General features: G+C 44.8%; 1 protein-coding gene and 1 long non-coding RNA gene across 7 annotated transcripts; one reads left to right on the top strand and one right to left on the bottom strand.

Moving 5' to 3' along the window:
- Positions 1–47,439: 47,439 nt before the first annotated feature.
- Positions 47,440–137,165, top strand: Syk (spleen associated tyrosine kinase). Of its 6 annotated transcripts, XM_046453964.2 has the most exons (17): positions 47,441–47,703; positions 74,195–74,387; positions 77,106–77,178; positions 84,164–84,273; positions 89,289–89,750; positions 91,085–91,245; positions 107,826–107,964; positions 110,260–110,341; positions 110,749–110,780; positions 112,183–112,251; positions 120,465–120,552; positions 121,721–121,898; positions 125,078–125,287; positions 125,825–126,014; positions 130,552–130,692; positions 131,812–131,924; positions 134,155–137,165. In XM_046453964.2, exons 5-17 carry the CDS (start codon positions 89,337–89,339, stop codon positions 134,225–134,227), a joined length of 1,890 nt encoding a protein of 629 aa, XP_046309920.1. In that variant the 5' UTR covers positions 47,441–47,703; positions 74,195–74,387; positions 77,106–77,178; positions 84,164–84,273; positions 89,289–89,336; the 3' UTR covers positions 134,228–137,165. The 6 variants fall into 6 exon arrangements, with proteins under 6 accessions (XP_046309928.1, XP_046309920.1, XP_046309917.1 ...); XM_046453961.2 differs by lacking the exon at positions 84,164–84,273; XM_058582722.1 differs by lacking the exons at positions 74,195–74,387; positions 84,164–84,273.
- LOC131424561 (uncharacterized) lies at positions 65,099–73,696 on the bottom strand. The gene is made up of 3 exons (XR_009227827.1): positions 73,280–73,696; positions 67,179–67,301; positions 65,099–66,203 (listed from the first exon to the last, which is right to left on the bottom strand). It is a non-coding gene; the product is annotated as an uncharacterized LOC131424561 (long non-coding RNA).
- Positions 137,166–144,179: the final 7,014 nt, after the last annotated feature.

The raw sequence follows: 144,179 nt of genomic DNA, 5'->3' as shown, positions 1-144,179 counted from the left end.
TACATAATTCATTTGAAATTCTCCTATCTACAAAATAGGAATAATAATAGATCTGCCATTTGTATCTAATGAAATAAGCAAAAGGAATTTTGTAAAGGAATATGATTTTTAATTGCTATGTGCTATAACGCTCTAAGATTTTATTTTCATAAACTTACTTGTAAGCCTTGTATTTTTTCCTTTAATTTTCTTACTAAAAATCAGAGGAAACACTTTGGACAGAAAATCAACATTAATATGAGAAAAACTAGAGAAGATATTCTAAGTTAGGAGAAATTTAAACTATCCAAGAGTTTCATATAAATATAGTTTGGGAGACCCAAAAATGGTGTAAAAAAAGAGATGAAGTTTTACTTGACTTGTTATAAAAAGCTTCTTAACCTTTAACTGTGTTCAAAAATGGAGGAAATCCCATCATGCACGCTGGAGCTCCCTACTGCTGAAGACAGACTCTCCCACTGCAGCACGAGTCACACGGGCAGGAGCACAGATGGAGCCTTCATGCCATATTTTTGTATTTAAATATTTAAAAGCTATAAATCAAGCTTACAACCTATTAAAGAGAACATATTCTGACTTCCTTCCTGGGAACATACGGCTACACAATAAGTTTATAATTCACATTTGGACTGTTTAACTCTTTGGGGTTCTTCTCTGGAACACGCCCTGTCGCCACCCCCTCTTGCCCTCCCTACCCCCACAGGCTTGAAGGGGTGCTCATAGCCTCATGGAGACCAGGGCCTACTCATTCAAATTCCACCCAGATGTCCTGATATGGCTGCCCTTGGCCCACTGCCTGTCCCAGAGGTCAGATAATACAGAGGAGGCAGACCTTGCCCACTGGGCTCTCTAAAACTGCAGACTGGGGTCCACTCCAGGATGGGACTCACTTAAAACAGTGCTGGATGCTGAACCTCTTGAGGCCTCTTAAGACTGGTTGTTTACAATTTCAATGTTTTCAAACATCGTATAAAATGTGAGTTAAAGTAGAGATGGGTCTATAAAAATAAAATGGATTAAATTTAAGATGGCAGTTCCTAGTAATCCTATCTTACAAAATAATGTTTTATAAACGTAAGATTCAAGAACCTGATTTTCACCACACTAGGAATTCAACATCTCATCTCTAAATTACCTCCTTGCCTGAATCTATTAGATGTTAGTGGCTGGCACAAAACATTTAAAATACATATGAATAGTAATGCGCTTAAAATGAAAAAAAAAATTGTCATAGGTAAATTGTAGGGCATGATGTGGCATGTGGGGCATGTTGTATTAGAAAGGAGGAAACCTAGCTTGCTGACTTGCTGCCCGCTGCCCGGTCTAGGGGCCGCACCTGTGGCTCAGACAGCGCCTGGGGATCAGCCAGGAGGCGGTGCTGTGGGTGGTGACGGGAAACAGAGCACCTCCAGGGTAGGTCCAGGACTCTTCCGCCCTCGTGGACAGCTCGTGCCTTCCCTTACAGACCATGGATGGGTGGACATGTGAACTTGCACCACCCGTCTGACCTTTATCCTGATTGGCTGCTGCGCAGTATATTAGCAATAAACGAGATCCTGCTTTGACTGGTCTCCCTGGCGTGTCTGATTGTCCTCCAGCCAGCGAGGGCTGGGTGCGACCTTTGCCTTTCTTGGCTCGTCCTGGTCGGGGTGTGCTTTCCCCATCTCTCCCAAAGGTCAGGAGGAAACGGTGTGTGTGTGGGGGGGGGGGGGGGGGGGGGGCTAAAAACCCCGACAGTAAATGACAGATTACCCAGAACACTTCTGCTTTATGCCCACGTCCCATAAGAATTATTCACACCTTTTACTTTCAATCTCCAAAGTCCCAGCTTGAATGATAAATTCAATACTCGCCCTACACCTGAATCAGTGGGCAACACTTTTCACCTCTGTAAAAGCACCTGGAAACCAGAAATAAGCATCCACATAAAATCAAAGGAGTTTTCTAATGGAATCAATGCAGAGATCCTGCAGTTGGATATAATATGTTTCTCAGGACTTGGGAAGTTATATAACTCACCCACATTCAAGTTGCTCTCAAAATGGTCCCCAGCCACCTTACTAGTAAGATGCACTTGGTTTCATCATAATGCACAGCTACTGGAATATCCCATGCATTGGGGGCAATTTTAAGGCATGTGAAAATGTTTATCCTATTTTCTCTTATGTTCTTAGTCATCTCATTATTTCCATTCCCAAATTCTTGCAAGCCTGATGCAGTTCATCTGGGAAAATTCCTTTGGGCCATGAAAACCAAGCTTGTAACACCTCATGTCATGCCCAGGAAAAGACATGGGGGGGTCAGGGAGGGCTCGGAGACCTCAGGTGTCAGCTCCCACGCTGGAAGGCAAGGGGAGCAATGGAGGCAAGAGTCAATGGAGAGAGCACACCTGAAACCCCCTTTTTATGGGGGAAAAGCCATTCATAGAATATTCCACCCAAATAAGGCAAGGGATTGGGTTTTGAAGGGTGGAGTCTTGCTTGGTGATGTCTGTGGTCAGCAGGTTGATTGACATCTTGGAAAGCCACACCCATCTCAGGTGCTGTATGGGATCAAAGGCAGATTGAGAGAAAAGGCACACATGTGTCACACAGCCCCAAAAGCACATAACACAAGACCAGTCCCCTCATATGCTCAAGTGCACATAGCTCACACATACAGCCCATGGATGGCTCTCAACAAGCAAGGAAAAGGGAAATCCCCTCACAGTGAAAATGAGACCACAAAAAAGCTCACTCTTGCAAGATCAAGGAGTTTGGGACAGAGAAGGACTAAGGAAGGGTGAGGAAATGAGATGCCAGAATTCTTTCTTGCTCCACTGCATTGAAGACAATCAGATGAGGATGAGGTTGATCTAGAGAACCCTCTAGAGAGACATGAAGCTAAAGACCCACGTTCCCCAAGGATAATCCAAATGGTCTGAAGATCTTCAGAATCCTCGATATGATATCACACCCACATGGCATGAAGTCAAAAGAGCAGCAATGTCAGAAGGAATGGCCAGGCAAGAGTCTTAGTCCATCTTCTGTTGCTATAACAAAATACCTGAGACTGGGTAGTTTGTAAAGAATAGAGGTTTACTTAAGTCATAATTCTAGGAGCTGGGAGCTCCAAGAACATGGCACCAGCATCTGCTGAGGACATTCTTGCTACATCATAACATGGTGCAGGGTATCCCATGGTGAGTTAGAGCAAGGAGGCCAGAGAGAGTTTACTTTTGGAAAAAAAGTCACTTCTGTGATGACCCAGTACTCCATTAATCCATAAGTGGATTCATGAGTTCAGAGCTCTCAAGACCCAACCTCTCTTCACAGGTCCCACCTCCAAACACTACTAACATACAGCACACACACAAAAAGAAAATTGGAGGACTTACCCAAACCATACCAATAGGTAAGCCAGAGTCAGGGATCCTTGTTCTCAATCACCCATCTACACATGAAAAGAGTCATATTTTGTGGGTACTCCCTAGGGGACCTACAAAGGAGTGGAGCATGCTATAATGGTTGGGAATTGGGGTTGCGATGTGCAGAACTCCACATCTAAAACAAGCAGGGAGAAGGGCCAGGACATCTAAAGGTCAGAGGGAATCAGTAGCACATCAATGGAATCCAACCCATGGGCCATACAAGAATAGCTCAGTCAGCCTGCAGCCAAGACCCGCAGGAATCCAAAGAACATCTCCCATACCCACCAGTCCTTTGGCCCCTACCTGCACCTTACCTAGAAGCCATCTGGGAAGGAAGAAAACAAGTAAGGGGAGAGGATGTTGGAAATATGAAGAGCCGAACCCTCAAAAATAAATAATGAACAATATGAACATTTAAAAGTAGATTTCAACCACAAGAACCTGTAGTTACCAATAATTTTCAAAGTTCAATGCTCTCCCCTTTCCAACAGCCAAAAGAAGTTGAGAGTCATGGGAGAAACGTATGGAAAATAAAGACCAACTTTCTCTTTGCACATTCTGAAATTGTGGAAAGTTAAGACAACAACAACAAAAGCCCTTCCACTGTGGAAAGAGAGATTTTACTTCCAAGCAATTGTACAGAGCTTCCTCACTTACGCTGTCCCCTGAGGATAGGGTGGCCCCCCTATGAAACTTTCAAAAGCAAATCTAGAGGAATCACTATTGCCTGTCCAATTGCGGTGGGGCCAGAGCTCACTCTCTTACAATCTGATAGTCTCCCCTTATCGTATTGTAAGCCCCACTTTCCACATAGTTCCATCAAAGTGGTTCGTTTTATGGCTTACCAGAAAACTAGTTGTCTTTCTGAATCTATTTCCCACTAGCCTCTGTCCCATGAAGACCTCTCCAGGGAACTTGTTTTGCAAAGTCTGGCTGCCAGTAAATGACTGTCTCCGTGAAAACCACAGGGTTAGTTCTTTGGCTCACCCTAATGAACTCTATTGATCACCACTGTGACACATGCTTATTTGACTTTGAACACATTATAACATTTTCTTTTAACTTTTATAGTCTTCATCCTGAACCTTTAAAAAAAACTGGTCATAGTTTATCATTTTATGACTTCATATTTGAAATATCTTGCTAAATGCAATAGACTGCAATCTGCACATGTTTTCCTATTTCATGTTTATTAAATATTTAATATGTTTATTAAATATGTCACATACACAAAAGAGAATATAAAATAGATACGAGAGAAAAAAGTATCCATTGACTTGCTGGCATTAATCTGCTTGGGCTGCCTTAACAAATGCAATAGACTGCATGGCGTACACAGTAGAAATTTATTTCTTGCAGCTCCAAAGGCTGGAACTCCAAGGTCAAGTTTTCAGTAAGGTAGGCCACATTTTGAGGCCTCTTCTCTTGAATAGCCACCATGTTGCTGTGCTGAGAGCCATAGCCCAGTCCGAATGACGCATGGCATTTTTGCCAGAAAGGAGTGGTTGAGAGGTGCCACCAGCAAGTCATTGAGATGATGATGGTTATATTAAGCTGTGTATTCGATTGTAATATTAGACCCCTGCTGTCTGCATCAGCCTGCTACTTTGGAGTTCTCGCACTACTTTGGAGAGGGATTCCCGGAGAGTTCCCATTGGTTGGGGAAGTGCCGGAGGAGGGATTTCCGGTTGGTGGTTCCCGAAGGAGCCGCGTGGCGTTCGGGAGAGTTCCCTGGAGCGTGTGTGGAGTGTCCTGGTAGAGTTCAGAAATAAAGTTTGTTCCTGCTTCAGTGGCTCATGATTTGTGCCCAGCCAGACTGCGGCATTGCTGCATGACCTTTCCTCTGTGTGTGTGTGTGTGTGTGTGTGTGTGGAGAGAGAGAGAGAGAGAAGAGGAGAGGAGAAATCTGAGGTATTTCTTAAAAAGACACTAATCCTTTGATCCAGGCCCCATCCCTAAAACCTCATTTAACCTTGTTTATTTCTATAAAGGCACTACAGATGATCTCCAGTTTAAAGTCTTCCATTTTACAAACTTTAAAATGGTGTGAAAACTGTATGCATCCAGTAGAAGCCATACATTGAATTCTGATCCTTTCCTGGTCCAGGGATGTGCAGTTTGGTCCTCCCTTGTGATGAGGGTGGCAGCAAGAGGCCACAGCTCCACAATCCCACAGTCATGGAGAGGGAACACCAGTGTCCCACGGTGCACTGTTTGTTTGACGGCTGTGTTTTGATTATCCCGTTGTTACCGCTGTTGACAGGTGACGAGTCCTGGCTTCCCCAATGTTGAAGAATAACACCAGAGAAGCACGCCGAGGCAAGGTCAGAGTAGAAATTAGAAGTTTATTAAAGGACAGCAGAAAAGACTTCTCCCGGAGGAAGAAGGGGACCCAAGGGGTGGAATCCGTGGAAGGGCGGTTGTCTCCCCTTTTTGTAGTTCCTTCAGTGATGGAATGTGGGTGGGAAGGCCCAGGGGTGGGACACAGGTGGGGCAAAGAGGTCATCTGGGCAGGAAGGACTTCTGAGGCAGCATCTTCAAGTTTGCTGGGGCTGTTCATTAACACTTCTTTGGGATGGGCTCTGGCCTTGGGCTTTTCCCGGACTTCATGAACATTCCACGAGTTGCTCAGCTTTTCTGGGAATTCATTCTCATGGCCTCCATTTTGGATCTTACTCGATATTAGACCCGATTTACCTAACTACACTGACTACCTAACTTTAAATCTGGCTTCACCGTGATGTCTATGAAGCATCTGTCTGTGTGTGGGCACGGACAGTCAACACTTTGATATGTGTGTGTTAGATATTGCTCAACTGTAGGCTAATATAAGGGTTATGAGCACATTTAAGGTGGGAGAGGCCAGGCTGCCAGGGTAGGTGTGCAGAATGCATTTTCCACCTGAGATATTCTCTGGGTTTATAAGATATAAACTGGGTTTATTGAGATGTGACCCCATTCTGTCAAGGAGTAACTATTTCCAAATACAGTCCCATTCAGGGCTAAGACGTCAAAATATGAATTTGTGAGGGAAACACAATTCAGTTAACAATATGGTCTAAGGAATACAACAGTATTAGTGTCTCTAAAACTTTTTGTGAAATCTCCCTGATACGATTTCCTACCTTCCATTTGAATTTCATCTATTTTTTCATTGTTTGCCATATAAGTATCTATCTCTCAACAATTTATTATTTGATTTTTGCTTTGTTTGGGAGTTTCTACACCTATATTACGTGTACCCTGTTTTTACAAAATTGTATTTTTAAATGCATCCTCATTGATGTTCATAGTATAATTCACTGAGTCTCATTACTGCATATCTAGGACGTGTGTGTGTGTGTGTGTGTGTGTGTAATCTACTGCTGATAGCCATTTGAATTTTTGTTTGAGGCCATTGTAAATAGTATATTCTGATGATTCTTGTCCAGGTCTATTGGTGAACATTTGCAAGAATTTCTCTGGAGAAATTTTTCTAAGAGTTTTAGGAAATGCGCATTTTTTAATTCACCAAATGATGCCAAATTACCTTACAAACTGGCTGTGTACATTTGCCAGCTATAGGCAAGATTTCCATTGCCTCTCTTTGTTTTCCTAATAATGAAATTCAGCCCTATGTTTTAGTGTTTCCTTATCTGTAAACGGCCTTACAAGGTTTTTTGTACATTTTCTACTGAGTAATTTACCATTGCTTATTGCTATAATAAAAGTTTGTCATATATTTTGGCAATTCTTTGTTGGTTTTATAAATTGAAAACTGTATTGTGTGTTTTGATGAATGGAAGTTTGTAATATAATTGAATGGAATTTTTCTATCTTTTCCTGTGAGAGTTATACATTTTTTTCCCTTAAAATAATCCTATATAAAAATAATCCTAATTTTTCCTATATATAATAACCTATAAAATTGTCCCTCATTTTCCAGCTGAACTATGAGGCTATCTCTTCATAAAGGGGGATTTTAACATGCTTGGCATATTTCTCTGCTCTCTATTCTATTCTGATCCACCAGTGTATTTCTGCACTAATGTCACACATGTTTTTTTACTACTGTAGCCTTTCAGCAAATCTTGAGAACATCAGGACAAGCCCCAGCCCCTACACCCTTTCAATTCACTGCAATTCAAGAATCTTATCTGTTCTGGACATTAACATGTGATCTAAGTTTTAAAATCTGTTTATCAAGAACCTCAAAGACACCTTTTGATATTTTAATAGAATTCCAATAGAGGAGAAATAATATCCCTACTATATAGAGTAGTCCTCTCCAACAATGGTATATATTTAGCTTTTATTTCATACCTTTTAGTTAATTTTATAATTTAATACTGAGTATACAAAAGAATCAAATGCATTGTTATAATTTATATCATCTTCATATAAAAATGTCATGAAATAATAATTTAGTGATAGATGTAACAATTTAATGTAAAATACAGACATACTAACTATAAATACAAATGTATATTGGATATGTTTAATCATTATTATACTTTAATTATGAGATATAATATCTTTGCAAAATGTTATATTATTTTCTCTATAAACATCTTCATCAAACTGTTAGATTTATTCCTACATGCTCTCATTTGATTTATATTATAAATTATTATCTTTTAGAAGCAGCATATTTCTAAATTCTTGGGCTACAACATAGACTCAATTTACTCAACAAATTAATTTCATATTTTATAGACCTCCTATTAATTTTGATGACTTCTCCTTTGGATTCATTATATATTGTCATATTTTCTGCAGAAAATGAGACTCTTTTTCCAACTTTCACTCATTTTTCTTCTATTTTTCTTTCTACCTTATTTTTCAAAACGTGATCGCTAGTCCCAGACAGTATTCCCGCATTGTTTTCAACACCTGATTCTGTGTCTGCATATGATAATTATTTGTATATTTAGATTCATTTACCCCGTCTATTTTACACCTTCTACTTGTCTCCTTTTCCTCTTCTTTCGGATGGAGGGCATTCTGTCCTGCTCATTTTGGTTTTCCTCTCTTTTAGTTTGGAATATATAAGCAGAGTTTCTCCTCTTTCACAGAGAAGCCTAAATTTTTAATTCTAAAGCGAAATGATATTTGCCCTTACCTCCCAAACAATGGAAGGATCTTAGAAACTTTACTGGCATGTTCTGTCTTCAAACTCTTGACTTTTCTTTATCCACCTGTATTTCTGAAACCAGAGTTTTGAGATGAAGCTGGGTTCACGGCTTCTGCTGGCAGGTGGGTCCCCAGGTGCCGGCCTCTGCAGTGGAGAAGTGGGGCAGCTCTTAAGGGTGGGCCAGGCCCTCCCAGGTTGCAGCAGACCCCAGCAGCTCACCATCAAGGTCTTCTTCTTTGAGGTTCTTGCCTCATGAATTTGAAATCCACAGATGAGGTTGAGTAAGAGTAACAGCAGCATTTATTGAAGAATAAAAACAGAAGCAGAACCCTTGAGTTGCAAAAAGGGAACCATTAGCGGATTTTCTTCAGCAGAGGGTGCTGGTCTAGGGGTTTATAAAGCACTGGAGTCGCTGCTGTTTGTTCAAACTTATGCTAATTAGGGTTCCAAAGAAGTACAGATGCTATTGGTTCAAACTTATGTTAAATTAGTGTTTGGAAATATACTAATGCTACTGGTCCAAATCTTTGCTAATTAGGGTCTGAAACGTACTCTTTGACTCTTGAATTCTACTCAGGTGTGTCCCACTTCCATTTTCTGGTAACAGGTTAGGAAGCAGGAGGGTAAGTTTTAAGGGTCCGGCGAATGTCGGAGGAAGAGACCACCAAGAGACCGACTCATGCAACCGCAAAAGGGGGTTTATTGAAGAATCCAGCGCGCTGGGGCTCCGTGCTCACTCAACAAGGGAGAGCGGCCCAGAGCCCCGAGCAGGGGTTGAGCACTGCTTAAGTACTCTTTTGGGGGAGGGTGGGGGCTTTGCATACATCAGAGCAAATCATCATGAGGCGCGGGAAAATTGAACAACAACTCTCGAACATGATTAGTACATTCATTGGCGGGAACAGGTTGGGGGGGGGGTGATAGGTTAGTCCTAAAGCGGGGTACACATTTAAACTGATTGGTTTGGGCCCTGAATGCCTACATGCCAAACTGCACAGGGTCCTAGGTTATTAAACAACTAAATGGTCCGGGGGAATATCTACTGGGTAGTCCCGGGAATTGTCCTAACAGCTACAGGAATTTCAGGTTTTGGGTGTAGCATAGGAACTTAACAATACCTGGTCTTTTACATTTTAACTCAGGCTTTGCAGCTTAGAAGCTTTACAATGCCTGATCTTTAACTTCAGTTTCTTTTATCCTTTCAGTAAGTTCTTGGGATGGGCTGTTATAGTTAAAGCTTGGTCCCAGGGTTTCATGAACTGACTTCCAGACCACTCATGTATAATCGAATCAAGCCTTTATTGAAGCACACTGGTGGCGGCTGACCAGAACATAAAGCTGTTCCCCTGATCAGCCCCGAACAATTGCAAGGGCACTCCTTATAAGCCTGAAAACTGCAAAAGGGATGTTCAGGGGGTCTAGCCAATGCAAGCAAGCCAGGTTACAGAAGTGGGACAGTGCAGTCAAGCGGAGGGAAGCCTAACCAATCCCAGTTAGCCCAGTCACCCCAGTTACAGAAACAGAGCCCCATTACCCTAGTTACAGAAACAATGCCCCATTAGGTAGTTCCTTGTTCTTAAAGGTTTCTATAGCAAAAGGAAAAGAACATCTTGCTCCAATCATGACTCTTCTACTTGGCATGGTTGTTTTACAGGATGAAGTCATAAAACAAAATGGAGTCACATTTGCTCCTACTATCACAGGCTTCAGTGCTACGTGGAGCAGTCCTCCGCAGGAGGTGTCCATACAGTGCCCAGTCCTGGCCACCAAAGGATGACAGATCTGCCACCTTGGCCGGCCATAGTGATGGCTCACCACACCTCGGCAGGCAGTGTCCACGTGCCAATTGAAATAAACATTTTAATTGTTTGATATACTCCTGTTTTACCATTTCCTTTGTTCTCCATTTCTTCTTGCATTTCAAATCTTTGTCTGAGTCCACTGGGGTCTTTCAGGTCACTAAAGTCGCTTTTTGGCTGCATCTAATCAACCAATTAGCCCATGGCTAATTTCAATGGCCTCTCTTTTTCCTAATACCTAAATATACTCTTCGTTTTAAACTCATAATATAATACTTTACATCTCATCTTTTAAACTCATAATATAATAGTTTACATCTAATCCTTCTAATATCTGCCTTCTTTTCTGATCCAGGTCTATAGTGCATTGCTGTGGCTGAATCTTAAGGCAGAGAGAGCATCCTGGTATCCACAGGTGGGTTAAATGTCATTAAACCCGGGAGAAGGAATCAGGAGGGTCGGTGTCAGAGAAACTGAGATGAGAAACATTCATCAGGCCATTGCTGGCTTTGAAGATGGAGGAAGAGGCCAAGAATCAAGAAATGCAGGCAGCCTCTAGAGCCCAGGTAAAGCAAGAGAATGGATCCTGCCTTACAACCTCCACAAAGGAACACAGCCCTGCCACACCTTACTTTAGTCTTATGAGGCTCCTGTCTGACTTCTGATCTTCACATATGTTAGTAATTTGAGTTTTCTCTCTCAATCTCTTCATTAGCATGGCTAAGGGTTTGTTGATTTTATTTGTTTTTTTAAAGAACCAACTTTTTGTTCTGTCAATGTTTTCAATTGTTTCTTTTGTTTCAATTTTTTTTATTTCAGTTCTGATTTTAAATATTTCCTTCCTTCTATTGCTTTTGGTGTTGATTTGTTCTTCGTTTTCTAGGGCTTTGAGATGTAATGTTAAGTCATTTATTTGTTGACTTTTTCTTCTTTTAAGGAATGAACTCCATGCAATGAACTTTCCTCTTAGAACTGCTTTCATAGTGTCCCAGGGATTTCAATATGTTGAGTATATGTTCTCATTCACCTCTAAAATTTTTTAATCTCCTCCTTGATGTCTTCTGTGACCCATTGTTCATTCAGTAGCATATTAGTTAGTCTCCAGGTGTTGAAGTAGCTTTTATTTCTTATTTTATCATTGATTTCTAATTTTATTTCATTATAATCTGATAGAATCAGAAGGGTGGGAGGGTAAGGGAGGGGGTGTGGGGTTATAAATGATGGTGGAATGTGATGGACATTATTATCCAAAGTACATGTATGAAGACACGAATTGGTGTGAACATACTTTGTATACAACCAGAAATATGAAAAATTGTGCTCTATATGTGGAATAAGAATTGTAATGCATTCTGCTGTCATATATATAAATTAAAAACTAATTTAAAAAGAAAAAACCTGCAAATGTAAGGAGGGCTTTATTGGGAGATCTTAGGAATGGCAATTTAGGAGACATGGTTCAGATAGCTTGAAATCAGTGTTCCTATAACAGGGGTCTGCTTCATGCTTTGAGCATAAACACTACATATTTTTTATCCTCTTCTTTTTCTTCTTCCTCTGCTTCTCCCCCTCCCTAGTCAGGAGGGAAGCAAGATCAACACTCTTCCCATCCTAGGCCAAGTTGTTACGTCCTTCATATCATTGACCAAGAGTGAAGGTCTCCAGACCCGGTGCTACTGAAAGCTCAGTCCTTATTCCTGATGCCAATCCAATACGAAGACATAGTTTAAGAAAAAGAAAAAAGAAGACTCAATGCTTTGCTAGCTAAGGAGAAACACAGGGGACTTCTGTCCCAGAGGCTGTGATTCTGCCCATCTCAGGGAACAGGGGATTTTTTAAAGAGGTGACTCAAAGGCTACATTCCACGTGTTCTCTGTCCAGAGTTGTGATTCACGTGTTAACGTGGGAGACAGTCATTTCTGAGACCTTACTGTGCCATCCCCAAGTCTGAATTACTTTGTTCCTATGGTGGGCGTGTGCTCAAGGACAGATCACTCTGCCTAGGATGGGAAGAAAGGTCATCCTATTTTCCACAAGTTTAGGGAGAGGGAGAGATCAGAGAAGGGGTGGGAGATGGGAAGAGAAAGACACATGTCCATTTTAAAATAAGCCTTAGTGACAGAACATAAAGTGGAGCAATGACTTTTCAAGGCCATCATCTGGACTTTAATCTACTATAGTCACCCCCAGAGACTAGTCCCTAAATTTCCCCTTAAAAGCCCTTTTTCCTCTTGTAAGTGGGACAGTAGAATTTTTTAGACATTGCCAGTCTCCCCATTTACTGGAAAACCAGCAAAACTTTTCCAGGGAAATAGGAAACGTGGGAGCTGATGTGTGTGGTTGAATGTGGAGAAGGCACAGAGCCTATGATAGGAGAAGTGAATGTCTGGGTGTGACGGAGTCACCAGACCTGACTATAAAATGAAATTGTAAGAACATTACAATGAAGAACCAAGGCCCGGGGAAAGGGTTAATTTCCCTATACTTTGTAACTTTCTAAACTCTGTAGAATGTAGCTACATCTCTTAATTGCTGGTATAAATTGTAGGTTATTATGCCAATTAATTGCTACCTAAACTGTAACCTCATTGGCTTAGTTCTTAGAAATATAGCTCTTAGGGAGATAAACTTAAGTCATCCTGAGTTACTGCTGCTTGTGGTGAAGGCCACTTCACAAAAACACTCTCTCGAGTGTTTTACTGTCTTAATTCTAGACCCATGAACCACTTACCGTAAATTCCTTGTGCATGGTCTTTGGTTGTGTAGGCCAAGAATTCAAACCCACCAATGTGGTAATGGTTAAGAAATGATGTCAGATTTCCTATGAAAGCCCTCATGAACCTCAGCTCAGGACCCAGAACTTCAGAACCCTCATCTGGGTCTTCAGGTGTAAATAAACCTGAGTGCCCCAACCCTCAGAGTGGTGCTTGGTCTCCAGCTGAGCATGATTTACATAACATAAGCAGAGTGGAAATGTCCCTTAAGTAAGAGTAGCTTTTTGGTATGCAACTTGAGTCTCTAGGTTTAATATCATTGTCCAGTTCCTCAGGTCATTCCAGATTTCTGTGGTCAAAGGGTAGAGGTGACCAAATTTCATATTCTAGGCAGCCGCTAGAATCATGCATAAGCCCTGTTTCCAAACGGCCTCCCAACTCCATTTTGAAAGGCTCTTTCAACAATGCTTTCCTGGTCATTTTCATGTGAATTTCTCAGTGGCAATTTGTTGCAATAGCAGTAGAAAACTAATCTATCTATCTGCATCATGAAGAGGCCACCGAGTGTTCCCCAAGTACTTTTCCACCTCTGCCTATACAGAGAAGCAGCTGGGAAATCACTTAGACAAAAGGGAGAAAAGGGGCCATTTTATCTAAATTTGCAAGTAAAGTGACCATTTTTACCAACAAGCATAGATTTTTTGGTTTTCATATGTGTGCACACAAACACACTGAGGCTGAGGATGGATGTAGACTCCTTTTTATTAAGGCATGAGAAAAGAAAGAAGGAAAGAAGAATCTCACTTACTTTGGAATTAAATTTTCAAGTTCACAAATGTCAGCTTTCTGTCAAACACCAAAATTGAATTTTGTTTCAAGGGATCCCATGCTTTGGTTGGACCTCTTCCCACTCTGACAGCTGCTGAACCACTTAGGAGAGAGATCATTTGATTGTGAAAATGTCTTCAACCAAAGCAACCTGCTCTTCCCATTCCACATCTTTGTTATTTAAATCAATCCAGGAGGCTGAGAGGAAGTGTCTACTCAAGCTACAATATATAACATTTGCATAGCAAAGAGATGGCAGCCTTGTTATTACCATAATAATATAGAATTGTTCTGCAAATATAAATGGAGTTGTGAATATAGCAGTATTTTCCATCTGAAAGGGTCATTTTATATCCCCGGTTAATAAGGGAGCTAGTTAGACTTCCAGGGAAGACAGAAATTGCCTCTTCTAAAAAATATGTCTTGCCAAAAAATATTAGGAAACTATTCCCCCAAAAGTTTTGAATATAATGACAAATTCTATTTTTATGTATGATTATAATGCAGCAATATAATATATAAATAAAAAATAGTAGCACACACACACAATTGATAATAATGAGTCCCTGTTTTGAGTTAGAATGTGAAACGTGAGAGATACTGGGGAAAAAAATTTAGTGGCCACAGGCAACTACACAAGGTCCTGGGTTGTTTTGTTTTGTTTTAATTTACTGGAATAATTATGAGCTACTGTTAATGAGCTTAAGTGAAGGGTGATCAGATGTAAAATCTGGAAATTTGCAGTGCTTCTTTAAGTTAAAAGAAAAATTACAATAATCTAGTTTGGCATGTCTCAATAGGCTTGAATTCTCCAATTTTGCACCAGCCTGGAACCCAAATGTTTCAGAATGCGTCACCCTACCATGTGGGCTGGTTATGCTTGTAGCCAGAGCAAAGGAAATGACCTACGGAAAACGGAAGTGAGACAGAGACAGCCAGACATGTTACAGCTCACCTCTGTCTTAGGACATGGTTTGAACAAGGGGCACCTTTGATTGGCTGAGACCCAGCTGCTTGTTACAAGATTAGGTTACAGTTTGTGTACATGTCAAGTTAGGTTGCAGTTCACTTTCTCCAGAGAAACCCTGAGTCCAAACTTAAAATATCGTGCAGAGGCAGCTTTAGACCAAAGTTCATGTTTACAAGTGCATGTTCTACCCAGCTGTTGGAGGGAATGAGTTTGAAGTATAAAAACCTGAAGCGGGGAGATATAGGAGGTGAAATATCAAGAACTCTTTGGAGGAAATAATTTCAGAAAGGAATAAGAAAGAGAAAAGACAAAGGCTGAGTCAGAGTGTTCCCAGAGTTCTGGACTGGAGGCGTGAGTCTGTGGGTTCCTATAAATCAGGTCCTGCCACTCTCCCCAGAATCCAAACAGAAAAGATAATGGTGAGAATCAGGAAAAGAACTGAAATCAATATTGTTACCACAAAAGGACCAGGCCAGACGCAGACTTCATGGATCAACCCGGCTTTATTCAGGAACAGAGGGACGCCTCTGATGGACCCACTTTCCTGGTGGAAAATGAGCCACCGGCCAAAGGGGGAGTTTAGGCTTATATAGGTTACACTGAGATGTGACTCAATTAATGAGCATGTCAATTTGGGCTATCTTTACTGGGCCAGATGGAAGGTGTGGGGTCAGTAGTCAGTGTCTGGGAAATCATTTGTTTAGGGTGGGATCAATGCTTTGGCCTCTTCCCAGAAACTATCATTTCAGACTTGATGGATATCTGCTCCCCAGGCCTGTCTTGTCACTGGGAAAGAACGTGTTGTGAAAGGATTAACGTATTGCCTTCTCCCTCATTCCCTCTCCGTGGGCCACATTATTTCGGAGTTTGTCATTTTCCATATCCAACAAATACAGCCATAATGAGAAGGCAAAGTGAGATCAAAGGTCTCAGCTTTGTCTTCAGGGTGTTAACAGTGTTAGGTAGGAGTTAGGGACACCAAGATGGCAGAGACAGGGTATTGGAATGAAGCCACTGGAGGACAAGGAGAGGAGTCCTGCCCCTTTTTACAGTAAACCCCATGACCATGACAACTCCTGCCACTGAGGACTCATCACCATGACAACTCCTGCCACAGGTTCACATTTTAAAATGACCAATAGGGATAAAGTGTGCAGTATTCTAATTGGGTTTTCTAATGTAACCAATGGTGACTGGGGATATAGCTCAGGGGTAGAGTGATTGCCTCACGTGCACAAGGTTTAATCCCCAGCACCAGAAAAACAAACAAACAAACAAACAAAGATTTACTAAATTAACCAATGGTGGCAGGGGAGGGGGATTGGAAAATATTTAATCAGGTATCATAAATTAACCAATGGGAGCAAATGGGTCAAGGTCCTCAATCTGGTCCATATAGGGAAGAGAATGCCCACAGTTCCGGATGTAAAACACTTATTTTGGACATTAAGGCCTTGAGTCTCTCTCTAGTTTGGCCCACTCCCCTCTACCTGATGGAGTTCTATCTCCACCTTCAATAAATCTGTACTTTATCTATTACTTCTGTGTGTCTCACTCAAGTCTTTGTCCATTATACCAAGGACCTAGACTTCAACTGCGCATCCAACAGTAACAACAGGAGCTTGACATTTAAATATAGAAATAATCGGGGCAGGGGGCAAGAGGCATGCATAAGTAAACGGGACTTGGGCAGCTGTGACCAGTTAATCATTATCTCAGTTCTGCCTCTGAGAGGTGTCTGGAAGGAAATCCTTGTCACTTGAGGGGACACTCTCCACTTGCTGCTCGGGATGGGTATCTATCACACCTGTGATCCTAAAAGGGGGCAATTCGGTTTCCTTAAGATGACTGCTTAGGGGTGCAGCCTCATCATGGGGTGATGTGCCTATAAGACTCCACTCTTCTTGGGAAACAAAGGGCAATGAACTGGAGACTTGTAGGCACCATTCCAGGGTCTTAAACAGCATGCAGTAAACGCTGACAGGTGAGTGTTCCTGCAAATCGTGCCTCAGTCTTGAAGGGGGATGAGATGGGTTAGGTAAATTCAGAGCTAATGACCCTGGTTGGCCATTTTTATAAGAACGAGCCCTAAATGATTAACATATTTATGTATAGAACTGAACAGATGACAGAGTTTGAGGTAATGAAGGAGACATGCACAAAATAATGGCAGAGATGTCAAGCTTTATTCTGGTTTTAGTTGCCCACTAGGTATCTGTAGGTCCAAGTAAAGAGTCAGTGATTTTAGCAAAGATAGCTTCTCTAAGCCCCTGTTTTAAGATCAAAGGGGGGAAGCTAAAGAGGGAAAGATAGAGAAGATGAGGCATAGAAAGTGAGCAGGAACTCGAAGCCACCTTCCACCTTCCTGTTAGTTTGCAGACTCCCCACCAGGGGGAGACCCCACCCCTGAAAATTCTCTTGTCCAGTCAGGCTACAAAGGATCATGCCTCAAACCTTGCCCTATCACTGTCTTGTCACCCAGATTGAGCAGAGCCTAACGATGGTGGGAGAAATTCAGACACAATGCAGGCAGAGGCTGGGCTCATTCTTTAGGAAAAGGTCTAGCTTTCCTCTCCTTCCCCCCGAAAGTAGTCAGTGTACAGAAACAGGAGACCTCATGGCCAGCACTTTTCTGGCCTGTGGGTAAATACCGGTAGGAGGGAGGTCGCATGTACCCCATCATCAGTTGAGCTCCATGGGAAGAAGCTGGGGTGTGCCATGTGTTCAGAATTCCACAGGCACTTGTAGTTTTTACAAGGAAAGTACAGAGAATCCACCGCTGGGGTCATCAGAAAGGCACAAGGAGATCATGAAGACCTGAAAACCACCCCCTTTCCTTGGAAAGCTTGGATATTTTGTTCTTCTTGTCTTTTCTCCAAACTTCAACTGTCTTCTTTCAGAAGATAAGCCCTGTGGCTAGCTTTCACCCACCCCAGGGGGAAGCCATAGGAGAATACACAGCATCGGGGTTGGGGATACATCCCACACCCGTCATGGCTTGTCTGACACTCATCGAGGTACTCAAATCTTGGCTTTCAGTTTTTTTCAGTTATAAAATAGGAATCATGTTTTACACAATTATCTGTGGTCCAGATAATTTAGTGAAAAAATACACATGCACTGTCCTAAGCAAAACAGCAGTAAACTTATAGATAGAATGCAATTGTGGTATATATTAGTTTCTTGCTGCCGTTGTAACAAATATTGCAAACTTAGAGGTTTAAAACAATACAAATTTTGTTATCTTAGCATTCTGGAGGTCAGAAGTCTGACCAGGAGTCTTGTGATATTGCTGAAAGTTAGATGGAGAATTCCAATGGAGAAACCAGAACAACTCACATCGATAATTGGAAGGAGGCAAGAACAAGGTAAATAGAGGCAAAAGAAAAAAGAGTGGAGTAAAACATTGTCATCAACAATGTGGGGTGGGTGGACTGACCCAGGCCTGTCATCCCAGCAACTTGGGAGGCTGAGGCAGGAGGATTACAAATTCAAAGCCAGCCTCGACAATTTAGGCTCTAAACATCTTAGAGCCTGTCTCAAAAAATAAAAAGGGTCTGGAGGTATGGCTTAAGTGTTCAGCACCCCTGGGTTCAGTTCCCAGTACCAAATAAACAAATAAATAAATATGCAGCCATATTTTTATAAGAGGTGAAGAATGGTCAGTTATACTCATTTCAAAAATGCCCACTGTTTTCTCAAAAATGTTTTGATTCAACAAAATTGGACCCCAAAGAAGGGCCATATTAGCTGTGCTGTGTTCAAGCCAAGTTATTGTAGGAAAAAAGATGTTATAATTTGTATTTTAAGTTATTTTATCTTTATTTTGATTTATGTTTTATGTATATGCAAAATATAAATAAGAGGAAAGCATGTATGAGGGATGAGTAGTCAGTTTTTACATTTTTTTTTTTATTTGGAGACCAGGTACTCAAGAGATTCCATGTAGGATAATCAATTGAGGTGCAAGAAAAAATTTTTTAAATTATTTAAACTTAGTTTTTACTTAATAATAGGAAAATTAAGCCAGGCGTGGTGGCTCATGCCTGTAATCCCAGCGGCTTAGGAGGCTGAGACAGGAGGATGGAGAGTTCAAAGCCAGCCTCAGCAACTGCGAGGCACTAAGCAACTCAGCGAGACCCTGTTTCTAAGTAAAATACAAAATAGGGCTGGGGATGTGGCTCCGTGTTTGAGTGCCCCTGAGTTCAATCCCTGGTACCAAAAAAAAAAAAAAAAAGGAAAACATTATTTAACCTCAACAGTATTCAATAAACAGAATAACAAATAAGAGTGCTTCTCATAGTCAATGTGCATGTTGTATTGTCACGTATCATATATGATATTTGATTCCTGGATGTTCTAAAGGGGGTTTGGGTCATTAGTCTACTTTTCTGTACACAGGTTAAAATTTTTAAATGAAAAATAAATGCTCCATGTATTTGTTGTTACTTTCTGTGATACTCTTAGTGTTTTGCTGTCAAAAGAATATTTCATTTTAAACAAAAAAAGGGCACAAATTGATCATTGAGAGTAAAAGTATTTGGTTTGGAAAGAAACATGCTCCAGAGACCAAAATCTAAAGTTGACGCACAAGGTCTAAAGGAAAAAAGAAACTGGAAGAAAGCGTAGACAGAGCTGTGGAAAGAACCACTTGGCAATGATTTTTAAATACTCCTCTGTGTGTTACCTGGGCCCCCCACCCCTCTTCTTTTCTTGTTTGTTTGCACTTCTGTTTTGCTGGAGTAAAACATTCAGAATCATCTTTTAGAGTCCCTGCTGTTTGCAGATGTCCTTTACTTTGTTTTCGCAGAGCAAGGTTGCATCTTCCAGAAACTGAAGCAGCTCAGTTTGGCTGAGGATGACCTTCCAGGGGCCCTGCCAGGATGTCCCTTCCCCCCTCCAAGTCCTTTTTAGTGGGGAACTTTCGGGGAGGAGATTAAGCACATGCACTTGGCCAACTGGGTTGAGCCCGAGTTCTGCAGGTGCCTCTGTGCAGCCTGCATGCTCTCTGGAAGAGCAAAGGGCACAAGCCCTTGCAGACCACAGTAGACAGCGTATCAGGCTCTTGAACAGGTTCTCTCTGCCTCCACGGGGCCTCACACTGTAGCAATCGCTGAGAAACCAGCCCTGGGACCAAACTTTTCAGAGTTTTTCCATTTGACTTGATTTTTAAAAAATAGGAGGCACAGATGTTTTACTGGGGAAAGAAGCAAGTATTCACATTACCAGGTGGATGTTACTTTGAAAAGGGGTCAAGCGTGAATAAGAAAAGAGGAACTCACGAACCCGCTTTGCCCTGTTATGTCCCTGTCCTGGGGTATCATGAAGCCCCAGGTAGGGTGGAAAAGTGATTCCAAATCTTGGAGGGGACACAAGATAGAACCATTCACACACAACGCCAGGCAGTTTGAATTCTTTTCCCCTCTGTTTCTCTAATTTTAAAGCAACGAGAACAAGAGTGTTTCCTGAAGTCATTCTGATGATCAAATTAATTTGTATAAACAAAACACTTATAATAATGCCTGGCATATGATAAACAGCCAATGGGTATAATTAGAAGACCAGGACCCACAATCCATGAATTAACTCTTACTAAAAATAACAGCCTGTGCTCTGCAGTATATACAGACCTTATATATATAATGTTTATATTATGTATTTATATATGATACATATGTATCAAGAAAAGCATTGTTTTGTGGTTCAGATCCAAGTGAAAACTGGTCTTGGTATAGGAGTGTGAGCCACCAAGGAGAGAAAGTGGGACCCTTACAGAGCAGCAGAGCAGGGTCAATCAGCTGCAAAGAGTTTTTCCCGGGTCATAAATGAAGGTGCCTCCAAGGTCCAGAAGCAGGGGCTGAAAAGGGGAGCCACAGGCCAGATGCATGATCACAGAGCACTTAGGTCATGAGCCAGAGGGTCCCTATTGCAGTCACCCCCACCCCTAACCGCTAAGGTTGGGGAAGCACCCTTCCTGAGGAGGAGTGGGAAGGCCATGTTGACCCTCTTCAGCTTGTTGTTCTGGTCGGTATTCTTGTGGGATTCATGCACCAAGAGATAGGGCCCCGGGGTGTTCAACAGGAAGCAGTGTTTATTTCTTGTCAGCATGGTCTCAGCCGAATTACATCCACAGGCCAAGCCCCAAACGCACGCAGGGAGGCATAGCCTTGTATACCTCCTGCAAGTTCTTTGCCTCCTGAATAAGGAAATACACATTTTGAGTGGGTATTCTTATGCTCTAGAATTCCAACAAGGTTGCAATAGCATCATGCGTAACTGAGTGGTGACAATGTCACAGCAGATTGGCAGCAGAGTTGGCATGCACATGAAGTGTGACACGTTGCCTTTGTTCCAGGAGAGTCCCTACCACAGTATCTTCATTTAACGGACATCAGCCCTCATTCCAGAGGGTGAATTTAGACTTCCCAATCAATCGGTGGGTGTCTTCAGAAAGTTCTCAGTCACTGCTCAGTGGGGACATCTGCATCCCTCCTCTTCCTCTTCCCCCCAAAGCAGACTCAGACAGGAGATCCAAGTGGGGAGAGTCTATCCAGAAGGTACAGGACACCTCAGTAGGAAGACCTGAGACCAGGAAGGGAAGGGGCGCCTCTGTGGACCACTGGAGTTCAACCCCACAGGATGCAAAACACATCATCCCTCCTAGGGTGAGGGAGCTGGGCATTCATTCATATACCAGTTTGGCGATACCTGGTAGAGGGGTCTCGGGAGATTAATCCATGGCACTGAGATTAACCTAGATAAGGATGGGCCTTCTGAGATTTAGGAGAATGCCCTTAGGCCAAGAGAAAGTTGCAATTGGGTGGAGCTCACAGGCCAGGAGGCTCATGGGTGAGTCACCAACAGGCCCCGCCTCATTTACATTTAGAAACAAGATTCTGGAGCCACCATGGACAGAGCCAGATGTAGGGATATTTGATACTCTTTACCCTCTGTTGTTTATTTATATTTCTTAATTAGTGCATTTTAATTTTACAAAGTAAGAACGTTTTATTGTGGCAGATTGTACATGCATGACCTATGAAATGAAGGGAGGAGATTCATATTAAAAGGGATATTAATTTATGGACGTGCATAGATACAGAAGACGCACATTCAGTATGAGACTTACAAAAAGGATGAGACAGCTGACCCTTGCATAGAACTGAGCCAAGGAAGAGATTGGGGCTTCTAGAGGAAATGGAGGTGGTGCAGGTATGGAAGGAAGATTGAGCAAGGGTTGTCATGGGATACCAGTGAAGTCTCCCCGTAACAGCCACCCTGGTCATCTCCGCCTGGGTCAGTGTCTGACCCCAAATCTCTTCTTCCTGCAGGACATCCCTCCTAGGCAGGAATGGGGAAATCAGATTGACTGGCCTCGGTCTGCACCCACTAATGTAGGTGGATGGAATTTTTTTTTGGTAACAAAAGGAAGGCCTTTCAGAGTTGATCCTGGCTCTGCATATGCAACTGCTCCGTAACCAGCTGGAAGTACTCTAGGAAAGCATATCTGGGCTGGGATATTTTTGAGCTCTCTTACAGGTCTGAAGAGTGTCCATTCTGAGATCGCCTGGATGTCCTGAGCCTCACAAGATCTTCCTCTCCTGACATTGAGAGGCAGGAGAGAGGCAGAAGAAGGAGCCCTTGCTCTGAAATCAAGACTGAGTTCCCCCTCTGTCACTCATGAGCTCGGTGACCTTCAGCAAGTCCTTGGCAATCTCTGGGCCAGTTTTCCCATCTGTACAAGGGGATGATAATGAAACATGCTCGATGGGGTTGTTGTATGGATTTAAAGCATTTGCACAGATAGACCTGTTAAAAAGCATCCAACCCACAAGAACATTTTTATTCTTTGTCTTTCGTGGAGCGCTCTTGTTTGTAAATGCTCTGGTGTATTGAGTGCTCAGAAGGTTTTGACAATAATTTATTCACCATAACAGGCTGATTTTGTAGTGGCAATGAAAGCAAGGGCTTCAGAGAACCAGGTGAGGTGTGTGCCCACTGAGCTGAACATAGATGTCACCTTCATGCCAGCTTTGTCACCTATGGAGCCCCTACTCTTGTTTTAATCTGCCATTCTGATCTGAATCCAAGCAGCTTGTGGACACAAAAGAAGAAGGATTAAAATGTTTTTAAAAACAACCTGTGACATGCAGCAATTCTTTTAAATGGGTAATTTCCGGGACACTGGACCATATCTAATTCTTGGCAACAGGATGTCACTGCGCTCTGTCATTTAGCATCCGTTCCAGGGAGGGTGAAATAGCTTCTATTACAGGCATGTTAATAACTGCTATAAATAGAAGGGAGAAAAACATAGAACCTTTATCACTTCTCTCTGTGCATGAAATTAAACAAGAATGCTACATTAAAAAAAAAAAAGATGCTAATGCCCTTCAGGGAACAATGTCCAAACGGGCCCTCCTGAAATGGAATTTCATCTGACTCTGTGTTTTTCCAATTCCTCTCCAGCAAGATGAGTGCCTTTCCGGCCAGGACTGGTTTCCGCTAGCTGGCAGCCTTAGATTTTCAGTTCCCCACCCAGAGAATGCCCCTGAGTGAGACCAGGCTGCCCTCTGCTGGATGCCAGAGGTAGGGTTAGGCTGGGAAAGCCTTTGGGGAAGAATTACTCATTTTCAATAAAGAGTATGAAAATTACACAAGATATTTGTATGGAAAGTAAAGCAGGGCTGTTAGAGTTGTAAAATCTTTCGCTCTACAGAGGCAAAACGAGGAGGTCGGAGGTGCATTTGGAGCTGCACGGATGGCAGGGATCCGCACAGGTGGCCTGGGTTTGGAGGGAGGCTCACTTTGGGTCCCCAGCTCTGCCAGTCCTAGCTGTGCAGCTTGGGTAAGTTAGTTGTGCAATTCCTCTAGATTCAGTTTTCTCGTCTTTGAAATGGGTTAAGTCTTAAGAAAATTCAGAGATGAAACAAGAACATGCATCTAGAAGTTGTTAGCAGAAGGTTGGACACTTGGTGTTCATGCTGGTTATCAATATTACTCTAACTTCCTTCTTACAGATGCCAAAACAGGAACTTGTCAGGCCCTGACAAAGGGACCCAGGACCACATGTCTACTGAAAGTTAGGAAGGGACCAATCCTAGACCACCATCTCTACCTCCCTCAGGTGTCCGGGCTCCAGTGATCTCCCTTAGCTCCTGTCCCGAGTCACCCCCCATTACAAAGGACCCCAGAAGGGTACTATGGGGCTGTTCCAGATAGGTCATGTGGAGCTAGCGCAGTCTTCCAAGGGGAGAGAAAGTGGAGCCGGGACGTCCCAGGCAGAGGCCATCCACTGACTAAACTCACTGAACCACAGGGAAGTTCATTCACTCATCTCCTGGTCATTCATTCTCCAGTAGTGAGGAGTCCAGCCACAGGTGAGCAAATCTGCTCGGTATTCATGGTGGAGAAGAGAAGGGAGGCTTGGCAACAGGGTGGTTGACGGCCTCACACAGCAAGCACCTGCTGGGTGGACTGCTTCCCCTTTCATGTGGTTTGTCACTCCCAGGTCTGTGACCGAAACCATACGAGGACATTTTCATAAAAGCCTGAAGAACCAGCAGCCCCTCAAGTAAACAAGTTTGAGTGAGTGGCCGACTCACATCGACTGAAAACTTTATGTCACCAAAATACCATATGTGCTAGAAGGGGCGTCATGCATGATCTCAACCCCGATGGTTGTCCTTCCAATGGAACCCCACTGCACACATTGATCCTGTGGGCATAACCACATAGCACCAGAAAGACAAACCCAAATTGTTATCACTATTAAATAAGAGTTCCAGAAATAACCCAAGCCTGGGCCCTCTCTGCCTGCATCCCTTCAGTGGAATGATTCATTTTCCTTACGTTCACAATCTCATTGGATCATGAGAGTGATAAGCAACTTTGCCAGTTGTTAAAAGAATTAGAGATAGTAAGCGGGTCATGGTGACACAGGCTTGTAATCCCAGAGGTGAGGGAGGCTGAGGCAGGAGGATCACGAGTTCAAAGCCAGCCTCAGCAAAAGTGAGGTGCTGAGCAACTCAGTGAGACCCTGTCTCTAAATAAAATACAAAATAGGGCTGGGGATGTGGCTCAGTGGTTGAGTGCCCCTGAGTTCAATGCCCAGTAACCCCCATGAAAAAAAAATTAGAGATGGTAAATGTTGCTTATGTAGAGTGGATACAAAGTCAATGATAGCCATTACAATTTCACACTTATCCAAAACATGCATATGTATTGCATTTATGTGTAAATTTTATGTATAAATTCCTACGTAAATTCCTATGTTGATGTATATAAAAATATGCATGCTAATATATTTCCCATGTACAAAATATGTAGTATAATACTGGAGAAGAGGAAAGAATGTACACTTTTGAGATGATAAGGAGTAAATAGGCTTATTTCGATACAAAAAAAAAATCTCAAAGATAAGCTTTAGGTCATGAAGATAGTCGTTTTCTCATCTCTACATGAAGCAAAATATTTATTTTATAGAAATAATAAATAAAAGTGAGATTAAAACTTGTTTTGTGGGATAAAAATCAGTATTTTTCTTCATATGTTTTCTTAAATATTCTGAGAAAATCAAAGAGGAATCACAACCAGGATTATATATTTTGGGTCAACTTGCACTTCAGCAGTGCAGAAAGGAGGTATAACCGTGCTGTAGAAAGACGGTCCTGCTGACCACGTAGCTGTTGTCCCCTCCCCACTCCCAGAAGGTATTGCTCTACTGAGAAGGAGTCACCTGCCCATCTGTCACTTTCAGATGGCAAAGTGAGGGTAGAATGGATTTACAGAGGTAGCAACCCCATGCCTGAGGGTAAGAGGCAGCCCAATCTGTGACCTGAGGAGCCAGACACTGTGGCCTTCCTGCCTCCTGGACATCAGACTTGGGAAAGTTCTCCCCCAACCTGTACCTCAGTTGCCTGCACTGCACAACGACCCTATTTCAGGATTAAAGGAGCTAGTACCTAGAGAACAGCACATCCGTCCCACTCTTTGTAAAATGCTGCTTTTGACTTTATTGGTACTTTGAACTCCTTTAACTAAAAATAGACCTTAAGGCCTTTTGGAGAAGCTGCACTTAACGACAAGAAACACGATAAATCATAAATCCAGTAGAGAACACCTACGGAAAACCTACAGCTCATGCTTCTGGTGGCCTATGGAAACCTTTTCCCTAAGACTGGGAAGGCGACTTCCATTCATGGTTATGCTGGACGACTTTGAGCCTGGCTATGAGACAAGAAAAAAAAAAATGAGTAAAAATCATAAAGATAGGAAAGGAAGAAGAAAATTGCTTATATTTAAAAATGATGTGATTGTTTATATGAAAAAAAAATCCTAAGGAATCTTTAAAGAAACTACCATAACACAAAAGTACATTTGCCAAAGTCTTGGGACCCAAACTAAATCTGAAATTTTAATTGTGTGTTTATTATGTCGACAAAAATTGGGATATAAGATGTATAGACACCTATGCCATTTTACAATGATATAAAATACTTAGAAATAAGTGAGGATATTCAGATCAATACATTGAAAAATTGCAAAATCCTGATGAGAGAAATTAGAAAGGACATAAATTCATGGATTGGAAGATTCAAGATGAAGGTGTCACTTCTCCCCACATTTACCTGTAGATTCAACCAATACTGCATGAGTCAGTTTTCCATCACTGCCTCAAATATCTAAGGGGAAATAAAAAACAACCCAGGTAATGTTTTAAGGAGGAAAAGACTTATTTTAGCTCCTAGTTGCAGAGGTTTGGTCCGTAATCACTTGGTCTTGTTGCTTTGGGCCTGTGCGGAGGCAGCGCATCATGGCAAGAGGACAGGGCAAACAGCTGCTCACCTTGTGGTGGCCGGGAGGCAGACAACAGAAAGGAGCCAACTTCTGTCACTAGGCCCCACCTCCTAAAGGTTGCACCACCTCCCAGTAGAGCCATTAGCTGGTGACCAAGCCTTGGACACATAGGACTTTGGGGGACACTCTAGATCCAAACTATAGCAAATGCTAATCAAAACCCAAGGAGGATGTTGATAGGAATTAACAAGCTGATGCTCTTATTTATATGGAAATGACAAGGACCTAGTAGAGCCCAGGCCTAAAAATGGAAAACAAAAAGGAGTAAATATAATAAGTGATTTCAAGTCTTACTGCAGGACAGTATTCAAGAGACTATGGTATGGGACTGGGATTGTGGCTCAGAGGTAGAGCGCACAGCTCACCTAGCATGCGTGAGGCTTTTAGTACCACATAAAAATAAAATAAAAAGGCATTGTGTCCACCTACAACTAAAAAATAAATATTAAAAAAAAAGAGAGAGCCTTTGGTATTAGTGTAAGGATAACAAAATTAGATGGGAAGTCCAATATACATACAGTTGGAACATTAAGTGACTTTTAAAAACAGCATTAAAGCAATTTAAATGGAAAAGAAAAGTCCTTTAACAAATGAGTCTGGGCAGGATGCAATGGCTTAGGCCTATAATTCCAGCTATGACCTCAAGTTCATGGCCAGCCTCAGCAACACAGCAAAGTGGGAAATAAAAAGGCTGGGTGTATAACTCAGTGGTAAAGCACTCCTGGGTTCAATCTCTAGTACCAGAAAGAAAGAAAGAAAGAAAGAAATTGCTGAAAAAACTGGATATTTTCGTAGATTCTTTTAAAAACTGAATTTTGACTTACACTATATGCAAGTATTAATTCAAGATGGGTTCAAACTCTATTAAACATAAAAACTATAGAGTTACTAGAGAAAAATAAGAGAATATATCACATAGTAGGCAGAGTAGTCTTAGACTGGTCAAAAAATAGCACTCGGGGCTAGGGATGTGGCTCAAGCGGTAGCGCGCTCGCCTGGCATGCGTGCGGCCCGGGTTCGATCCTCAGCACCACATACACACAAAGATGTTGTGTCCACCGAAAATTAAACAATAAAAATAAATAAAAAAAATTAAAAAAAAAAAAAATAGCACTCATTTTAAAATAAGAAAATTCATCAATTTTATTTACCAAAATGAGCAACTTCTGTTCACCCAAAGATGACAACAACAAAAGAAAAAAAAACAAAAACAGGAGGATGGGAATATAGCTCAGTTGGTAAAGGGCTTGCCTCACATGCACATCACACCCAGCATCACACACACACACACACAAAAAAAAATTAAAAAGCAGGCAAGACTGTAAGGACATATTTTTCACACATACATCTGACAAAGGACTTGGATCCAAAGACATTTTTAAAAGTTCTAAAAAAATTAATAATAAAAACACAAACAATCTAATGTTTAAAATGGGCAGAATTTTTGCACAAGGACTTCCTAAGAAAAATAATGGCATTAATAATCACATGAAAGTATGTCAAACATAATGGGCCATCGAACAATCAAGACCACAGTGAGTACAAGTATAATTACAGTAGGAAAAAAAGCCGACTGTTTTCTTCTACTGTCCTCAACATTCAACACAGAGCACTTCTGATCCTCAAAATATATGACTCCCCCACCACTCCCCACCTGCTAAGCAATACTGCAATACCAGCTGGATGCTCAACAATTCAACTCAATTCTGCCTTATCCAAGCAGAGTTTGCATCAAATCCCACAGGTTGAGGGCTCCATCCCCAAAGTCTTTACCCCTGCCCTCAACTTCCCATGCCAGTTACAAGCTCCAAGTGGTGACCTGTGCTTCTGACTAACTAGCTATAAATTGAGGTTCTCATACCCTCTTCCTCGGGTCAGAGAACTGGCCAGGTCATTTCATAGAACTTAGGGACATTTATACTTAATAATAAACATGTATTATAAAAGATGTTGTAAAGGATACTGATTAACAGAGAGATGGAAAAGAAAGGTGGCACAGCCTGTAATCCAGTGACTCGGGAGGCTGAGGCGGGAGGATCGCTAGTTCAAAGCCAATCTGTGCCCCAGCAACTTAGCAAGGCCCTAAGCCACTTCGTGAGACCCTGTCTCAAAATAAAAAACAAAGAAAAGTTTTAGGAATGCAGCTCAGTGGTTAAGTGCTACTGGGTTCCCTGTTTACCCCCACCCAAAAGCAAGAAGTGAGCGAACAACATGGATGAATCTTAAACAAGGATGTTGAGCGAAATGAAGCCAGATACATAAAAGCATAGTGTATGATTTCTTTTAAATAAAATTCAAAAGCAGAGAAAACTAACCTCAGATGATAGAAATTAAATTTTCAGTCGACTCTGAGAAACTGGGTGCTTGCTGCCAAACGACTTTCTTTAGGCTTTGACCGTGCGGGTAGTTAACTCAAGTATGCAGATCCACAAAGATTTGTCAAAAGCTAATCAACACGCCCAGAGGTGTGTGTATTCATTGTATATGAGTGATGTCTTGGTTTTATAAATAGATGAAGTTTGACCCGGTGACATTAACTTTTGCAATTCTATAGTTTATTTTATGTATATTCACAAATACACACACACATTTATTTGTACAGGGGACTGAACCCAGGGGCACTTACCCACTGAGCTGCATCTACAGCCCTTTTGCATATTTTATTTAGAGACAAGGCCCCCCACTAAGTTGCTGAAGCAGCTTTGAACTCACCATCCTCCTGCCTCAGCCTGCTAAGCTGCTGGGATTTGTCCAATAATTTTTCATAGTCATAATCAGATGAAGTCCCTCTTCCTATGACTTCTTCTTGCCTTAATAACAAAATCAAAGTACTCACATGATCTGCAAGGCCTGATGTCACCTGGCCTCACCACTTGTCTCGGAACACCTCCTGCCACCCTGCTCTCTTAGGCTCACTGCATCCCAAGCACCTGGCTTTTTGCTGTTCCTGAACATTCCATGCTTTGTGTTTCCTTTTTCCTCTCCAGGACACCCTTCCCCCACATCTTCTCATGGTTCAGTGATTTACTAATCTCTTTATTAATTCATACACAGATGTTTTTGCTTCTGAGACACTCGTTGAGCACTTCACCTCTTCCTTCTCACCCTCTGTAATTCTGCATAGCATTAACTGCCCCTGTAATCATGCTGCATATCCATCAGACACTTGTGGGTGGTCCATCTGCCCCTGGACTGTCAGTTTCTAGAGGACAGGGACCTCCCTGTCCTGTATCCAAAGGGCTTAGATCAGCATGCGCTCAGTAAGCATTGCCTATAGAACACCTGTCAACGAGGATCCCGCTGGCAAAGTGATGTAAGGATGATTTCTCATTAGCTTCACAAAATGCGTGTGAGCTCTGCCCGAGGAAAGCTGAGATCTTGTAAAAACTCAATATGTTTCTAGAAACAGATTTCTGTTTCTCTACATGGGATTCCACTTTTAAAAACCACAGAAATTCACTATAGAGTAAATCATACCATGTTTTGAAGATAAAGAAATGTATCAAGTTCATATTAAAGATCAGCTCTTGATCTAGCTGTTGACCTTAACTGGGGAGAAGGAAAACTTATCAGCTAAGAAGTATCTGACTTGTCACATTTTTTTTTTAAGAAAAATAAAGATTGTTCAAGAATTACATAGGAAAGTAGATAGGAGATTGTACAGATTGGGAACATTATTTTAATTTCACTTGTACCAGAGAATCGCCAGTAACAATCAGTCTTACCAACTATATACGTTAATAACATCCTTTGTGAACAATACCTAGGACCTTTTCCAAGGCCCAAATTACTATATTTCATAAAGAAATAACATACTTTCAAACAACACTTCAAGGGTTTGACAAGCATATATGAAAATCTAACTCCCAGGCATATTTCCAACAGTTCTGTGGGAAAAAAAAAAAGCTATGAAATGTGAAATACAAATGTGACTGTCATTCTAATTTGGCTGTTTGTTTCTCTGATTTCCACAAGAAGAAGTAGAATCTCTCTTCCCACAGCTCCTCTTACATCATCCCCACAGGCACCAGGATTTATTTCCCCAGGTGGTTGAGGCCCTTCAATGACAGACCTGCTTTGTGAGTGGCAACAGCATGGAGTCACATGCCCATCATTTGCTCAGTCACTGGGCACAAGGCATAGGATGCCCTGGTTGGCTACAGAGGAACTAAGGCACCACCATAGGTGATATTTCTTTTTTTTTTTTTTTTTTCATTTTACTGAGATTACAATGACATCTTTATCATTTGTAGCACTAGCATAAAGATGTTAGTCTGTGTTCTAAACTGCAAAATTCCATTACCCATTCCGGAAATATTTATGCTAACTCCTGAAAATCGTTTGCTGGGTTAATCTTATGCACTCTGAGGTCTCTGGAACATCGGAGGCTCTGGAAACACAAGATCTAGGTGCAAATCTCGGCTCTGTAGGTTCCTGTCTGTGTGGTCTTTGTCAAATAACTTCCCTTTCCTCAGAAGAGGAAGTCTGTCCATCTCTGAAATAGAGACAATAACTGTTCTCCCTTTGCAGCCTCTATTAAAGAAGTTAGCTAGATAATGCATGTAAAGAATTCAGCAAACCACCCGGAGATTTCATAAGTATCTATTTAGTATCTCTTGTAACCAAAGGTCTACTTAAAGGAGATAGAAAGAGGGAAGTACACTTTCCTAAGCGAAAAAAAAAAAAAAAATCATAGAAGTTGTTATATGCACTGAAAAAAAAAGAGGAACTGGGATGTAGAAAATGTAAACTAATATTCACTGTTGTCAGGGATCAACTTGAGATGTTTCTCACAATTTCACAGCCACAAAACCTGGTAGCATGATTTTTCAGGATACTTTCCATGGCTAGATATGGAAATGGAGCTCAAAATAGCCGTGGACAAAGGGAAGACAGAGAACCTGGGGACCTGTGAGGATGGCCTTAGGCCTGAGCCTAAGCAACTCCATTTTAAAAACTCCAGTTTGAAACCTGCAGTCTCACCAGGCACACCCACAGATCCCTCCAGTATGGCCTCAGACAAGTCACTTCCCCTCACCCTGATAAACAGAGTGAAGCCCCTGGCAGGCTGTCCTCACCTGATAAGAGGGAAAGGCGAGAAGATCAGGGTGGAGACCACCAGACCAGATGTTTCTGACCCCAGGGTAAATGATGTCATGGAGAAATCTGGTGGAGCTGATAAGGATTGAAAGGGGGGGGGTCAAAAGCCCCCAAATTTAGTATAAGTAATAGAGCTGATGAACGGGGATTCAGCAGCCGAAACAAGGATGCACTTGAGCTGGAGGGCCTGCTGAGGACCTGACGTCCCATCACTTGTCATGGTTCCTGATCCTCTGCAAGATCTTCAACACTCTCAAACTCTACAGCCTGGTCTGGACCTTGGTGAGAGCCAACTCCTCCCTACGACCCCCTCCTCAACTGGTCGTCCACTCCACGCCAGGAGAAGCCTGCCTAGGTTCCCCACCCGATCACCGCGGTCTGAGTGAGTGTGCATCTGCTGGACATAAAGCCTAAGGCTTAAGACTTTTGAACTTAGCCTGCAGAGGGAATGTCTGTCCTTCGCCTGTCATGACTGAGTGTGTTTGCAGTGCTTAGGTTAATCTAGAATTGTTTGCTGTGGATGGATTATGTCTATTGCAGTGCCTAGCATTAAGGATTGTCGTTTTCTTAAGAACCTATAGAGTGAAATCATATTGAGTAATTTGAGTGAATAAAGCATTGAAAGGGGCAGAAGCATGTGGACATTCTTTATTTCTCCCCTCGACTGCATACATTGCAATTTTGCCCCCTCACAACAGTAGGTAACTGTTGGGATCTCCAAGGTAGAGATGGAGTTTTGACAAGGAGCCCACGGGTCCAACCACATGTGAAAGGTTTTCTTTATCTCCCAGCTACACACCTTCTCTGCTTCCCCTGATTTGCCAGCTTCACCACCTCTTGTTTCCACAGGCTTCTCCGTGGGGCAGGAAATATGGTTTAGCAAACCCCAAGGCTGTACTCAGCACAGGATGCAACAGGAAGAGAGACATTTTTTCCCCACGATTCTGCTGACAAATTTCAAGGAAGCATCCAGGAGACCCCAACAGAGTCACATGCCTAGCTTTTTCTTAGTCCCTGAGAAGGCGGGCATGGATTGCTATGATTGGCCTGGTCTGAGTCACATGCCCATCCTTTGTTCAGTCACTGGGCACAAGGCATGGCGTGTCCTGATTGGCCAGGCAAGAGAAACATGTCCGACCACTCCACCAATCACAGACTTATGATGCTTTCAGGATAACTTCCAGAACTTCGCGGACCTACTGCACATACAGCCACCAGGGCCCCGTGGTGAGGGTCGTGCTCTGCTCTTTGCACTTTTAAATCTTCACACATTGAACCTGTGGTCGGTAAATACAATCCAGTGGGAAGATGGAGCACTTGGATGCGCAGGAGAGGGATCTGCACGGCACCTGCCTGCTGTCGTCCTTGGCCACTCGCCTCTTCTCCCCACACCGTCCATGATCACGGAAGATGTGTGGACCTACTGTGTGCGCATTTGAACAAAACTCAAAGCACGTAGCACAAAGAGAGCACGTGGTGTGTGCCACTGAACAAGAGGAGTGTGCACAGCCCAAAGGGACACACACAGTCTGCTGAAACCAGGATTCCTCCAAATACAGAAAGAGGGCAATGGCCTTCTAAGAAGACATCCAGGGTGCCCTGTCATACCCCTTCTCACCCAAGCTACTTCCCTGCAACAGCCAACCACACATTCTGAAAATGAGGACCTAGAAAGGGAAGGACCAAAAAGGCATAGCTCCTCTCTGGAGCTTCTCACTCAGCAGCCAAAGGCAGAGGGAGGGTCCAAGAGAGTGTGCATTTATCAGCAAGCAAAATGAAAATGGCTGAATTATTTTCCTGCAGCATTTCCACTGTTCTGCTGAGAACAAGACATACCTGCACAGTGGATGGGCACAGTGGCGCACGCCTGTAATCCCAGCGGCTCGGGATATTGAGTCAGGAGGATCACAAGTTCAAAGTCAACTTCAGCAAAAGCGAGGTGCTAAGCAACTCAATGAGACTCTGTCTCTAAATAAAATACAAAACAGGGCTGGGGGATGTGGCTCAGTGGTCGAGTGCCCCTGAGTGCAATCCCTATACCCCAAAATAAAGTACACTGCACATATAAGCTGCAAAACACAAGCTGTGTAATCAGTGACTCTGTACACAGTCAGGTGCTCTTATAAAATTTAAAACCCATGTAGCCAATTCTGTGTAGAGATGAAGGGTAAAATCCATGCAAATCATTTATTCTTTAAATGTTTCTTTACTTAGAATGACATCAAATAGCAAATAAAAACATGATGACAAATTTAGAGGTGATAGAAGTGGAAGACAACTTTATATTTTAATACCTTGAATAGCCATTTTCTGTTGCTCTTTGAACAAGGACCCACATTTTCATTTTGCACTGAGTCTGATAGATTATTATGCAGCTGGCCTTAGGGACACCTGGATGTCACTGTTTGTCCTGCTTATCTATTGCAGCACAATTATGTAACACATTACCCCCCAAACACCGTTGCCTTGAAACAAACTATTTTTAAATATCTCATGACTTGGTGGCTCAGAAGTTCAGGCAGGGCTCAGCTGGTGGGGTCTTCTGCTTGGTGTGGCACTAATCAGGTCACTCTGGCATTCTGCTCCCTCTGCATCACTCACATATCTGGTCTTGTGAGGATGGGGGGAAAATAGCTCAGCCTGACATCTCCCACCTCTTCCCACTCGGTGGTCTTTCCTAACAGAGTCTGTGGGGTTCTTATGGAGTCTGGTGCTCCAAGAGCCCAAGACATATGCAGCCAGCCTTTTGAAAGGCAAAACTTGGAATAGAAATGGCATCTCTCTGTCACACTCTTCTGGTTAAAGTAGTCATGGGCCATGTCAGATTCAAGAGGGAGTTTCCATTACACTTCAAGAATCTGAGGCCCAGAGAGGTTCAAAGACTTGCACAAAGTCACACAGCTAGTGGGTCATAAGAGCAGGGAGTTGACCCAGTCTTCTTCCAAGGTCAATGCACTGGGCCACTCTGCTACTCTGCTGACCAAATGCCTAGACTATTGTGACAATAGAGGGTTCCATCCTAGCTCCAGAAGGCAACCTTAACACCACAGGAGAGATGGCACAGGAAGTGAAAATTTTCATGAATTTGAATTTCTCAATATGAGAAAGAACTTCATGGTAATCAAAGTTCTCCAAAACTGGAAGAGGGATCCTAGGACTATGCTGATCCTTAATGCAGGTCCTTGGGAGCAACATCTCTGGATACACTTGGAATGGGTTTGGTAGGACATGACGGCAGCCATCTTGAGTTGGAACCACCATGCCTGCCCCTGGGGAGCCCTGGGGGGCCGGGGTTCTCTGCATTTCTTCCCAGCATACTTTGAGGAAATAAAACCATTAGAGGGGTGTAGAGCCTTATGTCCACACCCTGGCACCAGAAGTGCCAGGAGTATGCCTGACTCTTTGTGCTTAACTCAGTAAATCCCAAGTCTTCAATTCTGCAAACATCCAAGTATTATTTCAAAGTCACCACAAGTGATTTGTGTGTTGCTCAAATTAAGTTTTGTAGGTGTTCCACATCTGACAGGGAGGGATGGGTCTTCAGGGTCGGATTTACACCAGGTACATTCCAGCTTGGATGAAGTCATCTTCACCCTAACCACTTCACACATGCCCTTCTCGCTGACTCCGATTGCAGGGATCCACCTGGACTTGCTGATGTCCAGGGCCATCCTTCTGTTGGTAAGTCTCCAAGAAATCGTGCTCTGTGTAATTCTGGATTTGTCTCCCTCTTTCTTGGGTCTCATGGTGCATGGAGGCCAGCTCTCATACACTGGACCAAGTTGGTCTGCCTCCATGGACGCACAATAGAACTTGGAGCAGAGCTGAGTTCCCAAGAGTCACCCATGTTGGCAGCGAGCGCACTGAGATCCCAGTCTCCAAGGAGAAGCACGCGCCATCCCCCACCTGACATTTCCAGGACTTTCTGACCATGAGGCGGAAAGACCAAATGGAGCATGAGCAAATTCAGCTGTCGCTTCCCAAGGCTATCAATAAAGGTTCATGTTCTCTGGAAATATCAAAGCACATGATTTCCTTAAACCCAGTTTCCCCCACTGTCATAGAAAGGGAAATGATTTCAAATGCAAAAGCACGCGCTCGATTTGAAGACTCAGTTGGCATGAGGAAGTCAATGGTGCCCTGTATTACAACTGCCACAGTTTCCAAGAGCTCAGCTGGTTTGGGGGGATTGGCGGGGGGGGGGGGGAGTTTGTTGTTCTTTTGCTTTGTTTGGGCAGGTTTTAAGGAATGTGGCTCCTGACTTTGATTTCCAGGCATGTGCAACTGAACGCACCCTGATGCTTTAATCGCCTCCCTGAAACTCTTCTACAGTGGAATCGCTTCTCACTATGGCAATGGGCTCCGCAGAGCTGTGAGCCCCGACTGGACAGTGCATCCGCCAGCGCTGGCGGCTGCCCACAGGAAGGTGCTCTCTCCCATTCTCATCTCATCTACACCTTATGCACCCAACCTGCAGGTAATGTTATATAACATTTCTACTGCACCTGCATCTGGACATAACGTGAAGTCAGATGTGGAAATTTTATATTTTTGACATCATGTGCTCAAAACTTTCAGATTTTGGAACATTTCAGATTTGGGGTTTTCAGATTAGGGAGGCTCAACCTATATATATTTTCTCCAGGTCCTGATGGTAAAAGGGAAAACCCTATGAGATGGGAGAGGAACTTTTGCCCTCAGACCTCTTCAAACCCTAAAAAAAAAAAAAAAAAAGAAACAGAATTATAAAGCTAGTCTATCAAATAGATCAGTGAAACAGAGTAGAAAAACTGGAAATAAACACAAGCATTTATGCAAATCAATATCTGATAAAGTAAATTACCATCCAGTGAGAAGATGGATTGTCGAATAAGCTGAGTAATCATGGAGGAAAAGAAATTGAATATCAGTCACACTCCTCTGACTAAATAAAGTCCCAGACGGGCTGGGTGTGGTGGCACAGGTCTGGAGTCCCAGCTGCTCGGGAAGCTGAGGAAGGAGGGGGAAAAGGAGATCTCTTTTATCTCTCACCCTGTCTGGGATAAAACATGGGCAATGCTGGGAACCAATGACAACGGGGAGGGGAGGGGAGGGGAGGGGAGGGGAGGGGAGGGGAGGGGAGGGGAGGGGAGGGGAGGGGCCCCACCCCCACCCTCCCACCCTCCCACCCTCCCCCGCTGCTGGCTGGCCCAGGATCTGGCTTGTCCCCAGAGAGCCTGTGTATGACATACCACCTCACACCTGCCACCACGGCTGATATCAAATGGCCAACAGCAAGAGTCACCAAAGATGTGGGAACAATTGGAACTCGCCTCCTTTTTTTTGGTAAAAATTTCAGATAGTAAAGTCCCTTTAGCAGATTGCCTGTTAGTTCCTCAAAATGACAAACATGGAGTCACCCTATGGCCCAGCAATTCTATTTGCAGTTATCAATACAAGAAAAAAAAAAGAAGAAGAAAGAAAGAAAGGAAGGGAGGGAGGGAGGGAGGAAGAAAGAAAGAAAAGAAAAGAAAATGTACATCAGCACAAAAGCTCGTGTTCATGGCAATAGTCAAAGAGCAGGAAGTCGTGAGTGGGTCAACGAAAAGCGGCATATCCATACCATGCGAGATCATTTGACAATGGAAAGGAATGGAATCGTGATGCATCCTATAACATGAAAGAAAACATTATGTACAGTGAGTGAAGACAGCCATGAAGAGCACATGTCATATGATTATATGACTAAATTCATACGAAGTGCCCAGAACAGTCACGTCTACAGAGACGGGAAGCAGACTGATATTCACCCTAGGACCACAGGTTTGGCGGGAGGGACTGTGTTGGTGGGAGAATGGAAAGCGACTAATAATGGGGCAGGGCTTCATTTGTTGTTGAAGAAGATGCTAATATTGATTTTGGTGATGATGTACAACCTTGGGCATATATTGAAAATTGTTCAGTTGTACCTTTTAAATGGGTAAGTGGTATAAAACGTGGATTGTACCTTCAAAAAAAGACTGTCAAAAATTGAATTGCATGTAAAAAGAATGGTATCTTGGTATGAGAAAAGCTAGGGACTGAGATGATTTTCATTAAGGTAAAATAAGAGCAGCATGGTGGTAATCCCCGTGGCTGGGGAGGCTGAGGCAGGAGGATCATGAGTTCAAAGCCAGCCTCAGCAAAAGTGAGATACTAAGCAACTCAGTGAGACTCTCTCTAAATAAAATACAAAATAGGGCTGGGGATGTGGCTCAGTGGTCTAGTGCCCCTGAGTTCAATACCTGGTACCTGCCCCACCCCCAAAAGCAAAACTATCTCCCATTTCAGTAATTATTTATTTACCAAGAGTAACCAGTCCAGCAAATGATAGTTACCTATGAAACAGGTGAGGGAGAGAAGTTATTTTTTAACTTCTTTCCCCACCCCTTTTCATCTCTAGTGGTTAGGATTGGTGCATGACCAATATAAGATCCTCAATAATTGTTTGCTGACTTAAATTTCATTAGAAACAAGAAATCAGAAGTGTACAGAGGAGACTTGACTTGCTCTGAGCCACACACAAGGACAGGAACAGAGACTGGGACATTCTCCCTGCTTTCTGACCTCCTTCAGGGTACTCATGGCTGGGTCTACACACATGTGGTGGTAACTGTGTCCACTGTATGCTCTGAATATAGCCCTTGCTGCTCTGCTACTGTAACTTATTTTTTTTAATGGGCATGTTTCTTTCTCTTCCTTTCTCCCTACTCCTCCCTAATTTTTCCAGGTCCCTAATCCCAGGGAAAACAGGATTATCTTTCTTCCTGTCCTGGGCAGAGTTATCTGTCCCTGAGTACAAACTCACCATAGGAACAAAGTCATCCAGACTTTGGGGATGGCACCAGAAGATCTCAGAAATGACTTTCTCCCAAACTAACAAGTGAGTGTCAACTGCACTGGAGAACTCTTGGAATGTAGCTTTAAATCACCTCCTTAAAGCCCCCTGTTCCCGCTGATAGGCAGAATCACAGCCTTTGGGACAGAAGTCCCTTGTGTTTCTCCTTTGCTAGCAAAGCAATGAAACTTCTTTTTCCTTTTTCTCAAAACTATGTACTCATTATTGGATTGGCACTGGGGACAAGGACCAAGCTTTCAGCAACATAGTCAGAGTTCAAACATGATCCTTGGTCCCTAAGGAACTTTCCTTTGTTTTTGTTTTGGCTCAGAATCTCACCAGCAAAAAGAAGGGGGGGGGGGGGTGGACAGAAGGAAGTCCATCCCTCATGTCCCTAGTAGGTGACAAACCACTTTTAAGTCTGCTCAATGGGGATTGGCTGGGGGACACCATCCAGAGCAGATTGTTCCTCTTGCTACATTCTGTGGCGTAGTGGCAACTGGGTGGGTAGGACTAGGAGGTGAGACTCACAGGGATGGACAGATCCGTCCAGAGGTCGTCAATCATAATTAACTTACCTTCCTAAGTAATTCACCTGCGATGAATTGCGTCCCCATTTGATTTGTATGTAAGTACGGAGGATGGAGTCCTGACTATGCTGGTTTCTCCTGTGTGTGCCAATAAAATTTTGTTATCTCACTAGTTTTGAAGCTGGGTATTCTTTTACTTGCCATCCAAATCATCCAAAGAGGGGTGAAAGAGGTGAAAAATGACAATCTTGCATTCTATCATTAAAAGGTACAATGTCAATTCTACAGCAAAAGCGGGTGGCATTAAATTTTGGATAGAAGTGGTGAAACCCTCACAGAAGGTCCTGCCGTCTAGGAGGAAGAGAACCCTCCCTTTCCTCAGGCCCCCCAACCCAGATAAAAGGGAAGAGGAAGAAAGCAAATATGGTCTCCAAGGGCAACTGAAGGAGAAAAGGAGAAGCACCTCATGAGGGGCCCTTCGTGGAGTGCTGGCTCACAGGAGAAACGGAAGTGTGGGAGGGCCACAGAGATGTCAGACCTCCACCTCCCAGGACCTCCCCTTGGGGTCACCACATCCTGAAGACTCCCTCTGGGACCTTCAGAAGTGGATGGAGTCATGGCTCATCCCTAGCTTTCCGGGTTTTAGAGTTGGTGGAGATGGGGGTACAGAGAGACCAGCTAGAAGTCAGGACGTGCCTCGTCAGAGTGAGAAGACTCCAAGAACCCACTGTTAATGGGGGCAGTGAGGAGCTCAAAACTGCCCCCGCCCCCGCACCGTGGAGTGCCCTCAACCTCTCCCCAGAGGAGGAGAGAATCCTGGATCTTGTGCCCAGTCTCCTGAGGGAGCAGAGAGCCCCAAGTGGTCAATGCAACTCCAGCTAAGCTCATCCCCCCTTCTCCTGCTCAAAGTCTGTAGAAAATGAGGTGTGAACCCTCAATAGCAACACAGAAAAGGAGAAGGGAACAAGATCCAACAGAACAGAGCCAAACAGGGCAGAGCAAAGGGGAGTCTAGATCTGCCAAGTGCAGAGGAGATACGACCCGGGGAGCGAGCCGTGTATGTGAACTTGACCCAAATTTGCAAGCAAAACACAAACCCAGTCTGAAAGAAATTTTAAGTGCACATAATTATAATGATTCGGTAAGAATATAAATTCAATTTTTAAAAGCCTCAAAGATCAACTGAATAAACCAAAGAAAATAATAACTAGTGGGAGAGATGGAGAGAAGTCAGAGGTAAGTAAATAACTTGAGGACCAATAAACCCATCTGCAGGTAAGTTAGAAAGGGCAAGCCATGAAGCAGACCCTGCTGAACAGCTAACTACTGATTAAAAAGGGAAAGAAAGTCACTATAAACACAGAAGTAAAAAGAGATGATAGCAATCCAAGAGAAAATAATAGATATGGATGACAAAAGGTTAATCCACATCCTTGAAGATGAGGACCCAGCAAATGGAAAGGTATTCAAAATAACACACGATGGATGTCCTGAGCCAATAAAGAGCACATTGGGTTAAAAAAAACAGAAGATACAGGTTCATCCATGGCCATACATGTCCTTGTCAAGTCTCTTAAATGCAGAATAATAAAAGTATCCTTTAGGAATCCAGGAGGAAGAGAAAGAGCTGTAGTTTGGATTGGTTTGTCCTCCACAGTTTCATTGCTGGCAGCTTGGTCCCCAGGGTGGTGGCACTGAGGTGGTGGGACCTTGGGAGATGGGGCCTAGTACAAGGTGGCTACGTCATGGGGGGCTCAGCCTTAGGAAGGGACTAATGTAGTTCCTTTGGAACCCGGTTCATTTCTGTGATAGCAGGATGTTATAACAAGAGCAAGCCTGGTCCAAATCTCTCTGTGGCCTCCTGCCTCACCATGTGATTTCTCATGTACATGTTCCCACCATTGTGATGTTGTTCAGCATGAACCAAAGCAATGGGGCCACCCAATCTTGAACTTCCTGTCTACCAAACTGTGAGCTAAATAAATTTCCTTTCTTTATAAAGTTCCTAACCTTGGGCACTTTGTTATAGCAACAGAAAACAGACTAAGACAGCAAGTCATCCAAAATTAGAGCAAGGGACTGGCTACTCTCAGATTTTTCCCAAAAGCAGCTTTTCCTGCCAAAAGATAAGGGAGTTAAATTTACCTAATCTTAGGCAAGAGGATAGAGGACCAAGGAACAATGTGGCCACTCTTGACATTATTCCCATGTAGTAATGGTAACAGACTCATACCCTCAGTCTTGGGAGAACTGATAGATTCAATATGTGCCATCACTTGTTGAAACCAATAGAGAGATTAGGAATGGCGGAGTGCTGGTTAAGAAGGCCTGGGTGTGATGTGGAATCCTTTCAAATGCAGAAGTAAGGATAAACAACCAAGGGGTGATGGCTACAAAAAATGAAGTCGAATTTAAAACACTTGACAACTTCAAACTTCTATGAGTAACTAAAGTTGGAGGATGCGGGAAACACAGTGTGAGGGAATTAGCTCATGACAGCAGGGTTAACCAACACTGTCCAAAACTAAACCTTACTGCTTAAAAAAATGACTAAAACTGCTTATTTTCACTTGTCTCTTGCCTTATTCAGTGACGTCATTCCAGAAATGACACACATTTGTGGTAAAGTTATTTCCATAGAGTCAGTAACTCTTCACTTCTCACACTAGGATTTTTATTCTATTAAATTTAAGTAGAATTGTCATATTTTATATGGACATAAATGTATGATAAAGGCATCCTCTTTGAGAGGAAGCCATGTTCATCACCTCCATTGACTTGTGTGTATATGGAAAGAGAGAATTCTGTCATGGTCACCTGAGGTTCCTGATGGAATTTTCTGTTTTCTTTGTAGTGTTCTTCGTGTCAGGAATATCCTATTATTATGAGTATTTGCCACTGTGATGAAAATAAAGTCAATTTTTTAAAAAATTAAAGACTTTATTTATTTCATTTTATTTATTTTTAGGGAAGCTTTAGCTTCACAGCAAAACTGAGGTCCTGGTAATGTCTGTGTGCAGGCTTATCCTTTAGTTGGCTTGTTACTTGCAGTTTTGGGGATCAAACCCAGGACCTTGAGCATGCTGGGCAAGCACTCTACCACTGAGCTACACCCCGTGCCCGTGTGGAGATAGAAGTTTTCCGGCCCTTTAGGTAGATACCAAGGAGCATGGTTGGTGGATCATACCTTAGGAGGGATTGGGTTCCCAGGTGACCACTGCATCTTGCACTCCCCCCAGCAGGGTAAGAGAGGCTTGCATCCTTCCCAACATTTAGGATTATCAGTGTTTTAAATTTTGGCCAATCTAATAGGTGTGTAGTGGGATCTCACTGTCATTTTAATTTGCATTTCCCAGTGAAAATGAGGTGCAATATTGTCTCATGAGCTGCTTTGCCATCTGTACGTCTCTCTCTGGCAAGGTGTCTGGTAAGATCTTGGGCCCATTCTTAATCGGATGATTTGTTTATGGTTGACTTTTAAAAATTCTTTTGTAGATTCTGAATAATAATCTACCAGATGTGTCTTCTACAAATAATTGCTTCTCATTCTCTTGATGATTTTTTAAACGATGGATTTTGATTCAAAGAAAGGCAAACCGGTCAATGGAACAAGATTAGAGTCCAGAAAGAGGAACAATGTTTGACGACTACCAAGATTATTCAGTGAGAAAGTTGACATTTCATTTCAGTGGAAAAAGGATTGCTTATCAAAACTGGTATCATTGTTCATTTGGGAAAAAACCAGGGGAATTTCACATAACACATTATATACAAGGTTATATAGATCTCAGAGGGAAGCAAGAATATTAAAAGTTAAAAATTAGAAGTATTAGAAGAAAGTGTAGGAAATTGGTAAGATTTAGTGCCATATTTTATTTTTAAAAATTTCCGGATTCATTAAAGTATAATTGACATATAAAAATTGCATTTACTGTGTACAGTGAGATGATTGATATATGTATACATTATGAAATGATTATCACAATGAAGCTAATTAGTATCTGTCAGCTCAAAGGGTTCGTGTGTATGTGAGTGTGTGTGTGTGTGTGTGTGTGTGTGGTGAGGACACTTAACATCTTAGCAATTTTTGAGTGGACATTATTGAAAAGGAGTTTAGAAAATAGATGGGTTTTTGGTGGGCACAGTGGTGCAGCCTGTAATGCCAGTGGCTTGGGAGGCTGAGATAGGAGGATCGAGAGTTCAAAGCCAGCATGAGCAATTTATGGAGGCTATAAGCAACCTAGCAAGAACCTGTCTCTAAATAAAATATAAAAAGAGGTGGGGATGTGGCTCAGTGGATGAATGCTCCTGGGTTCAATCCCCAGTACCAAAAAATAAAATAAAAGAAAGAAAGAAAGAAAGAAAAAGAAAATAGATGGATTTTAAAATCAAATGCATTTAATTTCAGAAAATCACAAAGATTAGGTAAGTCATAAAACAAAGTAAAAGAGAAAAGTAAAAATGAGGACCATATATACAAGTATGATAAAAAAATTGTTAATATTTTTTACATTTAAAAAATTTCCTTAAAAAAAAAGAGAGAAAAAAAAATTTCCTATAAACCAGGCATGGTGGTGTATGCTTGTAATCCCAGCAGCTCAGAAGACGGAGGCAGGAGGATTGTGAGTTCTAAGCCAGCCTTAGCAATTTAGTGAGGCCCTTTCTTAAAATAAAAAAAAAATTAAAAAGAGCTGGGCATGTGGCTTAGTGGTTAAGTGCCCTGGGTCCAATCCCCGGGGGGGGGCAGGAGAAGGGCAGTTCTTATAAATGAGTCAGAAATCAATTAACCACCCAGTAGAAAAATGGACACAGGATATTAAAGCAAGCACATTATAAGAATAATGCAAATGTCCAAAAACTCAGTCTCCCTAGAGAATAGGAAAATGCAAATAGATGCCAGGGATATCATCAGGCATCCTTCATACCACAAAAATAATCAGTCCTTGGAAAGCATGAAGAAATGAGATTCTTCACAAGGGAAAGAGCAAATTGTTTAAATATGTTGAAAATTAATAAATTTTTTAAATGTACATAATATTTGGCCCAGACATCCCATATTTAAGATGCTATACTACAAAAATTACAGTATAAGCACATAAGAGTGTATCACAAAGAGTCCAGCATGAAAATATAACACTTCCAAAAAGATGAAAAAAAAATGAGGGTAAAATATCATTGACAAAATAATTGAATAAATTTTTCCATAAATAAAAGTTTTTCTAGATTTATAATAAAACTGAATTGTATTTAAAAGTATGTTTGCACTGTATTTGTGATAAAGAATAAATTGACCCCAGGAAAACGCACATTATCATCATATATTATCAGCTTTAAAACACTGGAGACATACAGCAGATGCTACAATCTACAAATGGAAGACAAGAAGTTACAATTAAAGATAAAGAATCAGAATGGTTTGGATCTCTCAATAACACTTGAAGCAAGCAGGTAATAAAATTGTGAAGAAAAAATAATTTAAAGACTAGAATACTATACAACCCAAAGCATCTATCAAACATGAGAGTGGAAACATTTTGGATATGGATGGTCTTAAAAAGATCTAGTTCCATTTTTCAAAAAAAAACTACTGTGTGTGAGAGGAATATGAGACACACAGATTCCAATGCAAAAGAAAGGTAAGAGGAAGCAGGAAACAGAAAAAAAAATTCTTAAGAAGGTGTAACCATGAATTGATAAAAATTGTACTCCAACTTATAGCTCAAAGTCATATTACTTGTGTGGTCCAAAACACTTAAACTGAGTATTTACCTTAAAATGTCCAAAGACTAGTTGTGCCCTGTGCTTCTAACAGAAGCAAAGGCAAATTCTCTTTCAAAGAAAATACTTTCTTCTTAGGCATCAACGAATCCCCACAAATACTTTTTCAAGACCACAAGTGGCTCCCAGTCAGCTATCACCAAGTACCCAAGGAAAATACTGGGTACCCAGAACCAGTAGAAGCAATGAGTCAATATAAACAGATGAGGAGATTAAACCAGCAGAAACAGAAAACAAATATACCATATATACTATTTTTAAAGAAATGTAAAGCATAATAATCTGCAGGCAAAGGGACAGGAGATTTTAAAGAGTGACTGTGTTGGAGGCCTGCGTCTGGAAATAACTTAGGTGTATTACAGTGAGAGATTGGAAAACAAAATCTACAAAGGGGAGAAGAAAGGGTGGAAGAAATGGACTGATGTGTAGGAAGATTGTTTTCTAGCTATTTGGGAGATGACTTTGATTTTTTTTTTTCTAAAGCCACTGCAAGCATAGTAATTAACACGGAAGATGTCTCCACGTGGGGAAAGACTACAGCACTGCTGACGGGGCGCTTGCAGATGGGTCTAGAACTTCACCTCACCTCCACCAGGTGAAGCCCTAAAGAAGCCCGTGGTCTTCCCACGCAGATCCAAGGCAGGACTCCTAGAGCCCGTGTCCAGCAACACTACCAGCTCTGAAAACCTCCTGTGGACTTTCTACAGCCTCCATTTAGAGAACCACCGAGATTTTTGCTGGCTTGTCGAAGCAACATTCAGTCTAATGATTTACAGATGCAGACGTAATAAAATCCTCCATGTAGGTTTAAAAAAATGAAGGGAAGAGCCATTCCAACAAGATTTGAAGTGGCAAAGACTAAGGGCCCCAACTGAAGGTCAACACTCCGCATCCCTTTATTTCTCTCCATAGTGATTATAATCTGGCATACTGTGTATTTTATTTGGATTATCGTGTTTGGGCTCAGGGTACAGATTTTTCAAAAACAGGAATTGGCAAACAAGTGTTATCAAGAAGATCTGGACACTGTTTCATGGGAACATTTAATGTCCTGTCAAAACCCACATAATGCACAGAGATTCCCCAAAAAGAGCACAGTTATTTGGGAGTGGCAGATTTTGCAATGGGAATACATGAGCCATGGGAAGCTATAAGCATATTCAAGGAGGTTTAGAAAAAAGGTGGAGATTCAAAGGCAAGATGAAGAGAATTGTTTTTATTAGTACATTAGGATTATGCATGATAGTGGGATTCATTGTGATGTTCATGCATGCACATAACATTTGCTCGCTTTCACTTTCTAGTCCCAGCCCTCTCTGTCCCTTCCCCCCAGAGCCTCTTCCTCAATTCTTCTGGTCTCCCATCTGTTTCCGTGGGATCCCTTTTCAAAAATATTTTTCTCTCTAGCTTTCATATATGAGAGAGGACACTCATTCAACTCTTGACTTTCTGGGTCTGGCTTATTTCATTCAAAGGTTCCATTCATTTTTCTGCAAATGACATAATTTCATTCTTCTTTAAGACTGAATTAAACCCCATTGGGTATACATATCACATTTTCCTTACCCATGAAATAGGATAATTTTATAAATTATTTTGATCCTGGCTGTAAGGATCGCTAACAAGAGTGGCATCTACCCCAGGTTGAACAGGCAGCTGCTGGACAGATACCCTCAAGCAGAGCGTTAAGGTAGGAGGTTGTGGTGGTCTTTATGCAAGATGGTGGTTCTGGAAGGTTCTTGTGACAGTTCTTGTTGAGGTCACAGGTGGGTGACATTCCCTCCTTCACCACCCTCTGGGCTTTATCATGTATTTAGGTTAAGGTTTGACAAAAGAGTCACAGCTTAACAATAAAAAGGATGGGTGGGAAGGGAAGACAGGTTTTAACATTTTAAGGATCTTAAAAAAGAATCACCCTTAATGTAATTAGATACAGACCCCAGGACTAGTTGTGGATGGAAGGAAGTGGATTCAATGGAAAGAACTTTGAGATCATTAAAGCCCTCAGAAAAACAGCCCTTTGGGCAGGCGGGACCCACCCACTAGATGTTCCCATAAAGGGAGCTCTTTGGGCTCTGCGGGTCTCTGGGCCACAGCGTGAGCAGGTACCTTGGCCTGTGGACTGCAAGCACACCAGACAATGAACAAGAAAGATTCTCTTTCCAAGCGAAGGCATGGTTAAAACTAGAAGAAAAAAATTAAAGGAAAGGAGAGGAGGAGGAGGAGGAGGAGGAGGGGGAGGAGGGGGAGGGGGAGGGGGAAAAAAAAGAAAAAGGGACCCTGAGTGCCTCCAGGGCCTCAGCAGTCGCAGATGTCAGCCAGGTGGTGGGGAGGACCTGGGCGGCTAAGGGCCCAGCTGCGGTTCATGTTGTTAGCTGTCCCATCCTCTTTACATGGGACGGCTCCTAGCCTGGCTTGTTGAGCTGGGAGGAGGGAAGGGGAAGGCGGAGCGCCCCGTCCAGGCTTCTCCCCCGCTGCAGCCCGCAGGGCCACCGGCCCTCGCGCTGGGGTGCACAGGTGCTGTCAACCAGGCGGGCCAGGGAGAGCCTGGGCGGCGGCCTGGAGGAAGTGCGGGCCGCCTGCCCTTGCGCGTTAAGGAAGTTGCCCAAAATGAGGAAGCGCAGCGAGCCGGGTGGCTGAGGCGACACTGGCTACCGAAGAGCAAGGAGGAGCGGGAGACCGGCGCGGCGTGCCAGCTGTCCCCGAGGACGCGCCCGCGGCCGCCCTGGCCGCCTCACCTGGCCCAGGTAGGTGTGCCGCGCTCGCTCCTTGGCCGCCGCCCGGGGCGCTCCCGAGGCGCCTGTGGTCAGGAAGGCGGCGAGGGGGGCACCTGGGGTGTTTGTCATTTGCCGTCTTCCTGCGCGCCTGGGCACACGGGCGCAGGTGGCCGCCGGGCTCTTGGCCTTTTAAATGAGGGCACGAATGTCCTGACCGTTACATAAGAAGAGGTAGGTCCTGCCAGCTTCTCCCCCCAAACGGAGCTGGGGGTCCAGCCCCTGCGCGGGAGGAGCGGGGGCCGGGCCGGGGCGCAGGGGGCGCGCGGAGGTCCCGCTGTGCGGAAGGTGACCTCGGGACCGCCGCCCGCGCTGGCCTCCAGCCTGGGCGCACGGTGCGGAAGCCGGCGAGGTCCTGGCAGCGCGAGGCCGGGGACAGGCACAGCCCCAGAAGCTCCATCTGTGAAATAGAGCATTTTCCCTTGGGCCGCTTAGGCGGATCCATTAGAAAAGGACTAAAATGTTAAAAATATTTATCAAAGTCGATTAGTCAAGGTGGAGAGGCGCGGATGGCTTCTGAGGCTTTGCAGACGCGCGTCTTTGCTGTAGAAAGAGCAGTTGCGTTGGGAGAAGAAACTTTCAGAACCCCTGCTAACATGGATCAGGATGGCTCGGTCCAGGTGGGCCCCAGTTCACTGTCAGCGAACTCAGCCCATGAACGACTCAGAGTCACAAAAGTTTTAAGTGGGAAAATGTAAATTTGAGTTAAATATTTGAGGAAGGAGGCAATATGGCTTCCAAGTCACTCACCCAGGGACTGTACAAATGTAGTCGCTGCTGCTGTTTGAATGTTCGAGAAACTAGGAAGACAGTCATTAGAAAAATTAGAGTTTGCAAGTTTTTTTTTTTTTTTTTAAAGTGAGAAGCTATTGAAGATTATTTTCTGAGTTCTGTCTGACTGATGAAAGATTCGGTTGAACTCAAGTAAACCGATCGACTGGAAGAATTTTTTTTTTCTTTTTCTCTTCTTTTTCAACCTTCAAAGAATTCCAGGATGTAATAAAAAGATTTGGAAATGTGCCATGTCAGAGTACTCATTTGGGGGGAAAAAAAAAACATTAATCATGTAATGTCTGAGAATTCCTGGAGTAAATGGGATTGGTTCTGTCATCTGGTTTCTTTGTTTTAAATTAAGACAAGTTCATGGGCTGGGGTTTGGCTCAGTGGTGGAGCCATTGCCTAGCTTGTATGAGGCACTGGGTATGATCCTCAGCAGTGCATATAAATAAATAAAGCATTTAAAAAAAAAAAAAGAACAAATTCATTGCCTTTACACAGGCAACTGTTTAATTAAACACTAAATACATGGATGGTGTCTCTCTTTCCTGCAAAGGAAGTCAAAACAGGGGATGGGTATATTTATATTTGAACTAAAAGAAAAAGGTTTAAAGTGACAAACCTTACCAATTCAAGTTATGTGTCGTTATTTTGTTCTATCTAAACCATACGTTTGTCTTAGTGTATTTAGAGAAATTTTGCAGTAAAACAAATTGTGTTATCCTCTGTATTTGAAATGCTTATAGACATTGGGTTTTATAAAAAGTCTTCATAATTAGAATATTTTTTAATGTTTTAAGTTAGGATAAAAATGGGGAATATACTTTAGATCTTTACCTTTCCCGAGGGAGAAAATTGGTAGGCCGATTATTTTATTACTAGGTCTGCGTTTCAGAGATGATTCTCATTGGTCTTCCTTGGGCTGGTGTTTAATATTCTGAACGCAGGTCCAATCACTCTGTTTTTTAAACCAAAGACATCTTGTAGAACTTCACTCATGCACCATGTTATTTGTTCATAGTCCTCCAAACCCTTTGTGCCAAGATATGCTTCAGAATTCAGCGTTTTGCAGAATTTGGAATTTTAAATTTAGAGTCTCAATTTCAGAATTTAGAAAGGTGGATATATGTGCATACCAACACCCTGGGTTCCATACCGCTCCAACACACTCCAATAGCACCCTGCCGTCCCTCACGTGAATCCTTGAGCACTTTCCTGGTTAACAGTATACATAGTCTAAGTGGAATAAATAAAGACTATAAATAGCTGAGTGTCAGTTTGGGGCAGGTGTTGTCACTATTGAAGTTCCCCAAAACTTACAAAAAAAAAAACCAGAAAACCAAAAGCCTTCCTTTTCAGAACTGAGTCTGTATTCAACTTCTTTGAACCACTGTCTGTTTTGAAAGCAAAGGACATTGGCATTGTCCAGTAACTCACTCTTTCCAGTAACTGGGCCGGCAGTTCCCATCTTGTTCACCGAGTCTGAAATAGCAGCTAGCATTGAAGTTCCAATCAAATCAATCAAAATACGGATCCTTCCGTACAGTGGGTGTTTTCATCTTTTAGCGATCTGGTTTCATACAGCAGGGTTTGTGAAGGTCTTAGGATTTGAGAGCAAGCAGATGATAGTTACTCAGAGAACAGGTTATCAGGACCCTGTACAGCTGCGGTGCGTCCTTGGAAGAAGCACGTTTCCTGTTCACTCTGCAGATGGCTCTATCTACCCCTGCTATCTCTGCCTGAGGAATGGCAGGGCAGTCTGTATCCCATAGAATTTCTGCTTTCTCACCTGTCTTCAACGGCTCCCTCCCAACCCACTTCTCCTATCCCCATTTTCCATGTTTTAACACTTTCCTGCCTTTCTGTATTGAGTTAGCTGTAACTGGGTGAAGGGAAAAAAAATTAGGAATTTAGGCCTTTGGGATTTTTTTTTTAATATCTATACACTTAGCTTTTTTTTTTTTCTTTCTTAAGCAGTTGAAATAAAAAGGCAGAGTCCTAATGAGATTATCATCAAATTGCTCAAATTATGTCTTCTCACCTTAATCTTTGGATTTGAACAGGTCGGATTTGAGTACTAGGAGATGGGAATCTTACTACTGAAAGATTTGGAAAAGATTAAAATAATAATTAGGCTAATTGAATTTTAGGAAAGTGCATAATTTTGATATTTTGTTATCAGGAAATTTTTCTATTTGCTTATAACTGACAAAAGTTAGCTTGTATCCATTTGATCTTTCTTTTTTTTTTTTTTTTTTTTAACTTTAAGAATCAAGTTTGTAACTTTTACCCTGTATCTCTTGAAAGGTCCTTGAGTTGGAATGTTAAATACAATCAAATTTATCCAAAGTCCAAAACTACCCAGAGAGAGAATATTTCAGTTATATTACAGTGGGTTTAACAAATCAAAAGTGGTGCTCTCGTTCTTCTTTTATTTCTTGGAAATCACGTCTTTATTTCTGGAGGTTGGCCAAAGCGATGGTGGAGGGAAAGGTGGAGACAATTAGGAATCTTGGTGATGGCACTATTCCTCACCTCACCCGGTAGGTGCTTGAGCCTTTCTGATGGATATTCTCTGGGGGAAGAAGGAAGGTGCTTCTCCCTGATGCTGCTCCTGAATCCTGAGGCTGGGAGGCTGCGATCTCCACAGCTGTCCTCCAGGGCTGGGCAGGGAACACAGGTGTGGGGACACAGTGGGGCCTTCCAGCCTGGTGTGCCCAGAGACGCTGTGACCCCTGTGAAGACCAAGCAGGCCAGAAGCAGGTCTGCAGGAAGGGGTCAGACTAGGGTGCAGGTGACTGAGGCCCTAACCCTAGGTACTGTCAATGGGGACATAGATGGCCCAGGGCAGAGATGTACAGAAATCGGCAGTTTAAAGAGAGATTGACTTATTTGTGCTCTGCCTAACTATAAAATCATGGAATGTGCATGTGACTGACTCTTGCCTCCCTCCATCTGTTTGGCTTCACTGATAAATCCTCGTTCTATCTCCATCAATATGAAACTTTATTGCATCTATCAGTTCCCATTGAGCTGACATGGATATGTTGGATGTGCCCTGGGCTAATTTACCTTTTTTATTTAATTTAAATTTATAATAACTTCCTCTTTTATTCTTTCTATCCATGAGCTCGGCTCCCCAAAAGCAAGCTTCTCAATTTTTTGAACTATTTCTTTTAGAATTCTCCTGATTTCCTTAAACTCGGTGTATTTGTTATTTTTATCATTGTTATTTTTTTAATGTATCAAGTGCCAACAGTGTGCTGACTTCCTAGTCTGAGAATTGAGGAGTCGGTGGTCCTAGATCACCTGTTACCTTCTACCCTCTTCCCATACCATCCCAGGATAAGTATTGTATTATTTGAGGTTTAAAAGCTTTTGGGTGTTTGCTTTATTATGCCTCTAGTAGTACAGTCTGCACACAGATAACGGCATCATCCACTCAGCACGCCAGGCCAGAAGCCACTGTCTTCCCACACCTGGGTTCCCTGCTACAGCCATGAGGGGTAGCAGCTTCTTCAGCTTCAACAACCAGGTGTATGTTGTGCTTAGGATATGGCCTGAGTGTGTCCCACAAAGCTTTGTGTGCTAGAGGCTTCCCCCAGTGGCAGTGTTGAGAGGTGGGGAAATAGTGAGTAGTAGGTGGTTAGGTATTTGGGGTCACTACCCTCAGAAGGGATTAATGTAGCTCTTATGGAACCCCCATTAGTTCCCCAGAGAGTGGGTTGTTGTAAAAAAGCAAGTCTGGCCCCTGAAGCTTTCCGACTTTCTGTCTTATGGTGTGATCCCTTCTTCTTCCATGGGTTCCCTCCATGATACTATCTGCCATGTTGTGATGTAGCCATTAGGGCCCTTACCAGAAGCCAAACAGATGGAGCCACCTTATCTTGTATTTTCAGCCCCAGAGCATAAGCTAAGCTAGTTTCTTTTTTTTTCATCAAATACCCAGATTCAAGTATTTTATCATAGCAACAATAAACAGACGGATACAGCATACAGTATAATTACATTTACTTTCTTATACCCGTTTTTGTTTTTTTCTGCAGCAAAACTTTGTTCTGTTTGGGGGTTTTCTTAGTTTGCGCTGTTCCTATGATAATTTTCTTCTCAATTCTCTGAGAATAAAAGTTGATATCCCTCTTGACAGAGGTTTCTATAATCAAATAAACCAAGTAATCTCTCAGTTTTTTCTGGGAAATTCTTCTGCTCTATTCCGACAGTGGCTCTCTGTATTGCTGTACATGTACTCACAACTGAAGAGTACCTTGGGGAGTTTGTTGACTGCATGTATTTTCTGCCAGTTGTTTATTGCACTCTTTATTTTGCCTTTTGGAGTATTCAAATGCATCTTAAAAACTTCCATTTACATTTTACCTCTTATAAATCCATTCCCATAATTGTTGAACACATTTCCCTCATCTTTGTGTTTCTGCATTTGTTTGTGCACCTATTTATTTTTCATTGCATGGAGTTTTTGTGATCTCTGCTGTCAGGATATATTTTGAATTATGATTCATGAAAAAATTTTTTTACTTCTCACGGAGCAGTGAAACATCTATATTTTAAATCAGTATCCTTCTCACCACTGTATTTGTTCCTGCCCCAATGTTTTATTATATGAATGGGGAGAATATGTATTTTTTCTGGAGAGACCATGAGCCTTTAGCCAGAGACTTGGTCTTTGCCTCGATTTCCCTGCTTCCTAATGTGGATGCTGTGTAGTGTGAGCTGTCTCTGCTGACGTGTGAGCAACACTGGGTGGAGTGGAGTTGAGCCAGCAGGGAGCCGTGTGGTGAGCTCCTTGAGGGCCTTCATGCAGGTGATGTGCAGAGAGATTCTCCAGGAGGACGTATCCAGAGACCAAGCAGTGCACCTGCCCTGAGGGCATCTTGGGGGCCTGGGGCTTCTGCAGCCACTTCGGGAAACACAGAGTGACCTCTTGCTGCTCCTTCACAAGTCTTTTGGATTTGCTTGGGCAGAGGCAGAATGCTGAGGCCATGTTTACCTTAAGTGCTAAGAATGCTTGAGATCATTGACTAACATCATGTCTCAAACTCACATTCTAGATTTTTAAGCTACTCTTGAATGGAACGATCCCAGAGGGGGCTTTTGTTCTGACACCAGAGGCAGTGCCTGGTCCCTGGCTGTGGTCAGGACTGACCGACCTGTTACAGCCCTACTGGGGGAGGCAGGGAATTTGGGGATCTGCCCCTGCAGTCTTGGATGGAGGCTGATAACTGTATTCCCAGAGAGGTTTCAGAGAACAGCCACAACTTTGAAAGTGAGTTTCTTTGATCTCCAAGAGGGGAGAACTCTCTGACATTTCTCGTTCTGGAAAGTTTTCAACTACACGTTGGTACATGTGGAAAGGGAAGAATTCAAATGCAAAGGGCAACAGGGGCCACCCTGACCTCTGGCCTCCAGTCCCACGGTGGGAAAGCAGTTTGGTACATATCTTCCCAAGCTTTGCCTGTGTGTTCATGTATCCATTAGTGGATACATATATTGATTTGCAACAGCTCCCATGTTAGGTGTGTTCATAATACCTTCACTGCTCTCTGACTGACAGCTCCATACCTGGGATTATTTTAATCTATTCCACCAAGTAAAAAACAGGTAGCTTATTGATAGGCATTCAGATTCTCTGTCCTAATTTTTGATGTTTTAAGTCATGCACGTTGTCTTTTCTTTCTTTTCTTCTGCTTTGCTCTCCGCAGGCTCCATCTGGGTCATGTTTATCCCAAGAGAAGCTGTTCGTCCTGTCCTTCATTCAGGCCACGGTTGGAGTTTTTTTACTTTAGCAAGTGGGCGGCTCCTTTCCAAGGGATGCAGTTAAGACTTTGTTTTTGTTAAATGACACGGGACGTGCACGTGGTTTTGGTCACGCGTTGCGGTGCAGACGTTCTCTGCTGCCCATGAGCTCCATCTTCCCGTCCATCTGTCTGCCCATTGGGTGTCTCTCCCTGGTGGCCCAGCTTTCCTGGCCTGACCTGTTAGGATTTCCACGTTGCACACTGGTCTTTCTGTTTTTCAAGGTGCCCTGGGTATTTTGAGGCTGCATGTCTGATAGTACCATCTTGCATCCTGTCCCCCCTGAGACAGAAACAGGATAAAACATGGACACACACGGGCCAGCATGAGCCTGTAGACCAGGCCCTTCCTGTCTAAGCCACCTGAACTTAACATCCTTCCCTTTAGAGGAACTTGTGTTCCTGTTCAGGAGCCGGGGAGCTGGGGGCGGCCTGGCTGCCTGAGGGCACTTCTCCCCCCATGCCCTCTTCTGCTCCCCTGCTCTGTCCCCCCAGGCCTCTGCCTCTTCCAAGGTCCCCCCCGCTGCCTGCCTGCTCTTGGGGTAGAGGTCTCCCTGTGCAGCAGCCTGTCTTCTTCATGTGTGTCCCCCGCACTGACGGCCTACGTCCTCAGCACCCCAGCACACTGATGGCTATATTTTCTGCTAAGTGCTCCCAGTGTCATTTCTTTCCCCTCTCTGCATTTACAGCGGCTGCCTGGGCTTGAGGCGGAAGTCCACCACTTCCTTTCCTTAGTGACTCTGGTCAGCTGATGGCCATGGCTGTTGGGAGGGCAGGCCCAGAGAGCAGGAAAGAGAAGAGACTTGCTAGAGCAGGGGAGGGTGTGTCCCAGGCCTTGGTGTTGGGTTCCCCAAGACGCTGATGGCTTCTGTGGTCTTCACCCGGCGCCCTTTGATCCTGTAGCTCACTCAGGAAGTCTAAGAAGAAAGTCCCATGTGACGGCCATATTGCTAATTAGGACAGCGCAAGTCCAAAATTTCTAGACGCTCAACTAAAGATGCAGAGGGTGTGGGAGCTGACAGGGACCATCTAATTTGACCTGCTTAGAGGGAATGAAGTCCACAAAGGTAAAAGAATTTGTTTACCCACTAAGCGATGTTGCTGGGATGCCAGCCTCACACCTGGAGTTCTTAGAAACTGGGTCTCACTGAGATGTTGAACGCCTCGCTTTTGCTGAGGCTGGCTTTGAACTCACAATCCTCCCGCCTCAGCCTCCGGAGCTGTTGGGATTATAACCACTGCCCCGGCTAACTAAAGGAATCTTGAGAGAGCAGAGGGATGACCTGAGCTTGGCATAAGATCTGTTGGCTTTGCTCTTCACCCACTAGTGACAGAAAACTTGCTATGATCCCTCTAGCTTTGTGTTGAGCAATTAAGCAAATTTCATAAGAAATTGATCAAAACCTCTGGCCCCGTGACTGGTAAATATGAGCACATTGGATACATTTGCATAGCTGTCTCCCTTCCACAGAGACTGAGTTCACTTCCAAACCCCCAGCAGAGCCAACTGGAGTCCTGTGGGAAGCTCTTAGAAAGCTACACTGTGCAGTCACCAGCTCTGTCACTTTCCAGCACACCTTCGTGTCCGCTGTGGTTTGGATATGGCTTGGGTGCCCCCCCCCAGGTCCCTGTGATTATAGGTTCCAGTCTGAGCGTGGTGGTTTGGGGAGGTGCTATGGAATCTTTAAGAAATGGAAACTGGTAGGAGGTGCTGGGGTCACTGGGACCCTATTCTTACTTATGACGTTTTTCACGTGAGTTCTCACAAGAGGCTTGTTGCAAAGGGGGTGATCCTGGATCCTCCATCTCTCTGCTTCCTGGCTCAGGATGGGACTGCTTTCTCCAGTGAACTCTGGCCATTGGTCCTCTCCGGAACCAAGCTGATTCAGGCACCGTGACCTTGAATCTCCAAAACTGAGCCAAGGAAACCTTTTTTTTAAATCCCTCAGTAGGCTGTGTCAGGTGTTTTGGTATAGTGATGCAGAGCTGACTAATGTAGTATCTGTGGCCTTCCCTCTCTGGGGAAGAATTGGTGCTGCCTGACTTCATCACTACCTTTTGGGCTGGGAAGGAGAAGAACTAGGTCTTCTGCAGCATTGGAATAAAATGGGAGGAAAAAGGAAATTTGAGACTCATTTCCATTTAGTTATGGAAACTTTTGTGATGCAGGTGGGTTTTTGATGACCCAGGCAAGAAAGGACACCTTGGTTCTTGGGGAGAAGGACACCTTCTAGAAGGGAAGCAGAAGGTGAATATTTGTGAAGGACAGTCTCCCTGAAGGAACACCATTTTCTGCAAAAACATATATGCAAGAAATTCTTTCTAGTTTAATTCTTTTAAGTAAACTCTGGAAATGGTCAGTACCCATTCATAGAGGAATGGCGTATTAGTTTGCTCAGGGCTGCTGTAACAAAGCACCCCATGCTGGCTGGATTATACAGCAGCAGGTGTTGGTCTCAGTGTTCTGGAGGTCAAGAAGTTCAAGATCCAGGTGTTGGCAGGGTGGTTCCTTCTGAGAAGTATGAGGAAGAATCTGTTCCAGGTCTCTCTTGCCTGGCTTATAAATGGCTGTTTTCGTCTTCACAGGCCATTTTCTCCCAGGTGTGTCTCTCTCTGGCCAAGTTCACCTTTTGCATAAGGACACTATTCATGTTGGATTTGAGCTCTCCCTCGGGACCTCATCCTAATGTAATCACCTCTATGGAGACCCCATCTCCACTTAAAAATCCAATATGAAGTTCTGGGGGTTAGGGTTTCAACATTTGAATTTAAGGAACATGGGGGTGGACACAGTTCAGTCCATCAGTCTGGCCTTTTCTCTTAGTGTCTCTCCTGTGGTGCCACCAAGGGCCCCAGAGCAGCCTCTCTCTAGCCACCTGAATAGGCTTGATGCACAGATGGTCATAGAGCACGGTACATGTCAGACCAAACACGACTCGGCAAGCTGGAGTACTTGGTGTACAGTGGTTCCTGTGTGCAGATTGGCAAAAGCTTTTTTAAAAAAGAAAATAAGACAGGGCAGAAGGATGACAAATGGTAGATGGGAGAGCACAACAGCAGAAGTCGAAACTGTCACAGAGAGAAGAATAATAGACTCGAATTGCATGCAGAGATCAGTACAGAGCAGGGAATCAATCATTCCACATCTGTCAGGGAGGGAGGTCAGGATTATGAATAAATGATACAAGGAAAGCTGGCTAATCATTTGTAAAATGAAACTTTGCTCTTTAGACTACGATACATTCTAAACTGAATTTTACGGAACCAATCTAGATGTCCATAAACAGATGATTAGATAAAGAAATTGTGGTACATATATTCACGGTGGAATATTACTCAGCCATAAAGAAGAATGACTTTATGACATTTTCCAGTAAATGGATGGATCAGGAGACTACCATGTTAAGAGGAATGAGCCAGTCCCCCCAAAACAAAGGTCAAATGTTTTCACTGATATTTGAAAGCTAACCCACAATAAAAGGGGGCGGGGAGAAGAGAAGTTCCATAGATTAGACAAAAGGGAAGGAAAAGAAGGGAGAGGAGATAGGAATAGGAAAGACAGTAGAAAAACATCTAACCTAACTTTCCTAATGAACACATATGAAAATACCTATGTGAACCCCACCATCATGCCCACCCGTAAGAATGGGGTCCTAATTAGAATAAGGCGCACAATTCACAATAGCAAGACTGTGGAACCAACCTAGATGCCCTACAATAGACGAATGGATAAAAAAAATGTGGCATTTATACACAATGGAGTATTACTCTGCATTAAAAAATGACAAAATCGTAGAATTTGCAGGGAAATGGATGGCATTAGAGCAGATTATGCTAAGTGAAGCTAGCCAATCCCTAAAAAACAAATGCCAAATGTCTTCTTTGATATAAGGAGAGTAACTAAGAACAGAGTAGGGTCGAAGAGCATGAGAAGAAGATTAACATTAAACAGGGATGAGAGGTGGGGGGGGAGGGGAGAGAGAAGGGAAATTGCATGAAAATGGAAGGAGACCCTCAGGGTTATACAAAAGTACATACGGGAGGTAGTGAGGAGAAAGGGAAAAATAATACAAGGGGGACAAATGAATGACAGTAGAGGGGGTAGAGAGAGAAGAGGGGAGGGGAGGGGGGGGATAGTGGAGGATGGGAAAGGCAGCGGAACACAACAGACACTAGTATGGCAATATGTAAATCAATGGATGTGTAACTGATGTGATTCTGCAATCTGTGTATGGGGTAAAAATGGGAGTTCATAACCCACTTGAATCAAAGTGTGAAATATGATATGTCAAGAACTATGTAATGTTTTGAACAACCAACAATAAAAATTAAAAAAAAAAGAATAAGGTATATCTATGCTTACATAATCTTATCAAAATGGATTCTACTGTCATATATAACTAAAGAACCAATAAAATAAAATTTAAAAAATAAGCTTATCTAAATGAAATCATAAAACTACTAAAACTTAGGTGAACAGTTTAATGATATTGTGGAGTAAAGAGGCCGTTCTACATATGATAGACATAGGAATTCACAATAGATAGACTTATAAGATGTGAGTGTGTGACTTCTTAAAAGAAAACCCTTATGCAAATGAAAAAAAAGTCAGTGAGAAAAAAACCTGTAAGATACATTTATTTTCAGTGCTTATAATAGAGCACCAATAGCTTTAATATGTAATAAGTTCTTTTGAATCAATAGGACAACATAAGGGAGAACCGGCAGGGCCATTTGGTAATGGCTTTGGATGAAACACGCAAGTACTTTGACTCAACAATTTCACCGTTAGGAACTTATTGCACATACATATTAACAAAAGTGGGGAAATTTTTATGTATGCAAACAGTAATGCATTGCAACATTTACTTTTGTAATAGCAAAAAAAAAAAAAAAAACAGGAAAAAGAATAGATATCAGGAGGGGACCTGGTTAAACACATTATAGCCTGTCCATTATAGTCTGACCCTCTGAAGTCTTTTTACAAATATAGATATTAATTCTTATCTTGACACCAAATTATAATGATATCAAAACTATATTAGTGAAAAAGCAGGTTGTCACATGTCACTTTATATTTTTCAAAACTCATGCGGGCACATAATGACGCAATTGACATTGGATTTTCATTTACTACATAACAGTGCATATCCAACTATGCAAATATGGGAGTGTGTGTGAGTGTGTGTGTGTGTGTGTGTGTGAGTGAATACCTAGAGCAATCTGGAAACATGAGTACCTAAGAGAGAGCAGCATTCATCTGAGGAGTAGACTTGGTCTGGAGAAAAAAAGTGAAATATGCATTTCTACTCTGTGTATTTGCAAAGAATGTGAGTGTGTGTCTTTTTCAAGTTAGAAAAAAAAATAAAATAAAATAGGGTTTGCTTGGGGGTGGGGGATGAATAATATGAGAGAGAAGAAAGAAAACTTATTTAGAAACTCCCATCATGACTGTTGGGGCGATTCTGCCTTGTAGTGAGGAGTGAGCTCAGGTGGCAGCCCTGATTCTCAAACATGTGTGCGCACCATGACCCTAGGAGCCTGTCTCAATCCTGATGCAGAGGCCCTCCACCAAGAATGCTGGGGTGGCCCAGGGTACAGCCTCCCAGCCCATCCCATGATAGAACTAGTTAGTAGGATTTCATAGCACACAAGCACATCTTTGAAGACTGAGGAGGTTCCCACCAGACTGGAATCAACTGGGATGCGGTGTATATGGCGATGGTGTGTGCCTTTGATCGTGGGACAGACCGAAGTAGTCTCTCCCTATTTAATGCATGTGTGTGTGAGAGAGACAGAGATACAGAGAAAGAGAGAACTCATGCACTGTTGTGGAGATCTCACTGCACGGGAACTTGCATTGATAAAAAGTCTGTCAGTCTGCAGAATTTGGAGAGGAAGGCGTTCGAGAGTTATCAGTGTCCTCCCAGCAAGTGAATAGCACACTTGGAGGAGGGGATGCACATCAAATAACTCCCAGAGAAGGAATGTGTGCACCCCACCTCCATGCCATTGTCTGCACAGGATGATCGGAATTGCCTCCATCCTCGGGATTTACGTAACCCACCGCACTTGGTCACTGTCAGACCGTGTGTCCTGTGCCTGCTAATGTGAACTGTTTTTTTTTTTTTTTTTTTTTTTTCCCATGAGAGGGATACAAACAGCCTCACTGCTGGTTGAGAATCTGGGCTATGTTTGGTCTCTTGGTGGCTGTGGCTTGGCATCTGGGCCTTGCAGGCTGCCGTAGATGTAACCTGAAGGCTGCTCTTGTGTGGCCCATCTGAACTGTGCTGTCACCTCCCAGCCATGACCGCCTCCATCCACACTGTGACACACTCACCCAGGACAGGCCCAGAGCTCATGCCATGCACGTTGTAAGGAAATCCCTAGGACTATGGCTTTGACCCATAAATGTCCAGTTCCAAGAGCACAGAGGTCCTCTCTGAGGGAGTGTAGTTGGCAAAAGCAGACCAGGTCCCTGGACGTGGGGCACAGACTTTGCTTGAAGTTGCTTAAGCTCTTGCTACCTCACCTGCAAAAGGAGGCTAAGAATACCTGCCCCTGGGATTGTCGTCAGGCTCTGAGGAGCTCCAGACAAAGCACAGAGACCCATAGCTTGGGAAGAACAGGCCCTCTGCAAAACGTTCATGGTCAAGTGCAGAAAATTGGGGATAGCTAGCTGCTGGTTACCCGGGGTTTGAAAAAAGAGGTTGTGTATGAGTCACATGAATTTAAGACACGTTATGGGAGGGTCACAGCAACAGAATGGCGGTTGCCCAACAGGGTCTCCTGACTTTGAAGCAAGCTTTCTGTAAGCTGATCATGTGTTGGGGAATTATTAAGTTAGGTTGAACAAGGAAGAGAGAGTGTATGTTCCCCCTCTCGCATCCCTGGTCCTTGGACAGGGACACCCTTCCCCAAGGGGCCATACCATTACTTTTACTTTGAAGCCCTAAAACCTTTGTCACATGATTTTTGACCTCTGTGGTATACTTTTAAAGCATCCAGTTGGGGACCATGCCATGGACATTTTTGTAGATTTGTACTTCCGGAAGGATACCTTCTTTGCATGTTCTGGGTCCTCTCAAAGTTCCTTTCTAATAGTTTTAGAGAAGCTTTGGATATAATAAACTAGATATTTGGAGAAAAATGTAACCGTCCTTTTAATTAAAAAATAAATAAATAAAATAGCAGAGCCTCCAAATTTGGCCCAAGTGGGAGAAATTTCTGGAAGGGAGAGAAGTCTGGGCCACACAGACTATGTTCCTGGGGTATGTTTATGTGATACCCTCATGACCTGGAGTCCCCACCGCCCTGGTCTCAGGGAGGGCACTGCCTGGTGCCCAGGTGTGTACATAAGGCATTTCTCTGACTTCCCCACCATGGAGATTCAATGGAGCCATTTATATTTCAATTACTTAAAATTAAATAAATATGAAAATTAAGTTCTCCAGTCACACCAGCCACATATGCAGGGCCTGCAGTCACACGTGACTTGTGGCTCTGTGTCAGACATAGGTGACAAGCATTTCTGTGATGGCAGCAAGGTCTGCTGGATGCCAGGTGGGACTTGAGCCCTCGGCGTCAGCCCATGAGGAGCCCAGGGGTGGAGCCTCCCATCTTTCCTGGTCTGTTATGCCCAGGGCTGACACAGCAGCCTTCCCGACACACGAGTGTGTACCTGTGCACAAGGGGTTTGAAAAAAGGGGCACACCCAGGGCCGTAGAGTCTGTGGCACGCTCCCAGTGAGTCAGCAGGGGACTGGGCCAGTTCCCACTGGTCGCCTCGCAACAGTCTTACACGTGGGAACTCAGCTTTGGAGAAATCCAATTAAGGAATCCTTGGATTAAGTGGCTCAGCAGACAGCCGGCCCTTTGTATCCACAGCTTCAGCAACATGGCAGGATTTAGCCAACGTCATAGGGAAAACATTTAAAAACGATTGCATCTGTGTGAAATGTGCGCGCGCCATCTCCTCTGATTATTCCCTAAACCACGCAGTGTGGCGGTCATTGGCATGGCCTTTACATTCTGTTAGGTATTCGAGGTCATCTGGAGAAGATCTAAAGTGCAGGGGAGGATTGCATAGGTTAAATGCAAATACCCTGCCGTTTCCGCCAGGGGGGGGGACGTCTTGAGGTGGATCCCCTGCAGATACCGAGGGACAAGCAGAGTTCCTCAAAGAATTGAGTGCCTTGTTGAAGAGGATTACTCCAGGGCTGGGGAGGGGGCTCAGTGGCTGGGCCCTTGCCTAGCATGTACTAGTGGTTCCAGAAGAATTCACAAATAGTGAATTAGGATTTTTTTTTCATTCCTGGGACTGTGTTGCACTGGGGGTTTTAGGCACCCTGAGTGTGATCAGAGGTCTTGCCCTGGGCTGTGAGGCAGGAGCATCCTGAGGCTCCTTGGCTGGGCAGAGGTGAGTGGGACCCAGGGGCTGGGGACTCTCTCAGCCTGGGCCCCGACTCCAGCCCGGCCTCTGTCCCTGCCTCCGGGAGAGAGATGGGCCGTTTGCCTGTCTCTGAAATTCCTGTGCTGTTTAATTTGAGCAGAGATAAAAATACCACAAGAGAGATCGCTCTGAAGGGCCTGTGACTGGCACCAGGAGGTATGGTGACCCCTGGCACGTGGACCCCAAGTTGTGATGAAGGATTTCCTTCTTTTTTATGGCTGAGTAATACTCCTTGTGTATGTATGTCAGATTTTCCTTATCCGATCCCCTGTGGCTGGAAACTGAGGTTGACTCCTTTTCTTGGCTACTGTGCTCATAGGGGTCCCATCTGTCTTTAGCATACGCATTTCAGATCCTTAGGACACACCTGCTCAGAAGGGGGCTTGGTAATTTGTTTTTAGCTAAGATCAAATAATTTACTTTTCCTTGAAGATGCTCTTTTAACCCCTGGAGACAAGGACTTATTTCTAGAAACTAATTTTACTCTAATTTTTAAATGTCTGTTCCTCTCCTTTATTTAAATTCTCTACTTCAGGGACACCAGTGTGGCACATGTCAGATCCCCTTGGTCTTTCATCCTGCCAAAGCCACTCGTCTTCCCCTCCATGTCTGCAGTGCCGTTGTCTCTTCTCTTCTCGCTGTTTGAAATAATAGCCTCCATTTCTTTTTTTTCCCTCCTTTGGTATTAGGGATTGAACTCAGGCACTCTTAACCCCTGAGCCCCATCCCCAGCCCTTTGTATGTTTTATTTAGAGACAGGGTCTCACTGAGTTGCCTAGGGCCTCACTACTTTGCTGAGGCTGGCTTTGAACTCACGATCCTCCCTCCTCAGCCTCCCAAGTCCTGGGATTACAGGCGTGCCCCACTGTGCCCGGCCAATAGTCCCCATTTATCTTCTGCTTTTCCCCCACCCTGGTCTCTGCCCGCTACCTTCAGTGCCTCTTCTTGCCTCCCACTTTCTTCCTCCAACTTGCGTTCTCCTGCTCTGAGCTACTGTTGCAGCAGAGGGATGATTCTCTTAAGTTCTGTGGTTCCACATCTGCAGGTTGGGGTCATGGCTTCACCTGCCCTTTGGGACAATATCCAGGTAAGTGACCCTAATCTGCCCTTTGTTTCTCCTGCTATTTCTCTCCTTTTATTCTTCTAGAGTAATTAGGTAGATCCCTGGTTGTAATCAATCATGGAGGATGGAGGGACCCAGGATATGTTCCCCCTAACAGAATATTTTCTTTATGCCGAGTAATGCTGTGTGTGTGTGTGTGTGTGTGTGTGTGTGTGTTAGGATGGGTTGGTTTATCATGTGTTTTTCCCAGGGAGGCCGCCAGCCATTCAGAATCTCCTTGCCTGTCCACTTCCAAGTCATGGCGGGTTTGGCCACTGCTGTGTGGACTCCTCGGTTCTGCGGGATTTCCCTGGGTCTGCAGCAGCTGGGCTCTGCCTGCAAGTCTTTATGCTGCTAGGGAGAGCCTTGGCTGCCTGGGCTCCAGTCACCTGCTGTGCTTGAGCATGGTCTGTCCCCTCCGTGTTGACACCTATCCCCCACTACGGAATAAAGGATGGGTCCAGGTTGGGCCTTTAGGAGGTGATTCGGGTTTTGCCTTCTAGAATGGATTAAGTCTTTTTTGTCACTAATGAATGAGTGGAATGATGCATTGATGGTTTACCTCGAGAAGGGTCTTCCATAAAAACCAGGTTGGCTTCATCTCCCTCATGCTCCCTGTGTCACATCATGTGATACCCTGCATGGCCTTGGGACTCTGTCAACATGAAGGCCATCACCAGCCCCTTGGCTTTGGACCAGGACTGTGAGCCCAGACAAACTTCTTTTGTTTATAAAGTAACTAGACTCGGGTTTTCTGTTTCAGCAACGAAAAACAAACCAAAATTTTGTTTCACGTTGTCACACTCTTTAGGGTACTCTATTTCTCTTTCTGGTTCTTCTTATTGTGGGGCAATTTCAGACAGGCAAGGGCAGTGACATCTTCACTCTGCTAGCACCCGTGTTGTATATTATTTTGATGTTTGTCTTATAGAGTCATCAAAATGTTTGGCATTTTCCTACAACAATGAAGTTTCTATAGGAATGGGTAAGAATGACAAATAAATGGAAAATAACCCAGAATGATCACAGCAGTTCATATGGCACTCTTGGCTTCAACCAGCCTCTTGGACCTTTATGACCAGCCAGAGCCACTTTGTGGGCCCATTCTTTGATCCATTCAACACCCTGATTTCCAGGGCACCCACCATAGGTCAAGAGTAGGGTTAGGTGCTGGGCTGTTGCATTTGTCAGATTTTCCTTACTGTAACAAAATACCTTGGGCCATCAACTTATAAAGATGAAAGATTTACCTTGGCTCACAGTCTTGCACTTGAGTGGCATTTGGCCAGGTTATGCAAACTAGGAGCCCAGCACCAGGCTTGGTGATGTATATGGCCTTGTTTATTCGTCATAGCAACCATATTTTCTTACATGTTAAAATTATGGAAAAATGCAATGCCTCTCAAAATTAACCAAGGCCTTTATTTATTTATTTTTCCCTAAAAGCAGAGCGTACCAAATAAAGCTGAAGCTACATCCCTCGGGTGGATGACAAGATGGAGAGTGGTTTGCCTCAGGCCAGAAGGCCAATGAGCACTGGACCTCCAGGGCCTTTAGTTGCAAAGACTGAATTCACTCTGCCATGTTGCTTTGTCTACACTGCGTGAGTCACACTGTGTCAACTGTGTGACTTGTGTGTGGCAGATACTAACAGCTATAACAACAAATAAACAGATTTTCCTCATGGCAGGGACTGATTTGGGGTATCTTCACATATCAACCCAAGATTTGAAGGTGGCAGATGTTTTGTTAGACAGCCAACCAGATACAGGGAGATGTGATTCTCAGGAGCTGAGATGAGCTCAGATAACCATGTTCCAAATATTTGTGCATAAGAAATTGATTCATCCTTGTACTGATTTTTACACAATTCTGTACTTTCCTGCATAGTCTGTTTGTGACCATCAAGGCCCCTGGGGAATATTCTAGAAATTTCTCCACATGGGTATCTTGAGTCACCGTTTGCATTCTTGCATAAAATGATACCCAGTTGATCCTCATTTTTCAGGGTTCTGTATTTGTGAATTCACCTACTCACTACAATTTATGATCACCCCCAAAAAAGTACTCACGGTGCTTTTGTGGATGTGCACAGTGGGAAAAATAATGAGTCACCAATGTGCATGCTCCTGTGCTTGAGGGTGAACAAGGCCACGTTCCAACAGGGTGTTCCAGCTCCTTCTATAAACAAGTGTCCTTTTCATAGTCTTTTCAGTGACATGGTTTTGCATTGCTTGGTGCTTTTCTTGGGCCATCTTGCTGGTTATTATGGTCCCAACGTGTAATACAGAAGAGCTGTCTAGTTCCTGAGCACAAGAAGTCTGTGTTGTTCCCTGGGGAGAAGACACCTCTGTTAGGGAAGCTTTGGGCACAAGTCACAGTGCTGTTGGTCATGAGTTCCATGTTCAGTGAATCAACAGAAACACGTTAAATAAGGTCTGCATGAGACAGTCGATGAAGATGTCGTCAGCAGAACTCCCAGCCGTGATTCCATGTTTGGGTTGACTTTATGGAACATATTGAGCTCAGGCAATGGGAATCAACTGAATTCTGTTTCTCTCTTGTACAAAGAGGGGAAATAAAACTTAAAACCAAGGTAAATAGAGTCAGGTTATTTTTATCAGAAACATGTTTCCCGAAACAAAGGTACCACTTTATCATAAAGTCTCCTCGCCTTGAGTTTTACGTTGGTTAAGGACATCAGCAGATTTTTATTATGCTTAGCACTGTTTGGGTACCAGGAGGACATCAGTGGACAAGTCCAGAGGTAGACAGACCACAGGCTGCAGGATTAAATGTGGTCTCATTGATTGGATCTTTCTGTTTCTATCCAGCCGGAAACCCAGTGACTTCTTAAATAAATCTTCTGGGGCTGGGTGTAGCTCGGTGGTAGACCATTTGTCCAGCATGTGTGAGGCCCTGGGTTCTATCCCCAGGACCCACACACACACACACACACACACACACACAATCTTCTGATTATCACACACACGTTTCACTTAAGAAAGAAAACGCACTATGGTCAATATGTGTACAATAAACATCTCCCATAACTAGAGACTGACGCCACGGAGGGTTTACTGCTAGCTACCCAAGCTGGGGATCAGCCTCACTGTTGTATAATACACTCACCAGAGGCCCTGGAGGCTTCCAGCAATCAGACTTGCAGGACCATCGTGGGTCCTACTGGACATAGGGTCATTCAGGGGCCGCCAGGGAGAACCCATGATGGACCTCAGGTGTTCTTTCAGTGGGAGTCCTTTGAGGTCCAGCTCAGCTAGTTGAGGGTCGCACCCGCAGCCACTCACCTCTCTGAAGGACACTGTGAGCATAGCTTCAGGAGATGGGCATGTTTCCCCGAGGCCAGAGCCTGTTCTCTTGATGGTGGTGGACGCTGAAACTCAGCAGTCATCTTACAAAGAACTGTGTTCCTTGGAGGGAAAAGTGTTGGTCATTTAGCAGTTGGAGATTTTTGTGTACAAAATACTTTAGATAACATCATGACAACAGGGAAGCTTTTACGTAGGTCTTTATGTTTTCTAGGTTTCTTAGACACCATCCTTTGTTCCTCTCTGTCACTCTGTGTAGTAGAAAGGGTGTTGGTGTCTAAGTGTTACGGTCACTCCCATCTCTTTTTCTTTTTTATGGGGGGGTACTGAGGGTTGAACTCAGGGGCACTCGACCACTGAGCCACATCCCCAGCCCTATTTTGTATTTTATTTAGAGACAGGGTCTCACTGAGTTGCTCAGTGCCTCGCTGTTGCTGAGGCTGGCTTTGAACTCGTGATCCTCATGTCTCAACCTCCTGAGCTGCTGGGATGACAGGTGTGCCCTACTGCCCCTGGCCACTCCCATTTCTTTCAATACTATCAATAAGGTGCTCACTGTCTCCCAGCTGCATTGCAGGTGATGTGCCTGTGTGGGTCACTCTGGGACTTTTATGCATTCAGAATGGTGGAGAGATACCTCAGTCTTGGCTTTCAGACTCATACTATGTGGGGTGAGTTTTTGGTTTTGTTTTTACATTTTTTGTGTAGAAAAAAACTTGATTTTTAAAAATTTATTTATTTATTCTAATTTGTTATATATGACAGCAGAATGCATTTCAATTCATAGCACACCATATAGAGCACAGTTTTTCATGTCTCTGGTTGTACCCAAAGTAGAGTCACACCATTCGTGTCTTCACACATGCACTTGGGGTAATGATGTCCATCTCATTCCACTGTCTTTCCCACTCTGCTGCCCCCTCCCTTCCCCTCGCTCCCCTTTGCCCTATCTAAAGTTCCTCCATTCCTCCCATGCTCCCCCACCACATCCCCATTATAGATCATCATCCTCATATCAGGGAAAACATTCAGCATTTGTTTTTTTTGGAATTGGCTTGCTTCACTTAGCATTATATCCTTTAACTCCATCCATTGACCTGCAAGTGCCATGATTTTATTCTCTTTTAATGCTGAGTAATATTCCATTGTGTATATGTGCCACAGTTTCCTTATCCATTCATCCACTGAAGGGCATCTAGGTTGGCTCCACAGTTCAGCTATTGTGAATTGTGCTGCTATAAACATTGATGTGGCTGTGTCCCAGTAGTATGCTGTTTTTATGTCCTATGGGTATAGACCGAAGAGAGGGATAGCTGGGTCAAATGGTGGTTCCATTCCAAGTTTTCCAAGGAATCTCCACGCTGTTTTCCCTACTGGTTGCACTAATTTGAAGTCCCATCAGGAATATATGAGTGTACCTTTTCCCCCACATCCTCGCCAACACTTATTGTTGTTTGTCTTTATAATAGCTGCCATTCTGCTGGAGTGAGATGCAATCTTAGAGTGGTTTTAATTTGCATTTCTCTAATTGCTAGAGATGTTAAACTTTTTTTTTCCATATATTTTTTGATTGATTATCTATCATCTTCTGAGAAGTATTTGTTCAGTTCCTTGGCCCCTTTATTGATTGGGTTATTTGTTTCTTTGGCCCGTTTACTGATTGGGTTATTTGAAAAAACTTAAAGTCTTGATAATGAATATTTTCTAACCTAGATGCATAGAGAGCATGGTATAACAATCACGCATACACTCATGACTTTGTTGTAGGAATCGTGTGCCATATTAACTTATCAACTCTTTTGCTTACATTTTGCTCAAGGGTTGCTAAACAAACTATAGCTATCCTAGAATTTCAACCCCCAAACACTCCAATATACCTTTCTTTTAAGAAAACGTTTTAGCTGGGTGTGGAAACGCCAGCCTATAATCCCAGTAGCTCGGGAGGCTGAGGCAGGAGGATCGCGAGTTCAAATCCAGTCTCAGCAAAAGTGAGGCACTAGGCAACTCAGTGAGACCCTGTCTCTAAATAAAATTCAAAATAGGGCTGGGGATGTGACTCAGTGGTTGAGTGCCCCTGAGTTCAATCTCTGGCGCCCCCCTCCATTAAAAAGAAAAAAAATATATTATAACAATATAGATGTCCTGGGACAGCCCAGTCCCAGGTTGTTAGAACTGGACCCAAAGTGCCATGGGACTGAAGATAGAGGTAGAGCACAGACTGCAGTTTATTGGAGGACAGACTGACTGACAGAAACGTGGTTCTGAGTGGTAGCAAAACTAAGAGGATCCATGGACCGTGGATCAAAGGAGAGACCTATATATAGATTAGGACAAAAGTGACTTCAATCAAGCCAGAACGTACCTCTTTTAAGAGTCAGGCACATTCCCAGTACCAAGTCGCCAATCATAAAGGGCCACACACCACCCCAATGGTTCCGTTGACTTATGGTGTGCTGGGACACTATGTGGGAGAACACCAGGGGTGCTCAGGAGCAGACAGGGCGGCTACAGTTCAAGACGGCTGCGGGCAGGTCACGCCGGATGGCAATGACACGGTCCCCACACAGTGAACATGGTGTCGTGTTCCCGAACCTGCGTGCAGCAGCCAGGGCAGAAGGTCTGGGAATAAGGACATGTGAGCGTGCCTTCCTTGAGGCACGGTCACTGCAGTACAGGGGCATGCCCTGAGCCGTCATCCAGCCATCCTGAGGACATCCCACCTGCCTCACCAGCAGGTGTAGCATTCACCAGGCAACACATGGGGAGCACTCAAATGGCCCCCACACCAACTTCTTGAGGAGAGTTGATCTGTCCTCATTTTGCAGATGGTGAAACAGAGGCTTAGCTTTAGGGCTAAAAGTAGCAGAGAAAGTTCTGGAACCTGTCGTCCTGGAGCTGGACTTGTAACCACTGCCCAAACAGTCTCTCTTACTCCACATGTACTCAGGCTTCCCACTGCTGTCCAGATGGACCTGTCCCAGACGAAGTACCCAAAATGCAGCTTGACCTGGTTATCAAGGTGCAAGAGAAAAGCAAGCAAGCTTTGCTTCCAGAGCACAAAACCCTTGATTTTAAAGTCATTTTCATTGCCTCGATTTAGACCTGAAATTTTCCAGATAATAAGGTTCACAGTCTCCATCATTTTGGACCAATTAATGGTCTATTAATAATCCTGGTAGAAAAATATAACTGGGTAATATGTAAATAGATCAGAAAAAGACTTGCTAACTGTATTTCATTTGGTGGGAATGTGTAAAACATTATTTTCCTTCTGCTTTCCATATCTGCATGACAAAATAGGGACCTAATATTTTGAGGTAGTTGTCAATTAGGAGTATGCCCCGAGTGTCAAATGATGAGCGCACACGGTCCTGAGGCTCATGGGGCCTCTGCTAGAGATTCAGAGTTAGGTGGGGTGGATTGGGCTAGGACCTGCAGCTCCTCCGGCCTCCATGGATTATAAGGTGGGTAGCTGGAGTCCTGTCTGGATAAAACTACAATCACGTATCATTCACACATTTACCCAGAAAATGTTTATGGATCCGATTTCTCATTTATAAATCATTAGTCATTTAGCCATCTATGACAGAATAATCACATTTGATCCCTTTATCGTTATATAACGATTTTCTGGAAACCCAGACCCCTATTGACTATGAGAATCTTTTTTTTTTTTTTTTTATACTGAGGATTGAACCCATTCATGTGTTCATCCTTCTGGACACTGCTTATGGGCCATCCATTGTAGGATAGCCATGAGAGAGATATCAGGTAAAGGATTAATGAAGAGAGACAATACAAGTCACCTTCCTCAGCTCTGACATGTAAAGAGCTTGGAATTTGTCCCTTCCATCCTTATAACAAGGAGTAGCTGGACAAACTGAGTATCAGTGACTTTTCTTATCCAATCGGGTATCTGGGTAGATGGACGCAGGGCATTTGGAGAGATGGGCACATTCAGAAATGCCCAAACCAACCAATTTGGGTTGGTTGGTTTGCACATGGGAAGTATTTTATTATCTCTTTATGATCTGCGGAAGCTGTTTTAGTCCGACACTGATAGTGATTCTCGAGAGCTGATGTGGGGTGACTTGCTTAGGGGCTACTGGAGTAGTGTGAGAGAAGGAAAAACTCCTATGGGTAGCAGTATCAGAATGCCCCCTTTCTTGGATCTTTCCTCCAGGATTTCACTTTTAGAAGGCCCCTGGTTAGGTATGGTCAGACATGCAGACGCAGAAATGCTTGTCATGAAGGAGGATGCTGACCCAGGTTCCTAGGGGTAGAGACACAGCACACCACGCAGGACCACGCAGGACCACGCAGGGTAGCACCAGAGCAGCTCAGGAGACAGGGGAAGGGCAGGGAAGGCATGGGCAACACCAAGAGTTTTTTTCTGTGGTTTCTGCAGGAAAGTCTGGGCCAGGCAGGGCAAGCAGGCATGGGCTTGGTTCATTAATAATTTCTGCAGGCTTGCCGGTAAGGGGCTGCCCCCAGTTGCCTAAGTGCCTAGCCTTAGAGTAATTAAGGCAGAGGAATAACTGCTTGGTTTGTGAGAACTTGATAAAGGTAATTGAAGGGTGGACTTTGGGTTGGTTGGTTTGCACATGGGAAATATTTTATTATCTCTGTATGATCTTTATTGGCCCGCCCTGGGAGTAACAGTGTCTCCAGCATTAACAAGGGCCCTGATATCAAAACATCATAAAATACAGACAATAAAAAGGCATGGTTAATGCAAACCTCGCTTGGTTCTTATGATGAAGCTCTGAGGAAGAGCCCCCAACAGCTCTGGCCAGGTAGGAGGCAATTTATAATTGTGAAGTGCACCAGAGCCGTCTCTGCAACAAAGGTTATTCTCCAGGAAAAAACAGAGTCCTACTCTCTACCTGGGAGTTCCTAAGTGAATTCCTCATCCTGTCTTTAAAGACTAAGATTCTGCCAGGCGCAGTACAGTGGTGCAAAACCTGTAATCCCAGCCAGCTTGGGAGGTTGAGGCAGGAGGATCATTGTGAGTTCAAAGCCAGCCTCACCAACTTAGCAAGGCCCTAACCAACTTAGCAAAACCCTGTCTCAAAATAAAATATTTAAAGAGGGCTGCAGATGTGACTCAGTAGGTGAGTGCCCCTGGATTCAATCCTCAGTATAAACAACAACAAAAAAGATTCTCATAGTCAATAGGGGTCTGGGCTTCCAGAATATTGTTACATAATGATAAAGGGATCAAACATCCAAGAAGACATTACAAGCCTACATATGTATGCATGAAACAACAGAGCATCAAAATTCACAAGACAAGACAAGCACAGAGGCACACACCTGTAATCCCTGAGGTTTGGGAGCCTGAGGCAGGAGGATCATAAGTTCAAAGCCAGTCTCAGCAAAAGTGAGATGCTAAGCAACTCAGTGAGGCCCTGTCTCTAAATAAAAAGCAAAATAGGACTGGGGATGTGGCTCAGTGGTCAAGTGCCCCTGAGTTCAATCCTCAGTAAAATTAAAAAAAAAAAAAAATCCCAAGACAAACACTGATAAATCTGTAAGGAGAAGTAGAACAATCCACCGTTATAATTGGCATTTCAGTCTCCCTCTGTCAGTAATTAATAGACAATCAGTAAAGCTGAGAGATCTGAACAGCACTGTCAATCAACTTGACATTGAAAAAAGGTTCAATCCAACAGCAGAAGAATACATATTTTTCTCAAGCTCATATGGAGCATGTAGCAAGACAGACTATATTCTTGGGAAACATGTTACCAAACTTAAATGAATAAAAGTCATAACAATATGTTCTTACAATATAACAAAATTAAACTAGATATCAATAACCAATAATAATAATAATAATAATAGCTGAAATAATAGCTGAAAATTCCTCCAAATATTTGGAAATTAAGCAATAGACTTCTATATAACCTTCAGATCAAAGAAGCCTCAAAAGAACTCTTAAAATCTTTTGAAATGCACAAAAATGAAAATATAACTTATGAAAATGTGGGGGGATGCAACATACACATGCTGTGGAAAAAAGTTTTACCAGTAAGTGCATATGTCTTAGTCAGTCTTGTGTTGCTAGAACAAAATACCTGAGAGCAGGTGCTTTATAAAGGAAAGAGGTTTGTTTGGGCTCACTGTGTTGGGGGCTGAAAAGTCCAAGTTCAGGCAGCTATGTCTGGCGACGGCCTCATGTTGCATCACAGCCTGGCAGAGGGCATCAGAAGGTGACCACATTGTGAGTACCTGTGGAAGAGACCAAAGACCTGGGTGGCCTCTCTTTTATAACACCCCATTCTCAAAGTGACTCATCCAGTTCCTCGAGACCTTGCTCACTCCTTTGAGATTGACATCAATCTTTTCCAAGGGTGGTGCCTGGGAACAGATCACCACATACTAGGCCCCGCCTCTTAAAGGTCCACAGCCTCAATACACCACACTGGGGACCAGTTCCAGTAGCACCTGGGCCTTTGGGGACACACTCAAACCATCTCCAAACCATAGCCCTACGTTAGATAAAGGAAATATGGAAAGTTAACAGCCTACAGTTCCACTTTAGGAAACTACAGGGGGGGGCGGGGGAAAGCAGATTAGGCTTCATCCAACAAAAAAAGGAACAAATTAAAATCAAGACAGAAATCATTGGAATTGAAAACAGGAAAACAGTAGGGGAAACCCGATAAAATCCATGTTGGTCCTTTAAAATCAACCAGATTATTCAGCCTTTAGCTCAGGTTAAACAAAAAAGAAAAAGAAAAGAAAAGACAGAGAAGAAAATGTGGATGCACCCTAAGACAGAGCTCATTTTGTCAGGAATTCCCCCGGGAAAGCGTGGTTCCTGCCTGACCTGACGGGAAGAGGCCCACGCTTGTCCCTTGACCCCCCTTCGGCTGGCCTTTGTTTGGGTGGGGTCCAGGCCTCCCGGCAGCACTTGGTTCTGCAGGTGAAATTCAAAGAGGCCCCGCCACCTGGGGCCTCACACTTCTGCTTTCTGGTGTGTGTTTCAGGCGGACACTTGAGGAAAGGCGCTGGCCTGTCACGCACACACTCCTGGCAGCGGGCGGCCCTCCAGCTCTCTCTCCGTCTCAGCAATTGGTTTTTTAAAGTCCTCTCTTCTGCACTGGGGCCTGCCTGAGTTCCATGCAGCCTGGTCTCCAGCCTGGGATCCTCCGGCTTCCTGTGTCAACCCAGGGAAGGAAGGTAGGTCAGATTGGCAGGAATCCAATCAGGAGGAGACCCCGGGGGTCTCAGGGCTCCTGTGGCTGTGCCCAGGAGGGCGATGGTAGGTCACCTCTGTGCCTGTGTGTTCTCCCCATGGCGACACGTCCCTCCAGGGGGCTAAACCACCCTTCGGTCCCGTGTCTACCCTTTGCCCCTTCCTTTGAGCATTGGACACACGTACCTGCCGGGTTTATGACAGGGACAGTCATACAATCTAAGCAACTCTCAGAGGCTTCTGGAACATTTTACAATCACGAATCTCCCATGATTATATTTAATCGTTGGGGAAAAAAATGAGTTTATATGTGCTCAGCAACACCCTGGAGATTTCTTAGTGTCCCTTTTGTTTAAGTCAGGGAGTTTGGTTCTTGTGGCAGCCACAGGGTCCCCGTACAGCTTGTGCTAATGACATGGAGGGACTGCAAAAGTAAAAATAGAGTCTGGAAGCTGGAGACTTCTGCCCAGCACCTGCGGATCAGACAAATGTTGTGTCTACTGACTGTGTCTCTGCCAACCGCCGCTTCCCCGCCGCCTCCGTTCTGAGAAGCAAGGGTGTTGGGGCTTGGAGCAGGATCAAGGAGAGCTCTGTACCTTTACTTCCCTGGGTGCTTTGCCCAGGCAAGACAAGACCAGCAAGATCTAGCAGGCATGTTCCGCAGGAAGTCTTTAACTCACTGCTTTGCCGAGTGTTGGTATCTTTCCCAGAGGACAGTGGCAGTGAGGTGGCTCCCGGGACACAGTAGAGGGTTGAGTTCACTGGGGAGATGTTCTTGCTTAGGATCCACGCGCCCCAGGCCACTGGCTGAAGCCTGGCTCTGTCCTCCCTGTTCCAGAGAGCAGGAGACAGACTTTGCTAAGGTATGACCTTGGCCTTGACCCAGTCTCCACTGAATTATTCACAAAGCCCAGCTCTTTTTAATGACTCATGGCCTGTGTGCCCCTCCCCATCCCCTGAGCCCACCGGTGTGAAGTGGGCTCTGCGTGGAGACTTCAGAGCTGGCACCCAGGTGAGGTGTCTAGCTGGGTCCCCTGCTTCAGGCATCAGCCTGGCGTGGGTGACTGTCATTGTCCTCCCCTCTTCACTTCTCTGCCCAGGGTCAGGGTCCTTCTTGGGCTGGTTGCTTATTTGTAGCCAACTATGCTGAAAGTTCACACCCACGTGTGGACACGGAGGCATATCATCTGGCTTACGGAGCCTCCGCTGTGGAGTCTCAGGAGGTCTGTAGGTTTGCTGAGGAGGTCCGCCCTTCCCGTATGCATTTCCAGGGCTTCCAAGTTCTGAAGGGGCAGCAAACGAATTTGGTTTTGAAGCTTTGGATGGTGTTTTCTTCTAGGGCAGCAGCTCCTGAATTTCCAAATGACAGTGAAAGCCAGGCTGGCCACGCCTAGCTTACTTTTTGTTTCTTGAAATGTGGGTCTTGGTATTCTAAAGAGTCCCCTGTGCTTGCCTGTGGGTGCAGACACAGGGGTGCACTCTGCAGAGTGAATGAGAAGCATGATTGCCTCTTGGGAGAGCACCGGGAGGCTGGGGACAGGCTCTGCATGGTGGTCTCCCAGAGGGCAATCCCACATATCCACGATGAAATGCCCACCAGGTAGACAAGGGGCTAATGCAGGTTGAATGTGTTCCGATTTCCATTCCTTCCATGTTGCAAACCCTGGTTTGTAACGACATGCTTGCATCTGCATGGTGAGACCCTGCTATAGAAGGCTGTGAACACCCACCCAGGGCAGACTAGTCGAGGGTGGTGGTCTGTGGAAGCAGGTGCTGTGGGGGATGATTCCTGTAGCATCTCTCTTTGCTTGGTCATTTCTCTATAGCTAACCAGTCCTGCAAGACTGATTCTGTCTCTTAGCTTGAGCTCATTCCTCTTTCTTATGAAAATTAATGTAACCCACAGAGGAAGTTTTTCCTTTTACCCAAATCTTGACAATTTTCTCAGCTTCAAACCATGAAGAAAATTCCCAGATGCATCTGAACAGGGCTACTTTGCATTTGAGTGGCTGTGTGGTTTCGAGTATGATAAACCTAGATTTGCATCTTCCTGATTTTGTTTCCCTAAATGGTATGGATTTTTTTATTTTGCATATTATTCACGATGTTTGTGGTTCAGCAGTGTAGCAAAGCATTTGCTTATGACACTAAGGATCTTTGAAAACATGGCTTTGAATGGTTTGATAGTATCTTCTTAGATGCCTATGCCATAATTAGCTTTTACTAATTCCTTATTTTTTAACAGCGAGGGTATTTCTAATCATCAGTGCAAGAGGGATGAACACTTGTATAAATAGATCTTTGTCCACATCAGATTGTTTCCTTGAATTCTTGGAGGTAAAATTGTTACATGACAGGATGGCACACATCTCTTAATACACGCTGGTATGGATTTATCAGGTAATTATCTTCGCTGCTGTTTGCCCAGAGGACCTTTTACTTCTGCCACAGTCTATATGATATGAGGTACTCTTGTGGCCTAGAGATGGGAAAATGAGCCGCTTTCCATGGCTAAGTGCTATTGGAAATGTTTGCTACAAGAAGTTACAGGGCTGGGGCTGGGGAAGCTAGCACCTGCAGGAGCCGTGCTTCAGTGGTCTCAAGAAAAGCAGAAGCCCCAACCACAGGTCTGAGGCCCTTAGATAACGAGGACACACAGGGCATTCAGAACAGGCTACAAAGGTTTCCTCTGCTGTTTCCAGGTCAAGCTAGAAAATGCTGGAAATCAGACAGATTCAGAGAACAAGAATACTGTGTTCAAGAACATCGTCATAGGTGAGTGGTTTTCCCAAAACATTGAAGCACAGTGGTATGTTTTTGTGAATGAGATTCAGGGACAGTGAGAGGGTGCAGAAATTACTTAGAGTCAGTGCTCACTACTTATGACTTTCAGATTTGCAAATTGATCTATTCATTAATATGTACTTGCAACCCCCAAATCAATACAGTACTTTTACCACTGTTTGTATAATTGTGCAAGGTGGTAAAAAGTCTGCTGACACACATGCTCAGGTTGAATAAGAGACATTCTGCCTCAGGTTGCATAAAGAGACACTCTGCCTTCTTGTCTCAGCCATTCTGGTGTGAACAGGTGTCCCTTTGCCTGGTCTTTTTATGGCCACTTTGGAGGGGGCAATTTTGTGCTTTCTGTTGGTGACTTCACCATGGAAAATGGTCCCAAGTATAGTGCTAAAGTGCTGTGTCGGGTCTAAGATGTGCTTTACAGAATGAAAATGTCAGCTTTATACACGAGTTGCAGTACTGATGGCCATGAGTCCCTATTAATATATCAACAATATATAATGAAGTCATTTTTTTTTACAAATATAAACACACAGTTGATAAAAGGTTATATATTGATCAACTGATAAAAAGGTAACCAGCCAGCCGGGCGCTGTGGCACAGTAATCCAAGCAGCTCAGGAGGCCGAAGCAGAAAGATTGCGAGTTCCAAGCCAGCTTCAGCAATATAGCGAGCGAGGCCCTCAGCAGCTCGTAGAGACCCTGACTCTAAGTAAATATAAAAAAGGCTGGGGATATAGCTCAGTAATAAGCGCCCCTAGGTTCAATCCCTGGTACCAAAAGAAAATAAATATGTAGCCGGAGGATCCCAAGAATTTAACTTTGCATTTTCCTAAGGAGCAGTGTTCAGAATTTGCAAATGTGTTGTTCATGCTATAGAACAGAACTACCATGCATAACAAGAAACCGCTGTATTTTGTTTCGTGCATGAAATGAAAAGAGAATAGAACCCAGATTATCAATACTGAAGAAATGGAGAGAGGAGAAAATAGAGAAAGAAATGATACTCTGAGGGTTTATAAGTTATGATGTTAGTGACAGTGAATCAATCTGAACTTTGAGAATCGTCTTTCTTCCTGGTTGCCATTATCTGTAAGTGCTGGGCTCAAGATTGTGGCTCTTGCAGGATTTGGGGATCCAGTTCTATCCTGTGGTCTGAGACGTGGAGATGAAGAAGAGAGCATGAGGCTGGCCACAGCCACACACGGGGCTCATGCAGCTTAGCGCTCCTCTTGCTGACCTCCGACTACCTTTTCTCACCTCTTCAATACCAGAAAGGCGTATCCTGGCTCTGCCAGGAGTTTTTATCCTCAGTCCCCCTGGCTTTAGGTCTCGTTTATCAATAACTCCTTCGTATATCAATCAAGCACTGGTTGCTTCTGTCACCCAACCCCATTGCACTTACTGTATTAGGTGTCTGTTGCTACCTAGCAAATTGCCCTAAACTTAGTTGATTAAAACTATAGCAATCATTTATAGGTTGAGAGCACCTCATTCAAAAATCCAAAATTCAAAATGCTCCAAAATCTCAAAAATTGAGTACCGACATAGAAAATTCCATACTGTGAACCTCTGTATTATGCATAAAATTATTAAGATTATTCTATTAAACTACCTTCAGGTTATATGTATAAGGTGTATGTAAAGCACAAGTTAATTTTTGTGTTTATCCTTGTGTCTCATTCCCAAAATTTCTTCTTGGTTATGTACATAAAAATATTCCAATTTTTTAAAAATCCAAAATCTGAAACAATTCCATTCCCAATCATTTTGGGTAAGGCCTACTCAACCTCTGTTTTCTCTCATCATACTTGTGATCAGGTGTTTGAGACAGCTGGGCTGACTCAGGGTCTCCATAGGGCTACAGTGACCTGGGCTGCAATCTCATTCAAAGGTCTGAGGGGGGCTGGAGGACCCTCTTCCAAGATGGTTCCCATGGCTGGCAAGCCCATGCTGACTGTTGGCTGACGCCTCGGTTTCTTTACACACGGGCCTCTGCTGCTATTCACCCAGAGAGCTGCTTGAGCATCCTTACAACATGGCCTCTGTCTTCCCCAAGGGTGAGCAATCCACTTGAATAGCCCTATTTTGTCATGCTAGACGGAGGGGAAACTACAAAGGCTTTTTATGGATCAGCCTCAGACATTCCACACATCATTCTGAGGTCAGCCAATGGATGTGTGAGGGTGTGAACACCAGGTGAGACTCACTGGGTGCCATCTTGGAAGCTGCCTCCCAGAGAGACACTAGAACTCTCCAACAAACTTTGCAGGGTAGAGACCCATGGTGAAGGTAGCCTCTATTCTGGGGAGCAGGAAACAAAATGGTAAACACATTTACTCTAATGGAATGTCAATTCTTGTGACATTGGAGAACACAGACAAGAAAATAAATGAAAAGTTATGAACGTGAAGTGGGCCAGGGAGTGGGTTGGGCAGGTGTTGGGTGGGCATGAGGAGCTCTGCTGCTATTCACTGTGTTAGCATTCATGCTGGCTCCTCCTCTGCGGGAGATGGAATCCCTTCTACTGGAGTTATGCATTCTGATGACTTTGCACCTGCCTTTTGGATCTGTGCCTAATCTACTTAGAGTGCCCTTAAAAACAGCAGCTCAGAGTCCATGAGAAATATTGTGCTCATGACAGCAAGTGTGAGGCTATTGCTCTTCATCTGTAAGATAGATGAAGATAGAGCTGCCCAAGCGATATGTCTCAATCTAATATATTTTTAAGTACAAAGGTCAAACAGTCAACTTATTTCTGGAACTGGAGAAACGGACTCCTAATGTCCAGTGAGAAGATACAATGGTGTCAGTCGGTTGTAAAACAATACAGGGAGGTTGAAATAAAACATGTGGGAGACATGCAGGTGCTTATTAGATATAGAGGGACTCCTCGCCATTCACAAGAATGCATTTCCACAGGTTCAGGGTGGGCTGCTGGTGGGGCTGCTCAGGGCCAGGGCAGACAGAGCCAACCCTTGGAAAACAAATAGGATTCCTTTCCAGATTTAACCCCTCACAGTGTGTCATGTGTGGAATGAAGCCTGATTGGCACCCGATTGGCACAAGGGGAGTTTTTGTGGGAAGGAAGCACTGTCTCCCACAGGCCTCTTATGATCTGTCCACCATGGTCATGTGGGTGTGTCTTGTCTCTCTCTCTTGGACAAGCGCATGCGCATGCACACACACACACACACACACACACACACTCCCTCCTTCCAAGTGTGGGGTTTTCTATTCCTTTCTCTTCTGCATCCCACCATGACCTAATCCTTCTCTATTTCACACTTCCACTCATGAGATACCAATGGTCCTGGACAACCCTCCGTATTCTCCATTCATTGCTGACAGTTATTTATTTTTTAATTTGTGCTTTTTAGTTATATATGATAGTAGAGTCTATTTGGACATATTTATACAAACATGGGGTATATCCCATTCTAATTAGGATCCTAGTCTTGTGGATGTACATGATGCAGAACGTCACTGTGGTGAATTCATATATGAACAAAGGAATCTTATGTCCAGTTCATTCCACTGTCTTTCCTATTCCTATCCCCTTCCTTCCTTTCATCCCCCCTGTCTAATCCACTGAACTTCTATTCTCCCCCTTTCTTTATTGTGTGTTAGCATCCACATATCAGAGAGAACCTTTGACTTTTGTTTTTTTGCGGGGGTTGGCTTATTTCACTCCGGATCCATCCATTTACCAGCGAATGTCATCAAGTCATTCTTATTTATGGCTGAGTAATATTCCACTATGTATATATAACACATTTTCCTTACCCATTCATCTGTTGAAAGGGCACCTAGGTTGGTTCCATAACTTAGCTATTGTGAATTGTGCTGCTATACACATTGATGTGGCTGCTTCACTGTAGTGTGCTGACTTTAACTCCTTTGGGGTATGTGTGTGTATGTGTGTGTGTGTGTGTGTGTATACACCAAAGGAGTTAAAGGTGGGATAGCTGGGTCAAATGGTGGTTCCATTCTTAATTTTTTGAGGAATCACCATGATTACACAAATTTGCAGTCCCACCAGCTCATTGCTGCCATTTATTATGGTGGCTTTGGTATATTGCCATCCCCTTTCACAGGTGAAGATCTGTGACACTAAGGTGCCCAGGTCACATGGAGCCGGGATGGGACACCAGCCTTTCCATGTCCCAGCCTCTGCTCTGTGCCCATGACCTTGCCTTCATCTGGGCCAGCAGGCACCAGTCCCATGGGTCTCCACGTCTTTCCAACCCTCCCTAGCCTCTGCTCGTGAGTGATGATGCTAACAAAGTAGATTAGGGTCGCTTCTCCATCTAATTTGTTGGTGAAAGAGCTAAAACCTAGAAGGCACACTTGAGATCTGTGGCCAGGCCACAACAGCTAATGCAGTGATTTCCAGGTGTGGGTATCTTTGTCCCCAAAGAAGATTGAGCAATGTCTGGAGATGATTTTTGTTGTCATGACTGGGGAATGGGATTCTATTGGCATCTGCTGGGTAGAGGCCAGGGATATTACTAAATAACTTCTAAACTTTAGTGAATAACACAGCCCCCTGACACACTCAGAGCAGATAGAGGCCCAGCCCCAGTGTCAAGAGCAATTGGGTTGAGTGACTCTGCACTAATTGCAATGAAGGATGCTAGATGAAAATAGATGGAACCAACAGAAGGAGTGGTGGGGTGAATGCAGCTGCCTTACTATGTAAATAAAGGGTGGGGGACGTGTTGTAACCACATGTGAAAGGGAAACTCCAACCTCCAGAAGCCCAGTGTAACTTCTGGGCAGCTGGGGCCATCCATGCCTGTGCTGATAGACCACCGGGCACAGACCCGGGAGATGATGGCAGTTAATATCAAAGTTAGTGGCACTTTTTTTTTTTTTTTGAACCTAGAGGCACTTTACCACTCAACTATATTCCCTATCCCTCTTTTTAAAAAAATATTTTTAGTTATAGATGGACACTATAACTTTGTTTATTTAGTTTTTTTGTTTTTTAGGTGGTGCTGGGGATTGAACCCAGCGCCTCATGCGTGCTAGACCAGCACTTTACCACTGAGCCACAACCCCAGTATCTCCAGCAGTCTCTTTTTATTTTATTTTCAGACAGGGTCTGGCTAAATTGCTGGGGTTGGCCTCAAACTTGAGATCCTCCTGCCTCAGCCTCCTAAGCTGCTGGGATGATAGGTGTGCGCCATTGCACCCAGCTCGGCAGCACTTTTAAGAAAGGTTTTAGCAATAGGATATCACGTAGGCAAAGTCAGGGTGCCGACCGGGACATGGGAGTTTGTGAAATATCAGGTGAAGAAGAATGTGTTGATTTGCAGTAGCCACTGTGGGTGTGCAGACACGGGGAAAGAACTGCACGTGTGCTTTGTGTCCTGGGGTCACATGGAAGATTGGGGCTGGAGAAGAGTCCGATGAGGAAGCCTTTCCTGCCAGAAGCATCAGGCATATCCTCATCAGGAAGAGCCAGTTCCTTCCCCCTAAGAAGCTATGAACTCACACAAGAACCAAGTCCCGACCAAGTGGCTGCAGGACATAAGTTTGGACCTGCTTATCGCCAAGGGTCTCTGGACGCGCAGCGACTAGACATTTAGACTGTTATTAGAAAAGCAACATGCATTCATTGTAGAAATTCTAAAGAGGAAGGAGCAACATGTTTCTATTGAAGAGGTATTTTGTGGAGAGCTTGCAGACCCTGAAGCATGAGAAAGTCAGCCAAAGTTTTCAGATCTTTGATGCTTACATTTAGGATACGAGAAGGCTTACAGTGATGCTATGAAGGGAGTAGGTTCTGTGGTTAAGTTAAATATGAGTGGGGAGCAGACTCCTGCATCTGGACCATCAGGGACCATCTGGACCACCCTCCTTAAGAGGATGATGTCGAACTGAGACCTCGGGTCAGAGAAGGAGAAAGGCAGCCAGGATAAAGGTCCATGGCTGGACACGGACAGACCTGACCCATGAAGACAGGCAACGAGTTATGTGGCTGGACAGGGGGAGCGAGCTAGCCTGGAGGTCTCAGGCCAAGGCAAGGAGAACCTTGTAGGAGAAGAGAGTTTGGAATGTGGCATGAGGGGAGAGAGGTCACCTTGCCTGTGAGTAGGGAACAGACAACCAGGAGCACAGGGCCAAAAGCAACGACCAGACTGCTCTGGTCTTCATATCCATGCCTTCACCTGAAAGATGGCGGCTGCTGCTTCTAGGGCAGCCCAGGGAGATGGTGGGAGGCAGAAGCCTCGGGATGTGTTCTCAAGGAAGACTGCTGACAGAGCCCAGGAGACCAGCTCATCTGGCCTCTTAGAATCCTCGGCTTCTTGGCCGATGGGTGGACCTCAGTGCCCACGCGGGCTGCTGCCTCTTTGGGAGGGGAGCCTGCTCCACCATTGCCCGATGCTTCTGGTAGGAGCAGGTTCCTTTCTGACCTGAGATGTGCAGAATGAAGGAAAGGGAAGACGTCTGCCAGTCTCTAGGTCTCACCCTGACCAACCAGGTGCAGCTGGTGTCATTTCCTAAGTGAGGAGACTGAGGGAGCCATATGTTTGATAAGGGGATTGGCATGAGGAATTGAAAGCCCCTTCTCGGGTCTCGAAAGGTCAAATTGCCTATTAGATATCCAAGCGATGGTAGATAAGCCAACATACAGGTCAGGAGCCCAGTGGAGAGAGATGAATATCCATTAATCCACCAATATTTCCTGACCACCCACCGTGTACCAGGAGCTGTTAGGACCCTGGAGACCTGGCAGTGGACAGAGGCTTCCCTATTCTGACCTCCTAGAGCTGGCCCTCTGTTGGAGGGGAAGAAGATATACTCAAATGTGACAATCAGTGATGATGTGTTAAAGGGCTGTCACCTTTCGGAGATTTGCTGTAGGGAAAAATTAAGTAGGGAAGGGAGAGATGGGACCCAGGGAAGCATGAACAGTTATTCCACGTTAAAAATCATTTTTCTATTCTAAGGGCACATTTAACCTGCATCATGAAAAGGCCCCAATAGAGCAAGGAATTCTGTTTTTAAGGGGCTCATCTGGCACCTGAAAACCATTTCTGCTGAAGAGCTACCTGCACAGGTGTGTGCTGAGGCGTACGGTCTGGTAGGCTGAGGGGCACAGGTATTGGAGCGCCTTGCTGGGGATCATGTGATGTCACCCCCCTGTCCAGTTGTAACTAAAGGTCTTTTTTGTTTCTCAATTTTCTGCTTTAAAAAAAAAAAAAACTGGTTATACACATGGAGAAAAATAACTGGCAATGTTGAATTAACAAAAAATACAGAGTGCGCTCTAAGTAGCACTGAGAAAATGATCCCCAGGGGAAGTGACCTTGAACTCTGGACTTTCCCTGCAAACAGAGGAGAAGGGGTGGGGGAGGCGGTGAGCAGAGTGTGTAAGAAGCAGTGACAGGGACCATGGGAGAGTTCATGGGACGCAGGAAGAAGGCTCATGGCAGGTGTGTGGCTGGCTCCCCCTGTCTCTGGTGGTGGAGAGGCCACAGCTGTGGCCAGGACCCAGGCTCCTTGAATTTGCCATAGTGGGCGAGAGCGAGCATCTGGAAAACAGAGCTGAGAACAGCAGTCTGGCCGTGAGGTTGGGGTGGACGGTGGCTGGAACGGAGTGACCATCTTGAAGCTCGGGAAAGCGGAGGGTGGAGACCAGGACCGAGTCGGGGGGCAGCCCTGAGAAGGCAGAAGTGCCGCCGTCGCTGTTCCATCGCTGATCTGTCGGTGCCTTAAGTTTAATAGTGCAAGGGTGCCATCAGCAGTCCCTACAGTGAACCAGCTCTCCTGGTCAAAGCACCCCACCACACAGGACAGGGTCACTCTTCCTTCAGATCTGCACCTGGTCACCTCCAGTACATATGGTCAGAAGGAAGAGGACCTCTAGGCCAGGATGGTGCTAGTATTGAGCACAGGGGGCTCTTTTTCTTCCCAGGGAAACCAGAGGTGGCCTTCTGCTCAGGAAGGAGGTGGAAATGCAGCATCGGGTGGAGGTTCCCAGGGTCTGGGAGGGTGGGGGCAGGGGCAGGAGTCCCTGGGGACAGGGTTACAGTTGGAAGGTTCTACTGCACAGAAGGAGGACTGCTGTCGATTCCATCTGGAATGTCCCTCAAAGGCTCATGTGTTGAAGACTTCAGTCTCATCTGGTGCCACTCGTGGGAGGTGATGGAAACTTCAGGAAGCAGAACTTAGTTGGAGGAAGTGGGGGTCTCTCTCGTCCCCTCTCTTTGTCTCCTTCCTGGCCACCATGGGGCGGCAACCTTTTCTCCACCACGCACATCCACCACCATGTGCCTCCTCTTTGTAGGCCCATAGTGACAGGGTCAGGTGACAAGGGACTGACACCTCCAAACAAGAAGCCGAGATAACCCTTTCCTCCTCTAGGTTTATTTTCTCAGGTATTTTTGTCACAGCGACCAAAAGCTTATAAACACAGTGACTGTCAACAGTATATTGTACATTTTTTTTTAATATTTATTTATTTATTTATTTATTTTAGTTTTAGGCAGACACAACATCTTTGTTGGTATGTGGTGCTGAGGATCGAACCCGGGCCGCACGCACGCCAGGCGAGCGCGCTACCACTTGAGCCACATCCCCAGCCCCAGTATATTGTACATTTTAAAATAAGGGGGTTTTGAAAGTTTTCACCACCAACATATGATAACTGACGTGGATATGCCAATTACCTGGATTTGATCAGTGCACATTTTATACATGTATCAAAACATCTCACCATGCCACGTATATTATTAGAAATGAAATAAACAAAACCAAAATAAGCTATAAAGGACTTGTACCTCAGAGGGCCTCTAGAGGACCCCAGGACCTTGTTACAACCTGCTCTGCCTTCTGTCAATACACTTGAACATGAGATTCAGGCCACGTTACCAGCAGAGACGTAGCTATTACTAATAAACCAGTGAACTTTCAAAGAAAATGTAATTCCAATTTATATCGATTAAGAGATGGTTGTTAGCATTTCATTTAAAATATTGTTCCTTTAAAAAGTTATTTAGTTGGAGCTCTTAGTGGATTAAAGATACCTGAAGAGGGACATGGGGACCTGGAGGGGGTATGAGCAGTTAGGGACAGTGACACAGCAAGGGGCCTATGAGGTACTTCTGTAAGGATGGGTGAGAGTGGTCAGGGGTGTGGGGGAGGCCACAGGGGGCGTGAAGTGAGCCGAGGATAGGGGGTGGTGTCCATGGCAGCCCTGGTGATGTCCAGAGAGCCGTGGATGGGATGCCCGGAGTGAGACTCATGGCAGGGGGCACAGGCAGCCTGGAGGGCGGGACAGTCTGTGCAGCACGGGAGGGAGGCCGTGGGAGGAAGCGTAGTGGTCAGGGTGTGTGGGGTCAGTGGTGAAGGTCAGCAGCTGCAGGTGAAGCCGCTGTCGTGGTGCAGGGTGAGGACCATGCACCACAGCCCTTGGGAGTCACTCCTGGGAGAATGCAAGACTGCAGAAGGTCCCCCGTGTCCCTTGCTGGGCACTGCCAGGGGATCCCCATACGGGCAGGAAGCAGCTGGACGCTGTGGCCTCCCCAAGATGGCGGGAAGAGCAGCACAGCAGGCGCCTGAGAGGAGCAGGACCCTGGGCAGCCTGCAGGGTGGACGGAGGCAGGAGGGACAGTCCAGGCCCTACAGGCCCAGCACCGCTGGCCAGGAAAGTGTGGAGTGTGAGAAGAGAGGACTTGGGGCGGGGCCGAGCCTGCGGCAGACACCTGGCGAGAGAACCAGGGGGGAGTCAGGATAGATGCACCCCCCAAAAGACACTCGGCTTCACCAGAGACGTGCCCTCCTTCAGAGCACCCTCAAACTAAGAACGAGTTAGACCGTGCTTAGAAAGCACAGGCTCTGAGAGGAGACTCGTCGGACGAAGAAAAAATAGACATTAACGGTCAAATGCTGTGACAAGCAAGCGAAAAAATGACTGTGCATCTTGTCACACTGGACCACACCCCCGTCTTCGCAGGGCCCCTCAGAGTGAGGAGAAAAGTCAGTGACCTGCATCAGGGGGGCATTCCTGTGCTGTGCAGCCACTTCTAGGACAATTCACATCCGAAGGGGTTGTTTCATATGATCACGTGGGGGCCGCGCTATGTATCATGTGGGGTGTGTGTGTGTTTGTGTGATGTAGTAGGTGGATATGATGTGGCATGTGGTGCAGGCATGTACATGTGATGTAGGGTTTGTATGATGTATGTATGGTGTGTATATAGTTGTTATGTGTGTAGTAGGTGTGGTATATGTGTATGTGATGTGTATCTATGCGGTATGTGGGATGTGATGTGTGTGGTATGTGTGTAATTGTGCCGCGTGGAGCATGTTTGGTGATGAGTGGTGTGTATGGTGTGTGTTGTATGTATGTTGTATGATGTGTGTATGTAAGCCACATGTATGCATGATGTGTGATTGTGATATGTATGTTGTGTGAATGATGGTTGATGTGTATATGTGTGTGGTATATTGTGTTGTAGGTGTGGTGTGTTGTCTGTTATGTGTGTGAATTTGATGGTTGATGTGTATATGTGTGTGGTATATTGTGTTGTAGGTGTGGTGTGTTGTCTGTTATGTGTGTGAAGTATGTGATATGTACATGATGTGTGTATGTTGTGTGGTGAATATGTGATATGTGGCGTGTTTATGGAGTGTGTATGATGTGGTGTATGGGTGATGTGCATGACATGCGTGTTGTGTTTGTGGGTTGTGTGTGGGTTTGGTGTGTTTGTACGGTACCTGTGGATGTGATGCAGTGTGTATGTTGTATGTGTGTGTATGATGTGTGTGTGGTATGTTGTGTATGCCTGAGGTGTTCGGGGAGTCTGGAGAACATGAAGGGGCCAGTGCTTTCTCCCCAGATGAACAGTGAGGCCATCTGGATGATTTCCTTCCATAACCAGTCCCTTTAGGTTAAAATACACACCTCTGTGGATACCTCCTGGACATCTCATTTACAAAGCTCCATGTTAAAACTGCATCTGCACCAGGTACAGTAGCGAATGCCTGGAATCGTAGTGGCTCAGGAGGCTGAGGCAGGAGGGTTGCAAATTCAAAGCCAACCTCAGAAATTTAGCGAGTCCCTGAGCAACTCAGAGACCCTGTCTCTAAAACCCAGTGCAGTGTTGGGGAGGCGGCTCAGTGGTTGAGCACCCTTGGATTCGATCCCTGGTATCAACCAATCAGTCAATCAGTCACCTTTGTCTGCAGCTCCATTTCCCCTCTGCAGTGTGCGCTGGCACCTGGCGGGTAGTACCTTCCTGCTCAGGTGTCCTTGTAGCTGTGAGTCTGCGCTATCCGTCACCCACACCTTGGAGGAGCCCTGGTCACCTGGGAAGCCATGTCACAAAGGGAGGCGGTGGAGTGGAGTGGAGTGGGGTCGGGGCATACTGTCCCCACGCTCAAGCAAACTGCAGGAGGATGTGGCTTGGGTGCCTCAGGCAGCTTCTGTCTGGTCTCCACCCCAGACCTCGGGTGGGGAGGCCTGTGGTGACAGAAGGGGACAGTGTTCCATGGTCACGGATGAGGCCCCCACGGCTGCTCTCTGGATTTCAACTCCCCCAGGGGCTACCTGGAGGCGGCTCTGTAGTTTAGATACAGAGGAAAGGCGTTCAATAGCACCTTCACGGGCAACGCGTCCTGCGAGGGGCAAGTTTTCTCAAAAATCGTCACCATCTCCAAAGCAACCCTGGCTTTAAGCTTGTGTTGGTCTCTGCTCCTGGGTGCTGCCGTCCACCCACACGGGGAGTGCCTGAGCCTGTTTTGCAATAGCACTTCTGTGTACTTCTCTTTTTAGTAGGTTTCTTTTTAAAATTTTTGTCCCCCACCAAAAAAAAAAAAAAAAAAAAAGTGAATTTGGTCACTTTGGCCAAAGGCTGTGATTTGGGTTGATTATGCAGAGGGCGGGTTGGGAAACCGGAAGTTGTGTGAGCAGAAATGACAGTGCATGATGGGAAGTCCAAAGAGGGAAGCACTTCCATTCTGAGCTGGGAGGATCTGTCTCCACCTGGCAAGGGTTCAGAGGGATTTAGCCCACATTTCTTGCAGCTTGAGTTGCTCACTGAAGTCTTCTCATCTTTGTCTTGTCCCCAGGTGTTTCCCTGCCTGTGCCCTGTCACTTCCTGAGGAGACAGCGCAGGCATGGCCAACAGCCCAACAGAGAGCGCCAACCACCTGCCCTTCTTTTTTGGCAACATCACTCGGGAGGAGGCCGAAGATTACCTGGTCCAGGGGGGCATGACAGATGGGCTCTACCTGCTGCGTCAGAGTCGCAATTACCTGGGTGGCTTTGCCCTGTCGGTGGCTCACGGCAGGAAGGCACACCACTATACCATCGAGAGGGAGATCAATGGCACCTATGCCATCTCAGGTGGCAGGACCCACAGCAGCCCTGCTGACCTCTGCCAGTACCACTCCCAGGAATCCGATGGCCTCATCTGCCTTCTCAAAAAACCCTTCAACCGACCCCCTGGAGTGCAGCCCAAGACAGGGCCCTTCGAGGACCTGAAGGAAAACCTCATCAGAGAATATGTAAAGCAGACATGGAACCTTCAGGTGGGTCTCAGTTGGACCTGCACCCTGTGTTCATGGGAACCTGGGACCCCACACAGATGTCCCCATGACATACAAACCTAGTGTGCCCAAATGAGCACCCAACTCCTTAACCATTAATTTTAGCAAAAAGGCGACTGACTCTAGGAAGATTACCATTCCTCCTTTATACCCACCGCTGAGGCAGGGAAACTTCATGCCAGGGATGTGGCTTTCTGCACTACAGGAGATGTTGCCACCAACTTCATGGTGGGACTTTCCAAAGAGACATTGGTATTTACCTAACAGGGTCATGCCATGCATAACGATTGGCCCTTGAATTTACAGCTTCTTAATATCTCTTGCTCAGTGTTCTGTCTCACACACATAGGTGCACCACCGTTTCTTTGGCTGCCTGGCATTGGCCACTGGGCACGATAATTTATTTGACTAGTATCCACTGATGAACCCTTTTATCAATTATAAATACTGCTGCCAATGATATCACTCTATGCTAATACTAAGCTGGATTGCAGTATCTCTGGTATAAAGCCTAAGAGTCAAGGTTTGCCACGGCAGAGGATGCTTGTGTTTAATTTGGACGCGCGCACAAAAGTTTGCCTCTGGAAAGTTGGCAAAGGTGTCCACATTCTTACCTACCCTCCCTGCTCTTCTCAGCTACACATTTGGGGTGGTTTTATTTTTATTTTTACTTCTTGGGTTTTTCTTGATTAATACAAATTCAAACACTGGTTTCTTCGTTAATAACTCTTGAAAAGATTGGTTTCTTTCCCACCAAGAAAGACAAAGTAGTTGATTCACTAAGCGCTCGGCCAAGTTTTCCATCTTTGATCTCCATCTTGCTTTGCCCACAGGGGTAAGAGTTTTAAACCCGTGCTTTCTGTGATGACACTTCCTGCAGGTACAGGGTCAGTGAGGTGCTAGGTGTAACTAGGTAAAGGGGACAGGACACCTCAGGTGCCTTCCTTGTTCACCTCTTAGGGCTTCTTGACCTAAGACCTTCTTGGAATAACCAGAACTAAGTGTCTACCTACTGGATGATTTGGTTTTCTGGGCCTCAGTGTTTATACCAGGTGGTATTCAACGTTTTGTCTGGTTTCGAAAAGGCCAAACTCTTTCTTCCAAAACATCTTTCTTATTTATACACTTGAAGGTATTTAAGTCACCATCAAGATCCTACAGTTTGTTTTTTTCTGAATGAATGAATGAATGGATGGATGAAATCTGATCCTCCTTGGTCACATTAGAGCTCACCAAACATCAGACATGGATTTTGTGATTTTTTTTTTTTTCCATTTCTACCTGGTCCTGCTCATTCTCTCCCCCTGGTCACACAGGGCCAGGCTCTGGAACAGGCCATCATCAGTCAGAAGCCCCAGCTGGAGAAGCTGATCGCCACCACAGCCCATGAAAAAATGCCCTGGTTCCATGGGAACATCTCTCGGGATGAATCTGAACAGATTGTCCTGATAGGATCAAAGACCAATGGAAAATTCTTGTAAGTATTATGTCTTTTCCCCCCACCTTCTACCTCTGGGCTTGCTTGGACAATTAAGGGGAACTCGGCTTCCCCGTGAGTAGGCTCCATGTGACCCAGGAAGGGGTCACATGTTTTCATCTGATGACGCACGTGCTGTCCTGTCCTAAGGACACTACATATTTAAACGATTAACCATGATCCAGTGGGTTTTGCCTAGTGTGTCCCTGAAGTGCACACTCTTCTTGGGTATAGAGGGACTCCATGTTTAAAGAAAATGGCATTCAGCCACATACAGTTGAATAATCCTTATCCAAAATGCTTGGGACCAGAAGTGCCTTGGATTTCTGATATTTTTTTTCTAATTTTGGAAATATCTTGGGAAATACACATTGTGTAAGGCTGTATAAGAGAATCTCATATGGTATCTTCGGTGCACCCGTTTTGACCCATTACGTAAGACCAGGTGTGAAATTTTCCACTTCTGGTAACATGTTCAAGCTCCCAAGTTTCAGATTTTGGAACATTTCAGATTTTCAGCTCAGAGAGGATCAACCTGAATTCCACTTTTCATGGCAAATATGGGGAGCACAGACAGTGTCTGTGATCATCGAACAGAAAGGCAAACACAAATTTGTTCCTTCAGATCCTCCCACCCCCAACCTCAGACTGGACTTCTGTTTTTTTCTTGGAACTAAGTGCTAGCAGGATAGATTTTTTTTCTTTTTTTGTTTTCAAAAAGATTCCTGGGAGTAGTTTATATAAACAGTGACTATAGCTATTTAATCAGAATGGGTTTGTGGACTTCAGCTTCATAATCTCAAACACCAGAAGGTATGAATCCTGGGTTCTGTTGCTCGTTGTCTTTATTGGGTCAGTGTAAACCTGAATTTGAGAAGGTCCTGGGAGGAGTGGGCCAGCTGGGTGGAGTCATGGTCCAGAAAAGGTTGAGAGCTGTTTTGGGGTGAAAGCACCTGTCTCCCAAGGTGCTCTGGCAAGATGAAAGGGCAGATGGTTGCTGGCAGAGAGAAGGCTCATGTGCATTTGTCACAACTCAGTGTTCCCAACAGAGATGCTTCCAGGGGACCACAGAGGACCCCATTCTTGCCTCAGAAACTGAACCGGAAACAGTGAGGTAATCTAGTGGTCAGGCACATTGATGAATACCGGGCAGACTCTGTCAACTTTTTCTAGGAACAGAAGTGTATTCCCTGAGTATCCACCTATTTAAAGAATTTTTCTCATAGTTCTGATTTTTTTAAATGATTTTAAACACAAACTTAAAAAAATAAAAAAGTAGCCCGGGTTGAGATGCATGATGTCAGATTGTGACTTTCAGGGTGATGCAGCCCCAGCCACTGGCACTGATGATATACAGAAGAAACGGTGTTTGCCCTCCATGCAGACACCTAGAAGCTCATTTTCTCCAGGTTTGGACTTCTTCCATTTCCTCAGCAATAATTTCCAACACACATGTCACAGGACTGCATTCTTCATGTATTGAGTGCCCGAGGGACAAGACCCAGAGACAAGGCCTTCTGGCTCTTTGCTAAAAGGACCTGTTCTTAGACTCTTTGGGAAATAACCATGGAGCAGATTTTTATTTCTCAAAGTTACCTGTTGCTGAAAAAAGTGTTTGCACCCTTCTTGGGCCCAAGTCCTGTTCTCACCTTCTTTCTTCAAGGCCATGTATGAACTTCATGCAGACGACAGGGGACCCAGTGTGCATCCTTGTCTGTCTGCTGCATAGACTGACATCCCATGCACCCTCATGTCCCTGGGGTTCACGATTAATACAGGAGAGTCTCAAAACTACTGTGCATCTGTATCAGCTGGTGTTAGAGCTCATGCAGTGCAGGGGCCCAGGGGTGAGGGACCTGGTGTCCATTCGCACTTTCAAAGTCCCCCCAGTCCACTCTATGACTGGGTTCTTTTTTGAGAGGGGGGTGGGTACCGGAGATTGAAACAGAGGCTCTTAACCATTGAACCATATCCCCATCCCTTTTTCACATTTTGTTTTAAGACAGAAACTTGCTGAGTTGTTTAGGGCCTTGCTAAATTGCTGAGGCTGGCTTTGAACTCGCTATCCTCCTACCCTCCTGCCTCAGCCTCCCGAGTCATTAGGATTACAGGTGTGTGCCACCGCAGCCAGCTATGGACTGGGTTCTTGCTCTGCCTTACACTGTAATCTCCAGTCTCTTGGATGCTACCTTGCTTGTTGCCCACACCCCAGCCCCCACTCCTTCCTGGTGCTGCCAAACATGCTGGGTTGCCCACCATCAGCACCCTTCAGTTCAGGCCTTGTGTCAGGGAGGTTACTAGTGAGAGGCAGGAGCCCATGGTGGAGCTGGAGAGTCCCCACTTCACAACCAAGGTTCCAACGCCAATTGTAGGACCTCGGACTAAGGGATAACCTTCCTGAGGCTCAGCTTGTCTGGGTCTGGGGTCAGTGGTGATGTTGCCTACTGTTGCCTTGCAGATTCAATGAAAACACATGCCAAGCTCACAGCAGGGCGTGGACTCTGGGTCCATACCCGTCTGCGTTTTTCTCTCTCCACTAACTTTTAGTGTTCCTTCTCCAACATTAGCACCAGGAAATTCTCTTCACTAGGAACCTTCATGGTTATTTGTCACAGATAAAATACAAAGAGGCATCCTAGAACCTTTACTACTTGAAGATCTTATTTATGACAATGAATCCTCCTGCAATACTATACCTAAGTGGGGTGCTTGGTGGAGACCAAGCACATTTCTGCGGGACAGTGGTATACAGTGCTTGCGTGTCTGAATGTGGGCTCGTGTACTTTTGTAGACTGTGAAGTTTCTAGCGTCCTGATTTTGGCCCAGATCCTCCTTGTGTCTGGCATGGAGCAGGGTCTACGTCAACAAATGTGATGATTCTCCCAAGTTCAGGTTGCCCCCTCGCTGGTCCGGATTCCTTCACCTAGGCAAGTGTCCGCTGGTGTTTATTTCGTGGGAAGTAGAGCTAACAGACTCCAGTGACTCTTATGAGCCAGCAGCAGATCTTGAGGCTGCACATCTGCCATGAGTACTTCTGTCTTCAGTCTATGACAGGCATCTGTCCTACCTACCCCTGTGAGGATGCACCACGGTTGCAGGAGATCCCAAGCCTGGTTTTGAGTGATTCAGATCTGACCTGTCCTAAGATGTTCCTTCCTTCCAACAAATAGCCATGGCACAGGGTTTTTGAAGTCACAACCTTGATTCCAGTCACGGCTGGGCATCCCACTTAGAAAAGGGGGATGTCACCAAGCTGTTGGTTTCTTTCTCCTAGTCCTTCACAAGCCCTTATTTACATTTTCCCAAAGAAGGTGGCTTGTATCTCCTCTCCTGTTAATTTATCTGCTCATCTACCCATGAACCAACATTACTGGAGTCTGTAGTTCTGTAAAGCACCAAATACTGGGTGCCCTGAGGGGTTCTGCCGTGGGAGAACTCAGCCCTGCAAGTATCTGCCTTTGTGGAGCCAGCTTCTTTAATGAGAGACACTGAACGGTTAGAAGTGCTCGCTACGGTCATCACTCCACATCCATGGGGGGATTTCTTCCAGGATCCCTTTCAGATACCAAAATCCACCAGTGCATGAGTCTCTTGTATGAAATGGCGCACTATCTGCACATAACCTGTGCCCATCTTCCCAGATACTCTAAATCCTCTTTACATAGCTTGTAACACCTAATGTAATGTGAATCTTGTGGAAAGAGTTGTCATTCTATGTTATTTAGGAAATAATGACAAGAACAAAGTCTGTGCATGCTCAGTACAGACTGATTTTTTTGTGTGTGTTTTAAATAATTCAGTTCCCCAGTTGATTGAACGAGTATTGGATGTGGAACCTGTGAATATGGAGAGCTGACAGTCTGTTGGGGGCACATAGCTAGGGTCCTGTTTTATGCCAGGTGGTGAGGGAGGCCTCACTGTGAAGGAGAGACCTGTGGCCATAAGGATGCATCCCACCTGAGCTCTTGTGAGTGCCTCGAGGCAGGGGTGTGCTTGAGGGCTGGGTCCCCATGGGAGGCCAGCGTAGGTGGTGCAGAGGGAGGAGGGTAGGGGTGGAGGAGGGGGGATAACCTGGATAACTTAATAATAACTCAGGCATTGGTAGGCTCTGCTCCAGGTGAGTTGGTGGGGCCACCTTTGGGATAGTTAGGGCTAGATGCACCAGGTGTTCAGGGTGGTCTTTCTGCCTCTCATATCCCTAACAGGCTCTGGAGAGAAAGGGGGCCCACCCTTCAGAGCCAGGCCGTGACATTCATGCGTGCTGGAACAGTGGGGCAGAGTTTATTTTTTACTGTGACCTCGGGGTCTTTGCCTTCTCATGCCTGAGCACAGGAGCTGTGGTTAATGCTTGTGGGAAGACAGGGTGGCATGTGCCGAGCTCTGCTGCAGAGTCCCCAGGGCACAGTGCAGAATGTCCCTGGTGCCCCATGTTCTGTGTCTGGGCTTCCAGCTCCCTCGTGATAGGACAAGCTTCACATTCCCTTTGAGTCCCTGTCCCTTCGTGCGGTGCTCAGGATGATGGCTCTGTATAAGGTACGCAGGGCCCACACCCTTCTCCATGTGAGTTTGTGGTTAGGGGCCACATCTCATTTCTGTCCTTGTTCTCCCGGCAATGTGGCAACAAGACAGAAGGCAGCATTTGAGGGCAAGGACTGTCCTGGAGTGTACTTGGAGACAGGGCCCTGTAGAGAATTTGGGGTTTCTGAAATTTGCTTTTGTTAAGATCTAGTGATTCCCTCCACGTAGCCATCCATCCCTCAAGGAAGCAAAGGTGATCCAGCAGCTGTTGATGACTAGACATCACCCATGAGGTGCTGCTTTGCAGCGCAGACGGGTAACTAAATACAGCCAGCTTTCCATTTACGTGGGTTCCACATTCGTGGATCTGATTTTTTTTTAACTTGTGATTAGCATGCATTTGGTTTTTATTAGATGTTTCTGAAATTAAGTATTGATATAATTAGTACACATTGGTGGTTTTGAAGTGTCTTGTATAATAACACGTAATCATTTTAAATTTTTTGTTTTAAGGCACAGATAGAGGTTTATTAGGAAGGTAGATGCACATTCAAAGGAGAATGTAGGCTGTCTCGAAAGTGAGAAGCCTGCCTTGGATCATGGGGGTCCAATATTTATAGAAGGGCTACATCTGGGGCTGGATGGGAGGTGGATCCAGGGTGGGGCTGCACAATTTCATACCAGTTTTCCTGGGCGCTTGTGTATTTCCCTCAGTTTTCAAGATCACAGGCCAAGAGCATGGGCCAAAGTTTGCAAGTGTGTTTTCTGCATCTTGGTGACTTAACTCTGCATTTCAATGACTTGAGAGTGTTTCCCTTAAAATTCCATCATTTTCTCTCCTTATTCTAAATCCCTCTCTCATTTCCTCCCCTGAGACTCTGATCCCTTAATCTTACCAGTTAGTGAGGGGTGAAGATCCATCTTCTAGCTTCAGGCTAGCAAGGGGTGATGACCCTGCCTAGCCAGGGATCAGAAGTCCCATCCTGACTGTTCTAAAGGAGATGGACACTGGTCTCAGTTGCAGGGGTGGGTTGATAGTCTTGTGTTGCCATCTCTTAACATGGAATCGTTGTAATCTGGAAGATACACGTTTTATTGGATTAAAAAGACCTGGACTGAGCAAGAGGAGCAGAAGTGTAGTGACCAGAGGTCCTGGCACTGAAAACAGCCAAGTGAGGTTAGGTAAGTAAGCGCTGACAATTCTATCCGAAATATTTTTAAATTGGTACCTGTCCTGAGCATACAAAGACTTTTTCCTTTTTTTGTCATTCTTTCCTAAATAATATAGACTGACGATTTTTACATAGCTCTTACGTTGGGTATTGTAAGTAGAGATGATTAAAGTACACAGCAGGATGCGTGTAGGTTCTGTTCCCTTTAACATAACTTGAGCAGCTGCTGATTTGGGAATCCTTACGGGGTCCAGGAATTAATCTCCCCTGGGTGCCAGGTGACTGCAGCCACACTGTGGTCTCACCAGTGCTTAATGGAAGTCTGGAGAAGGCTCTGAACCCGAACTAAGGAAATGACCTGGACACTGTGGTGCCCAACTGTGATCCCAGCAGCTCAAGAGGCTGAGGCAGGAGGATCGCAAGTTTAAAACCAGCCTCGGCGATTTAGGAAGACCCTGTCTCAAAATAAAATACACAGAGGGCTTAATGGTTAAGTGCCTCTCGGTTCAATCCCCAGTACCCCCCTCCTCCCCTCCCAAAAAAAAAAAAAGAGGAAATGAGCCAAACCTCAAAGAACAAATACACAGAGAACAAAAACTGCCAAGTAAGTTCTTTTGTCCTGATGTTTCTGATGCCTGTCCACCCATCTCCCTGACTGACTTCCCTGTTCAGGGTTGAGGTGCCCACACAGGTTTCCCACACAGGTCCATTCCTAGCCCTGGGTGACCCCAGCTAAGTCTCCCCAAACCAACCCTCCTTCCCTCAGACCTCCCTCTGATGAACCTCAGGGCTCCCTAATCTAGAAACAGAATCTAACTTTTGTGATTCCTGAAGGAAAGTGAGGAACGAGATATGGGTAAGCGAGAGATGAAAGACAGAGACCAGGCCGAGATACACAGGACAGTTTAGTTGTCAGAGGTGACAAAGGCCAGCTCTCTATAGCAGAGAGAGGCAACACGGGCTTGAGTTCTGGGACTTTTATGGGGCAGACTCAGGGGTCAGAGCCGGGCAGGTCCTAATGCAAGCTGTTAAGGGTGGGGTTGGTACGAGGGAGTGGTGAGCCTTTCTCAGAAACACCCTCGGGCAGGAAAGCAAAATTTTTCTTAAAACGGAGGCTGTCACTGAAGATGGCCATCCAGATGCTAAGCAAGGACCTTACAGTGTGAATATGCTGGGCATGTGTAGAAGCTTACCAAACAGACATAGGGAGCTATGTCCCAACGACTCCCTGTGGGGTACTGCTGAGTGACCTGCTAGAAGTTCCATTTAGAGAATCACCCGAGTAGTCACAGGTGAAGCTGTGAGAGTTCATTCTAGAAGTTTTGGGTTACTTTATGGTTCAACATAGCAAGACCCCTGTTTGGGGGAAACTTGTGTCCTTGCAGCCCTCTTTAGAGGTGACACTGGATCACCTTCTCTCAGGTGGGACACAGAAAGATACAGAGCCCATCCCTCACGGCCTCAGTCCTTCCCCGCCCTCTTGCCGTATCTGCTAGCTACCAAGAGGCTATTTTTATCAATGCTTCTTACCATATCTTATCTCAGGAGGTTAAGGGTGGAGTGGTCTTAAGGGACAGGAAAGAGGCCCTTGGATGCCCACTGGCCTCATTTCCCTGATATTGCACGCTGTGAACTCCAAGCATGCCCCTGTCACTTTGTCTCTGCCTGTGACTCCCCCTAAGCCACCTATGACATTGTCCTGCGCAGGCCTGTGACTGACCTGTGCGGGGTACTCAGTGTCTGTCCACCACCCGAATTAGTGAAGTTTTGTGGATCTGTCCCATGTCCCCAGCTCATGTTTGCTCCTGGTGATCTGAAATGCTGTGGCACTTCCGTTGTTCCACATGGGGACAGGTCCCTGTGAGTCTGTGTGGGGAAGGAATGAAACACGATTCTTGGCTCTCTCTGATCTCCTCCAGCTTGCTATTTTGAGAAGTTAGTCACAGCTCAGGTGTGGCTACAAAGTGAATTTGAGAGAAAAAGGAAACAAAAAGTTTATTTCCCTAAAATTATGGATCCCTCCCCCCAGGGAAGAATCCAGGATTGGTGGAGTCCAGAGCCTGCAAAATTTGGAGACCCTGTTTAAAAAAATACAAAATTAAGTGCAAAGTAACCATAATCAATTACTGTCTTTTTTAAAGCTAGTAAATACTTTTAGCAAACAAATTTAGAAAAATAACATGATTTTTCGATGAGCTGCCTGATACATCTCTAAAATCCCCTTTTTTTTCTACAAGGTTCGTATCACATTGTATTTTGACTGCCTCCCCATTCACAAAAACTGAGTAATATTGCTCTCTCTAGAAATAGATATCAGTCCTTTCTGTAAGTTCACAATTCATTATTAGTCACGATTTGTATATATTTTAGGGCGCTTGTTAACTCTGAGAACGGAAATTGGCCAAAGAGTAATCTTTCTGGGATAGAACTAAAATCTCTTAGGAGGCCCCTCAGCTGGCCTGAGTATGGGTGGGGGAAGGTGTCATGGTTTAGATCCCCTTCCTCTCTCCCTCTCTGTTCCTGACCCCACCATGATCTGAGAGCTCTCCTCCACTGGGGCCTCTGGCCGTGACGCTCTGCCTAATCTCAGACCCAAAGAAATGGACTTGGCAGAGATGGAAACCTAGAGCCAAAATCAACTTTTCGTGCTCTGAGTTGCTCCTGTTAGGTATTTCAGTCACAGAGATGCAAAGCTGACTAACACAGACAGGGACACTCTGAGCACACACAGAGCCAGGGACACTGGAGCACAGGGTCTGAGATGGCCACCGCGCCTGCCCAGGTCGGGATGGAGCCCTGTTCATGAAATAGCTGAGCAATAGGGCCAAGGGAGGGAAGGGTAGGAAACTAAGAGGGAAGAAGTCCACTGTTTCATTGCAGTGACCAAAAGGCCTGACAAGAACAATTTTAGAGGAGGAAAGGTTAATCTGAGGCTCAGGGCTTTGAGGTCTCCGTCCATGGATGGCCAACTTCATGGCTGTGGATCCAAGGTGAGGCAGAACATCATGGTGGGGGAGTGTGGTGGAAGAAAGCAGGTCAGGATATGGTTGTCAAGAAGCAAAGAGAGAGAAGAGATGAGACTGCAGACCAGAGACAAAATGTCAACTTCAGAGACATGCCCCACTGAGCCACCTCCTCCAGCACACCCTACATACCTACAGTTCCCACCCAGCTGATCCATTCCAGCAGATTAAGGCACTGATTAGGTTAAGGCTGTCATAACCTGGTCAGTTCACCTCTGAAATATCTTGCGTGGTCACACCCGTGAGCTTTGGTGGACACCTCACATCGACACCAAGGTGCTAGGCAATTCTGAAAACCAGGGATTTGAGAGGCTCCCACGTGGGGCAGTTCTCAAGGAAGATGTGGCCTGTGGGCTTAGCTTGTCGGTCAGGAAAGCATTCAAGGCCCCTGTGCTCTGGCCTTGGTTGTTGTATGTGATGGGGTGGGACACCTTGTAAGTGCTCCTCTCCCATGACAGATCTTGGGTGGACTAGTTAAAATCACTCCAAGAAGCCCTTGCTCTCTGTGTGTAGGGGGAAACGTTGTTCAGAAGGCCCTCTGAGCAGAGAACAAGGAGGAGTACCGTTGGCCCTTCAGAGGCCATGATGGACTCCCCCCTTTCCAGTTCCCTTGGACAGTCAAAGCGCCTGTGTGCCCTTATGTGTTCTGTATATGAAATCCACATGCCCTCCTCTCCTTCCACCCCAACCCCTTTCACGAAGGAATGAACACTTAGCCTCTGAGTCATCCTTTTTAGATCAGTCATTTTCCAGGGAGAGTATGATGCACTCGGCTTTTCCCCTTCTCTTTCCTCCCTTCCACACCAAACCCTTAGACTCCTCCTGTATACACACACACACACACACACACACACACACACTCACTAACTCATTCATGCCTCTCAGGTTTGGGGCTCCGTGGGAGGCCCTGCAGGATATGATCAACAGGAATAGATGGTCCAGAGGGCTGAACAAATCTTCGTACATTGCCAGAGACTAGAATATTCAGTGATTTGGGGCTGCCTAAGGAAAGGGCTGTGTCCACACATAATCTGGGGTGTGCAAATTCACAGCCTCGCAGTTCTTATTCAGGAGCAGGCCTGGGAAGACCTGGCTTGGGGGACACCAGAAGTGGCATCATCACCCTGAATATCAGAACTTCAGAATTTAACACCTGTCACTGATCCCTGCATCCTCCCTGCCCCCTGCCCCAACCACGTGGCCCGGAAGACAGGTAGATACCGTGTTTCAGAAATAGCATCGGTGAAGTTGCCACCTGATCTAAGGAAGCCATAAAAAAATTATTCTCTCTGCAGCCAGTTCCTCAGCTTGTGAGAATACACACTTTTGTATTATTCCCTATGCCCAAGGAACAGATCTAAATTAGGGTTAAGGATAAAGATGGATGCTATTCCTTAAGTTGGGCTTCACAGAACATATACAAGGGCCAGAGGAGATGATATACTGAGCAGCAGCTTTCACATCTGTGTGTGTGTGTGTGTGTGTGTGTGTACACTAGGAGTCGTGACTGCTGGGTCCCCACCCCCTGTATTGTTAATTCACTAAGGTTAGGTTAAGATTTAGTTAAGATTAATGGTTTACATTTCTAGCAAGTTTGCCCATGTTGCTGATTCTGCTGGTCTGGGGACCCCGTTTAAGCCTATTTGAGATGTGTGATAGCTGTAAAGGCTGAATTAAGCACAAATGACCACAGTGAGTGTGTGAGGTTTCCATAATTCACTGGAGGGTCTGTGCCCATATTTATAGGTGAGAATATTCCTGTGTCACACCCCAAATGCTGCCATATTTGACTGATGAAACAAAGTTGACCTTAAAACTGTTTGTACTTGTAGAAACTTGAGTGGGACAGTGTAAAACACAGGTTATGAGTCAGGCAGGCCTGACACCTAGGAGCCTGATACCTTGAATCAACAGTTCAGAAGTTTTGATTCACATGGCGTTCTGTGTCCTTTATTGGAATCTTGTGTTGTCCTATCCTGTCCCTCCTGGGATCTGAGTCATTCTTTTGTCCTGTGTATCCACACTGTATACACTACCCACCTGTTATTCACTTAGCAGCCATCTCAATTATCAGATCAACTGTTGTGATATAGCAATGCTTGTATTCAGTTAATCCTTATTTTATTCAATAATGGCCCAAGAGTAAGAGTAGTGAAGCTGGCAATGTGAATATGCCAAAGATAACCTGTAAAGTGCTAAGTATACATAGTGAAGTACTTAATGTGATGCTTGGTATACCCAGAGCTCAGTACCATCCACAAAGTCAGGTACCCATTGGGGGTCTTAGTCAACACTGCCTTCAGATAAGGGATGACTACTGTCAGGTTTTAACTTGAATCATTATGCAGATGAACAAATTAATATATATAAGGCTGAGCCAGTGGTTCTCATGCATCTGGCCTTTCTACAGCTGCAAATCTTTTCTCTCATCAGTTCTAAAGAACTCTTAGCTATTTTTTTTCCAAATAAATTGCCTTCTTTCATGCTTACCATTTTTTGCTTCATAGGCTCCTATTAAACATATGTTAGACCTTCTAAATTTATCCTTCATAATTCTTTCTTATTCTCCATCACTTTTCTCTATATGCTCCACTGGGTAATGTCACTGAATTTGTTTTCCAATTCACTAATTTTTGCTTGGTCTCTTTTTAATCTGCTGTTATACTCATTCATTGATTTTTTTTCCTTATCAATTATATTTTTTAAAATTTCTAGCAGTTGTAGTTTTTCAAATGTTTCTGGGAATTTTTGAGAGAATCACGCTGGTTAGTAATTTTTATTATCCCATCTTTTATTTCTCTAAACATTTCATACATAGTTTATATTCCATATCTGATTTTTTCAAATGCTGAAAGTAACAGGGTGGGGAGATTAATCTCGGTCTCTTCCTCTCTCTTTTTAATCTATGGCCCTTTTCTCATAACTTGTGTTCCCTTGTGTTTTGGATGATCATTTCTGCGCTCATAATTCGATTGCTATTCATCCGTGGGAGTCCTGGGTGTCCTATATTGGGATTGCTTTCCTCCGGAGTTGAAGAGGTTTTGCCCTGTTCATGTGGACTCTCACATCCAGTGCCTGCCTGGTTGCTGGATTAAGAGGTCACCCCCTGCCCACTACAACGCCAGTATTAGTGTTTGCCCTTAGACCAAACCCACTGTTTTGCTCTTATTTGATACTCACTTTTTCCCTTCTCACATTTCAACTCAATTTTTGTTCTGTTTTTTGAAAGTAAGGTATGCATTTTACAGAAACCTTCTCCTTGTTCATTATGGATGGGACTGTTTTGACTGTTGTGAGCCTCCGATGCCATAATAAAAACTAAGTTCAATCAGGGCTCTCATCTGTGGCCGTGATTGATCAAAGTGGGCCATTTTATATGATGTGTGTGGCTTTGCAGTCATAGGTCAGCAGAAGAGCATCACAGCCTGTCTGAAGGTAAATTAATGTTCAAAGGCAGTTGAGGGCGAGGCCGGCATCATCTCAATGGTGCTGATCAAAGTTTCAATGACGCTGAAAGAGAGGAAGCATGAACTTACTCCACCCTCATAAACTCGAACAGAGAGGTGCTTGTGATAAAATGTTTTAAAAGGCAGAAGTGCTAAAAGCAACTTGGCATGGTCCCCGATGTGGATTGCATTCTGGACTGATCTTATTTTCAGTGTTGTATGGCCTGTGCATGCTGTGCCTAAACACTGCGATGGCACAAAGCCAAAGTTCCTAGAAGTTGCCTTTTTATTTTATTTATACTTGTTTATTGTGCCTTTTGGGGGATCAATAGCCTTGTCATCTCTTTTGAGTGGCATGACACTCTTCAGGATGTCATGGCTCCCACATTCCCTCCTCCCTCTCCCCCGAGCCCTGCTTTCTAGAGAAGTCACTTTCAGGTCAATGCCTCTGAGTGAGAACTGCCCACCCTCTGCCTCTCAGCCACAGTGAATGTCCCTCCTGCCTACACAGCCAATGCCAGGTGCCCTTCTTCCCCTCTGGAATGATGTCTTGCCCAGTGATGCTCTACTCTGCCGTGAGAGGGACGAAAATGTCAAGGGAGAACAGGAACATTTGTGGGCGGGGATGTGCCTGGCTGCTCAGTCCTGTCATTATCCTAGCAGCCTCAGAGAGGCTGCCTGGAGCAAGCGTCCCCCCACTACCCAGGTCCTCAGCTGGCCGTCAGTGCCCAGCGTCACTACCATGCATCTCTTTCACCCAGGAGGGCACAAGGGGGTGAAGAAGAGGGCCAGCACTTCCAGGCTGTGCCCAGCCTGGGAACAATAGTCTCCTGTCTCGCCTCTGCATGGCACAGGTACAAGGCCTCCCAGCCCAGGCCTGAGCCTGTCCCCCCGAGGAGGGGAGCCATACCACAGGAGGACAAGGACTGGCCTAGGGTCTGTAAGCACAACTTCTCAGCATAACTTTGAGATCAAGCCCTGAAACCCCCAAGCTTTCTAAAGGCAAACTACGGACCTGTTAGCTTCTTCTAAGGGAATCTTTGGGAAAAAATTTCCAAATAAACAGTCCAAGGTTTTGGTGAACAGCCCGAGGCCTGTTGAACCTGATAGGAACACAAGGACTGTGTTGGCTCTTTCAATAATCCTGGTGCTGCCCACACCACCTGCCAAGGGGGTTTGCTCAGGAACAGGAGGTGGCCCAGAAGAGGAGCCAGGAGACAGGTTCCAAAGCCATTTGTCTCATATTTTAAATTCAGTGTAGTCCAGGCCAGGACCTGCCTGCAGCCAGCAGCCGGCTCCCGGTTGCTGGCCCATTAATGTCGCCGAAGCCTTCTGGTCTCCACCAGCTCCAGATGCTGGGCTTGTGGGTTCCCTTCTCGGTGCTCACTTCCTGCCAGCTGCCCGGGGCACTGCTCAGGCTGTGTGTCCTCAGCAGCTGCCACACCTGCCAGCTACCTGTCTCGGGGAACAGGCAAGGGCTGCCAGGTAGAGAGTAGGAATCTGCAGGACCCGTTCCCTTGGGGAGCTTGAGAAAGTGGGGGTCTTGCAGAAAACCCGTGTTCAAAAGCAAGAGGGGTCTCTGTTTCCGCTTTGATCCAGGGCTCTTTTTATGCTGGTTTTATAGTGAGACACAAAACACCTGAGAGTGTCAGACTCTACAGAGGGGCAGCTTAGTGAGTAGGTATCAAGTCAACACCACCCAGGTCAAGAAATGAAATCCAGCCCGAGTTCCAGAAGATCGACCCTCTCCCTCCACACAATCCTCTTGGGAGGGACCACTTACTGGAGATTTTGGTTGTTTTTGGTTTTGTTTTTATTTTTACTGCCCAGGTGTCCATTTCTGTATAAATCAGTTTGCTTTGGGGGGACTTCATGTTCTTGGAGTAAGTTTTCTGTCTGTGAGACTTACTGATGCTTCATATAGCTGCCACTTGTCATTTTATTGCTTTAGTATATTGTATGAATAGATTGCTTATACAATTTGTTCACTTTATGGTTAATGAAAATCCAGATTGCACACAGGTGTCGATGAGCTCAGACAAAGCTGTTATCAACATTCCAGCCCAACTTTTTTTTTTTTTTTTGCAGTACTGGGGACTGAACCCAGGAGCGCTTTATCACGCAGCCACATCTCCAGCCCTTTTGACTTTTTTATTTTGAGAATTGCTGAGGCTGACTTGAACTTGTGATTCTCCTGCCTCAGCCTCCCAAATTACTAGGATTCCAGGCGTGGGCCACCGAGCCTGATCCAGAACACTTTCTCAGGTGTACCATACACAAGTTTTTTTTTAATACCTGGAGATTGAATTGTTGATCCATGAAGGTGTGAATTGCGGGACAGCCCAAAGAGTTTTCCAAAGTGGTTGACCTAGTGCGTGCTCCACCAGCAGAATGTGAGGGCTCCTGCTGCCCCCCCCCCCCATTTTTAACAATATCAGAAGTTATCGGTCTTTGGGGGTTTTGCCGGGAGGAACAGTCTCGTGGTATTTCTGTGGTGGCCTTAATTTACATCTGCCAGATTTCTTATGAGGTTGATTGCGTGCTCACCCTGGGCAGTCTGTGATCTCCTGTGTCTATTTTGGGGTTTGTTGTTTAAAGAAGCAGGGTCTCACTGTGTTGCACAGGCTGGCCTTTGAACTCCTGGGCTCAAGCCATCTCCCTGCCTCAGCCTCCTGAGCCGCTGGGATTGCAGGCGGGCTCCACCACGCCCAGCTAAATCAAGAAGAATTTTGATGTGACCTCTGGTCATCCTTCTCCCAAGACCAACTTTTTTACGTATATGCATAATGCTTAATGATTTGGTATTTATATTATTTATACATCCACACAATTCTGTGAGCCACTAATGTTTATAAGATAAACAAAGCAAGCATAAATCACCCCACATTATAAACTAGCTTCCCTATAGAGAAGACTCAGTTTTCCTTCCATCTAAAACTGTGTTTCACTGTGTGCTTTTTTGGGGGGTGGGGGGAGGGTTCGTTTACCAGTAGCCCACTATGGCTTTAAGTGACCCATGACCATGAAACAGGAATTCACATCTTGAGATGCTGGTGTTTCTATTGGTTTGGGCTGTTTTCACAGAGGGGGAGGTTTCAGTAGAACCACAAACCAGAGCCAGGAAGGGTCTGGGTGTGTATCTTCCCCCTGGCCTGCTGCCCTGAGCAGTGGGGCATAGAGGAACACAACCGGCCACTGTGCCTGGCTAAGCCCCACTTGAGAAGAAATTCATTTTTAAAGTCCCGACCCCCAATGTCAGGGTTCGGTTTTCGAGTCCTGGGCTTGATTTTGGAGATGAAAGAGTATGTGGTGGGAGAAAGGGAAGAGCTTATCTCACTCTCATTGTGACCGTGGCCGTGACCTCTGGCAACCCAGAAGAGGCAGCCGAAATTCCCCCGTTCACAGACGTTCTCCCCGGCAGCTGGGCCACAGTTGAGCTCTTCCCTGAGCATGTCCCCTTGGGCATGTTGCTTCAGGCTTTCTGACCTCTGCTTCCTCATTTGAGCAAATGCAGGGGCTGGAGAAGCTTCCTGGGACCTTTGTGACTCACGCTTGATCAGACCTCATGATCTGGAGGGCCTGAACAGGGACAGTAGGGCTGCGTCTGGTGGTACCTGAGATGCTCAGAAGACTCTCATGGTGCACGAGAGGGTGTCCTCATCTGTTTGTCATCAGATCCCAAGTCTCAGGCCCCAGGTGGCACTGAAGGTTACCCATGATGACAATGACAATGGATTCTCAGGGACCATCAGCACCACAGATAGCAGCCCTGGTGCTGCCGGCCGCTCACTCCCCAGTGGATGGCACGTTCTTCACTGAAGGACTTCACCTGACTCATCTATTTGACCATTTTGAATCCCAGCCCTGACCCTGCATCAGGGAGAGGGGAAGGAGTAAAGAAGGCCCCGAGGATCGGAAGCTTCACATCCCTATATTTGTGCCCCAGAAAATTCCTGATTAGAGTGCCCACTCTGCACCCCTCCCCACCAGACCTCTCCCACCTGCACCCCTGGCAAGGCTGTGGGTCTTGCCATCTATGGTTGATCCACACCAAGACCCTGGTCCAGAAGGAGATGAGCCCCGCTCCACAGACCCTCAGAACCCTGCAAGGTCCCATGTGCTGGTCACCCTGAGCCGTGTGTGCTGTCCTCTGAGCCTTAGGCTTACCCTCCAGGGCTGCTGGGGCCCTGCTAGACCTGAGCCCTGACCCTGAACCCACCAGCCTCTTCTTGCAGAGCATTCTTGAGCTAGAAGTTGAAGCTTCCTGGGCCCTTGAGGTTTGGGACAGCCCACAGGCTGTGTCACCAGCTGAAAGTTCCCCGAGAGCATCTGCTGGCCAGGTCTCTGGCCCGAGCTCTGCTTCCCGGGCTCGTGTCTCAGGTCTGGCTGGAGTGGGGATGACCCAGTGTCTTCTCTTCCAGGATCAGGGCCCGAGACAATAATGGCTCCTACGCCCTGTGCCTGCTGCACGAAGGGAAGGTGCTTCACTATCGCATCGACAAGGACAAGACAGGGAAGCTCTCCATCCCTGATGGAAAGAAGTTCGACACACTCTGGCAGGTACACATCGTCCTCTCCCTCCTCATGGCTGCAGCACAGGGCCCTTGGGGCTCTAAGGAATAAGAGGGGACAGGCTGCTATCCACCCACAGTGTGGCCCCCAGACCAGCAGAGCCCCTGGAGCATGTTAGGAATGCACAGAGGGGTCCCTGCCTACCTATCAGAGCCTGCTTCCTGATCTCCAGGGGACTTGCACGTTTGAGAAGCAAGGGCATAAGGACCATTGTGCCAGGTAAACAAAGGTCCAGAAGGTTCTGTCCCTTGCCCAGGGTCATTTAGCTCTCAGTGCCCATAGCAGATGTGCATTCAGGCCTGGGCTCTGAGTTGAACAGGAAGCCTGACTTTGGGGAATTGGAAAATGCTTCCTTCTAAGATATTCTAACTAGAACCCAGAATAGTCTTTCAGACAAATAGACACAAAATAAAGATGCAGATGGGCAGGGAGCCAGGCAAAGGGGCCGGGACTCAGATTGTTCTAGGAGCTGTGAGATGCAGGAGTAGATATTGAATTCAGGTGCCATCGGCCCTGCAGATAGAGTCTCTCTCTCTCTTGAGCAGCTAAGACACCCGGTGAAGTTAAGTCTGCATTCCTGGGCTCCAGGATGCCACTTGTCTAGGAATGTTGCAGCCCTGGTTTAGAAATGGTTTCTTCTTGGCCCTGTTCTACTCACGATGGGGAGTTACCTGCGCATTCAGGAACACCTGAAAGTGTTCGGCCCTGCTTTTCACACATCTGCAGGGAGCCACACGTTGCTCTCCACTTTAGATCACACCTACTTTCGCTGACAGGGAGGACCTGACAGTGATGGTCCTTTGTGCACCATGTTCACAGGGCATCTGCCATCCGTAGTGACAGACAGAGACAGACAGAGACAGCCAGCCGTCTCTGCCCACAGAAAAACCACCTTGAACTTTTGTGGGTGAGGGACATACTTGTGGCGAGTTCAAAAGTCCCCACCCAGGCCCAGCCAGGAACCCACACGTAGTCAGTCAGTATCCAGGAAAGCACTCAACCCAAAACCCTGCCGTTTTTAAAAACTGAGACCACAGATCCTCATTTCCTTTAGAGTTACTCCCCCGGATGTGATTTCATTCTTAATGCTATAATCAGAAAAAAAGATACTCCTTTTTTGAGTAGTAGTTATTATAATCAGTCACACATGTCACTCATAACATGGACATTGGCTTTTGATAATGGGGCTCATCAGCATGTGTCTCACTGCTGACCACAGGCTTTGCTTTATTTTAATGGTATTGATTTGAAAGAGTATTAATCTTGCCTGTACCCGGAGCTCCAAGCACATGAGGGAGGTTAATACAGAATGTTGCCTTCTGATACATTCATTTCCCATCATGGTCTTTTGCCTCCTGCAAGAATCATTTAAAGGCACCTGGAGGGGCTGGGGCTCTAGGTCCGGGCTAAAGCACTTCCCTAGCGTGCATGAGGCCCAGTACCATCTCCAGGATTGCAAAAAGAAAAACACAACTAAATATAAATAAATAAAGGCATCAGGAGTCTTTTCTGCTAGTCTAATACTTAGATCCCAGGCCTGTCACTTATATATAGCCATTTATTCAACTTCTCAATGACAGTTTTACTTGTGTGGTTTTTCACTCACAGTTTCAAAGGTTGTGTCTCACTCTAGAGTTCTAGGAGCTGTGAGATGCAGCTCAACATTGATAATTGTTGGAATGTTCCTTTCTAAGACACTTTGCTATTTTCATTGGGTATATCTGAACGTTCTGCCCGCACTGAGTACTTCTCAGTGTATATTTTCTAGCCAGGTATATCTTCCATTTTTTATGACCCATGATTACTTTGGTTTTTCCTTGATAGCATTGGAAAGTACCTGTGTGCCCTACTCCAACCCCAAGACCCCAGGATTATTTGTCTGAGAGTCAGTAATTACGACCCTGTTCTATTTTCACATTATTTACTTTAGCTCAGGGGTCTGCAAACCTCTAGACCGAATCTGTTCCATGGCCTGTTTCTGTGCAGGCCCTGAAGTCAGAATTTTTGTTTTTTTAATGTTTTTAAAGGATTGTTTTAGAAATAAAGAACTTGGTGATACTGGTGGTAAGGGGTCCCCCAAAGCCTAAAATATCACTATCTGGCCATTTACACAGAAGGTTTGAGGACATCCCTGGTTGGGTGCCCACCTCCCTAGACACCTGTAGAGACTGAAGTGTCTTCTGAGTTCTTTTAAGTCTGACAGGTGGTCAGTGTTCCTCTGTCCCTGTTTTTCCATTTCTTGCCCTGGTATTTACCACACTTTCTCCCTTTATTCTCTTTCAGCTGGTGGAACATTATTCTTACAAGCCAGATGGTTTGTTAAGAGTTCTTACAGTTCCATGTCAAAAAATTGGCGCACAGATGGGTGAGTTCCCCGGACCCAGGGATATCTGACTTTCAGATATTGGTCATAATCAACCGTGTTTCAGATTTGGTTCATTCTAGGCTCCTATTGGATGAGGCCTGGTTCTTACTGAGTGATTAGATGTGCCGTCAGAGTGCTCCAATTTTAAAAACCATGGATTTAAAAGACAGCCAGTCCCTTTAACTTAAAAAAAAAATTCATTCATTTTAGTTGCATAAGTGTAAAAGCTAGTGAAAGAGGATAAAAAGAAATGGGTGCAGAGGTCTGTAGTCTTCTCAAGAATCAGTGTGGTACAGACACATTGATTGGTGTGGGGTGGAGGAGGGGATAACGGCGGGGGTTGGGGGGGTATGTACACAGAGGAAACCTTCCATGCTCTTTCTAACCAGGAGATGTTACTTTTGCAGCTCATCAACAAGGACCAATTGCTCATCCTGTGGTAAGTGTCACTAGACATACCTCTGGCAGCGAAGCAAATGTTTATTAGCACAAACGCAAAGCAGAGTTTAGCTAATAAGAGTAGTGTTCATTGTTTTGATTGTACTTCAGAACGTACCCCTTGATGAACTGGGATTTCTAGTGAGTTTTGGGTGCAACCAACCTATTATCAATGCTGGGCTAGACAAGTTTTCCTAAGTTCTTGTTTGGGTTAAATTCTCCCTATGTATTTATTATTTATTTATTTTACTACCAGGGATGGAACCCAGGACACTTAGCCACTGAACCATAATCCTAACCCTTTTCAAAATTATTTTGTATTTTGGAACAGGGTCTTGCTAAGTTGCTTAGGGCCTCACTAAATTCCTGAGGCTGGTTTTGAACTTGTGATTCTCCTGCCTCAGCCTCCCCAAGCTGCTGGGATTCTAGGCATATAGCACACACCCAGCTAAATTCTCCCTATTTTCTAAAAGTATCTAAAATAAGGAGGAAACCCCCATGTCAAATCAGAAATAGGCCCTCTGTCAGATTTGAGAAATGGGAACATTTCATTCAAGTTCAGCCTTGAACTCTGGATTAACACATATGCACAATTCACAGGGCCATATGTGTAATCCACAGGGCCACATGTTGAGCAGGGTGACTTGGCAGGTAGATAAGATGTCTCCCAACTGATAAATTGTTATCAGGGAATGAGATCTAACTGGTTCAACCAAAGCTTAGAGGAAGGAGAACTGGGAGGTGGATGATTGGTGAGATTTCAAAAGAAGTTCCTGGAGAAGGAGGGGACTGTGAGCCTTGCCCAGAGCTCCTGTCCTGGCTCACGTCCTAGGAGCTGAGGAGGAGGCTGCTGCTCCTCTCCATTAGAGTTTGCCCAGTATGTGCCTGATGCCTCTGAAGGGAGACCCTGCCTTTCTTCTCCTTCTAGACTGCTAGGAGCTGACTTATATTCAAGGCAGGAACTAATTTTCTCATTCCTTTGGGGGACATCAGTGTGGACTTTCCATGCCCTCTAATGCCACCAGGCAAGTGGGCCTTCCGTACCTCACTTTGTACCTGACACCCCACCCCTCACCTCCAAAAGCCAGATCCATAGAAAGCCACGTCTATATGTATGTTCTGCCAGGGGCGATTGCCACTTGGGACCTGAGTCCTTGTTGAAACCAAGGAGGCTGCTCAGAGGTGGAAAAGATTTCCCTAATATTTTTCTAGCTCCTTCTGCCCGGGCAGTGACCTCTACGGGAAGCATTTCAAATGGCCAAGAGTCAATCTCACCCACAGGGTAGGGAGGGACTCAGCCGGCTCCGTTACAGCAGCAGGTTCAGGTAGGATGTCATGTATGGGTCCTGAATTTGTTTTCTGACACTAAATTTCCTGTTCCTCTTTGCCATTATGGTTTCTAGAGTTGGTCAGCGGGTGGAATAATCTCAAGAATCAAATCATACTACTTACCAAAGCGGGACGGCAGAAAGGTGCTAAACCGTGACCCCCCCGCCCCCTGCTTGCTGACCCTGAGCCGCGGTAGGACTGGTCTGGCTCAGCCGGCGCTCAGCCCGCCCTCCCTGTCCACTGCCCGTGTCGCTGTGCTTCGGTGCTTTGCCGTGTGCAGCCCTCGTTTGCACCCGCAGCTCGCCCACACCCCATGTGCACTGTGCTTTCCGTGTGGGTCCTCAGTTGCTTCATTATAAAGTCCATCCATGTCCGCCTGCTGACGCTGCTCGAGTGCATCTTCAAAGTCATTGCAGTGAGAGTGATCAGTGGTAGCCAATATTCCTATCAGAAGAGCTTTTCAAAGACAGCCAACTTTTGACTTGCCAGAATCACGCGGGGCGGTGTTATGTGATCGACTGTCAGTTCCATTGTGTTGGGAACAGGTTTGGTAGGTGCACTGCATATAAAGACCGCAGGTTGTATGCAGAGGGTGTCCCCATCCACTTCATGGCTGCTATGAGGTTCCAGCGCAGAATTAGAGTCCATTATCCTAATTCATTAGACTTGAACCTTAGTTGATGAATTAGAATTGTGATGCGTATTAACTCATTATCTAGTATTCACTCAGTTCTTTCTATGTTGTCACAGTTCCAATACAGAACTTTAAATATAACAGAAAAGAGATGGAATAGGAGGGCTAGAAAAAACTATTTTTCTTTTTGGGGCAGTTGACATCGAATTGATTTGTGTGTTTGGCTGTGTGACTGGATTTTTGAGGAGGGAAGTCATTTTTAATGATTTTATTTATAACGAATCATACATATGTGCATGAACTCTGGATTAACACATATGCACAATTGAACTTGAACTCTGGATTAACACATATGCACAATTCACAGGGCCATATGTGTGTGTGTGTGTGTGTGTGTGTGTGTGTGTGGCATGGACTGCTCTTTCTTCCTATCGACTTTTGTCTTCAGTGGGGGTAAAGTTCATTCTTGCCATTTTTATACTCATCAGCACTATCCCAAACATTTCGGCATATAATCGGATATTAAACTCATGGAGTAGATTGATTAAGCTACTTATTAAAATCGACACAAATAAAAAGCATAAGCACACTGAAATCCTATTCAATAGTAATTTTCCAAGTTGACAGCCATACTCAGATGCCCTTGATCTTGCTGACCACAGAACAGAGAAGTATTTGAGGGGAACGGCCCCTCACACCCCTGGGGGGAATACTAGGCCTGCCTTGGTGTTGGCGGGCAGAACCCTGCACAGCTCTGCCCCTGTCCGCCCACCGTGGGCGGCCCTCCCCTGGTGTGGAGAGGCCCTGCTGGGTGGCCAAGATGGCTACGGTCCAGCAGGAGTCGTGTCCAGTGGGAAACAGGCAACGAGGTGCCTCCTAAGCATAGGAGCTTCAAGACCTGCCTGAGGCAGGGTGCTCTTCAGGCTTGAGTCTCCTTTTCAAAGTTAGGATGTTGCATCCAGTTGAAGTCAGTGACCGCCATCCTGTTGGCAGCCACGCTCACAAAGTGCAGTAGTCATCAGTGGGACATCACGTGTCCAGGGCTTCATAGAGCCCAGGGCAGGCCCTGCCCGGGACAGGCTGCCTTCCCCCAGCTCCAGGCCCAGGTGCCCTCACGTCCTTGGCCACCTCCCCGACACAAGGTCTGCCGGATGGCCAGGGGAAGGGGCGTGGTCCACCTCCCCAAGCCCCGCCCCCTTTCGTTCATCATTCCACTTATCCTGGCCTAAGGCCTAGGTGCTACCTCACAGCCCCCAGCTGTGCACAGTCCCGGAAAGGAACACTTTCACCATGAACCTTGACCACAGCAGCCCGTGTTTACCTTGATTCTGTGGCCTACAAGCAGATGGCTCAACCAGGGAAGCATGACCAATAGGAGATATATGTACACACACAGAGCACATATGTGACATGCATGTACACACATATCCACACACGCATATATGTGCACACATATACCTATCTGTATGCATATATGGTATGTACACACACTAACTACATAGCTCTATACATGAATGCACATGTATATGCGTCATATATAACACACATGTGTATTGTGTACACGGCTCCACACGTATAGTAATGTGTAGTAATATGCATATCCATACACATTGATACATATATCAGTGTACACACAGATGTATTACATGGGCTTACCTTACAAAATCATGGGGGCAGGCTTAGCACATGGGGCAGGTTATTAGGAAAGGAAGGTCAGAAGCAGGTTGGAACCTCAGAGGCATGTCCAAAGCTGTTTTCTCCTGGCAGAATCAGTCAGTCTCTCTATGCTACCCTTTCTCTTTCTTGGGAAACCTAAATTCTCTTCCTAGGGACCCTCAACTGATGTGTCAGGCTCACCCAGGATAATCTTCTTAACATAAATTAACTGATGAGGTGTGGTGATTAAATCTGCAGAACCCTTTCACTACAGTGCTGAGACTATTGTTTGATTCAATGACTATAGCTCAGGGTAACCAAGTTGTCATTTCAAAAACCCATCACCATGAAAAACCAATAAAACAGTCTTGTGAGAAGACAAACCTCTGTCATTTTCTAAGTAGGCTTAAGCCAGCTAAGGTCCCTCACAATAGCTAAGGAAATACCTAGAAAATAAGATTTAGTATACCTTTTTAGATTACAGAGAATGTCTAAAGAAAGTTTAAGAATCTATAAATGTGACTACATAAAAATAAAGCAATATATACACGATAAGAGCTATAACTTTGCCAAAAGAGAAATTTAAAAACTAGGAATAAGTATTAGAAATAGTAACAATGACATGTATAGAATATTTATTTCCTTAATATATAAAGAGATTCTATAAATCAATAAGGGAAATATTCAACTATATAAGAGGATAAAAATGGGCAGGGAATTTCAGTCAGTAATTGAGAGTAAAGTAAACATATATATAGTTTTTAATGTATTAACTGTTGCTCAAGTTTATAATAAAAGAAATGCAAGTTAAAACTATGGCATACAGTTAAAACTATGGTTATACGGTTATGGGAGCAGGCTAAGCAAGTCCAGTGTCCAGGAGGTAGGTTGTCAGTAAGGGAGGATCACGAGTAGGATGGAACCTCATGATCCTGTCCAAAACCGTTGCCTGTGTGAAACTGAGACTGGTCCAAATCTAAAAGTTTATAATGCTGTGCTCAAGGGTGTGGTGAATTACACTACACTTTATTAGAGAAAAATGAAATGATACCATCTACAAGAAAGGCAATTTTGTGACATCTATGGAAATTAGAAGTACATAAAACAATCGCATCACAGATGTATATATATGAAAGTGCTCATTCTAATGCTGAAAATTGTCAAATTCCTGTAATAATTTAAATGTCTTTCAATGGGAAATAACATTGCTACTGTGAGAGAAGCTGAAATCTAGAATTGTTTCCAAAATACAGTGTTAACTGTTAAAAAGCAAAGTCGTAGATAGATAGGTGGATAGACAGACAGATGGATAGTATTGACATAGTGTGAAATATTCTGGAAGAATTCCGAAAATGCTGGTAATGCTTCAAGTTTTCATAGATGCCAAAAATATCAGTAGATAATTGGTAAGGGAGCAGGATTATATTATTTAAAATAGGGATTAAATATTTTAATGATTCATCAGGAATGATCTAGAAGAATTCATACTTATGTTTTCAAAAATGGATGAGGAACTTCCCATTGTTTAACCGTTCATGATTAAAGAATTGTGACAATCATGTCAAGTAGCCCATCTGTGATACTCAGGAGTAAACAACTTTTAACTTGTTAATTTGCTTAATGTTAACAATTGTTTTTAACAATTCAGATAAAAAATATGTGTTGGAACTTAAAGTAACTCTAGCATCTATAAAAGTATGCTTTGATTTTCAAATGATTAGAGAATTTGAAATTTTCATAATAAACACAAGAGTCAGATGCATTTTAAACTTTTCTTTAAAAATTAGTATCACGTTGGTTTTATTTATTGATTTTTAATTTATTTTTTAGTTATAGGTGGACACAATGTCTTTATTTTACTTTATGTGGTGCTGAGGATCAAACCCAGTACCTCATGCATGCTAGGCGAGCGCTTTACCTCTGAGCCACAACCCCAGCCCATGTGTTTATATTTATATAACCGAATTTAACTAAAGAATATAAGTTCTGGTAGTCCTTACATAGAATCAAATCCCTCTTGTCATTAGTCCTGGAATTCTGTTTGTCTTTTTTAACGTAAGCACAAAACTGTATCCATCCTCTAACCCCAATATCATGCATAATTATAATGCACTAATAAAAACATTGATAAAAATGTATCCTATTAAGAAAGATGAGCAGAATTTGACCATCAGCCTTAAAGACCCAAAGGTGGCTTTTCAGCTTCACATTTCAAAGACACATTTCCTAAGATGATTAGACTGAGATGTGTCCCCAAATTTCTCATTAAAACCCACTTTTTTTCCTGTTTTAGTCAACACATACATGGGTAATTGAGATATTTAAAAAACATTTCTCTAAATACTCATTTCCTAGGGCCCCACAGAGAGAACAGGAAGACAGAAATTCTCCAGGCACATCTTTTGACTTGGCAGTGCCAAGCCAGCAGGCTACACTACCGAGAAAGGGTGTCCATGTGGTTTTAGAGGGACAGATTTTACACCTTTGCTGTCGCGTAAGAGAAGATTCCTTGTGCAGATTACATGTGCTTTTGTGCATCTAAAACAACCCTAATACTGACCCACAACTGTGGTCATTCCACTGGAGACTACTGGTAGCCACGCGTGGTTTACTGCAGCCAGTAGCTCTGAAGCTGACTGGCTGCAATCACAATTATGTTGTCACCTATATGACTACAGCTGCCTCACTTGAAAACACCTTCAAGAACCTGACAGTAAAAGTCAGGATCTAGATAATCAACCGCAGGACACTTGTGGTACTGGGAAACCAGGAAACTCGGAATCAGCCTACCTGTCTGTGCCGTAAGAGCATTCTTTTTTCCCTACTCTTGTTCACTTCCAAATTCCAAGCACTTTAATTTAAATACAAAAAAAAATTGTCAAAAATATTTTCTATTTGCAGTTAAACCTAAACAATATAATATCAGGGACCAGAACTTACAATCAAACGTGACTTTTAAATTATTTCTATGGAATAGGCTATCATCACCTGAATTGAGGAGATTTAAGTTTCCAGTTCCTCTTTGGAAAGTCAGAAGCTCAGGTAGTTCTTTGTTTTGAGTGTTGGCAAAACTGGGTAAAAGGAACTGTCTGCATTCCCTTTAGGCCTTGTTGTTCTCTATGCAGAAAAGATGATAGTATTGATCAGGGCAGAGTAGATTCCACAAATAAAAAGCAGAAGGAAGGTGGCGAGGAATAGTAATGCTCCCCAGCCATATGTTTTTTTCACTAAAATTATCATTTCATTAAATGTTACACAATAGTAAATACCTTCATAATTTATCATCATGCCTTTGTGTTTATTCTGTACAGAGGCCTCAAATTGTTCTCGTCAGCTGAGTTTTTACTTCCGAGGTTTAAGCTGTTGTTGTGTTTCTACCAAATGGTCTATTGACCCCTTAGGGAAAGGTGAAACTTGGATTTGTATCATCTTCATCATAAAATGGCCATTGCTTTCTTACCTGACTCAGTGGAAAACCCCCCATTTCTGCCACAGAACGTTCTGCCAAGTGCGGTGCCATCTTTTGTTCCAATCCAATCAGGCTCCAGAAAGCCCGGGGTGCTGAGGATGAAGGCATCCAGATAGGAGAGAGCTGACGTGGTTGATCGAGGGACTCCGGGTCTCTCTGTGGCTGAACCCTGAGGCCTCCTTATCACAGGGTGGTCTGTGTTGGGCAGCATAGATTAAAGCCCTGAGTCACCTTTGCTGAAAATATGGAGCCCAAATTTCCAAAGGAGAGCCCCAGTCTATTTCCTTGTCCATAATAAGCTCCAAAAGACAAGGAGTGGGTAACACAGCCAGTCTGAGTCTGAGTTACTCACATCCAGGACTTTAGATTCCCTGGGTCCAATACTACTAATTCCTACTTAGTCCTTATACACTGTATTCTTTGCAGTATTTTTTAAAAAAAATAACTTCACCTGTGTTTTAAAATTGTTTCCCCAGGATTTCTATGTTAGGTATTTGCACTGTGATTTAGTTGTGACAAGTCTTTTTGAGGACCTCTTGCTCTGGAGAACATTCTATTGGGGTGGAGGCTGAAGCCTCAGGATAATGTCCTAAGAGAGCAGAAGAGAGTAGTTCTTAAGGCAAGGATTCATGGTCCCTTCCTCCCTGGTGGCCTATCCTGGGGCATCCTTTAACTCTGTGTCTGTTCAAGTTTTGCCTTGGGATCTAGAATTTTCCTATAGGGAAGATCAAAGTATTCGAAATTACAGTAAATGTTAAACTGAAAAACAACTTTTAAAAAAAAGTATTCTGGCCTAGAGTTTGTTTGAGGGAGGGAACTCAGCAGGAAGGATGGAAAACAGGGTAACTGTATTACAAATTGGAAGTGAAATCATATACAATGTTTAAAAGAGGCAGATTGTCATTTGGAATTATCTGTACCTACTCCCCTCTATTAAAGTCTGGAGAGAAAACTCGTTTTAACATCAATATTAGGTTGCACTTGGCACCTCCCACTTATAAGGAGTAATTTTCTTTCATCCACCCACCCACCCATCCATCCATTCACGTGCTTGTTTAACACATTTTTACTGAGCACCCATCATGCATATGGCAGAGACTCGTGCAGGCAATGAATAGTATACCTCCGGGAACTTTTGTCATTTTCGACCTGTGATAGTTCGTTTAAACAGTTCAATAAGAAGGCTGAGATGATGCATGAGAACATGATCTGATGATATCCCTCTGACAGATAAGACCTCATGTCCTTTAGCCTCTCCACTGCGGGAGGCCATGCCCTCGGCAGGAGAGGAGGACATCAGGATGCACGGAGATGCATTGTTACACGTTGGTTTCTGAGCCTGTAACCAATAAGGCAGATGAGGATTTAGTATGTCCTGTAAGATAAGTGACGGTGTAATGTTAAGCTTAAGTGTCTCTCTGTTTCTTTAAATTTCTCCCAAATCTGGTGTTATCTCATTTCTTCCTGGCCAGTGTTTGGGATAAATAAAGTTGCTACTCAGTTCATACCAATGGGGAGTAGGGAGGGATTTGGATTGTGGATTTTCTGTGAACTAAATTTAGTAGCAATCACCTTGATTTTTTTTTTGAGAGAGAGAGAGAGAGAGAACTTTTTAATATTAATTTTTTAGTTTCCGGTGGACACAACATCTTTATTTTATTTGTATATGGTGCTGAGGATCGAACCCAGCACCCCACGCATGCCAGGCAAGCGTGCTACCGCTCGAGCCACATCCCCAGCCAAATCACCTTGATTTATCTTAAAGGTGAAGATGGGTCAGGAAATTCAGGATAAATGTGTTCAAGAAAGAGAGTCCTTAGGAATATAAGGAGTAGATTTTTCCACCCATTTATTTCATGATGCAAACTGATGTTAATCAAATGCATATTATTCAAGTTTGTAATGGCCCACAAAGCTTTGCTTCAGATGGGCTTCTGTTACCTTCCTTCAGGTAATCAAAAAACATTCCTCATCTCACAGGATCCATAGCTTTGCGATGGCCCGGGTTGGTGGCAGCCAGACTTTGGGACCTGTAGCTTCCTGGCTAGGGCTATCTGCCAGCATCGACTCAGATGGTGCTAGATGTCCCCTGCAGCCACAGAAGCAGGTGGCAATAAAATGTACATGTACATGCACGCTTTGGACTTAGGAAGTAGATGGTAGCAGCTGGTGGGTATTGAATTTTCCTTTTTAAATAACTTCCATGTAAAATAAGATCAGAGAGACAGAGTTAGAGCAGGAAAATGAATCCAAGGGGAACATGAAAATCCTCAGCATCTTTTGGTAGGTGGGAAACTGGTGTGAAAAGCCACAGAAGTGGGGAGGGAATTCTAGCTGAACAGAGGGCATTTTCTCCCCACACCCTCTGAGACCCCAGCTGGACCTCAGCATGAGCTGCATTTAGTCCTTCCACGATCCAAACAGTCGCTGGAAGAATGAGATAAACCTTTTTATTTTCCTTTTCGTTCTTCTGAATTCTTTCCTTTGTCTTCCCTGCATAAGTTCAACTGTGATTATTGGAAAATAAAAAATACTCAGACCTACCTGAATGTGTGTGTCAGTAAAAAAAATGACATGGGGTCATCTGTGTGCTTCAGGCCTCCCCGTCCCACAGGACCCGGCCAGAGAGCACCGCGTCCTTCAACCCTTATGAGCCAGAACGAGGACGCTGGGCTGCGGAGAGAGGTGAGAAACACACTTTTACTCTCTGGACATTCACACAGCAAAGTGTATGGGCACTTGTAAGTGTGTAGAATCGGCTCCAAAGTTCAGCGCATGGTCTCTAGTTGTGAGACGATCGTCCAGTGGTAGCAGCGATGTCATGTGTCCGTGAGCAGGACGGTCCTGTTGAATGAAATAGTCTGCTACAATCAAGACCCTCTCCATTAACTGGGGGTGCGGACAACATCCATGAGCCTTCTTCAGAATGTCTCCCCTTGAAATTCTGCATCTACTCTACTTGCAGTTCTGAGAGGGCCATGTTCTGGGAAAGCCCTGTGTGTCCACTGTTAGTTTTGAAGAAGGCCCCGTCAGAGGTGTGGGGAATGGAAGAGATGTGTGAGTTGCTCGTATTCCAGGTGTGTGGAGGGAAACTAACTCTGTGAGGCCGTGAAGAGGCACAGTTCCTGGAGATACACCCATCGTGACATGGTCTCAGAAGTGGGGCCTTTGGATGGTTTCCTTGGGTCCTCTAGGTATCCATCTCCAAGTTTCTCTTTTTGTTAATGAACTTGGAGTCTGTTTGATGCTATAAAAACACCTTAAGGCAGTGCTTTAAAATAATGAGAACCAGTTATATCTCATTTAATTAACTTCTGTAGGTTGGGATTTGGACCTGCCCAATGGGGTAGACTCAGGATGGACCCTGCAGGGGGTCCAGGACAAGGCCAGGGCAGCCTGTCTCTGTCTCCCCTGACTCACAGGTCCTCTTTGTTTGGTCCCTGGGAGTGGGCTACTGTGGACTTTCTCACAACACGGTGGCCTCAGAACACCTTCCAGGTCACCTCAAGACTTCAGGAATGCGGTTTCCAACAGATGAGGCAGAAGTCGTATGTCCTTGGAAGTCACACGCGTCACTTCTCATGCGCTCTACTGGTTGACGCAGTTGTAAAGGCCACCAAGCAGGGGTGACCTAGGCTGCACCTCTCAGCAGGAAGGATGTCCCATCACTATCAGACCTCATTTAAAGGCACCACAGCCCACTGTTTCATCAGGAAAGGGTTGAGGACCCTTTCCTGCTGCCTCCCAGCCCTGCCTTCGGTTCTCTGTCACACCCTACGTTCCCACGGTGACCCAAGGGGTGACCCTCACCAGGAACCCCACCTCAGGGTTGTGTTTCCGGACTGTGTTGCAGGTCCCCAGATAGAAGCCATGCCCATGGACACAGAGGTGTACGAGAGCCCCTATGCTGACCCCGAGGAGATCAGGCCCAAGGAGGTCTACCTGGACAGAAACCTGCTCACCCTAGAGGACAAGGAACTGGGCTCTGGTAACTTCGGGACTGTGAAAAAGGGCTACTACCAAATGAAAAAGTAAGTAGCCGTGCTCCGTTATGCTATCATCCTCCCCCCATGAGCAAACGTTCTAGAAACTTCTAAGAATACATCTATGATATTCGTTTAGTCCCGAACTTAAAATTTAACCTAGCATGGCTGAGTTCTTTATACATTATAAAGTTTGTTTATTTCCGGTATTCTTATAATGAGAGCATCCATTATGTGTACTAACCATGGGTGTAGGAACTATTTCAGTTTTAGTACATGTACCTTATAGAAAATTGGGGAATGCAAATAAGCAAATGCGTTAGAACAGCATATTTATGCCCAAACACGACCACTCTTAACTCCACTTAGTCTGTGTATTTTTTTGAAGTTTAATATGCACTTGTATACACACGTGAATTATCTTATTTAAATAAAACAACAGTATGGCGTTCTCACTTATTTGGGAGGATTTTATAATGTGTCTCAATTTTCTTACCTAGAAAATTCTTAATTCCAAATACCATTAGGATAATTTGTATTTATTTTTCTTTCTGGTATAATTGAAAATCACAATGTGTCATAAATCATTTAAAATTCCTACTTTACTAAAATGACTTTGCATCTTACTTGATCTTTAGAAGGAATCCCACATAGAATGTCCCATAAAAATACTGATTTCTAAAGTCCTTTGAGACAAACCCTCTCTTCAGATAGGTAAAAACACCAATACAGGTTTGATAGGGATCATTGTTTCATTCTATTTGCAATGGAAGAAATTTTTGTAAAAGTGATGTTTTCTTGAGTAGGGAATTTGCATGATTCAAAGATCAAAAATATAGATGAGGACTAGGGCTGCAGCTCAGTGACGGGCACTTGCCTAGCATATGAGAGGCCCTGGGTCTATCCCCAGCAATGTAAGTGAAAAAAGAAAAATATATAGGCAAAAGCACACACAGAAACCCCTGCTTCTGAGGCTGCCCCTCCATATGGGTATGTATATTCATGTGCATTTACCATATGTGTGTACATATGCATAGCATATGTGTATGGGGTGTATATATGTATGTATGTATATATATATATATATATATATATATACACATTGTCCACGATGCTTATTTTTATATATGTATGTAATCACGATCTTTTTTCTTTAAACTGAATATCAATTCTCATGTATTTAGGCACACATTTTTTCAACTTGTTATAGTTGGCCATATTTAAGTTCCTTGCTTAATTAAATATTAACATAGGCATAGTCCACCAGACAGTGTGGGGAGGGAAGAGGCTCTCTAGGTTGATTTGGGGCAAATAACTTCTTCACCATACTGAGTCTTCTAGTTAGTAAGCACAGCCATCCTTCTGTGAATAATGAATAATCACAGTTTTGTTTTCTCCTGTCCAATCCTTATGTTTGTGTGTGTCTTATGTATTAATCAGGAACCGTAAAGCAATGCTTGATAAAAGGGGGCAGTAGCCTCGCCACTGATCGAACAGAGAAAAACTTCCTATATTTTACCATTAGGAATGATGTTAGCTATAGGTTTTAGCTGCTCTCTATCAGAATAAAGAAGTGTTCTCTCATTCCTACACTTCTCAGAGTTTTCTCTAAGAATGAATGTATGCCGAATTTTATTGAACACTGTCCCTCCACTGAGATCACCATATGGCTTGTCTCCTTTATTGTGTTTATATGGTGGATTACACTGATTGGCTTTCAAAGGTTAAACGCACCTTGCATTCCTGGAATAAACTCTCCTTGTTCGTTATTTGTTCATTATATATTTTCATAAGTTACTGAACTTAATGTAACTTAGAATTTTTACACCTGTGTTCATGAAGGATCTCAGTCAATTTGTTTTCTTTTCTCGTAATTATCTGATTTTTGGCATCAGAGTAATGCTGGCCTCAAAATGAGTTAGGGAGTTTCCTTATCTAATATTTTTCTGGAAGAGTTTGTTGTTTCTTCCTTAAACATTTGCAAGAATCGAGAGATTTTTTTACTTCTTAATTTTGATCCATGCCTCACACCATACACAAAACCAGTTCCCAATGGGTGGTAGACCCAAATGGTCTCCTACCAAATGTGAAAAGAAAAATAATCAACTGTCTAGAGAAGGCATAAAGGGATAACTCCATGTCCTCAGGAGGATCCAGGAAGGTTTCTGGGGTGCTGGTAATGTTTTGAACCCGTCTGTGTGAAAGCAATCGCCATGGTCAACTACTAACATTCACTGACGTTATGAGTGCTTTTCTCTCTAGTGTGTCAGAATGAGTCTTCTATTCTTTTATTTGATCTATTTTATTGGATAGTTCTCTTTTTATTCTTCAGTTTGGGAGCTCAAAAAGATACTTCCCGTGCTCCTGGGAATTGTATCACAGAGAGGGGCAGTTTTTCAAATCATTACAATTAAGTTCTATTATTTTATTGAGGCCTCACTATATTAGAATATTTTCAAGAGTTCAACATGATCTAGGTGATGCTTTTTGTTGGAATATAAAAAAATCTTAATTTTTTGCAAACTAAGTTGAAGCTTGCTTAAAATTAACAAATTTCAGATGGAAAAAGAAGTGGTTTTTTTTCCAACTGTGAGCTTTAACAATGTATGCTTCATAATTCTGCACTGAGAAATTCATTTTCCATTGCTATTAAAGGAATCTTATAATCACATAATCTCGATTGGTAAATCACAAGATGTTACAGAAATCCATGTATGTCATGGTTGGTTTTATGTAGATGCTCTTTAAATATTTTACCTTTTAGGGGTTTTGCTTGGTTTGGGGCATTCTTTAGCATGGTCCCCTCCATTATTTGTAAAGTCTGTAAAATAAAAGAGCATGGTTAGAAGACTAGGCATTCATCACATGGCTTTATAAGATGTGCTCTATTACAGACTTTTTGGTTTTGTTTTTTGTACCAAAGTTTGAACCCAGGGGCTCTCAACCACTGGGCTACATCCCCAGACCTTTGTTAACATTTTATTCTGAGACAGGGTCTTGCTAAGTTGCTTAGGGCCTCACTAAATTGCTGAGGCTGGCTTTGAACTTGCAGTCTTCCTGCCTCAACCTCCCAAGCCACTGGGATGACAGGCATGAGCCACCATGCCTGGCTGTTGTACATATTTGCATAACATCACTTCTGCATAGGAATCATGCTTCATGGAAGATAGTTTTGTAGACAGGAGCCATTCTGGAAAGTTCCCTACAGGTTATGCCCTGTTTTTCAGAGTGGTGAAAACAGTGGCTGTGAAAATCCTGAAAAACGAGGCCAATGACCCCGCCCTGAAGGATGAATTATTAGCAGAAGCAAACGTCATGCAGCAGCTCGACAACCCCTACATCGTGCGCATGATCGGCATCTGTGAAGCCGAGTCCTGGATGCTGGTCATGGAGATGGCAGAGCTTGGTCCACTCAACAAGTATCTGCAGCAGAACAGGTATGGCAATGTGCCCAGAGGCCAAGATGCTGTGCTTTGAGGGACAGGGCCCCTGCTGACCCCAGAACAGCCTGAGTTCTATGGGAAACCTCACCCTTTGCACCTTCCCACGGTAGTCGATGCTCAGAAACCTCGAGAGAGGAGGCACAGTCTATGGGTCCAGTTCTTTTTAGCTCTTGTTACTTAGACATAAGCTGTAATCCACCTATTTTTGTCCTCCTTTATTCATTCTCTACCCACACTTCCGGTTCAGCAGTAGAATCAGCCCCTCAGATGATTTGGACAAGACGTCTGCCCTCGCTGGGCAGAACATGACCACACCTCTAAGCTACCTTCCTTGCAATTCAAAGCATGCCATGAAAATCAAACCTGTTGAACACCCGGAAAATGGAGTTCCATCTGGAAGTGCTGTTATGTTAACAAGGTTGCCCCTGCTGCCTCTGTGTAAGATTAGGGAATGAAGGGTCTCATCTTCGGTGTGCAGGAGGAGTGAGGATCACTATCCACGGTCCCTAATGGCAGCCTTGTGGTTTTCAGGCACGTCAAGGATAAGAACATCATAGAGCTGGTTCATCAGGTTTCCATGGGAATGAAATATTTGGAGGAGTGCAATTTTGTGCACAGAGATCTGGCTGCAAGAAACGTATTGCTGGTCACTCAACATTATGCCAAGATCAGCGACTTTGGGCTTTCCAAAGCACTGCAAGCAGACGAAAACTACTACAAGGTAGGAACAAGTCCCTGATGTTCAGAACAGCAGGTTGTCAAAAGCCCAGAGGTAAATTAACCTCCTCTTTATTTTATTACGGTAGGATTTTAAGAAGAAAATACCCTAGTAACCATGCTAAAATTTTCTTATCAAACTCTGATTCTAAGGGGGTGGGGTTATAGCTCATTGGTAGAGCACTTGTCTAGCACATGTGAGGCCCTGGGTTCGATCCTCAGCACCACATAAAAAATGAATAGACCAATAAAGGTATTGTGTCCATCTCAACTAAAAAATATTTTTTTTAAAAAAACTTTGATTCTATTTTTTTAAAATGGAAATACTCAAATATGTCACACCTTGAGATTTACTCAAATTAGTCTCTTTTGAATTATGTTCCATGGAACAATACTCAAGTTTTACCTTGAGTATTAACCAATAATTTGTTTTGAAAAAGAAGGATGGAGTTCCTTTACTAAATTAACTTTGAAAACTACGGATTGGACAGGTTGATTCTTGTTAGGTTTCCCTAAGCCCTTTTATTTAACTGACACTGATGCTCAGAAGAGGGTTTTTTTCTCTGCTGTTTTTCTCAAACCTGATTCACGGTGTATCTAATAACATCTAATGGAACACTGTTCCAGAGTATCTGGTATGGATCTATTTCAAAATAGCCTTTAACGTACACATATCTACACACATGTCAAAGAAAGCAGATGAGAAATATCATATAAATCCATCGTCTCCACCCAAATCATCATCTATGTCAAGATCAGGGCCCATGTCTTCCCACTAAATATGTGGAAATTGTTCTACTGGCTTAGTTGGTATCCATTAGAATTAAAGTAAGAAATAAAAATAATAAAATCCTGGAAATAAAAAATAAAGGTAATTATGTGAGAGTAGAAAAGAAATATACCCTTTAGTTTGTTAAGGCAGAAATTATGCAGAATTGAGGATGGACTCTCAGTAAAACATAAAGTGATGACTAGGCCTAAGTGTGTGTTTGGACTTCCTAAAAAAACAATTTCACAATGACCATTCCTGCTTGCCAAGGTGACTTCACTCCTGAATGTTACCCTTCTGCATGCCCTGAGATTAACTGATAACTAAAAGAAAGCAGAAGTCCCATCTTCACATGAATGCAGTCACAGCATATTCAGAGGGTCTGTGTTGACCAACTGGAAAGTGTAACAGGATTTGTCGCCAAGTCTGGGACAAGTATCACAGAAGGATTGACTCTTCAGGTTCCTAGAAATGTTGAGGGTGCTCATAAATAGAGAATATGCCCTGAATGGTCAATGAGTGAGTGGCAGAACACAGGGGAAGGGGTGGCTCCACACACAGGTTAGGGGGGTGCTGTGGAATCTTCCCTGAGCTGCACCACCTGCAGTAATCAGAAAAGTCCCCCTAGATGACAATGCCCACCCGTTCACCCTTTTTCTGAGAGGCAGTACGTGACTCCAGGAGGTGGCAAGGGGATGGCGGCTGTCAGTAGTCTTGGGAATAGAAGCAGGCACTGGTTGAGCTTGCCCACCCCGGGGAGAGCAGAGTATTTGTGCCTAGCACCTGCTCCCACACAGCCCCCTCCTTATGCCATTGCTCATAAAGCAGCTGCCCACTGGGGTGCATGTAAGACCTGAGCAACCTGAGAAAGGTGTCAGCATGAGCCCATCTGAAGGCCAAGGGGAAACAGCAAAGTAAAGTGCAGTCTGGAAGGAAGAGCACCAGGCAGAAGGAAGAGCACAGGCAGAAGGAAGGGCCTTGTAAAGCAGGCATCAAGTTGGAATGCCATGGCTAATAGAAGAGAGCCAGTTTGGAACAAGTACTAAAGGAAGACATGGAGAAATACACATCAGAATATGAATGCTGTCCTCAGTATCTACTGCTGCTGCATGAAAGACCACTGCAAACTCAGTGCAGGGAAAGACCAGCCAGCGCCCATTACTGATACTAAACTGGCCTGGCTCAGTGGGGACAGGGTGTTTCTGCCCCACCCAGTGACTCAGTTCACTAAAGGAGCTGGGGATCCAACTCCATTGTGCTCATTCGTACAGCTAGAGACTGACTGACCACAGCCTGTGGCCTGGGACCTCCACTGGGCTGTGGACCAGCACACTTCTGTGTAGTGCCTCCTTGTGGCCCTTGGGCTTCCTCGCAGCATGGCGGCTACAGGAAGCAGGGTCACTTTTCCCTGCTTCTGTTGGTCACTGCAGCCATAGCTCATCCAGATTCAAGGGACAGGATGGACAGATTCCCATGATTGGGAATGTGGACGGGTTTTCTATTTTGTTTTCCCTGCAGAGTCTGTTTCTTGTAAGTTGCTTTTCTTTTCTGTTTTGATTCATTCTCTTTTAATCTTTGAAGCTTTCTGCAAAGATCTAGTAACCTGCTTGTGCTTGGATAGGTCCCTTGAGAGGAAGAGAAACCCAGAACTGTTAGCCAATTTTAAAATTGCCACAGATATTAGATATTAATGTACAGTTGAGGAGCAAATCAGCAGATCTCTGAGAATCAGAGAGGGAGAAAAAGGAGGACACTCAGAGGTAAGGACCATGTTAGAAGCAGTGAGAAAGGACCCAACACCACTGAAAAGATAGAGATAGGGAGGATTTTTAAGAAAATTTATATTTATTCTAATAATCTAGTTCAGGAGGCCATAAAGCTGGCAAAATAAAACATAAAAGAATCAAGAGTTAAATCAGGTCACAGAGAAATGATAGGAATAGAGGCACATGAACTCCCCAGTGCCTGGGGAGCCACGCATGGCAGCCTGCTCTGGGCGGCGTCACGGCTGTATTCACAGTGCCCTGGATCCACAGCTCCCCACAAGGGCAAACATAAACACTCAGCGTTGTGCACTCTAGCAGTAAATCCCTGGAAACCATCTTGTGTCCTCTCAGTAGGAATCTGGCTCCGTTAGTCCTGAGAGCTTCTTAGGAAGCACAAAAACACTGCAACTTTCAGAAGTAACATTATTTTGCACGTGTCAATCTAGAGCTGTGTCCAAGATGCATGGTTAAGTAGGGAAGTTAAAAGTAAGGTACAGAATACACATGCCCTAGTTTTATTACCAAAAAATACATATTACCCGCTTATGCTTGTATCTAGATTGTTCTTGAAAGATACACCAAATCCTATCAAAGTAGAGAGACTAACTTTTCAGCATGTTTAGGATGTGTTAAAGGTTTACCTGGTTATTGGTTCAAAATTCAAAATGAACTTGAATTATCACACCTGACTACATGGTTCACAACATTGAAAATCAGAAAATGTAAAAATAATGCATCACACGAGTAAGACAGCAGTATGGTTAGTTGTGTAATTTTGAGAAGTCTAAGGGTATCCTATCATCTCCATAGTGACATGCCCAGATTGCTACTGCTGACCTACATCAGTGAAATGAAATCAATTTTCACTGAGATCATGTCCCTCTCACCACCCCAGGGAGATTTTGTTCATATGAAAGGGAACATCAGGAAGAGATAACAAGACTCAACAGTGTACCACACTAATCCCAAACCCTCCAGGGCTTCCCTATGCACAGTTTTGATCTTCTTAATACTACTGGATTTTTTTTTTAATTAGGAAGTTTAAAGCATTCACTTTCCATTTTTTAAATGGCACAGCAAATAGCCTATGCTAAAATAATTAGCATTGGCTTAAAACTACAGACCAACACGCAGTTGTAGTTGAATATGCTTGTGAGCAGCCCCGTGTTGGCATGCAACCTTGACCTGACACTCAGGCTTGGCTTGTCCATTGCCAACTTCATGCTTCGTGAAGCCGTGTGCAGCCAAGAGGTGAGAGAAAAAGACAAGAAAAGAGAAAAAGGAGTGAGCAGTTTGACAGTTTGACCCAACCAATTCTTTAAAAAAATGTATATTTAAATCTAAAATTAGCACTTAAAGTTTTAAGATTTCATAGGATTTTAAAAATTCATTTCAGAGCTAAGGACATGGCTGAATGGTAGAGTGCTTACCTGGCATTCATGAAGGCCTACATTCAATCCCCAATATCACCAAAAAAGAAAAAAATTGTCTTTTCATTCCAAATATACACACACATACACACACATGCACAGAGCATTGTGTGAGTCATAATCTTCTTCATTTAAAAAATTTTTTTAAATGCATGTAACATAAAATTTACCACTTAACCATTTTTAAGTGCATTGTTTGGTCATGTGCTCATGTTGTACAACTTACCTTCAGAACTCTCTACATCTTAAAACTGAAACTGTATCCATTAAACTACTTCCTACTCTTCCCTGTACATCTCCTGAATATGACTTCTCTAGGTCCTTCTGAGTAAGCAGGATCATACCGTATTTGCTGTGTGGCGAATGTCCTATTTTGTTTAATGTGATGCTCGTCGGTTTCTCCCATGCTGTAGCAGGCATCAGAATCTCCTTCCTGTTAATAGATGAATGTCAGTGCAGATGACATTTGGTTTATCCATTGTCTGCTGATGGTCACTTGGCTTGTGTCCAGGTTTCCGCTAACGGGGATAAAACCGTGGTTCACGTGGCTTTTCTCTCCATCTGCTTTGCGTTCAGGCCCAGACCCACGGGAAGTGGCCCGTGAAGTGGTATGCCCCCGAATGCATCAACTACTACAAGTTCTCCAGCAAAAGCGACGTGTGGAGCTTCGGTGTGCTGATGTGGGAAGCCTTCTCCTATGGGCAGAAGCCCTATCGAGTGAGTCATCCATGTCGACACACTTCCTTCCTAAACTGTGTGGCTTATACAACAGATAAGCACCAGATTATCTGCCCAAGAACCTGACAATCATGAAATCTGGGCACCCTGCGTCTCTTCTTACCTGTTGACACTGGGTTATTAACATGACCTCAGTTTACACGGACCTGAAAGGAACGGTGTATTTTCTGCGTATCTATGTGTGTCACACATATAGATACGCAGAAAATATCTAGACCATGTTTCACTAGAGCTGAAATATAAACAATGACTATTGACAGTAACAAATGTACAGTTCTACACTTCTTAGATTTTTTTAATCAAAGTGTAATACCAAAAAGTATACAGATCCTAAAATTCAGCTGAATGAGTTTTCACAAATGAAGCACACCACGAAATCAGCCCCCAGATGAGGAAATAGAGCAGAAATCCAGAACATCCTCATGTTCTAATCAGTTTTTTTGTGGTTGTTGTTTTGTTTTTGTCGCTGTGATTAAAATACCTGACAAGAACAACATAGAGGAGGGAAATTTTATCTGGGGCTCACCATTTCTGAGGTTTCAGTCCACAGACGGCTGACTCCATAGCTCTGAGCCCAAGGTGATGCAGAACATCATGGCGGAAGGGAATGATGAAAGGAAGCAGCTCAGAACATGGCAGTCAGCGAGCAAAGAGAAAGAGAGAGAGTTCTGCTCACCAGGGACAAAATATAAACCTCAAAGGCACACCCCCAGTGACCTATCTCCTAGGTACACCCTTCCTGCCTACAGTTACACCTAAGCAATCCCTATTGGTGAATTAATCCATTGAGCAGGTTAGGACTCTCATAACCTAATCACTGCACCTCTGACAGTTCTTGCATTGTCTCACACGTGAGCTTTTGGGGGATACATTGTATCTAATCCATAACACCCCATTCCCTGCCCCCCACATATAGCTCTTCCCCCAATCTGTGTACCAAATCTAACTTCTAACATCGTAAATGATGTGCTCCTGGCTTGTCACTTATATAACTGACACCACACAGCCCATACTCTTTGTGTCTTGGGCAGTGAGGTGGTTATTTGGGTTTGTTGGTTAACATGTTTCAAAAGCTCCTGTGTATTTTGCATGTCTTAGGGGATGAAAGGAAGTGAAGTTACCGCCATGTTGGAGAAAGGAGAGCGGATGGGGTGCCCTCAAGGGTGTCCCAGAGAGATGTACGATCTGATGAACCTGTGCTGGACGTACGAGTGAGTACCCAATACTGCTAGCAACTTATCCAAGAGCTATGGAGGATGATGGCCTCACTTGGCATGAACAGGAAGCACAAATTCTACCTTGTCACGCATCAAGATATGCCCTTTCCTAAACAAACCATAGGGGAGGGCCAGGAACTGTCCTCTGTAAGATACAGTCAGATGTCCCTTAGCGACATGGACATGTTCTAGGAATGCATTGCTGGGTGATTTTTGTCTTTGGGCTAATGACATAGAATGTGTTTACACATACAGATGTCTACAGTGTCACTAGGAGGTGTGATCTTATGGACCACCAGGTGGGGTGAGGGATCCTGGCTTCTGCAATGTTGGCTGCCCCATCTGAGAGCACCCCTGGTTCCACAATGTGTTAGGAGATTCTCCTGATCACAGATGGGTTCAGTGCCAGGGGTCCAGAGAGCATGGCTCAGGGTCATCACATAACATTCGCAGGCTACCTAGCACAGGCAGAGTCAAAAGTCTATCCCTAATTCTGGGTGCAATGCATTTTCCTTCCCTGATTAACTCCCACACAGCCCCTGAGCAGAATGCAGGTGCATTCAAAAAGCTTGAATGGCACCCAGGAGCCACAGGGCATGCTCTCTAAGAGCATCTGTGGGTCCAGAGGCCATGGTTTGAAGGGCTATTAGCTTCTCAGGAGCTGCTGTCGAAACGTTTGCTATTCCCAAGATGTTGGCAGTACCATTTATTTTGATGCCATTTGACAAAACTGCCCATCTTGGTTTTGCAGAAACCGCTCTTATAATAGAGACTCTTGGATCTTGGTCATGTTCTATGGTTGTTCCTGGGTGTCTAGACTGAATGAGGTGGAACTGCAGCTGTCTCGGGTCAAAATGGTTAAATGAGGACAGTTGCATACTGCTTAACTTCAAGTTCTAGTTCACCTACCGGGCAACTTTAACCACTTGCATTATAGTGAAAAGTGTTGCAAAATGAGAAAAATAACTTCTAAGCAAGGATAGTCTCAAGGTTGTAAGAAACACGGTCATCCCTCAATGTCAGGGGTTCCCCATTCACAGGTACAGCCAACGGCAGATCAGATTTCTATATATGGAAAATATCACGTCTGCACTGAACATGTACAGACTTCTTTATCTTATTGTCATTCCTTAAACAATGAAGTCCGACTATTCCCATAGTAAATACAATTTACCTCATATTAGATATTGTAAGTAATTTAGAGGCAATTTAAAACATACAGGAGGACATGCCTAGGTTATATGCAAATACTATACTATTTTGTAGAAGGGATTCAAGCATCCTTGGACTTTGGTGTCCTTGGGGGTCCTGGAACCAATTCCATGTGGTAGGACTGTCCTCCTAAGGGTTCCATGACCTCTGCTCCTGCTACAGAAAGCAGAGGTAGCTGTAAATGTCTTTTTAGAGATCAAGATTGTAAAAAACCCTAACCCGTAGTTTGCTTACTTCAGCACCTCACTGGCTCAAAGAAAGGCCTTGACCTGTTAAGATTTGCAATAGAGAATGCTTGGGTCTTTGTCTCAGCCATGAAAAGAGGGAAATTTTGCTGGTCCTGGTGATGATTCTTGTCATCCCAGCAGCTAGGAGGCTGAGGCAGGAGAGGGCAAGTTCAAAGCCAGCCTCAGCACTTAACAAGGATCTAACTAAACAACTTAGCGAGATCTGCCTTTGAAAGGGTAGGAGGGAGGCTGGGGATGTGATTCAGTGGTTAAGCACCCCTGGGTTCAATCCTGGGCACCAAATAAATGGGGGAAGTTTCAGTAAGAACCCATATAACAGCCCCTTATCAGAAGACTCAGATCCTTCAGCAGGAGTGTGGGGAGGAGAGTTGCAGCTATGTCCATGTTTTTTGGTCTTAAGAAAATCGAGTCAGACACTACCTGTCTGCACCACATTCACCTGTGAGGCATCTTCAGACACGTTGCTGGCATCACCAGGAGATTCCAAGAACTTAGGGTATAAAAGATTCTGAGTTCTAGTAAAAATTTTTCTCTAACTTCAAGGTGGACATGAATCCCCTGGAGATCTGGTAAAAATGTAGATTTGGGTTCCACAGGTTTGGAGTGGGATCAGATGGGATCTATTTCTCACGGGCTTGTGATCACCCAGTGATGGGCGCAAAGACTGTAGGGTACCACCAGGGGGCGCCGCTGCTTGAAGGCCCCAGCTTGGAAAATGCTTTTCACAGGCACATTGACCCACACCCTGTCTCTTCCTCTTCCAGGGTGGAGAAAAGGCCCGGGTTTGTAGCAGTGGAGCTGCGGCTGCGCAATTACTACTATGACGTGGTTAACTAACAGCCCCGGTGCCTGCCCACAGCTGCCTTCAGTCAAGGAGCAATCTCAGGAACATGTATTCATAGGAATGGATTTCCAGCCTTTCCATCTCCAGCTGCTGGTGGAGAGAGCCGCCCCAGGGTGGAACATGCTGGTGACTTCTTAAGCAAAACCTGTCCTAGGACTCACCAAACCCAAAGCAAACAGGGTCCCACAAGAAGACAGAGGACATGTTGACTTGAGGGGCTGACAGACTGGTTTGTGTCCTTTGTCTGTGTGGTTTTTGTGCAGACTGATTCTAGGATGTTTCTAAATTCCTTTTTGTGTCATTCCAGTTCTTGGGGTCCTGGGTTGCAGAAAGCCCTGGAGACCTGAGGGCAGGGCCCCATGGCTCCAACCCAGTTAGCACTGACTTTGGAAATGAAGGAAGGGGAGGGAATGGCAGAGGGAGCCGACCTCCCCTAAAACATGACTCTGACAGCCCACGACGGATTCTTGGCCAGAGAAAAGCTGTCCAGATGAGAAAGTGCTTGCTGTGAGGCCTAAAAAAAAAAGTTCAGCCAGAACAGTTTCTAAGCATGTAGACAATTAATGAAATAACACACCATCACTAACAATAATAAGCCTGGGTATGGCTTTTGCTCTGTTATGGGACAGAAGCATTATCTAGATGAGAAATGAGGACTGTTGGGGTACATCAGCTGAGGTTACATCCCCTGAAGTCCTCTCCCCTGCAGGTGGTCTTAAAAATTGTTCTGTGCTTTTATGGAGACTAGTGAATGAAGTTCCGCGTGGAAATTGCATAGTGGAGTCAGGCTGCCCTCATCCCGTGTCCCATCAGGGGCAGCTGAGTGATCAGGCTGCTATCTACTGAGCATGGGCCAAGCTTCAAGATGAAGTTTACCCTCTACAGAGGGGCTGCAGCCAGAATTCCATCTTTTTTTTTTTTAAACCCATTTTCTGTTGCTATAACTGAACACCTGACACAGAAATTTATAAAGAAAAATTTATCTCTCACACTTCTAGAGGCTGGGAAGCCCAATGATCAAGGTGCTAGCACCTGGCAGGAGGCTTCTTGCTGCACCATAACACAGCAAAGGCATCACGTGAAGAGAGAGCCATGCCAGTTGGAGTCACTCTTATGAAGCCACTAATCCCATATAAATCCCCATCCTCTTGGCCCATTCTAATCCTAATCACCTCTCAAGGTCCCACCTCCAAATACCATTAACATGTGAATTTGGGGATTAAATTTCCAGTACATGAATTTCTGGGGACATAGTCACACCAGAACAGAGGGCAACATGGTGGCCAAAGCCATCGAAAGAGGAGTTTCTAAAGAGAGTGTCCGTCATCATAAAACCAAAGACTTTGATCCTCACCATGGATAGGCCTTATTTGTGACTAAGTGTGACTTTAGGTTAAAGATGTAAGACCTGAGAATTCTGCTAGTCTTTGAATCCTGGACATAATGTTTGATCTTATATAAATCATCACCCACTAATACCAGTCTTGTGGCCCTTGAAAGTTAAAAAGCTATTTATCCTGTATTTCAATGTCTGTAGATATGCATAATCTTGGACACATGTTCACCTCGAAGGCATTTTAAAGCATACACATAGCCATGGAGGGCAGAAGAAACCCTGTTCCTAACTTGAGGTATGAAGGAAAGTAGCCATTTTTTTTTTGCTTAGCCAAAGAAAAGACATGAGCTGTTGTGTTAGGAAATTTTTAGGAACCAGCCGCACTTTTTGGAATTGTGCTACCTGACCATTCATTCATTTCATTGCCGAGAGGATCCCCATGTGCTGAACTCACTGAGCAGATCCTCAGAGCACATTTACAGTCTCTGAAATTACAAAGATGAGTGAGAAAAGTCTCTGTTGATCAAGCCATTGATAGATTTGGATCATGACAGGGAGGGTTGGATTTGCTGGATTTGGTAAAGTGATGAGTACTTCAGAGATGGGCGCTCTGCCATTGAACTCTTGAGTCACTTCACCCTAAGTGTGTCTTTAATAAAGGCCACCTGCTCCTAGGAACATGGATGCCCATGTGTAGCAAACAGGTGCTGTACTTCTTGTCTTTTTTTCTGGTGTGAATTTCTGGCATCTTTGGCTACACGCCTCCCAGGAGTCCAGGGCTGACACTTGTCTAGAATGTGCCTGGGGAACTGGGATGCAGGAGCCTAGCTCCCTGCAGAAGGTCATGTGTTCCTCTGTCCTGGGACTATCCAGTACCTCTCCCCTGGGAGAGCATGTTCCTGTGTGCACAAGGTCCACTGGGGCCAGCCAGTGAAGTCAAATTTGTGTCCTACCATCAGGAATAATTTTCCTCTCCCCTGGGGTCACAGTTAGAGAAAGGCAACCTCATTGAAGAATTTAGACTGTGAAAAGGGTTAAATTTGGAAGGTGGGGGAAAGGTCTCCAAGTCCTTCTAGAACTTCTATCCTGAGCTGCGTTTCCACTCACGGGCTACCCCTCTGAATGTTCTAACCCTCTATTTCCCAGGGAGCCGGGCTCACTCCATGTGCCGGTCACCTTCTGGTCCTTCTTAGTAGGTACTGACTCCCCAGGTCCCCTGGCTGCATCCCATTGACTGTGGATGCCACAGATACCTCACCCCGCAGCACAACCGAATGTCTCTAAGGCAGAAACAAACCTCCGTCCAGTGCTTAGGTCATTGCCGGTGGTTTCAGTTGAGCGTGTTCTCTGCTCACTCTCATCACCCAATTGCTGGACGGTGACTTCACATGGTCTTCAGCCCCAGTGACTGCAAATCCACTTGGATTTTCATTTGCAGAGGTGACTGCTGGATATTCGGTTCCCCCAAACTCCCAAAGAGTTCACTCCACCAGCATTTTGCATTCTTTTTTTTTTTCAGAAGAGCTACATTTTGTCACCGGATATTTGTAACTGTGATTTTTTTTTTAAATAAAAATTTAAAATTTGCTCTGTGATGACTTTCATGGAAGTTATTGGGATGTGATTGGCTACCCTGCCAGATAGCATCAATTAGCATTGTCAGATGTGCAGCATGTTTTGTAAAATGTTGGGTCCCCTGCCATGTAAGCAGGGGACGGGGGCCTCTGGGAGCTCCTGCCACACAGGAGGAGGCCTGCCAAGGAGGACCCTGTCCCACCAGAGTATGTCTGTCCTTTTTTCATGAACTGTGGATCTGCCCAGTGGGGACTCGACAGCCCACACCAAACCAAGGAGGACCAGAAATCACCAATGGGGCCAAAGCAGGAGTGTAGAGCATAGCTTCATCTTTCTCTATGAAGACAGCCTAAGAGTATTGGGTAGAAGAGTCCTGATCTCCTATTATAAAGGACATCTCATACACACACACACACATGCAAAATACATACATGCATACATATACTAATAGACTGCATTTACATACATGCATTCACTTGCATTTACAAAGCCTACATACACATGCACATGTATATGTGTGTGCCCATGTATGTGCACACATGTACACAGTATGCACATGTGTTGCATAAACATATGAATGTATGCAGCATGCACAAGCAAATGTGTGCACATACATTCACATGCATATACTCAGACTCTCACATATATGCAGATGTGGAGGCAGATGCATGGCACATATGGCACATGTATCATATAAACATAGGCATCACACTCCAAATGCATGATGCATACGTGTGCACATATACACAGCACAGACATGTGAGCCATGCAATCCATGCATGTCACAGGAACATGCACACATCCACATCACACACACTGAACCTTGCTTCAAATAACCACCTAAAAATCAGTGGGGTACCCATCCTGCCCAGGGACACAGACCCGCATCTGTGTTGATATACTCCCCTGCTTTTCTGGGTCAAGTATTGGTGGGACCCCCTGCCACAAGCTTCCTTCCATGGCCCACTGGGGTCCTCTGCTCCTGTCCAGTCCAGGGAGAGGTTAGGAGGGAATGATGGTGTTGGTGGCCCAGGCCCTCTTGGAAACAGGAGATGGGAAAGACACAGAGTGGCAATGGCCCCGGGGCTGCTCTTGAATGCAGAACGTGTGGACAGAGCACCTCCATCGCTGGCCTGGGCAGGTCATGTAAACTGAGCCTCTGAGCGCCACAGTTGAGGCACACGCAGACGCAGGCCCAGTGACCTCCGACGCCAGTGGCTGCCGTGGTGTGTGCCCACGCCATTGGCTACCTGCTGGCAGGAATTGTGTGGACACTGGCCTAGGGCTTTGAGCCTCGACCCCAGGGGAGCAGCGAAGGATGGCTTCAGGGCTCCCTTAAGCTCAAGCCCAGAGGCTCCGGACTCATGCCACCTTCTGGAGACTGGGAGGGGGCTTCAGAACAGGTTGGTAAGTGTGTTCTCATTTGGGGAAGGAAGGAAGCGATTTGAAAGCACCAAAGCAAGTTTGGGGTTTTGAATTCTCCTTTTTTCCTTCTGGATGAACACAGCCTTGTTCTTCCTTTGCCTGGGCATCGGCTTTGGCCTCTGGCTGGAAATCCGTCCCTGCTCCAGGGAAAGCACATCTTACTGAATCCTCGTTTGCGAGTCCGGGTTCTGTCTCCAGGGCCTCCCTGCTCATTCCTTCTCTATGCCCTGACTCTGCAGCCTGCAGGGTAGGCCCACAAAGCATATCACAAAGTGCCTGCCAGGGACTGTGGATCTGGGGGGCAGAGGTAGGCCCTGCAAGTGTTTCCTTGATTCAGTGACTTTGAACATGCCACAGAGAAAGTTCCCAGTGAAGCAGCTCCCCCGGGCCTACAGGAAGCTCTGAGGAGTGGGACTGTGACAAGGGCCATTCCATGAACTGTTTTCTAGCTCACCATTTTCCAGCCTTTGTCCACTGAGCCACTCTTGGCTGCATGCCCATCAGCATGATGGACAGGGGGCATCTGGTGCACTAGGGAGGTAGAACTGTAAGAACACAGTGAGTGAAAATCCAGTCCTTCCCTGTCGGTTCTCAGGTGGTGGTGACACACGGTGTCAGCTTCCTGTTGCTTGACTAAATACCTCAGAAAACCCACTTAGAAGGAGCAAAGGCTTATTTGGCTCACAGCTTCAGAAGTCTCAGTCCATGGTTGCTTGGGCTTGTGGCCTTTGGGGCTGGGGTAAGGGAGGGCATCATGCTGGGAGAGTGTGACAGAGGAAATTCCTCACCTCAAGACACCTGGATGCAAAGAGAGAGGCAGGTGCTGAGGTCCCAGTGTCCCCTTCAAGGACACGCCCCCAATTACCTAACTTCCTCCCACTAGGTCCCATCTCCTGAAGGTGCCACCACCTCCCAATGGCACCACAGGCTGGGGACCAAGCCTCCAACCCATGGGCCTTGGGGGACACTTCTGATCCCAATTATAGCACATCATATATCCTCCCTCTCTCCCTCTCTCTCTCTTACTCAGTCTCTCTCTCTCTTTCTATCTCTCTCCTCCCTCCCTACCCTTAGGACTCATAATCAATGATTCATTCAAAGATAAAGAAACAGTACCATTTGGACACAGAAAGGGGCCCCAGGGTACCTCATCTTTAAAGGACACTTATTATTTTGCGATTTTGAAAAATTAAGCTATGGGAAGAGAGAACAGTTTTCCAAAGCTGCCACTACCAGATCCAAGATGTGCCCAGCACATCCCGAGCTAACCATCCAACCCTTCCTGCACTGACCACAGGCCTGTCCCCACCGGTCACTGTCCTGTATGGGTCATTAGACAAGCAAGTGAAGAAGCCCACACGATGTTTGGCTGGTGTCATTTCCAGCAGCTATTTTTTTTTTTTTTTAGCTAAGCATGATTGCACCAAAGCCATGAGTCACAAGCCTTTGCAGCTTCTCCATCTTGGAGGACTTTCAATGACTCAGTTTTCCACACCTGTCATCAAGCGGGGGAACAAGGAGTGAAAAATGTAGGCTGTTCGTCAACAACTCTTCCTCATTCATAAAAAAATAAATAAATAAAGAGCTGATGTCTGGTGCTGTTTCTTCTGCCCAACTCGTATCAGGTGACATAAATTTCCATAAACCACGAGGGTGATGAAGCTGGTTGGAACACAGCATGACAAAGACCTCACGGCCTTGAACAGCTGTTGAAATTCTTCTGCCCCTGACATAGGACAGAGGAAAAGCCTCTGCCTCAGGAGGTGGGCAACAGGTAAGGAAATGGCCAAACCGTCACTTATCAAATCACTTTGCTAAATCAGAGACCTTATCAGGTTGGCTGTGCCAGAAAGAAAGTGAATTCCATGGGAGTCGGTGAGCCCACTGCATAGGGAACTAATTTTTAATTTCAGAACGAAGCCAGAGGTTCTAGAAGGACATCTAAGAAGCGGGGGGCTCCTCTGGCTTCACAAGCTGCTGGGCATGCTCACGGGGATGCCAGGCAGCCCTCTGCACGGTGGCATGCAGGTGGCCAACTCAGAGCAGCTACAGCATTCCGTGATGTTTTTAAGCATGCCGTAATAGCATTTGCATTTGCACAATATTTTACAGATCAAGGAGCCCATTCAGGTGTATTTTATATTTTAAATCTAGAAACAACCATCTTTCTGGGATAACTGTTATTATTAACTCCTTGTTTTGCAAAAGAAAAGTCACAGCTTAAAAAATAACAGCAAGTAGGGGAAAAAAGAGGCCAATCCACCCAGGATTCTTTGTAGAACACCACTGGTCCTCAGGCCTGGTGAGCCATTAGAATAAGTCAGAGCCTTGAATGTTGGTGCTCAGGCCTTGTTCCTGAGAAGCCAGCATAATTTTTTTTTTAGGTCAGGGTCCAGTAGCCAGGCATTGACAGGCTCACGTGGCCATCATTTGTCAGGGCCCGAATTTCAAGGACCTGGAGCCACATGGGACCCTGGTTCATGGAGTTGAGGGTCAGAGGCATATCTGAGTTCTGATATGGGGGTTTCTGCCTTAGACTGAGGCCAAGGGCTATTAACCTGGTGAACCAAGTGCTAGGTCATTGAATGCTCACCAGAGTTGCCTTTGAAGGTGCCCCAGAATTCCAAACTGGCTAAGTGATGAGTAACTTGGACTTGTCTCCACTGATAGAAAAGCCCAACACTGTTGATTTTGCTGTTAAATCTGATCACCTTTCTGTAGTTCCAACATTCCATGTGAAAACAGGCAATCGATAGTAGGGAAAGGTCAGGCCCATTACCCACCATATTGGCTCAGCACATTGGGATCTTGGCCTTATTCATCACTCCTCTGTTCGCAGAGTTGAGCACACAGGGGTATGGGGTGTCAGGTTTGGACCTGAGAAGGACATCAGGAGGCCATGGTCAGCCTGGGATGATGCTCCAGAAGAATCTCAGGTGGACAGTGGAGTTCAGACCTTGCATGGGAAAGATTCTAGGAGATTCCAGCTCAAATGCCATAACAGTGGCAGAGGAGGAGGGAGCTGTAATCGGACATAGGTGGTGGGGAGAAGAGACAGAAGTCCCCAAAATGGGAGGAATCGCCTGCTGGGGACATGCTCCATGGGCTGCAGCAGAGGCATCCTTGGGCAGCTTCCTGAATGTTCAACAAAAAGCAACACTCGGGTAGTTTTAGCCTGAAGCAACTCACTCAAAAAAAAAATACCCATATGTTTCTAGATCTAGGCCCAACATGGCATGTGCCCATCACATGTGACCTTCATGTCTCAAAGCCAGGCGGTCAATAAAGTGGATGGTGGGCTTTGCTGCCCTGGATGGTTGGCAGGGACTTAGCTCCACATGGAAGCAACTGTTTCTACACACATACATGCCACAAGTCTGCGTGCTCTCCAACTCACCTTTCATTTTCTCTTAAAAGTGCCTGTGGCTGAGCTGGGGATGTAGCTCAGTGGTAGAGCACTGGCCTAGCATGCATGAGGACCTGAGTTCCAGCCCCAGCACTGACAATTAAAATTAAAAAGTGCCTGTGGCTAATTCCAATACTAGACACAGGGAAGTTGGAGAGGAAAAAAGATGGCAGATAGAATTTATAACTTTTGGAAACTTTATTCGAAAAATGTGACTGTCTGATTAGGTCCTCTTCGTGCTAGTAGCCTATGCAAACAGCAGACCCTGAGGATTACATGGTCGTAGCTCCCCAGGGAATCCATTGTGCCAATGAGCAATATGATGGAGAAAAACTGGGTGTCAGAGAGAGTGGGTTGTACAAGGGAAGGGTATAGAAGGAGAAGGAGAAGAAAAAGAGAAAGGGAGGAATGGAGAGAGGAAGAGGGGGAGGGAGTGATGGAGAAAAGGAAGAAGGGGAGGGAGCTGTAATTGGACATAGGTGATGGCGAGAAGAGACAGAAATGCCCCAAATGAGAGGAATCGCCTGCTGGGGACATGCTCCATGGGCTGCAGCAGAGGCACCGTAGTCTCTGCAGATTGTGGTTGAGCTGTGTGGTCATGTGACTATGTGGATATGTGTCCCGGGAAGAGGCAGCTGAGAGCCCTCATCTGAACATCTGCAGCTGTACTGTAACCCACCTGCAGTTGTCAATCGGTCAGGGCACCACGGAGCTGCTGGGGATGAGCCCAAGCTGTCCCCGAGGTTCTCCCAGTCCTGAAGGGGCATTCGGGTTCCCAGGGTCCTCAGTTCAGCCAGCAAGAAGTTCACCCACTTTGCAGCATCACGTCGTAGGTCAGGCTTCCTGGGGGAGCCTGGGAGTCCTGACGGAGTTGGGGTTGTCCAGATGTGTCCAAGTGGGTACATATCACTCACCCAGGACAGTCCTTCTGGACCGTGTTGATTCTAGAACCCTCATAGGGTTATCTGATGCCGCCATTCCACTTTTTCCCTCCGGTCCTGACAGAGTGGACCCAAGGGCCCTCCCTAATGAATCCCTGCCAGACACCTCCTCCCAGAGTCTGCTGCCCAGAGGACCAGACTGCCACAAGGGTCTCTCCAGCCCTTTGGAGGTGAACCTAATGCAGCAGCACCTACTGTGTGCTGTACCCTGTGTGTTTTGGTGTATGCCATGTGTGTGCTACAGTAGGAATCGACTGCTCTGGGGTCAGGGGGCATGAACCCTAATTGACGCTGATAGCTACAGCCCAGTGTCCCTGGGATGCTGACATTAGTCTGTGAAGGCTCCTGGCCCCTCCCCTCCTACTTCCTTAATTCAGAAACACAAGTCTTGTCCCCACTGAGCCCAAGCCAGCAGCAGGCAGGGAGTGGGCAGGGTAGCAGGCAGCATATATCAATCAGGTTCTGCTCTCAGTCGAGCCCCAACGCCCAGGGCAGCTCCTGGTTCAAAGTTCTGTGGTATATAAATGGGGGTGGGGGCGCGGGTGGCCAGGGAAGGCTGTCCCCGCACCCTGGTCATGGGAACAGCAGCTCTATGAGGCCACCTTAGGGATGAACCGTGCGGCTCCTGGCCTGCCGTTCCCACCTGCATGGCCCCTGCCTCCGGAGTGGCTGGCCCAGCACCCCAGCTCCTGCTGTCCCTCCGTCTGCTCCGAGGCTCGGTGGAGTGAGCCTGGGAAACGCCGACCTGCAGCAGCGCCTGGCAGGGGTGGTTTCTGGACTTCCCTCTCCCTCTCACTCCTTAGCCAGAATTTTAACATTCAAAGCAAATTTTATTGAATTAAAAAAAAAAAAACAAATATCACATTTCCCGTCATGTGTCCAGAGCCACGTGCACCTCCGGTGTGACCTCCAAGGTGGCCATGAGCAAGGTCCCCAGCGGTTCCATGTGGAAAATAAAAAGTCTCCATGACCCAAGTGTGTGTGGGGGGGGAGGGGCAAACATTACCAGGAGGTGGGAGGAGAGGAGAGAGATGAAACCATGACACCAAGTCCCCAACTAGAGGTGGGTGGGCCTGACCAGGAGACCCTTCTCCAAGGCAGGAAGGAGATGGGCTTCGTCGGTGCCACTCTTCATGTGCCCACTAGGTGGCAGCCGACACTCGGGCAAGAGCAGGTCCCACCGCTCAGGAGCAGGAAATGAAGCTGAGGTCTCTGTGGTTGCCTGCATGTTTTTTTGTATTTGTTTGTTTGTTTTTTTTTTT

Source organism: Marmota monax, unplaced genomic scaffold (assembly GCF_021218885.2).
Source record: "Marmota monax isolate L192 unplaced genomic scaffold, Marmota_monax_Labrador192_F-V1.1 WCK01_AAM20220418_F8-fsc00217, whole genome shotgun sequence".
NCBI lineage: Eukaryota > Metazoa > Chordata > Mammalia > Rodentia > Sciuridae > Marmota > Marmota monax.
The sequence above is the reverse complement of the archived record's forward strand: the minus strand, read 5'-3'. Positions and strand labels throughout refer to the sequence as shown.

Coding starts and splice junctions, on each gene's coding strand:
- Syk (XM_058582722.1), top strand. CDS start 89,337: ATGGCCAACAGCCCAACAGAGAGCGCCAACCACCTGCCCTTCTTTTTT. Junction 110,781..112,182: donor GACCAATTGCTCATCCTGTG/GTAAGTGTCACT, acceptor TATGGTTTCTAG/AGTTGGTCAGCGGGTGGAAT. Junction 131,925..134,154: donor AACCTGTGCTGGACGTACGA/GTGAGTACCCAA, acceptor TTCCTCTTCCAG/GGTGGAGAAAAGGCCCGGGT.